The sequence below is a fragment of the Lutra lutra genome, chromosome 12 (assembly GCF_902655055.1).
Source record: "Lutra lutra chromosome 12, mLutLut1.2, whole genome shotgun sequence".
Taxonomy (NCBI): Eukaryota; Metazoa; Chordata; class Mammalia; order Carnivora; family Mustelidae; genus Lutra; species Lutra lutra.
Genome location: NC_062289.1, coordinates 77,775,551 through 77,913,968, shown reverse-complemented (window position 1 = coordinate 77,913,968; position 138,418 = coordinate 77,775,551). Strand labels below are relative to the sequence as shown.

The following is a 138,418-nucleotide window of genomic DNA, read 5'->3' as shown; positions in this document are numbered from 1 at the left end:
AGCACCATTTGGATTACTGTAGCTTTGCAGAAAGTTCTGAAATCAGTGTGAGACACCCCAGCTTTGTTCTTCTTTTTCAAGAGTTTTGTTGCCCATTCAGGGTCCATGGGGGTTCCATAGGAATTGTAGAAGAGAGTTTTCTATTTTTGGAGGAAAAAGACTAACATTTCACTCAGTAGACTGCAAGTAAAGCAGATTAACCTCCAGAATGTGGGTGGGCCTCGCCTGATTTGTTGAAGGCTGAAGGGTTGGGGGAAGGACTGAGGTCCCCAGCGGGGAGGGAATTGTGCCTACAGACTCAAGACGCAGCATCGGCTCTCCCCCAGGTCTCCGTCCTGCCTTCTTCTCTGCAGATCTAGGATTGGCACCGCCACAGCTATGCACACATGTCCTCTGGTCCTATTCCTCCGGTGGACCCCAACGAACGCACCCATAGACCCAACCATGGGTGAGGTGTGCAGTGTGTGCTGGGAGCACCAGGAGGCTGTTGGTGGGTTTGCTGTGGGGAGACTCTGATTTCCCCAGTGCCTGCTCCGGCTGCTGCCTGGAGGAGGAGGGAGGGGGAAGAGGGAGAGGGAGAGAGTGAGGGAAGTAAGGAGGAAAGGAAGAGGGGGAAAGAGGGAGGGAGGGGGAGGAGGGAGGGAGAGAGAGTGGAGATGAGGGAGGGGGAGAGAGTGAGGGAGGTGAGGGAGGATGGGGAGGAAGTGGGTAGAGAGGAGGGAGGAGAAGGACGGGGGGAGAGGGGAGAGAGTAGGGAGGTGAAGAAGGGGGACGTGGGAGGAGGGAGAGGGAGAAAGTGGGGAGGTTAAGGAGAGGGAGGAGGGGGGAGAGAATGAAGGTGGAGAAGGGAGGGGGAGAGTGGCAGGAGTCTGTGCAGGGTGGGAGAGAGGCGGGAGGGCAGAACAAGAAGGAAGCACAGCCCCAGTGGAGCAGGCCATCTCGGCAGGAGAAGATAACATGCCACGCTGTGAGGAAACGGGGCGTCACTGAGGGAGGTGGGCGCCCAGGGTGTCTGCCGGCGTCCCCAGCACCGACCTCACTCTGGAGCCGACAGCCAGCGGCAGGGGTGGGACCCGCAAGCCCACAGCTGCCGGCTCCTCCGACAATTTTCCGTGTCACGGCTGGGGCCCTGGGCCCCTGGTTCTCTGTAGGGGTGAAACCCAACTTGCCATGTGGCCCCACACCCTGGGGGTGGCTGACCTGTGGGACCAGCAGTGTGTGGTGTCCTCCCCCATCTCCCACATCCTGCACGACCCCTCCCTGGCGGGGTGGTGGTGACAGCTCCAGGTGTGCGGGGCCTGAGGAATCCCCCATCCCCCCGACCGCCCCAGGGAGCGGCAGGTCTAGCCCAGTCCAGCTTTCCAGGCCCACCAGCAGCCGAGTGGCAACCCCATGAGACCCCAGGCCGGAGCCACTGCCAGGCCTCTCCTGAAGTCCCAGCCCCAAAACTGTGTGAGGGAGTAACCGCCCATGGAGCCGGCTGCCAGGTCGGGGTGCCCATTACCCTCGTGTTCACCACCCTCGGTTGAAAATAGCTCCTTGGTCAGAGGGGCCCCGGAGCACGGTGGCTTGTGCCCCCCACATCACAGTCTGGGGAACAAGACTTTCCTTTTCCATCTGTGGTCCATCATGGGCTGGACTGTGTCCCCTCAAAACTCACCAGTTGCCGTCCTAGCCCCTAGCCCCTTAGAGGGTCCCTGCAGGTGCGGTTAGTTCCGATGAGGTCATGCTGGGGAGGGGGGGACCCAATCTGACTGTGTCCTTATCAAGGGGGACATTGGGACACAGAGACACAGGGAGAAGGCCGTGTGACCGTGAGGGGTGCTGCGGACGGCTGGCCACCAGGGCAGCAGGAAGGACCTTCCCCCAGAGCACAGCCGCGAGGGGACACCCAGACTTCAGGCTTTTGGGCTCTGGAACTGTAGGGCAGTGTGTGCCTGTGGGTTAAGCCCCCAGCTCCGTGGGCCTTGTCACCGCAGCCCCCACAGCCCGGACCAGCGAGTGGTTGGATTACATCTTTCCAGGATGCTCACCATGGTGTTCTCACTGATGCGGGAGATGGTATTACCACCACAGGGATTTGCTGGCGCTGCCGGTGAGGCCCTGTGCTGGCAGCCACAGCCAGGGTCCCACTTGGGACAAAGGTGTGAGTGGAATCTTCTGGAGCCTGGGAGTGGCAGAGCCCATGCCCGTCGCTTCGCGGTCCCCGGTGGCCCGTTCAGGACTCGCTGCTCACCTGTGTCCAGGAGGGAAAGCCAGAAGGGACCCGTGTTGGAATAACCTGACCTTGTTGGAAGCCACTGACGTGGGGGGCAGCTCTGTGTGGGGACGCCTGGCCTCGGTGACCCGTGCACCAAAGCCTCTGGAGCGGGGAAACGTGTGACAGTGAGACAATGGGGCACCCATTTCCACGAGGGAACACTCTCAGGTCACTACCATGAGGGAGAGAAATACGATGTGTGGGACACGTTGCATGCGGCAGACTCGAGGAGCACAGTTGTTCCAGAAGCCCAACAGCAGGGACGTCCTCTGGGCAGCAGCCTGGGGCCTGCACTCGTGCACGCCCCTGCCTCCCAGCATTTCTCCCATAAACGCAACCAACACAATCAGGACAAAGGATGCTCAACTTGTAGACACCTCCAAACACAGAGAATAATAGACATGTCACGAGGGGCACACCTCCCGCACACGCCTTCGCTGAGCCTCCCTGTCCCACGCCCTGCCCCCAACAGTCCCCGGTGCGCACGCTCGCTCCGGCCCAGCTCAGTGAGGGCTGCAGTCAGGACAGATGAAGCTCATCTCTCTTTCCAGGTAATGCATTTAAGAGCCTCCTAAAATCCACTAACTTCCAGGCTGAAAATCACTGAAATCAAATGAGTTTTTGCAACGATAAAACCCAAGATCATGTCTCCATCTGGGAGAGGGCAGACCCGGTGGCGGTCCCCGGCCTGCGGGAGGCCGAGCAATGGAGGAGCAGGAGCTGCGCCTTTTCTCCGGAGCCCGGCGCTGTGTCCACAGCCCATGCAGGACACACCCAGAGGCCCCTCCCGCTGGCTGGTGCCATGACCCGAGCCCCTGAGTTCCCTCCCGCAGATCCTGGCCTCCCTGAGCTCCCTGTGCATGCACACGCCGACACTCTCCGTGGAGCTGGGTCCCCGGAGCCCTCCTGGGGGGTGGGGGAGGAGGTTCTCCATGGCTGTCTGCAGAGGGCAAAGTGCTTGGACCACATCTGCAGCCGGGCGCCTCTGTGTTCCCAATCCTCTCCGTGGCCCCGCGACGGGCCTCGCGGGGTGACCTCCAGGCTTTTCATCTGCCTCAGGGACTCAGCCATCTTCTGCCAAGCATGCTTTGTTACAAGTTACCCCCAAAACTCAGTGTTTGTCAGCAAGTGTCCCCCAGCCCAGCAGCACTGACGAGGGCCGAATGAACAGCTCAGGCCGCGTGCCTCGCTCGGGTCAGAGTGACAAATCAGGGGTCTGCTGTCAGGTTTAATCCTCAGCAAAGGGCTCCAGGGCCACCAGTGCCCCTTCCTTCCCCCTTCCCTGGGGAGGGGTAGTTAGGGATGACCTATAGTCTTCCCCAGCTTCCTCCCCTGTCCCAGCCCTGTTTCCTAGTTCTCGGCCTCTACCCCCTACCCCAGCTCTGGTTGTGAATTTGTGCAAAGCGGAGACAGGCGTCCTGGTCCTGTCTGAGAGCGGCCACTGCTTCTTCCAGAGGCCGCGGGCTGTGCCCGAGCCGTGCCCGGGGGCTGGGGACCGGATGATGTGGACAAATTATATGTGCTCCCAGAGACAAGGGGACAGCAGTTATTGGCTGCAATAGATCGGGAGCAACACCCCCAGGTGATTATTCCCATTTTGATACTAAAATAAATGATTTTAACGGGACCCTGCTTCCCTTCCTCCTCTCTCTGCCTACCTCTCTGCCTGCTTGTGATCTGTCTAATAAATAAATAAAATCTTTAAAAATAATAATAATAATTAATTAATTAATTAATGATTTTACCGAGAAAAACTGGTGAGTTAGCGAAGTCCTACACATGCTCTTAAACATCTCACCTCCAGAGGAGCAAACCCTGGGGGTCTTTGTATTTCTCCCTCCTTCCAGCGGAGGCCTTGGGATGAGGCTGGCGGCCCCACGGAGAGACGGGAGGGTGGGAGGGAAGGAAGGAGGCTCCGGGCCTTCCAGGGAAACTCTCAGGAGACCCTGAGAGGCTGCAAGCCGGACGGAGGGATGCTGGGCCCGGGGTGGGGCTCAGACTGGGCCCCCGAGGCCAGCAGTGCGGGTGACCCTGTGAACTGCCTTTAGCTGCGCTCGTCTCTGCGCAGAACAGAGCCCAGGTTGTGCAAGAAGGGGCAGTGTCTGAAATACGCACCCGTCACCCTCCAGCACAGCCGCCCTCAAAAGCGCGAGTCCCAGGGTCACCCCAGGGGGAGGGGGCGGCAAGTCTGTCCCTGGTCCCGGGGGCGGAGTAAGGAATCCCTCACATCACAGCAGAGACAAGCAAGTGACCACAAACATGCCCAATCCGTCCCGGCCAGGGTCCCCCCAACACCCACCCAGGGAGACCCCAAGAGACGGCGCGACCGTGCGGCGGACACGGCCCGGGGAGAACCGACTTCCAGGACTGAAGGAAGCTCTGGTAACTTTTCACAGTAAAGCGATCATGGTATGAATTCAACAAGAAACGCGTAAAGCAAGATGATGAAATTGCCAAGTGATCCGAGAGGCGGGAGGGCAGATCGGAGAGACTCACACGGGGACGGCCTAAGAAACCACCCAGCGCAGAAGGAAGGCAGGGACGCCCCCCAAAGAGGGACGTTTTCTGACTCCGTGCCCTCCTCTATTCCTAACCAGCCCCTCCTTACAGGACGGATGGGGGTGCCCCGCAGAGTGTCGGGAGACAAACAGAATTAAAAAACACGACTTCGAGTTCCCACCCCCAGGGGTCTTGGCCACTTACGCAGGCGGTACATCTTTCCAGATCCTTCCTCGCGCAGATCAGTGTGTGTGCGCATATACACACGTTTTTGCACAAACTGAGACCATACTGTACGTTTTTGTCCACTACCTGCCTGCATCAGTCAGTGGTTTTCATCTTCCCGTTTCACTGCATTTTGCCGCATTTCATCCCCAGACCGAGTCCACGTTTCCTGAGCTGCCCTGGAGTCGCCCCCACGCTGCCGCCTGTTGAAACTATGTCTGGGGCCCGGGTGCATCAGGGGTCAAGTCCCTCGAGGGTCCTCGGACCAGGCAGGGTCCCCGTCTGACCAGCATGACCACAAGGGGCCCGGCCGGTTGTATGTGGTCACCCGCCTCCCCTGCATGTCTGGGAGCCACGCTAGAGGCCTCGTGTGCTCAGGGTGGAGTCTGAGGGGTTCACGTGATGGACACTGTATGTGCGGGGGTCCCAGGGAGCGCCCTGGGTTCAGGCAGTGACCATCTGATCTCTCCGCTGGCCTTGTGTCTTCAAGGTCACACCCACAAGGGTATCTTCGTGGCCTCTTCAGGGGATGAGACGAACCCGTGGCTCCTCGTCCACCATTCTCTGAACTGTCTCAACAGCACTTTCTAGTCCTGGACTGGAACGGTAACTTTGTGAGCATGCGCTAAATTGTATTTGTCTAATTCTCTCGTTTCTGTATGTCCGCCACTGAACGTCAAGTTGTCGCCACCGAAGGAAGAAACAAAGCAAAGCACAGATGAGCAAGACAAGAGAGAAGCTGACCAACGCGGGAGATGCGTGGGACAGTCCAGCTCAAGGAACCCCCATTTCCCCAAGGACCCCGGCTCCACGACCGAGACACGTAATGCCTTCAACGGTAGAACTCGAGAAATTTCCCTGAAATAGTGACAATCAACAACATCGGGCTGGCAGATCTAATGATGGGGTTGTTTCCAAGGAAATTCTGATAAGAAATACCCAACTCTGGACCCGTCTTAGTTAACCCTTTAACACCAAGAGTGTCTAGAGAGGACGGCTTTAGGGAGCACAGAAGAAATCATCTGCAGGACTGGCCTCAGCGGAAGCCATCAAAGGTTAGCGCGTGGGTGCGGGGAGGGTAAGGGGGAGGCCGGGCGGAGGGGGTGGGACCCCCAGCAGCTCCCCTCTGGGACACGTGCTCCCCCACCCCCAGGACGGAGGTGGAGGCAGGAGGTCCCCCGCTGAAGAACTCGGGACCCACCAGTCCTTCCTGAGAAAGGAGACTCTGCCAGCAACCAACCCAGAAAGGACTCCAAATCCAGGGACAAAGGAGCTCTGGAGAGCGTGGTGAGCCCTGGGTCCACGGGAAAATGTGTTCACTTCCATGCAATCCCAGAACAGCCCCCAGAACCGACCACTGATGTTGTAAAGTGGGACCACATTAAACAAGGGTGCAGCCGGGACGCCTGGGTGGCTCAGTTGGTTAAGCCGCTGCCTTCGGCTCAGGTCATGATCCCAGCATCCTAGGATCGAGTCCCACATTGGGCTCCTTGTTCTGTGGGGAGCCTGCTTCTCCCTCTGCCTCTGCCTGCCACTCTGTCTGCCTGTGCTCGCTCTCTCTCTCTCTCTGACAAATAAATAAATACAATCTTTAAAAGAAAACAATCTTTTAAAAAAAAATAAAAAAATAAACAAGGGTGCAGCCAACCGAAGCCAGAGGGGGCAGAAGAAGACGGGCAGAGCGAGCAGACTGATGAAAGGGAGGACTGGGTTTCTCCTTTTCCATGCCCTCTCGGGGCCCCTCCTCGTGCTCGGCAGCCCGGAAGCTCTCCTCACCCCGGGGATGGCTCCGCGGGCATCATCATGTGGGCATCGTTGACTGACCGGTGGCCGCTGGGCAGGAATTCTGTCGGCAGCCCCGAATCCCAGGGTCTGTTCCCTCCCGCCAGCCCATCCCGAGGTCCCGCCCCTGGAGCCCTGTGCTAGGAAAGGCAGAGACTGAATATATGTATTTCTCATTATGTCACAACCAAGTGTTCGTATTTTACAGCCACATCTGAAATTAAGCCAGGCATTCTAAAACCTTTTACTGTTCTTCGTAAACTTTTTAAAATGACATTTAGAAAGCTCTTTCAAGAAATGAGAGTTAACAGAAAGATATTTGTATTTCAAAAATGTCTTTCATCCTTTGTCATCTGAAGTTCAGGCAGATAGGACGGGGCTCTCCTGCTGAAGAGTTTCTCAGCTGGGCCACTGCTGTGCTCTGGGCGTCCACCTGCACGCACCTGCCCACCTGTGCACCTGTGACACCTGCCCACCTGCGCACCTGCGGCAGGTGACCACCCGCACACCTGTCCACATGCGCACCTGCCCACCTGTCCACCTGTGCACCTGCCCATCTGCGCACCTGTGGCTGCCCACCTGCGCACCTGCGCATCTGTCCACATGCGCACCTGTCCATATGCGCACCTGCCCACCTATCCACCTGCACACCTGCACACCTGCCCACCTGCCCACCTGCAGGGCGTCACCAAGCATGAACAACAGACATTCTGGGAAAGGCGCCTGCAGTACGTTTCTATCTGTGGACTTTCCCAGTTACGTTGTTTGTAATGAGAATGCCTTCTTTCACAGAAACAGGAGTACTTTCCTCCCAACATAGATTGTGGCGGCACGGGGAGTGAATGTGCTGGAGCTGGGCAGTTAACGCCGGGTCAGAAACCACATAAGGATGTTCCTGCTCTTCTGCATCCCCTAACCCTGCCCTAACCATAACCCTGACCCCAACCCCAACCACAACAGCTGTTCTTTTCATCTGCCTCTGAATGGATCCACCCCAACCCAGGAATCACCCTCCACAGACAGGGCATTGGAGGCCAGCTGCCCTTGGGATGCAGGGCAAGGGAACTGGGGGCTCCACTGACCTCTGCCTGGCTAGCGGGCAAGAGGGAAGGCCCATCAGCATGGCTGCAAAAGCCCTGCAGGGGACTGAGCGTAGGAGAGGGGGCAAAGGGAAGGAGAACTTAAGGTTTCAGCCACCGCAGGCACAGGCCCTAATCTGGGAGGAGGTCAGGGTGATAAGAGCACTCCCGCCGTCCCCAGACATGGAGCTCGACACCCCCAGGTGAGTGGGGTCTCCTCATGCTCAGCCCCAAAGGCGACTTGGACCTTCTACCCCAACGAGGCTATGTGTCCGTGTGTCCTCTCTCCCTCCTCCTTCCTTCCTCCCCACCGCCCGTGGCCGCCACTGGGCTCAAACAGGAGGGGTCATGCACCCCTCAGTAGGGAAGGACCCCTGTACCCCCAGCGGGAAGGGGTCACACCCCCATCCCCTACAGGAGAAGGTGGAAGCGGCCCGCGGGTCAGAGCGTCATTTATAAACAAACCTGCGGAGACGGGCTTCCTAAAACCACGGGAGGAACAGGCGCGGTGCCGACCACCTCTAGGCGTCTTTCCCGAAGTCCGAAGTCCGAGGATGCGCTGGGAAGGGCAGCCAGGAGCGCCGACCCCCTCCCCCAGAGCCCCACCAGGAAGCAGACCTGCTCAGGCTCGGTGAAAAGGAGGTTTCAGGTTTGCAGCCGGCTGGGCGGCCCCGCTGGAGCGCTTCCACAGCCCCCGCCCTGTGCCCCCGGAGCCAGGTGCCACCCCAGCTATGGCTTCGTAACACACGTGCGAGAACAATTGGCAATCGGGCAATGGCTCTCTGTCCACAAGTCGAGATTTGATTACTTTTTTATCACTAAATTAAATTCCTTCTCTTGCCTGTCTCCTGACATTAAATCTCTTTAAATCTTAATAGACTGCAGCTTCTCCCCACAGCTCAGGCTACCGATAAGGCGTACGGGGCTCTAGGAGCCCATGGCCAGGAGACCGGGAGGGAGGCGGGTGAGCCAGGGAGAGAGGAGGTGCCCGGGCTCTGGGAGGCTGGGAGGCTCTGAGGGGCTTCGAGCTCCTCACACCCAGATGAGTCTTGGTGTCTCAGAACACAAGCTAGGACAAGCTAGGACACCACAGAAACGGCCGGGGGCCCCCAGACCTGCCCCCACCTGCCCTCTCCTGCCCTCGCCTGCCCTCACCTGGCCGCTCGGATGAGGGACATCGGGAGCTCCCTGCAGGCATCAGAGACTCTGCGGAAACCCCCCTGGAGGTCTGACGTGTTTACTCTGACAAGCGACAGGGGTCGGGCTCATTCTCAGCGCTTGGCTGCCGAAACTCTCTGCGAACCGAGGGTAGGCCTTGCCCAAGGTGCCTTGGCGCTCACGCCTGCCCTAACTCGGTGTGTGCACAGCTGCCTGGGAACCGCGTTCTTGCGCTGGGACTGGGCACATCAGAAAGCGTGTCGGGGGCAAAGCTGCCGCAGCCTCGGGAAGTAGGCTCACCGGGGCCGAGTTGCTCTGCGGAAGGCGGGGGCCCATCTCAGCCTCTTCCAGCGGGGGCGGCACGCACACCCCTCGCTGCTGAGCCTTCGCTTCCTGTGGGGGTATCCACCGGAGCACCCCAGCACCATCCACATTGGCTGCACTGGCCCCACGGCGCGCCCAGCCCTGGGGCAGGAAGAGCCCAGAGGCCGGACCCAGACGGGACTCAGAGAAGCCGGGAGAGGCACGCTGGCCAGACGTCAGAGGGCAGCACGTGGTCTGTGCTACGACGGCCGGAATCAGAACGGGCCGCCAAACTCCCACGTTGGTACCTCACTGCCCAGGGGCTGGGGCCCGGGAGAGGGGAGGGGTCGTGAAGGTGGAGCCCCAGGACAGAGCACTCCAGAGAAGACACCATCCGTGTCCGCGGGCCAGGAGGCAAACCCCGCCAGACGCCCCGCCTGCAGGCAGTGAGCTCTGGCCTCCAGGACTTGCGGAAACACCTGTTGTTCCAGCCCTGGGCTGTGGCGTTTGTGGCCGCAGAATGAGCCAACATGGACAGAGACCACCTGAAGTTCTCAGGGGACACATGGGGACCTCAGGACAGGGCTGGGCCCTGTGCGCTCATGGCCCAGCGGGAGCAGAGGAAGGGAATCCATGCATCGGGATCCATGCGGAGGGCGCTGGGCTGTCCACGTGGGGTACCTGCCAGCTGATCTCCATGAGGAGCCCGGAGGCGGTGACCGGAGCCTCTTCAGGGGGACCTTGGCCGTGAGCCACAAAGGGTGTGACCGCCAAGGACCAGGGGATCTGATCATCGTTGGCACCCATCTTGGGTCCCAGGAATGCTGTCCTCCTTCAGTGGCGTCCCTGAGGCCGAACGCACCTGAGAAGACGGGGCTCGTTGTGCTCAAAATGCAAATGGTGGGTTAATAAATTACGCCTGTGTTTCATCCATAGCTCGGGACCTGATGGACACCCACGCGTCCCGGGTACAACCACGTGTTTGTGCGCCCCTTCTGTGTCCCACGGCATCCTTAGGGCAGGACAGGGTGTCATTCACCCCTGCGGCTCCCAAGTTGAGTGCAGTCAGGTCAGATGCAGCAGAGACTTCCTGAGCCGCCAGGGGTCTGGCCGCGTGCTGAGCTCCAAGCCCGAGACATAAAGGTGCAGCCGGCACAGTTCATCCCCTCAGAGATTCTGCAAGGAATGACTGCACCGGAGGCCTTGGAACAGAAAGAGGCTGTTTTCTCAGTTCTGGGGCCACGAGTCTGAGATCCAGGTTGGGCCACGGTCCCTCCAGAGCCTCCAGGGGAGGGGTCCTTGCTGCCTCTCCCGCCACTGGGGGCTCCAGGCGTCCTGGACTTGTGGCCGCGTCCCTCCCACCTCTGCCTCTGTCCCCACATGGCTTCTCCCCGGCATGTCTGCGTCTTTCCCAGGAACACCAGTTTTTAGAGTTAGGGGCATCCTCATCTCACCACCATTAACAAGGTCATATCTGCAAAGACCTTATCTCCATATAAGGCCACGTCCTCAGGTACTCAGGGCTAGGGCTCAGACGTATCTTTCTGGGGTACACAGTTCAACCCACTGCATCGACCCTCGGTTTAGTGTGACCATAGTTGACCTATCAAACCCAGGGAACTCCTGGCCACCCCCACGTCATGGACAACAACAGGAGGACCTGGACTCGGTAGGGAGGAGGTGCCCGCCCCAACCCCACCCACAGGGTGATGGTGCCTAGCCGTCCAGAAGACGCACGACGGTAGCACCCCCCACCCTATCCCGTGTGGCCAGGCTTAGTCGGAGATGCCCTACTGCATGCAGACACTCCCTGGCAAGGCTGGTGCCCTCAGCACGCATCTTCTGGGGAAGGCAGAGCGCGGTGACCGTCTCTCTCCACGGGACACTGATGGTCACCCACAACCTGCTGCTCCAGGTTCAAGACCAGAACACTATCCACCCAGGATGGTGCAAACTGCCACCCTCCCCTTCCAGCCACACCGGGCTCCCTGGGACGGACACGCCCACCGTCATCAACAACCGGAAAACCGGACAAGACTGCTGTCTCCAGACCTCAGGCCGCAGGTGCTGAGCCCGCAGCCGGGGGAGCTCCCTCCATGCACAGCTGTCTCCCTGCGCTGAGAGGACCGAGAGCTGAGGTCGGAGGCAGAATGTGCAAGGTGAGTGTCTGAGAGGAGGACTGTGTGCTCCGGAAAGCTTCACAGGGTCCCCCCAAGTCAGACTGGGGCCAGAGATGTGAGTGTCCACAGGGACCCGTCGGGCTGGGCCGGGGAGAGCGGCCAGCGAGTCAGATGCCCAGCGCAGCCACGTGACGCCAGAAGGCCACCATGTCCAGCATCCAATCCCGTGGGAATCGATGCACGAAGAAGCAGGAACCTCGGAGAAAGACCAGCGGATAGAAGCTTGTCCCTGGGCAGCGTGGCTGTTGCCGGTGTCGTGGGCCCTGGGCCGAGGCCCGGCCCGAGGCGGCTGTGGGTGTGGGACTGAGCAGATGCAGAGGACAGCAATGCTGCGGTTTCAGGTGACCCGGAGATGGGGCACACGGTCTCCCGGCGACTCTGAATCCCCCTGCCGGGCCACCTCCTGTGGTAGCAGCAGCTCTGGCCTCGGGACCCCAGGTCTGGGAAGAGCTGAACCGTTGGAAAGGGACCGGCATGGCTCTCAGGAACAAATGAGGGCCAGCTTCTTTCCGAGCTCAGATGTCCGAGCTCTCCTCTCGCCCGGGCCCCGAGGGCGGGCTTGCACGCTTGACATCGCGCGAGGCGTGCAGGCGCAGCCGGCCGTGGCTTGTGCCTTTGGGGCCCCGTCCCCGCGGGTGGGTAGGAAGCAGTCCACACTAAGACAAGCCGTGACTTGTTTTGTTCTCAGAGCAGGCTGGTTGCTGAGGCCCCAGAGCCTGGCATGTTTGCTTCGGTTTGAGGCAGTAAGAGTGTGCCTCTCACTCGGGCAGAGCCCGGCCTGGACGCTCCCCGTTAGGCGGCCTCTTGGGCATTTACCCTCTCACAACCCAGAGGCCCGAGGCCCCAGATCCTCCTGAGGCTGCAGGGGACACCGTCCCAGCCCCACAGGGCTCCTGCTGTCGCTCCCTGGCCTGCCCCCGCGTCCCTCCCCACTCCACGTGCCCTTCTCCCTGAGCACCCTCCAGGCCCTCGACCTCTCTTCTTCTAAACCACCGGTCATTGGATCAGTGCCCCCCACTCCCAGACCACTAAGACCTCACCTGACCTGCTCACGCCTGCCAAGATCTGTTCCCAACTGACGTCAGCTTCACGGAAGGTCAGGACTTGAACGCGTCTCTACAGTGGATTTACTTCTACCCAGCTGTTACAGCCTGAACGTTTGTGCTTCCCCAAAACTCGTGTGTTCACATTGACCGCCCGGGATGTCGGGAGCCAGGGCCTCGGGGGCGATGAGGCTGTGGGCATGGAGCCCCGAGGGGACCAGTGTCCCTATAACGGGGGCTCCGCGGAGCCCCGGCCCCTTCCACGCTGCGTGGATGCAGCGAGGAGGCTGGCGATGTCCTGGAAGACTGCTCCCAGCAGACCGCGACCGTGCCGGGTCCCAACCCGGATCTCCCGCTCCGAGCTGTGAGAAAGACGTGTGCTGTTTCTCAGCCGGTCTGCGGCCTCTGTCACCACAATCCGACCACACTCGGACCCGGTACAGGCTTTCTCGGGAAGGGAGGCTCGGAGGACCCGACTGTGCCCCGCCAAGGTCACCCCAGAAGGTGGCTGTGCTCGGAGAGGGGGCCCTTCCAGACATGAGCAAGGGGGTCAGCCATCACCCACTCTGACTGCTGTCCTCGACACATATTTTCTTTCTTCTCCCCGGTGTTTCCACTCAGTGCCTACGGTTTAGCGTCTTCCAACAAGGTAGGTCAGGAACAAAGCGGCTCTTCCGGAAGACGGCAAAAGCCTCGGAGTCCGCAAGCTTCCGTGACAGCCCCGGGCGTGCTCAGCCCCAGGGTCGCAGCCCCACGTGTGACCGGAGAAGATCCTGGGGACTGGGTGCCCCCCCACCGCTGCTCAGGGCCCTACATGACTCCACGAGCAAGGACGCGGGGCGCACGAATCCCAGTCCGGAGGCGAGGGACAGAGGGTCAGCGTCACTGCATGCATGGCGGGTGGAAATCTGAGTCTGCGGGGGTTGGGGGGCAAAGCTTCCAGGAGGAGTTGATGATTGAGCTGCGACTGGGGAGCGGAGCAAGGTCAGCTCCATGGTGTGGGATGGGGGGGTCGGGGAGGATGGAACGTTCCCGAAGGCACGTGCCAGGCCGTGTGTGGTGGGAGGAGCCAGGCAGAGAGGCTGGCAGAGCCCCGGGGATGCCCCGCATTTAGAAGTCAGGGAGACAAGGACCAGCTGGGAAGAGCGGAGGTCAGAAGGGGAGTCGCAGGCGTTGAGGCCCCCGCGTCTGAAGGAAGCCACGCCCCTGCCACCGGTGCAGGAAGATGGCGTCACAGCGTCACACTGGGGGCCACGGGAGACACGGAGGCAGGAAGTGAGGTGTCTCACGTGGGACAGCCAGCACACGGCGTGTCTTCCGGACCCTGACCGGGCAGGAGGAAGGAGGGAGACACAGCAGGGCCCCCCGGACCAGGCAATGGAGGGGGCACCCGGGATCCGTGAACCGTGCTGACCGCGGGAGAGAACATGGCATTTCCTGTGGTGCCCATGGCCCTCCTGGCAAATAGAACCCCGATTTTGTCCAGGACAGGGAGGGCAGTGGGCAGCCCCGCAGCACAAAGTGGGAACTCCCCCTGGCCATGGTCAGGGGCCCTGAGAGGAGCCTCAGCCGGACAACGCCCAGGGGACCCACATGGGACATGGCAGGGGCTCCGGCTGACCCTGACAGTGAGGTAGGTGCAGGGCTAGCCTGGGATGGGGGGATGAGGTGCAGAGTTAGCCTGGGATGGGGAATGGGAGTGAGGTGTGGAGCTAGCTTGGTATGGGGGAGGGGTGCAGAGCTAGCCTGGGATGGGGGATGGGGTGCAGTTAACCAGGGATGGGGTGGGTGCAGAGCTAGCCCTCTTGCGTGGTGAACCCGTCGGCCTACAGACCCCAGAACCTCCTCCCGCGTCCGAGGGCAGCCTGCACACCGTACTAGGCCAGTGGCAAAGCACCTTTTCTCCAAAGGCAACTTGGGTGTGTCATGTGTGTGGTACTGATTGTAAGAAACGCTCCTCCCTCTTAATGGATTTGCTGGGTTACTCGGGCTGAGGAACTGGTGATTTTTGTAACTCCCATTAAATGCTTACTTTTCACTTCCATGGTCTCCTGGGACTTGTCTCTATTCAGTTTTCTTGGTGACCCCTTGGTGACCGTCTTCCTGAGGTCAGCTCAAGAGCTGGACCCAACGCCCGCAGCAGAACTTATCTGTGGTGTGTTCTCTGCCCCACCGTGGGGACCCAGGCCCACCCTGCCCAGTCACTGTCCATTCCCCTGTGGGGCTCCCTCTCTTGGGCCACATGGTCCCGGTCCTGAGCTATCCCTGCGCCAGGTGACTGGGGAGCTGGCCACGCGCCCCCATGGGAAGCCAGCCCTACTGGACTGGGTCCCAGGAGCTGACTTCCTGGGCTGACCCAGCGGGATTTTTCAGGAAATGTCGGACAGAGCACAGCGGCCTAATGGACCGGGGATGGCCTCACAGGTGCACAACAGGGAGGGGGGGCCTCAAAATACAGATGGTCTCCAACTTATGACGGTTTCTCTCGTGACTTCCAGCTTTACGATAGAGCGAAAGTGATCCACAACCAGTAGGAGCCATACTGGAATTCTGAATTTGGATCTAGTCCCAGCCGTGCTGTCTACGTCCCATCCTCTCCCAGCAGGCTGGGCCCGGCCGCGACAGCCGGTCAGCCAGACCCACCGCCCGCAGGGTCCACAGCTGATACCCCAACAGCCGTTCTGTTGTTGCTTTCAGCACAGTGCTGGGTAAGTGAGGGAGCTGGTCACTTTATTATACACGAGGCTCGCATCATGATTCTGCCCAACCACAGGCTGACGTCCGTGCTCCTGCCCCGTGTGTCTACGGCAAGGCTAGCCCAGCGGCGATGTCCCATAGGTTATGTGTGTCACGTGCATTACCAGCTCATGGTGGGTTTATCAGGACAGGACCCCTGTCCTGGGTCGAGGGAGGCTGTGTGTCCGGAAGTTCTGGGACGCGTCTCCCCTCGAGAGGCAGGGCTGGCCGCGTGGCTGCCAGCAGACAGGGTGCAGCGAGGCTGGCGGTCCCTCTGGCACTGCGGCTTCGGGAACCGCTCGCCATCTGGGATGCTAATCTCCACCCACTGACTTGTGGTGACAGCCACGGCCAGCCACTGAGCCCGGAAGGAGAAGGGGTGGGGCAGGAGGGCCCAGGAGCAGTCACAGCTGTGGGCTCCAGGCACCCTGCCTGGGAGGCAGGTCCTGACCTGTGGTCTCTGCCAACTCCTCCAGTGCCCAGGAGGAGTGAGAAAGGGGCACGCCGCAGGCTACTGCGCCTCTAGGGAGGCCGGGTCCCCTTGTTGAGGCAGAAATGATTGAGAATAACATGACTGGAGATGGAAGGGGTCCCGGGTCCCCTGCTCAGCCCTGCCCCTCCCCGTGAACCCCCCCAACCCTGCCCCAGGCACAACATCACATACAGGACTGGTGGCTCCCGGACATAGGGAAAAAGCAGAACAAATTTCTTTCCCAAAAGCTTAGGAGAGACCATCGGGGCAGCCAAAGGACATGGTCAGAGGCTCCCAGCCCCAGCGTCTGCTTCTAAGAAATCCTCCTTCTGGGGGCGCCTGGGGGGCTCAGTGGGCTAAGCCTCTGCCTTCAGCTCAGGTCATGATCTCAGGGTCCTGGGATCGACCCCACATCGGGCTCTCTGCTCGGTGGGGAACCTGCTTCCACCTCTCTCTCTCTGCCTGCCTCTCTGCCTACTTGTGATCTCTGTCTGTCAAATGAATAAATAAAATCTTTTAAAAAAAAGAAAGAAAAGAAATCCTCCTTCTTAACTTCCTCCTTATGTCTTTATTCCCTGGGTTCTGCCTCGTGTTATTTTAGACTGAAACACGTAATCCAAATAAGTCCCCTTTTCAATGAAAGAAAAAAGAAAGTGGCATCAATTTCAATGATAAGGATGTACATTTAGGGTGAGGGAAACCCGCCCCTATGGCCAAAGGAGAGGCTCCCCCGCCACGGACATGCCACCCGCCCCGTGGTCAGGTGCCCCGCTAAAGTCAGAGTAGGTGAGAGGGGTATTGGGGACCCTACCCCTCAGCCGTGTAGGGAGACGGAGCCGTTCTGTTCCTGACGCAGAGGCAAGCGCACACTATGTCTCGGTCTGTCCTATAACAGAACACATGTGCTGGGGGCGTGGGGGCACTCGTCAACACACACTGACTTCTCTCGGTTCTGGGGGACGGAAAGTCCAAAACTAGGGGCCAGCATGGTCACGCACCGGAGAAGGCCCTCTTGCAGGCTTCCGGCCAGGACCGCTCACTGGGACCTATTAAAAGGGCTCCAGTCCCACGCACGGGGCCCCACCTTCAAGGCCTCGTCACCTCCCCAAGACCCCACCGCCATCATCTCCGGACATCCAGATTCAACGCCCGAACTGGGGTGGGCACGAACACTCAGACCACCACAGGCCAGACTCTGGAGGAGATCTCTGCACGCATGGGCAGGAAAGCGTTTGAAAACCCAGAGAGAGAACCCACGAGAGTGAAAGGCATTTCCTCTCCAAGCCCAGCCAGACCCCCAGCAGGCCGGGGTCCAGCCTGTTTCAGTCTCCAAGTCCGCGGATGCCATTTGGATGACAATCCTTTCTGCATCCTTTCTTGTGCCCGGCCCCGTAACTGAGGGAGCCCTCTCCCTCCCCAGCAGTCGTCCCCCACCAAGGAGACAAGTTCTTCCAGGGGAATTGCTATTTGCTGAGTGGGAAACACAGAATTCGGACGACAGAGTATTTTGTTTTCCTGCCTCTGACAAAGCTCCCCCCGCAGGGCGGGCCAGGCCCTACGGGTAGCCTGACGCTGAGCCCAGGTGCATCCGGTGAAGCGGGCTGCTCATTCCCGGCCCTGCTCCCTGCCTGCCCGGCGTCCCCCCTTGGTGCAGCCGCAGCTCCCTGGGTCCAGGCCAGTCCTACCCCAAGGCTCAAGGTGTCCCCTTGATCTAGCCCAGGCCAATCAAAATCAATGTTGATTTGGGGATAGACAGTACCACCGTCCAGGCCCTTTGGAGGCAACCTGGAACTCTCGGGGAGATTATGGGGACAAGGTGCTCCTCCTGCTGGGCTGTAACCTGATGGGATGTATGTCTGGGGGGCTGGGAGCCAACCGTACCCCCCTTCAAAGTTCTCTGCAGCATGAAACCAGCCCAGGAAAAGAGCCGCAGACCCTGACGTCATAGGCGTGCCAGGAACCCGTTGTGACGTCATGGGAACCCGTCGTGGGGAAGACACAGGCTTCAGTGACTTATGCAAACAAAGGGAGCACTCACCGCCTTTTCCTTAGGCTAGTCCGAGTTGTATTCCCGTCCCTTGTGGACTACAGAGGCACCGTGAGCTCGGACGTTGTACTGTGTGACCAGAGGGACATCCCGGCTGGTACTGGGGAGCGGGCCAGCTGACTAAGACACAGGGCGGGGGCAGGTGTGTGGCTGCGGACCGGCACCCAGAGCCTGGGCCCTGGCAGGACTGGCCCCCTCCTGTCCCCGGAGGAGAAAGTAGTGGCCCCACGCCGGCAGGTGTGTCCAGACGCCCTCCTCGAGGCAGCACAGCGTGACGTCCTTGCCACTGTTGGTGCCGCAGACCTGCAGACTACCCAGGCCCCCGAGTGCCTTGTTGGGGTTCCAGCAGCTCAGCCGACAGGACCAGCCCTGCTGCCAAGGGCACAGGTGAAACAAGGGTGGACCCAGGCAGTGCAGAGGGCGGCCTCAGGCAGGGTGAACAGAAGGGTGCGGGGGCCCAACCCCAGCCTGCCAGTCCGGGAGATGGGTGTGCTCACTGTCCGGGGACAGCATCGGCGACAGGAGCGAGGCCAGACACGCTTGCGGCCTGGGAGCAGCAGAGCTGGACAAGACTGCCTCCACAAGCCCCCCACCCTTCCCCCTGCTCCCACTCACATGGATTCCACTGTCCCGAGCCACAGGCCTCTGCCCCCCAGGTGAGGTTGTGGTGTCCAGCTCTGAGGGAAGCTGGTGTGGACAGAGCTCTCAGCTCTGCTGGGAAGACCACTGGCCAGGAGCTGGGCTTTGCTGGCTGGCTTTGTCAGCCCAAGGCTGGGGGGCATCAGAGGGGAGGTCAGGGGGCATTGGGCAGGAGGTCAGGACATCAGGCAGAAAGTCAGGGGGCATCAGGCAGAGATCGGGCGGCATCTCGTGGGAGGTTGGAGGAATCAGGGGGGAGGTCGGGGGTCATCGTGCAGGAAGTCAAGGGGCTTTGGGCGGGGGTTGGGTGGCATCATGTGGGAGGTCGGGGGCATCCGGCTGATCACAGGTGTGCTTCTCAGAGGGCTGCGTAGGGAGAAATCAGAGGGGTCCCAACGATACGTGGGCATACACACCACACCCCGGGGATTTCTGACCCTGAGGCCACAGCCCCTGGGCTGGGTGCTGGACACCAGTCCTTCTGCCTTCGAGGACTTTCGGCAGAAGCCTGTGGGATAAAGGCTGGCTGCTGGGGCCACCAATGGCCAGCACCAGGAGTGAGAGCCTGGGGCAGGGAGTCCCCGCTGGGCCCTGGTTCCTCACCCAGACCCAGAGGACTTGGAAGAGCGCCAAGGGCAGTGCTGGACGCATCCCTGTTGGAGACAAGGACCTGGGACCCAGAACCTGGGGGCAGCAAGCTCCACATAATGGGGCGGGGGTCTGGATGTCGTTTGACAACTTGACACAGACAAGGACAGCGCAGGCCACACTGCAGGCACTTTTCCTACAGTGGCTTGTCTGATGCTTCCAGCAGCCCTGTCCACAGAGGCCATTTTCACCCTGTACTGAGATGGGCCCTGACGCAAGGGAAAGCCAGTCATTGACCCAAAACGGGGGGACCTGGGGCTTGAACTCAGTCTGACTCAGGTCTGGAAAGAGGGACAGAAAGAGACAGAGACAGAGAGAGACAGAAAATGACAGAAAAAGAGATGGAGAAACAGAGAAAGAGAGAGAGAGACAGAGAGAATGAGACAGAGACAGAGAAAGAGAAACAGAGATACAGAGAATGACAGCGAAAGAGAAACAGAGACACAGAGATGGAGGGATACAGCGACTAAGAGACAGAGACAGAGAGAGGGAGAGAGAGAGCCAGAGCTAGAGAGATACGGAGACAGGACTGAGAGACAGAGCATGGCAGGCAGGGCTGACCCTGAACAGCGCAGGTTGCCTTATGAGGAGGCCCTCCCCTTCCCCCCCAGGTCCCCTTCCTAGCTGCCAACCCCAGCGTCCGCCTGGAGGAACGCCAGCGCCCCAGCCCCACAGCCCTGACCCGGCCCCTCTGGGGTTGAAGGGGTCCAGGCTGCAGGGCGCTGCTGCCATCTAGTGGGAGCATGTGGTCCTGCAGGACTCAGGGTGCACCCACACGGCTCCCTGGACACCCTCCCTGTGTGTGGGAAGGCTCACCCTTCACCCCCCACAGTCCGCGGTCAAAGCAACGAGTGACCACAGTAACTGCCGTTCCCGAGTCTAGAGGCCACTTCATGCCTGCCCTGTGCCCAGGGCCCACTGCACCGCCTCCCGCCAGGCTCGGTCGGCCTTGTGCCGGGCCCTCACGTCCACAGCTTTGAACAGTGCTGGTCAGGGGTTCCCAGGCTGGCCTTAGTCTGTCCGGGTTGCTCTGATGTTTTCTCATGATTCTCTGCGGGTGTGGGTTTGGGGACGATCCTACAGAGGAGAAACACTTTCCCATTGGGACACCTCAGGTTCGTGTTGCCAAAGTGACCTTGACCCCAGGGCTAAGGCCCCTCCTGTCCTTCAGAAGTGAGTCACGCCAGTCAGCCCACCACACCCAAGAGGAGGGGCCGTCACCGTCACAGGGCCCCTGACTCCGGCCGGGCCTCCGGAGAGCCACAGTGAGAACGTGGCTCTCCCCAGCAGGAGCGTCCCCCGGAGAAGTCACAGTTTGGGCTGAACACGGCTCGGCCACATCCACGAAGACCCCAGTGGGAACAGGAACAGAGCAGGTGGCTAGAGCAGGTGGCGAGAGCAGGCCGCTGGGTCCTGGTGAGGACCTGAGCAGGAAGCCGTGTGGGGCTGGGGGCTAGGAACGTCTAGGACAGCTCCCGAAACCAGAGGAAGCCATGCGTCCCAGCGTGGGGACACCACTCTTGCCAGCCCTGCCCTCACCTGGCTGAAGCCGTGGAACAGCCCCCACACCCAGCATGGGTGAGGGTTTCAACCCCCCATCCCTAGGCCAGGGCAGGCCCACCCTGGGTGTAGAGCACAGCTGGGCCGTTGAGTCTGGGGTCAGGACTCAGTCCCCCAGGTGGCCAGGCTTCCGTGATTTCCCCCGGCAAAAGGGGATTCCTGCAGCCTGTGGTGGTCTCCTGCTAGCCCGCCCAACAAGTAGAAGTTTCTGTGAAAGTCACAGCCACTGGGCTGGTAGGGGTGAGGGTCCTCCCAGGCTGAGGGTCCTCCCAGGCTGAGGGTCCTCCCGGCCCACGGAAGCACGAGGAGCAACATCCCCTCTGTCCGCTAGGTGTCGCGCTTGGCCGCACTGTGTGCAGGCGCCCTGGCAGCAACTCCCAGAAACCTGGAGGGACCTGGAGCTGGAGCACGGTGACAGCCCCCTCCTCGGGCACGCGCCCTGCTCTGTCTGCAAGCTCTCACCGCAGCAAGCCGGCTGCTTGGCCAAGCTGGTGCCTCCTGGGCTGCCCCTCCCGCCCCCGGTAAAGAGGGGCTCAGACTGGAGCCCATGGAGCACCCCCACCCCACACACCCCTGGCCCCGGGGAGGGTCTCCCCGCTCATCTCCAGGCCATGCCTGCCCAGGGCCTGGGTGTTTGGGACTTAGTCTCCCAGGCGGCCAGGCTTCTGGGATCTCAGGTCTGCTGTGGGCTGCGCTCCTGCAAGCCCCTGGGGTGCTCCCGGCCCCGGGAACCCCCACAGAAGCCCCAAGCCGGTGGACAGAGTGTCCGCCCGCCCTCGTCTGATGCCACCCAATGTGAGTGCAGTGACCTGGGGAGGGACAGGATCCCCCAGGGCCTGGGAGCTAGAGGCCCCAATTCTCTGTTAATCCGTGCAGTTCTGTGTGTGAAGTCATGGACCTGGTCCAGTCCAGTGGAGCTTTGACTGGTGGTGGCCTCAGGCAATGACTCCCGCCCAGGGCCCACTGACCTTGGGGAAGAGGAAACAAAGTCTGGTTGATCTGGTCCTGGGCCCTAAGTGGCCCATCAGTCATGGAGCGCGCAGGCCGCGGACACCCATCCTGAGATGGGGCCGGGCTGGGGGGAGATGCAGAAGGACAAGAGGGAAGGGGAGAGGTGGAAGCCATCCTCTGCGGCCTCCCAGCCTCCCCGTGCTCCCCCGGGGGCTGCTCAGCCCCCAGGGCCTCCATCCCTCGAGGCCCAGACACTTTGGGGATCACTTTGGGGCAAAGCTGCCCCCGTGTTCCAGGGGAGCAAGCCAGACCAGAGTACTGGGCCGACCCTCCAGGTCCATCCTCCGTGGAAATGCACTCTGTGGCCAGACTGCGGCCGCTAGCTGGCCTCCGGAATCAGCGAGGAAGCCAGGGTCTCCGGGGTGGTCAAGTCTCGGCTCCCCACAACGCGGGGGGAGGCTCTGCAGGCCAAGGGCGTGTGTTGCCCTCCAGGGCTTGGTGGAGGAGGCCCCTCACTGTCCCGGCTCCGAAAGGGGACAGAGGCGGTGCTGAACTGAGGCTCAGACCTACGGAACGTCTGACCAGCAGACTAACTAAGGGCCTGGGGAAATGCTCTCGGGGCGTCCGGGGGCTCTGACCCCAGCCAGCCTCACTGCCTTGCTTCCTTGAACAGAGGCGTCACCAAGGGCACACTGGCGGCGCAGCCTACCGCCAGGTCCGGCCAAAGATCGGCGGCACATTTGGGTCAGAAAGACAGCGTTTTGGAGAACCTGTGAGCTCTTCGGGGTTCCTGATGGGTCCGTGCATCTCACCCCTGCACACTCTGTGCCACCCACGCTTTGCACCAGCAGCCTCAAGCGGGCCGGGGCAGTGGTCACCAGCCACCGGGACCCAGCCCGAGGGACCCGGCGGCCAGGGGCTCTGCTCCTGAGAGGCCGGGGCACGCTGTCCCCAGCTTCAGATCCTTCATTGATTGGAGGAGGCACGGACTATTATGGGTCACTTTGTCGCCGTGGCAACGCCGGAGTCTGAAGCGCTGGAAGAGACCTGATTAGGCCATCGTGACTGTGGTGACGGGAAGTGATAGGGACAGCAAATCAATGGGTCCTGACAGCTGCGCCAAGCCAGCTGCAGGGAAGGCTCTAGGCAGGGGGTTAACAGGTTCCCAGGGGCAGCTCACACCCGACGGGAAGCCGGTGAGGTGGCGGGACACGCGGGCCTCTGCCCGTCCGTCCAACCATTGTCTGTCCAGTGACAAGCCTCCTTCGGGGGAGGGGGGGACGCTGCCGCTGCCCTCCCGGGACACTGCCCCAGCGTGACACTGTGCATCTCGGGTGGGGCCATCCTCACCGACATCCCAGTCTCCCGAAACCTCACACGCCTCGTGAGAAATCAGGAAAAAAACCCACACGTGTTATAAAATCGCCAGGGGCCCCTGAGTCCAAGACGGTCCCCCGTCCTGTTTCGGGGTCATGCTGTTACCGTCCTGTCCTCGGACGATCGTCCTTCCGGGTACGGACAGTAACACGGGCCCGTGCTGACACCGTTGTGCGCTGTGCCGCGGGTGGATAACCCGACCAGGGGTACAGTCACTCCCTGTTATACGGAAGAGCAAACGGCCCACAGGGTCGGTGACGGCCGAGGGCAGAGGCAACTGGCCGTCTGGTTGCTGACTGGGGGGATCCACGTGTGGCCGCCCGGCCCGCGGTCCGACCCTCCTCAGCCCACACTCGTGGGTGGCGTCCAGCCCCAGGCGGCCCCCGTGGAAGGGAAGGGGAAGCCGTCCCCAGCTTTTGCAGCAGTGCCCAGGAGCACAGAGAGAGCGGGCCTGCTGGGGGCTCATCCTGGTCCACGTGCCCCCAGGCCCTCTGGCGGATCCTCTGCTCTCCCATTTACAGGGCAACAAATTAGGGCTCCAAACAAAGCAAGAGGGAGGAGGCCGCCCCACAGGTCTTGACGCCTAGCACAGGAGTGGCCAACTTTCTGCTGGGCTCTGGGGGTGGCGGCCCTCGGGCGGGGCCAGGGGGCTGCCCAGAGGACACTGACCGAGGGGACTCCCCAGGACAGGAGCGAGGGGCGCATGCTCCAGCCTGGTCCTCTCCTACCGCGATGGAGCCGTGACAAGTGTCCCCTGCAGATCCGGGGAGACCCACGGCCCCCGTGGGCAGCTTCCACGTCCCTTCACAAACACCTGGGCAATTTCTGGCAGTCCCGAGCAAGAGCGCAGGACGGGGGGAGCCCTGCCACACCCCTGTGGACTGTCAGTGGGGAGCCTAATAACTCACCATCAAACACCAGATACTCTTTTCTCTTTGTACCTAGTCCTGGCGGCGGTCCAACCTCTTCTCTTCCTCCCTAAGCGTCCCTACTAAACTCGTGTTTCTGAATTAGATTAGTAGATGGAGCCATCTTTCTATGTGGTCCCCCCGTGTGGTCCCTCCATGTGGTCTCCCCACATGGCCTCTCCACGTGGCCTCTCTGTGTGGCCCTCCACAGTCTGGGAGGCTGAATTCCTTACGTACCAATTCAGGGCTCCCATGAGGGCACACATGGAGGCAGCCAGACCTGAGCTGGCCGGTGGGAGGGAGCAGGGAGCACTGACAGAACAGTCTGGGCCCCTGGGGGCTGAAGGCGCCAGGACCCAGGGCCCCAGTTGTATCTCGACCCCTCCCCTTGACTCCCATGTTTTTCAGACATGCGCACACTGTGGCTGGGACAGGACTGGGGTCCCAGAGCAGCCGGGCTCTGTTTGGGGTTGAGTATGCCCAGACCCTGCCCAGCCGGGGCTCCTCTCCTGCCAACAGACAAGAGGAAAGACACTGCTTGGCCCAGAGAGGTGCACACAGCCAGACGACCCAAGCAATCCCTCATCACCCCAGATCTGGCTAAATCCTAAATGGGAGGATGGGTTAGACCATCTCGGGAGCTTGGGACGGGCAGCTGGCGGTCCCCAGGCAGTCGGCTCTGTGGCCTTCCTTCCCTGAGTCTCTCTCCTGGGGCTCACTCGAGAAGGACAGTCACGCCGAGCTCTGCAGTCTCCCTGAGCCGTCCTGGTGAGCACGCGGTGCCCACGGGAGTGGCCCGTGAGCCCAGCCCTGCCTGCTCCAGGCACTGCGCAGACACACAAACCCACGTGGGCACGTGCACCCAGGGGCAGGCGTCACAGCACTCAGTCAGGCAGACGCTGAAGCAGAGCAGGGAAATCGCGCTGCAAAGGGGACCCCGGGCAGAGTCCCCCCATACGCCAGTCCCACAGGCTTGCTGCCCGTGGACAGCCCCTCTGCCACCCCCCGCCCAGAGTCCCAGGCCCGACTTTGGCTGGTGCCGCATGAACCCTGAGCTCACCCACGGCTCCAGAGGTTAGGCACTGCTGCCAGCCCCGAGGCAGGAGCTCACAAGAGTCCAAATCACCTCGGGGAAGCGTTTCCTGGCTCTGCCGCCCGCTGTGGGGCCGTGGGCGCCTTACTTACCAGCTCCGTGCCTGTTTCCCACGTGTGGAATGGGGTTAAGAACAGACGTACATCTCAGGGACCTGTGGCGTTCAATGACCGGTGTGTGCACCACACTCGGAACGGGGCCGCTGTCATCACCGTGGCGGAAGGACAGACCAAGGACAAAAACCCATGTAGCCAATCCATGGGGCTAAGGCACCTCCCAGAATGCCGTGGAGAGACCTCCCCCCTCAGCTGCAGCCCAGGGAAAGGCCAACAGGAGCCGTTGGGGTAGTCAAAGCACGTCATCCACAGCCACGGCTGGAGGAGAGGTGGCGGCGGCCACGGCTGGAGGAGAGGCGAGGCCTCGACCCCAGCATCCCGGAGCAGCCTCCAGGCCCCAGGCTCTGTGCCCCATTCACACCTAACCAGATTTCCTCATAAAGAGAGAAAAGCTGTGACTTTGTACCAGCTCATCTTTGTCTGCAGGGCTGAGTTCCTGAGAAGAGAGAGCCAGATGGGGCTGGAGGGAAGGAGTTGGCATTGATAGACTCCAGAGTCAGACCCTGACAGGCTCAAAGTGATTCTGCAGCCTGAGAAAATTAAACGCACAGGGAATTGGATTTATTCCCTGTTACGCGTAGCTGCCTCCTGGTGTCTATACCCAAAGCTGTTAGAACAGTGATCTTCAGAGATGCACGGAAATTGTGTGTGAACAGACCAGCGAGCCGTCCAGGGGGGCAGAGCGGGCTCCTTCCGTGCGAGGCAGCCCAGGCGGCACCTGAGTGGCTGACCGCGGCGTGAACACCTTGCGCTACAGCTGTAATTCAATCAGCGTCTAAAAGTACGAGCAAACCCCAGGCTTGGGGCCACTTCTCCAAGGGTGGGGTCACTCAGGCTACTGGGAGCCCCAGAGGCGGGCTCTGAGGCTGTTGGTCCCGGGGGGGCTCAGGGTTTGGGGTGCGGAGGGCAGGATCGGCCTGGATCCAGGATACGCTCAGAGGAGGACCCGCCCCTTCCGCAGGACAGAGCCCACGGGGCGCTGGTGACCCGGAAGCCTCGCATGCTCGCGGGGTCAGAGCCGTGCCCCCACCCCCACTGTCTGGCCCTGCACCCCCGCAGATGCCCCACTGTGCCTCTCCCTGTCTCTGAGGGGCCCAGGAGTAAGCAGTTCTGAGCCTCCCCAAGGAACAGCCCCACGACCGGGGCCCCCAGACTGGGAGGGGAGAGGCAGAGCCCGGTCGTGGCGGGGGCAGGTGGGGGTAAGGCTCGCAGTGGGGCTGCAGTAGACTCTGTCCCCGCCGTGCATCACACGCCGCCCCCTCCTGCTCCCCCGTGTCCAGACTCAGCCCGCAGAGGCTTTCACTGTGCATTCCCCAGGGGGTCGGGACCCCAAGCTGACACAGCTCTCCACCATAGCCAAAGCGGGAAACGCCATGACCGGGACTTTGGAGGCTCAGAGCTGGCCACGCAGCCAGGCCTAACTTCAGGAAGCAGGGGCACGTGTCTGGAGAAAGAGGCCAAATGATCTGCAAGCAGCTCCAAAGACTCTCGTGGTCCTGTTCCAGACCAGTGAGTCCTGCCGGCCGTGTCCCTTGTGTCGGCCGCACAGACCCGGGGCCTGTGGCTGATGCCTGCCTGGCGGGGTCTTTCTGGGCCCACTAGGGGCACCTGCCGTCTGAAGTCCCCTCACCGAGAAGACACACCGTTTCCTCCACCCGCTCGGTACCCCCAGAATGTACGTGAGCCTGTCTTCTGGCTTGGGGCCAGGCGCGCGTCCCAGTGGGGGCACAGTCTGGGGCATGACCCACACACCCTCGGACCTGGCTAGATCTGGGGGTCTGGAGACCTGTCGGCAGTCCCAGCACTGAGGGACGCAATATCTGCAGCATCGTTGTCCCTCCTCCCTGCTCCATGCCGGCAGCTCCCGGCTGAGTCTGGCTCCTTCTCAGAGTCTAGCCAAAGGCTGCACAGCCACAGCCACTCACGCCCTCATCCCCACCCCCTCCCCCCTCCCCTTCTCCCCCCCACCTCCACCCGCTGCCCCTGGGGCCTGTGGCTGGCGTCCATCCGTGGCTCTGGCCCCACCCCCTCTCTCACTGTGTGCACAGACCTTCCTCTCCATCTGCCACGTGGGCGGGCGTGCCCTGCCACTGTCCAGGGTACGCCTTGATCAGTGCCTGTGCCTGCACCAGTCAGGGTGAGCTAGGCTCCATCCCTGGACTTCAATGACTTGAGGACTGCTTCTCACTCAAGTACAGCGGGTCCTGGGGGCGCTCAGAAGCTCGGTCAACACACCCCGCCACAGGTGTGGGGCCAAAAAGGCCGTGAGGCCCCCACCTCCTGGGCCCTTGAGGTTCCCTGTGCTCACAGGCCCCAGAGAGGGGACTCAGGAGGCAGGGGCCAGAGCCGGTGGCTTTTTCAGCTCTTTTTGAATTTTTTGCAAGAACAGATTCAGGCAATAACTAGTGGAGTTAAAAAATGTTTCTTGCGACTTTTTAAGGAGAAAACGGGGAAGGCAGGTTGGGAGTCGCTCGTGGCTGCAGGGTGCTCCCTCTGCACAATGGGGCGAGGGGAGAAGACGGAGGAGCCAGAGGGAGGCAGTCCCCCCAGCGGTCAGGCCTGCTGTGTCCCAACTTCTCCTTCCTTCCTGTCTCTCAGCAAAGCCTCGCGGGAACGGACACGCGGGGCAGGCCCGCGGATTGTGTCCCCCAGTGTGCTCAGGATTTTGAGTCCTCGTCGGCATCCTGTGGGACACAGAGACGGGGACCGCCTGATACCTGCTGAGGGCCTGAGATCCCCTTCTGCAGACCGAGCTGGATTTGCCCTGTGCCCCCGTGACCCGTGTGCTCCCAGCCCTTGATCGAGGGCCTGCCGGCGAGGATCCAGGTGCTACAGATGCAGCGGGGGGGACAGGGGCACACAGAGACAATCCCATTGTCCCCAGAGCACAGGAGGAGGGGCGGCAGAGGACAGGGCAGGCGCGGACGGACCCTGTGGGTTCCAGCATGCAGGGAAAGGAAGGTGCAGGGAGGGGAAGGTTAGGCGGGTGACCTGTGGGAGGTGAGCAGCGAGCTTCTCACACCGCTCCGGGAAAAGCACCCCAGGCAGAGGTAACAGCCCGCGCCCAGGTCCGGAGACAGAAGCACATGGAAGGTGGGAAGACAGTAGTTGAGTCTGGGGCTGGAGAAGAGGGTGCTCAAGGTGGGCCGGCCAGAGGGGGCTGCGGGAAAGCGTCTGCTGGGCTTGGGGTGAACAGGGGCTGAGGCTGCTGGGAGGAAGTAGGGTGCCCACGTATGGTGGTTACTGCTGGTAGCAAATGACCCCGAACCTGGCAGGCGGTGTTAGGGGGCCGCGGTCCATCTGGAGGCTCCACAGGGGAAGCAGGCCCTGCCGACCTGGCCCACGGGCCCTGTGGCGGGGTTCAGCTCCTCGCTGGCCAGCAGCGGGACGCTGTCCTCTGTCCCCTGTCTGTGGGCCTCTCCCGGGGCGGCTCTCAAGGGGGTGGCCACTGGCTTCATCAGACAGAACGGGAAGCAGAGCAGGAAGGAGAGACGGACCCAGCCAGTGTTTACGAGCTGACGCAGGAGTGAAGCCCATCGTGGGCACCTTGGCTGGTCTTCGGTCCCACACACACGGGACGGGCACGGCCCAGACACGGGGCAGCAGTGGGTCTCCCGAGAAGAGCCTGGACTTGCACGCATCTTGAAGGTGCTGCAAACAGGATTCTTGGGCCAAGAGACCAAGAGAGGCGTCTTGGCTTTCGGCCTGGTGATGAGGCCTCGCTGACCTCGGATGAAGCCAACCAGGCCCACACGTCTGGGGTCCCTCCCCGCAGAGGAGAGAGGTGAGGAGGGGTGTGGAAAACCCGAAGACCCAGAGCCCCCGAGGGCAGAACCCGCTCAACGCCCCTAACCCGCCAGTGGCCTCTGACCTCAGGACCACAGTCCCTGAAAGTAGAAGAGTTAATCTCCACAGGAAGGGGGAGCCGCAGATGCTTGGGGGAGGTGCTGCATGAGTCCCTAAGCCGGCTGACCCTCCCCCTTAATCCGGATTGCAGACCGAGGCCGTGGCAGGGTAGGTAAGAGGTGGTTAAGGTTAGGGACGACATCCCCACTCTCGCAGTCGCCCAGGGCAACAGTAGGTGCTGGATGCTGGAGCCTGGATCCCTGCCCACGGTGCGTCCAGACGTCCGGCAGTGGCCGCTAGCCTGCTCCGCCCACCCCGAGAGGGAATCTGGGGCTGCGGCTGCCTGGTGTAGCGTCTGTAAAAAGCAGCCCCCAGACCGAGTGTTGAGCCCCTGGCGTTGGAGATGCGATTTTAGGGAAACTGAGCCACGGCAGCACCCTCTGTGACCTCCGGAGGCCAGAAAGAACAGAAGCAATCCTTTGTGGGAACACCAGTCCCGGAGGGGCAGCCCCCCAGGGAAGCTTTCTGTCGGCTGCACCTGTGTGCTCCCCGTCCCCCCTCCCCATTCTGCAGACAGCTCCCACACCCGGCCACCTCCCCCCCAGACCCCGGTCACTCCAGGGCACTTGCACTGCGAGGGGCTAACCTGTGACAAGCCTCCCGCCCCAGAATGAAGGTCCCAGAGGCCCTTGTGTGTGAGTCACATCCCGACTCCTAAGGAGGGACTGGAGGGAGGGTGGAGGGGAGGGCATTCGGGGTCACGACAGGAGGGGGCTGAGCACGGCGGGAAGCTCTCGGTGGGCACCGCTGAACCACATCAGGCCCTGGGGGGCACAGAGGCTGGTTAGTCCCTGTTCTCAGGCACAAGCCCAGCTTCCCCACCGGCCCGGCCTGCCAGCGCCCAGCCTGGCCCCACTCTCTGTCCCGTAGGCCAGTGGCTAGTCACCCCTGCACCCCAGACGGATTGAAGCGCGTGCACCGTCCACTGGGGAGGGAGCAGCTGCTCGGAGGGAGGGAGTCCTCGGGGCTGTGACAGCTGGGATGGGGCCTCTCCTTGGTGGGGCCTCTTCATTTTGCGGGTCTGGGCGTTCCCAGCCCGGGGGCTCCAGAGGCTCCTGAGTTCTTCCCAACAGCTTCTGGATGACAGTGCTCCACGCAGGTGAAGTAGATGGCAAAGGAAACATCTGGGCCAGAGCCGGTGTGAGAAACCCCTGTGAGACCACACCTGGGCCTGGAGAAGCCACACATGGCCCAGGTGCCCAGAACTTCCCAGGGCTCGGGCAGCGACCACCAGGTGGCAGTGTGGGGACACCCCGCGGGGCCCAGCCTCTGAGCCCTGGTGGAGCCAGGCCCACTAGGGGCAGGATGCCGAGGACTGCGGCCGGTGACCCGCGCTCCGTGGGCCGTGGGTCGGCAGGCCTCCCGCTCCAGGCTTCGGGCAGCAGGAGTCAGGCCACGCTGCAGTGCATGCATTCCTGGGCCTGTGCCCCTGAGCATCCCGGGACGAAGGCCCGGCTCCACCCGGCTTTCTGCACCCCAGACACTGGAGCCTGGAACCGCCACCGAGCTGGGAGGAGGCCCAGGCCACGTGGGAGGCCAGTGTCCTGCTGAGGCCGCAGCTGACAGCCAGCTGGCTCTCAGAGAGCTTGACCCCAAGATGCAAGCCAGAGCCTCCCCCACACCCTGCCCAAATCCACAAACCAGGTCAGTGCCGGTGCTGCTGGGTGCTACCAAGTCTGGAACCACAGACAACAAGCGTGTGTGCTCCCCACAGCGCCCCTCATGCACGTCCTCCACGTCTCTGCCCGTCCCACAGGGCGCTTGTGTGGGGAGGACTCAGTAACTATGCATGTGTATCGTACTGGGTCACACGGTCTTCCCCACACATGCGTGTCCTCTGGAATCTCAGAATGTGACATTGCAGATCTCATCCGTGCAGATGAGGTCCTTCTGGATGAAAGTGGGCCCTGAGTCCAGGAGCGAGGTCTTACGAAGGGAGGAAGCAGACACACAGGGAAGGCATGGAGAGTCGCCGTGTGTCCCGGGGCGGGGGGTGTGTCTGCAGGCCAGGGAACACCAAGGCCACCTCAGCTGCCAGGAGCCGGGAGGGGCCAGAGGGACACTCCTGGAGCCTCCAGAGGAACGGAGTCCTGCCTACACCTTGGTTGAGGCTCTGGCCCCAGAACGGCAGCCGTGACGCCCCCATGAGCACGAGAGGCCATGAGATGGTCCCTGCCCCTCGTCCTGAGCCCACGAGAACTCTGCCGCTCTGGATTCCAGGCGGGATGAAGCAACAATAAAATCCAGCCTGCCGTTGGGTCTACCAGCTCCCAGCAGGGAGCACCTAGAAAGCCCTTTCCTCCCCAGGGGTAGGGAACTGTTCTCCCAGTGGGTTTGCACAGCACCTGAACCCGGCGACCGCCCCCCCCCAGGAGGATGCAAGCTCTCAACCAGCCCAGGGGTTCACACCGCCACCGCTGGCCAGTTCCTCAGCTGCCACACCGAGCCCATGTGCCAGCTGCGAAGCTCTGCCTGTCGGGTGGGCATCGCCCCAGACATCCCCACCGCAGGCCGGCCGGCAGCCCACCCACTCCCCTCCCTTTCCTGGGCACATGCAGGACCCTCCCTCGCCACCTGCATCTCCAGAACCGGGGCTCAGAGGCCACCCCCTTCCTCTGGAGAGACGTTGCCAAGTGGGGCCCGGGGGCTGGGCTGCAGCTGTGTCGGGGGGCTTTCCTTCCAGAGCAAGGCCTCTGAGCCTCACTTCCTCCCTGCTTTTGGGAGTTGTGCCAAAGGCACTGAACGGGAGCCCCGCCTCTCGACCTGCCCCCACCTCCACAGAGCAGAGGACCACGGTTCAGTCCGTGCCCAGACAAAGCCCGACAGAAGCCAGGGGCCAGGCCCCCGTGCACGTGCAGGTCTGTGTGCTCCGACCGAAAGGCCCGCCCAGGCTGGGTCTTCCAAGGTCCAAGGTCAGGGGATGTCTGTCCTGGCAGCTCCCAGAGTCCTGGGCTCAGCGCATAGCTGGGCGCCACTCACCCCGCCCCCACCCCGCCCTGGCCAGGCAGGAGGGACACACGCTTCTCCAGCGCGCTGGGGTGCGGAGGCCAGCCCCAGGGCCTGCCAGAATGCACTTGTGCCCTGCAGAGGCCTTCCTGGTAGCCGTGGCCTCCCCCACCCCCGCAGGCATCTGTCTCTGCACGGAAGGAAGCTCCGGCTGGAGGAGGAGCAAGCCCAGAAAGGGAGAGGAAAGAGAAAACCTCCGGAGAAATGGGGCACGTGCACGTTAGGGGTGCCTAACGTGCGGATCCCTGCGGGCCTGCGTCCTGCCCCAGCCCTCGTGGTGGTGAGAACAGCCCTGCTCACCAGCCTCCCTTGGGATTAACTCGGCACCCCACGCTGTCACCCCAGCAACGGGTTTGTGAATAATAGCGATTTGCCACATTTTGTGTGTTACGTTGCCCACCTGCCGTCATGGCTCGAGGAGGGGCCGGGCTGGAGGGCTGAGTCATTAACCGCTGATTAACAGTCTTCTGCAAGGTAGTCACAAGCCCCCCAGCCTGGGATCGGTGGGCCTTCCTGAGGTCCGAGGGTGGGGGCCCAGCTCTCAAGGGGTAAGGCATCCGGCGGGGGAGGAGCTGGATCTGAGATCACGGGGCCCCTCTGCCTGCCCTCCTTCCAAGTAATGACCCGACTCCTCCAAAGGCAGATGGGATCCAATCCTGTGGTTGGAGCATTTAAAGAGCCCTTTTTGAGGGTATCATCCCCAAGTCCCCCCACCCCAAACCTGCAGGCTCTGTAGGGCTACGGGGATGGGTCCTTCCTGGAGTGGGCTGGCGCATGGTGGGTGAACACAGGCCCCGACTTGCGGCCAAATGCTATCTTCAGCTACCCTGCTGTTCGGGAAACACTCCAGGGCCACCTCTCTCGGACTCCCTGCCCACCGTCTCCCACACTGGCCAGCCAGTCCTGTGGGGCGTTCCCCAGCCCCCGGGTCCCCAGCCTGCGCGGGCCGCAAGGAAGGAATGCTCACTGCACGTTGCTTTAGGGGACACGAGGCTCCTGGCTGTTGCCTGTCTGGGTGTCCCAGCTCCCCTGGGCCTCGCCTGCGTGGCTGTAAACCCTGTTTGTAAGATTTCTTGATGTGGATTCTTTCCTGCTGGGTAGCCAGGGAGAGACGGCAGGAGCCCAGGTCCTCACTGAGTCCTCTCCCAGGAAACCTCGCGGGCGTCTCCTCCGCTCCACCCAGCCCACAATACCCAAGACACCGTCAACAGCACCCCAGATCCCAACCCAGAAGCCACCGTCATCCCCACGGCAACACCCCAGTGCTGGAGCCACCATGTCCGGGGGGGGGGGGGGCGCTAGCCGTGTAGTCCACGGGACCCAGTGCACGGAAAACAGTGCCATTATGGGCCCCGCATGGGAAGTGTCTCTTTGTTCCCCTGTCCCTGTCTGCTGTTTCCCACTTGGCATTTGATGCCATTCTCACTAAATAAAAGAGTTACAATTGCTAGCATGGATTTTGCCGTCCAGGTTGCTGTGAGGTTTGCCAGCTTTCCATGCCCACATGGGAGAGTGTAACCCACACCCCAGGTCACCGAAACCCCACAGTTCACTGTGCAGCTCGGCCCTGACCGGGCCTCCAGCTGTCAAAGAGAGAACGCAAGCCTGTCCGGGGACAGTCACGGGACAAAGAGGTCCTGCAAACTCGGAGCCTGACAGCTGCTGGAAAATAGCGAGGTTTTGGTTTTTTTTTTTAAAGATTTTATTTATCTATTCCTCTGACAGACAGAGATCACAAGTAGGCAGAGAGGCAGGCAGAGAGAGAGGAGGAAGTAGGCTCCCCACTGAGCAGATGCGGGGCTTGATCCCAGGACCCTGAGACCATGACCTGAGCCAAAGGCAGAGGCTTAACCCACTGAGCCACCCAGGCACCCCTGAAAACAGCAAGTTCTGATGGGAGCTGTGAGGCTCAGCAGGCCAGCAGGGCGGGACACAGCTGCCACCAAGGAGAGCGCGTTCCCAGAGGCCCAGAGGTGGGCCACGCCGGGCCATGCGGGTGCTTTCACCGAGGCCACAGGGTTGCTCAGGGTGGGGAGGGGGTGGGAGGGCTGGGTGGTCTGCACACAGAAGGACGCCCCTGGACAGGTTGCTTACCACCCCTGGGAATCGGCTAGTCCCAGGAGCCAGCCCCTCCAGGGTCAGCGCGCGTCTCCCTGCTATCCTCCGTCCTACAGAGAACAGAAGACACAGTGAGCATGAGGCAGATTTCTGTGGGACCCGTATGGACCCTCCGGGGGGCCCAGAGCCCAGCCCTCCCACGTGGGCCAGCCCTGGGACCTGACCATCACCAGTGCCTGCCAGCAGGGGCAGAATGGGGGGGGGGGGTCATCGGACGAGGCGTCCCTCCTCCCACAAGCACTCACCACCATCCACAACAGATGGGTGACCCCTAAGAAATTAAATCTCCACATTGGGACATATGTGTTTCCTGCATCAGGATGTAGCCTCCTGACCCCCACCAGCCCTGCCGGCAGCCAGGGGAGGGGCAGTGCCTCCCTGAGAAACTGTGGGGGGCACCCCGACCCCTCTGCACATGTCCAGGTCCCTGCGGGGGAGGCCAGCCAGCATCTGGGACCCCAGGAAAGGGAGCCAGTGGTCAGGAACCTGTCCCCGGGAGGGCCCTGGCCTGGGCACACCCTCCTTTGTCCCATTGAACTTCATCACAAAACAAACACCAAGACAAAATTAATCAAGTTTTCACGACTTCAACCAGGGAGCACTGGAGTCCAGCAAAATGTCTCCAAGGTGGGCTGTGTGCTGACCCCGGCAGGCGACTTTGGAGAGATAGCTTGAGTCAACGATCCCAGGAGAGCTATGGGTCCCCACGGAGGAACCGCTGTGCAAAGACCCTGTGGTTGCAGTGGGGACAGGGTGGGGGATGCTGGGCGCTAAGAATACCACAGAGGCGACAGGTGCGTCCAAAATGCAAATCGCAGGGCAGCTGGCGGGGGGGGGGGGGGGGGGCAGTCAGGGAGAGGTGCCTTTGAGTGTCATGGGAAGGGTCACGGAAAGAGACCACAGCTGGGCAGGAGAGGGGGCTGCTGGCCGAGTGCTGGGGTGCGGGCAGGAAGCGGCCTTCCTAGGAGCAGCCGCCAGCCCTCTGCAGGGGGGACAGCCACAGGCAGCTGCAGGCTGCACCCCGCAGGCCTGGGAAAGCCCCCCATTCCCCGCAGAGCCTTCGCTTCTGTCCGTGAAACAGGAAGCAAGGTCTCCTGGGAGTGAGGGTGGGGGTGGGGGTGGGGCGGAGGCCGCGGGGGAGGGGGAGGAGAGGAGTCCAGGGGCCACCTGAAGCCCAGAGGACTCCCTGGAGTTCGGCGGCCGTGAGCCTAGAGTGAGGCCGGTCAGCGTGGACGTGCGAAGCAAAGTGAGAAGAGTAACAGGGCATTTCCTTACTGCACACAGCCCCAAGACAAGCCCTTGGAAGGGACAGAGTGACCATCCTCTGGGAGCTCGCGGCCTTGCTGTGGACACTCTCCTGAGGGCAAAAGGCAATCCTAGGTTAACCTTAGCCCCCAGGGTCCTGTACGTCCACTTTAACATATAGAAATTCTTCGGAAACTTCCTTTATCTCTGCCCCCAAGATAGGTGTCGGCCATCGTCCCCCCGAGCATACGACCCCCCCATACACGTCGGAAGGGTCTCATGGCTGAGTCTTTACTAAACAGTATAAATGACCTTTTCCCAACAACAGCTCGCACCCACAGGGTCCCGGAAACCCTGCTCCCAGATTCCTCAGAGACTCATGCTGCCCCGACCCCCTCCCAACCGGGCAACGTGTTCCCACCCAGCGTGTTCCTGCGGGCCCCTCTTCCCGCCCGCGGGTCCTGTCCCTGAGCTTGAATAAAACCACCTTTTTGCACTGAGGACGGCTCAGCAGTTTTTTCTCCACCTTCGGCTCTGAACCCCAACGTTTTCTACATCAAGCCCCTCACTTACTGTCTCTGCAGTGTCTCAGCTGAAAGACACAAAGGGCAGGAAGGGCGCAGGATTTCACCAGTGTCAGATTTTCAGCAAAGAGCGTCAGGAGTGTGAGCCATGAGGCAGGCTGATGGGGCGCAGCCTGGGGGCGGGAGAGGAGGGCGGTTGGCGGTGGTGGGGCCGGGGGTCCCGATGGGGGCTCGAGACAGGTGCCGAGGGACCAGCAGAAGCCGGGAGGATGGCCAGGCCAGCTCACACTGCCCACGAGGTCCAGTCTGGAAGAGTCCAGGGAGCAAGGGAGAGGTGGCCGCTGCCCACACCAGCAGTGGAGAAACAATGGGGTTAGGGGTGTCCCCTGGGCCCTCCTAAGGCCCTCCCAGGGTCAGAGCAGGATGAGGGTAGACCCCACGCCTGCAGGCCAGTGAGTCCCAGGCTTCTGTCGACCAGATCCTGGGGCACACACGGCTGACTGTAATTCCTTCCCCATCACCTGCAAAGTTTGGGGGGGGGCACAAGGACCACCCTCCTTTCTGACGGTCACGCGTAATATGCATTCCCTTTGTTCCCTGTCTCCTGCGACAGGATGGGGCCACAGGCAGGGACACCCTGTGTCTGCAGAGGGCTGCTCTGTGGGCTTTGTGGAGGGGCTGAGGCCCTGGGGGACGGCCAGAGAAGCCGGGGGGCGGACTCACCAGGGGACAGGCCCGCACCCCTTCTCCAGGGGACTTACTAAAGTCCCACCTGGCCTCCCTGCTCAGTCCTGTTGTCTGGGCTCTCCTGTGGCCACATGACCCCCACTGGGATGGACACCTGTGGAGGAACCAGATGTGGGACATGCTCTCGCATGGGCCTGTCCCACACCTCATGGGTCCACGGGTCAGGATCCCAGGCTATAGGCAGCTGCTCCTGTGGGAGGAGCCCACAAAGGATGGCCCCATAGTCCAGTGAGGGCCTGAATCAAAGCCACTGAGCTAGCGTCCCCAGGAGACCCTGGTAGCAGCTGCCTTCTCACCAGCTCTGCCCATGGGAGACACAGCAAGGGGCTGCCTCCGGTCAGTGAGGCCTTGCTCCCTGCGCAGCCGGCCAACGGTCGGCGGCCCATGCCAGTCCCTCTCCCTTCCCCCACCAGGGGCAGGCCGCAGCTACCAGTCCCTGGACACCCCCTCTCCTGGGCGGCCCCCAGCCCTCCCGGTGCCAGGTTCCCCGGGAACCCTCAGAGGCTTCTGACTGAAGTGGGATCCCAGCAGCAGCTCCCATGGGGGGTCCTCTAAGGCTTGTTGCCCTGAGCGCTGAGGTCACTGTGCTCCTGTCACACAGCCAGAGTGCCAGGACCTGATCTCGCCGCAGGTGCAGCACCGGCCAGCCCTCTCCACCCAGGCCACTACCCTCCGGCCCTAGAAACAGCCAGGAGAGGCTGCTCGTGACCTCAGCCCCAGGAGAAGCGTCGCCCACCAGACCCACCAGAAGACTCCATCTCCTTGCAGTGATGCGTTACCCCACGGGCCCAACCACCCGTTGCCCCTCCTGGGGGGTCCCCCATGCGCCTGGCGATGTTCCAGGGGCAGCCGGGCATCCCCACGCGCTGCTGGCCCCAGGGGTCGGGCTGACCGAGGAGAAGCCGGGCAAGCCTGGCTGGGAGCAGTGGAATCCGGCATCAGAGGCCACGGGCTCCCCTGCGCTCAGCGGCCGAGCACGCATCCGTCAAACACCGGGCACGGCCTCCAAAATTAAAACACAGCCCACTTCTACTCAGCATGCTGCAGCACTGGGCCCTCTGGGAGGGGAAACTCACATCCGGGAAGGATTTCCAAAGCAGGGTCACCTGAATGGGGACCCCTGGGCTGTGTGAGAGGTTCAGACCCCCAGCCCCGCTGCACAGACACCACCTGGTGGGGATTACCGCAGACCACCCCGTGGAAGGCCCCCAGGAGCTGGGCCAGGGCTCACCACCCGTGGGACCCCCACCCCCAAGCCCAGTGGGCAGGGAGCAGTCTGGGCTCATCCATAGGGCCCACGGGGCACTGGGCTGAGCATACTGGCGGGCCCCAGGGCGGCCCAAGGCCCACAGAGGCCAGATGGATGGCTCTGGAGGTCAGACCCGGGGGTCACAGGACAAGATGTCTGCAGCTGCTGGGCCTCCCAGTGGGGCTGTGGTCTCCGGCTGGTCCTTCCAGCCCTTCCCTGGAGCCCTGGGGACCCTGGGAAAGGCTTCTAAAGCTGCGCTGCTGTGGGTCTCAGGGAGCAGGTGTGGGGTACGGAGGGAGGGCCCCCAGATCTGCTCCGAGGGGTCACCCCACGCCACTCCCACCACAAGGGGCTGCTCAGCTGCGGGACGCCCCCCTTGCCTGCGTGCCTGGGGGTCTCGCTTCTTGGGTGAGGCCGGGCATGTGCTGGGGTCTGTCGGCGCGACGGGCCCCGCTCCTCGGCCACAGAACCCATGACACGGTTCCTCCGGAACACGGGCTCTCCCTCTCCTAACAAGGTCTGGAGCGTGGACACACAGGCCACAGAGAAACAGCCGCGGCTCGTGTCCTGGAGATAGTCTCCGAACGAGACAGCAGGCTGTCCGAGGGCTCCGTGCAGAGACCCAGGCGGCCGCCCACCAAAGCAGCCCCTTCCTCTTGAAGCCGTGGATGCCTGTGTGTTCTCCACGTGAAAGGTGCCCTTCCTTGCTGACACGCTCAACCGTGGGCTCGTGCACCACCCGGAGGCTCTGGGCTCTGCGACCTCCGTCTCACGCGGCCTCGTCCGTGTCTCCTCATCTTACAAAGACCTCCCCACCCTAACCCCATGTGACCTCATCTTCACTAAGTGCATCTGCAAAGACCCATGTCCAAACAAGGCCATGTTCCAGACCCCTGCGGATGTGAATCTTGGGGGGACGCGAATCCACACTGCATACGGCCCACACGGAGGGGTGGGGATCCTGGGAGAGCCAGTCCCAGCAGCCGGGCTCCCGACTGACCGGCCTCTCCCCACGCCCAGCAGCAGGAGGACCTACCTGTGATGAGCCAGGAAAGGTGGACCTGTACTTTGTGGGGCTGGGCAGCAGGCAGACACCTCGGCCTCGTTACCCATCAGAAGAGAGGCTCTGTGGAAGCCAGGGAGGCCTGGGATCGGTTAACCACAGGCCCTGGACAGCTGGGCTGGGGGTGCCCCTCCCGGTCGGGCCCTGCCCCCAGGATGCAGGCCGCAGGCCCAGGTAAGGGCACGCATCTGGCCAGCCCTAGCCATCAGGGTCCCCATCCTTAGCCTGCGTGGGAGGGGTTAAGGGACCATCTGACCTGCAGTGTGAGGGGGCCCAGGGCCTCGTGCAGGCCTCCAAAGTCACTCCTGAGGACTCTGACGTTTATTCTGGGAGATGGTGTGCTGCGTGAAGCGGTCCCCATGCTGCTTGTCTCTCTGACCTCCCACTCTGCCAGGATGCAGACCCGCACAGGACCCAGGACCCGGGAACCCCTTCCTCCCCTGTCTGCCCCTGAAGCCACTTGCCCTTCTCGGAGGAGTGTGGGTGTGGGGCCTGCAGCAAGGGCAGGTCTTCACAGGGAAGGTGGAAGAGGGAAGCCAGGACTCCCCTGGGAGCGCTGGCTGCAGACATGGGTAGGAGCTCCGGGGACAAGCCAGAGGCTCCAGACGCATCCTGAGAGCAGAAACAGGGGTCTGGGCAGGACCGCCGGGGCGGGGGGAGCAGGGCGTCTCCAGGGCCTGCTCAGAGAGGAGGGCTGCACACTAGTGTGGGGTCTCCGCCTTTTCTCTGCCCCAAGGGCCACGGCAGAGGCCTGAGGGCTCCCCACCCTCAGCTTGACACCAGAACGTGGATAGACACCCCGGGCCAGAGAGCCGTTTATTTGGAATAAATGTGGATGTTGGGGTTTTATAGGTTACGGCTTTATAAGGAAAATCCTGGGTCTCTGTGTGCATGCATGAGCAGGCGTGAGCGTGTGTGTGTGTGTGTGTGTGTGTGTGCACGCGCGTGCGCACGTACCCACCAGACTGGGGTGGGCCGTGAGGACAAGGCCAGCCGGTAGCGCACCTTCCCGAGGTTCAGAATAAAGTCTACAAAAATCCTGGCCGGGTGTGGGTTGAGGCTCACCCATGCTGGTCGCCGGCTATCCCCCTGCACTCGGCCGCAAAGACAGCCCCGTCCCGCTGTCCCCCCACACTCAGGCCCAGTGTGACTTGGCTGTCTTCCCATCAAGGCAGGTCTACCTGCCCCGCTCCAAACCAGAGCCAGCCCTGTGTCACCCTTGACCTTCGGGATATGGTGGGGAAATGCTACATGAGCTCCAGGCCCAGAGCAACCCCCTTGTCCTTGGGGAGCCCCTCGACAGCCACCCAAGCCACAGGCCGTGAGCAGGCACGTGGCTGGGGCAGCTTCCTTCCTGGTCCCCGGCGGGATGCCAGGGCCGGTGAGGTGGCCGCCCGGCCAACCAGCACACGCTCACCTCACAGTGTGTCACGCACTCATCTAAGGGCTTGTCAGGGGTTGAACTGCGCCCAAAACCATGTAGCCAAGCACTAACCTGCAGCTCCTGTGAACGTCACTGTGTCTGGAAGAAGTGTTTGCTGATGTAATCAAGCTAAAGTGAGGCCTTCTGGCCACAGTAATGCCCAGAACCTACGAATATATTAGGGTTCACGGCGGGGGGTATGAAGGCTGCTGGTGGAATTACAGCCGCTAATCAGCTGACCTTAAAACAGGATTATCCCGGATGATCGGGTGGGCCCGGGTCTCCACAAGAGCCCTTTCCTGGGGGAGGCAGAGAAGCCCACAGATGTGGGGAAAGACACCCAGTGGGAAAACCAGTGTGTCCAGATGTTGCCCGCTGTCCCCCAAGGGCAAAATCACCCCCAGAGAGACCCCTGCCCTGGTCTGACACGTTGGCAGATGCCCACACCATCCACAAGCCCAGTGCCATGCGGGGTTCTGTTGCAGGAACACAGAGGGGTGCACGGTGAGGCACCCTGAGGACCCGGGGCTGCAGGAAGCACTCCTCGCCTCCCTCTGAGGGCCCGGGAGGGTAGGGGCTCTGGGAGAACAGACACTCTGGGAGAACAGAAGGGGACACAATGCCTCCCCCAGTCCCCGAGACACTCTTAGGAAAAGCTGGATGCTGGGAAACAGGGTCCCTGCAAAACCTCCTAGCAGTTCTCAGACCAGAAGTGGGTCTCAGCATCCAGAGCCCCGGTTCCAGGCCCCCCAGGATGTGGGTGCCGGCAGGAGCTCGCTCCGGCCTCCACGAAGGGCTGTCTGGTGTCACGTGGCTCCTGGCCACGTGAGTGGGTGCAGGAACTTGGGTTGCAGGAACTCAGCGTCAGTAACGCACCTGCTGTGTTTTCGGGTCCGCACGATCCGTAACAGCGGGGACGACACCGATCCTAACGACGAGAACTGACCTTTCGAGCACGGACCGTGCACTCACTCCGTGCCCACTTCACGAGGCTTGTGGGTTTTCTTCGCCACTTGACATGCCACCCCCAAGCTCAGTGGCTTAGTCCACCGCACACATTTCTTCTGCTCGCAAACCTGCCGCGACCACACGCATCTCTGCTCCAGACGCAGTCCCCTGGGCAGCTCGGCTAGGCTGAGGGCCCACTTTCAAGGTGAGTGGCTGGGGGCCGAGGGCCTCGGTTCCTCCACCATCTCCCCGTGGCCTGTCCCCACGTGGGCTGGACGGTGGTTGGCCCCAGCGTCACTTGCCGTGTTGGCCGAGGCCAAAGCCTGCGGGTTCCGGGGAAGGGGCAGGCCCCACGCGGACGGGAGGAGCACACATGGGTGGGGGTCTCTGCCGGCATCCTAGAGCCACGCTGTGCCACGCCCGGACCCTCATGCAGGGACCCTCACGCTGCTCTGATGCAGACTGTGCTCCGGGCAAGGAAACGGGGATGCGTCGAGGTCAGTCCCTCCTCTGAGGCCATGTGCGACATGGAGCCAGGATCGGCACCCAGACCACCTGCCCCCCACAGTGGGATGGCACACGGTTGGCCCTGCCCTTGGATCTCTCTCCGGGGACCCTTGTCCAACTGCGTGATGCGAGAAGGGTGGGGCCCATGATCCGGTGGCCACCCCTCCCTCAGCATCGGGCCTCACCAGCTGTTCTCACCCCAGAACACGTCAAAAGTCTGCCAAACACCCCGCTAGAACCCACAGGTTTCAGTGTCACTCAGGTGTGGTGGGCAGGACAGCCCCAAAGACAGTGGGTCCTGCTCGCCGAGACCTGTGAAGACACCACATTAAAAGGCGAAAGTGACTTTGAAGGGATTGTTTAATGAAGGCTCTTCGGTGGGGACTGTCCCGGACTACAGGGTGGGGGTCGTGTCCCTACGAGGGTCCTCACAAGAGGGCAGTGGGAGGGTCAGTCCGGGAAGGGGACGAAGCAGCAGAAGCAGAGGGTGGGGTGGGGGGAACAGAGCCCAGGATCAGGGCAGAGGCCAGAGCCGGGGGGCTGGGGTGTCTGTCCCCGGAGCCTCCAGAGGGAGCCAGCCCACACGTGGATGGACTTCAGACATCTGACCCAGAACCGAGAGAAGCAGGGGTGCTGCTCTGAGCCATGAAGCTCGTGCTGATCAGCTGGCCAGCGGGGAAGCCGGCTGTGGGGACCGCTTCCAATCCCGATGCCCTCGAGCATCGTTTTAGGTACCTGAGAATATCTCCCGAGGCCGCGTGTCCCAATGGTCCATGGGCTCCATGCCCCGTGTCCTTGGGGAAGTGGGAGGCTGCCTTGGTCCTCCCTTTTTCTCTGGGTCCCCAGCTTCGTCTTCCTGCTGAGCCCTGCCAGTGCTGCTGAAGTGGGGAACGTGTGGACCCCGGGGGGCCCGAGGCGCGCCCATCCTGCCTCAGGGCACATAGAGCCGTGTCTGTTCAGAGGAGCTGGGAGCTGGGCTTGCATCCCCCAGTCTGAGGGGAGCAGCTGGGATGGGAAGAAATCAGGGAGGAGAAGCCCCCAAAAGAGGCATCCGTCAGGGACATGGACCTTATCCGGAAAAAAGGCCTTTGTGATGTAATTCTGTCGTGACCCTAGATCAGGGTGGGCCCCAAATCCAGGGACAGGTGTCCTTACAGGAGACACACAGAGGGGACGGCATGGGCTGGCCAGGCAGACATGGGCCACGGCCACAGGCCGAGGACACCAGGGGCCACCAGAGGCAGCCATGGCCTGCAGCCCCTCATCTCGGACTTCCAGCCCCGGAACAGGGAGGACAGGCTCCCGGAGTCTCCAGCCCCTGGGGCATGGAGACTGGTTTCCGGTGCCTGCTGCGCTGCCCAGAGAGACGGGGAGGTGGGTGGGAGGCGCTGGCCAAGTCCTGGGCAGAGGGGATGCAGGTCTGCCCCGGACGGGACGCTCCTGCAACTTCTCTGTGTCTTTGAAAGTTTTGATTAAGAAATGTTGGGGGGAACACCCGGGGGGCTCAATCGGTGAAGCCTCTGCCTTCAGCTCGGGTCATGGTCTCAGGGTCCTGGGATCGAGGCCCGCATTGGCCTCCCTGCTCCTCCCCTCTCCCTCTGCTGCTTCCCCTGTTCGTGCTCTCTCTCAGACAGATAAATAAATAAATCTTTTAAATAAAATAAAAACAAAAAATAAACATATTGGGGAAAACCTGAAATGTTAAGGAAATGGAACTCTCTCTCCCTCCCCCCACTCACTGAACTCTGAATGGGTGTTTAAAGTCTGCCAGAAGGGCCGCTGAGCTCTGGTCTGGCTGCACCCCCCGCCGGCCCGTCTCCCCGGGGCCTGTCCCCCTCATTCCCTGGGCAGAGGGCACCTCGCTGCTCCCCAGGCAGGGGCTGGGGACCCCTGCCTCCTGTCCACTCTCAGCGACGCCTTCCTCTCTTGCTCCCAGACCCCAGGGTGCCTAGGCCTAGGCATGCTCCCCGGCCTCACCTGGCCCCCACTGTGTCACTCCCCAGAGGCTCCAGCGTCCCTGGGGTTTTGAGGCCTTCCCAGGGGAACTCTGTCTGGTGGATGTTCTTGGAGACAGGTGTCAGGGCCACTTCCTGTCCCAGAGGTGCCCCCAGGAAAGCCCCAAGTGGGGAGGGCTCTTGGCACCTTGGTCTCTGCTGCTGCCAGAACCCCAGACAGGGCCTGACCCTCGGTGCACCCTCCGTCCCACCTGGGGCTGAGCGGATGAATGAGTGAGTGCCGACTCCTGCCGTGGCCCAGGTGGTCAACCGTGCCCCCCCCCCCGCCCCCCAGCCTTCCAGACAAGTCCCCACCTCAGGGAGCGCAAATACACTCCCCAGGTCACAGCTGGTGCTATCCTGGCAGAAGGGACTTGACCAAGCCCCAGCAGGAGGCTGGCCTCCCGCCGCCGCCGCCGCCCCCCCCCCCCCCCCCCCCCCCCCCCGCCCCGGGCCCTGGGCCTCTGCCAAGGGCCTCTCTCTGTCTTCTGTTTTCTCCTAGGTGCTGAGGCCACTGAGTGAGCTTGGCCTCGCCCCCGCAGCCCCTAGCGCAGGAGGGAGATGAGGCAGTTCATCCACCTCCACCGCCGGCCCCCTGCTGGGCTCTTGTTACTCTCCTGACCACCTGGTGTTACCTGCTTCCTCCGGAGCAAAGTCCACCCCGGGCCTCCTGCGCCCCAGGGAGGTGGAGGGGCTGGGGACTGGGTGGTGCTGGGGACCAGAACCTGTACGAGGCCGGAAGGACCTTCCCCGGACCCAGCGGGAGCCAGGCGCTGCAGAAACCTTGGTCTCAGACTGTGCCCACCCCCCATGGAGAGGGATTGCGTTTCTGTTGTTCAAAGCAGCCCTGGGGGTGTTACTTTGTTACTGCGGCCTCAGGAAACAAACACAGCACAAACCTGCCTCCCCACGACAGACAGGACCACTCCTTCCTGGTTGCTGAGGCCAGTAGGACACCCTCAAGGCCCTCCTGTGCTCCTCTGTCCCTTGTCCCTCCCTACAGGGGCACCCTCGGGCCTCACCTGCAGGTGAGTGCTGACCACAGGTCAAGGACAGGGTCTCCGAGGGAGTGTATCGGACCTGGGGAGGATGAGAAGGGCCCATCCAACCCCACGTCAACACCTCCCATCCCCCCCCCTCCCCCGCCCTGCTGAGCTTGCACCCTTCCCAGCTGGCCTCCTGCTTTTGTGTATGGGAACTGGTTCACGGCCGGAGGCTGAGGAGCTGCAGACCCGCCGTCTGCACGCTGGTGGCCTGGGAAAGCCCTCGGCGTGATGCAGTCCCGGTTCTAAGGCCGGAGCCCCTGGGAGCTGGTGTAATGGCCTGTCCCAGGGCAGAGAAGGTGGGACGAGATGTCCCAGCTCCGATGTGAGCTGACCTTTCCTGCAGCTCACGCCCTCACCTGATGCAGGAGCTCCTCTTTCTCTCCCTGGCACCTGACAGGACGCAGAGCAGGCCAGCTGTGTGCCGCTGCAGCTCAGGGCCCAGAACACGGTACACAGCGGGCGCCCGAGCCGGGCAGGGGAAGGAGAGAGCGTGAGCACCGCACACAAAAGCAGGAGCTCGGGCCAAGCCTGGAATGAGTGCACGTGCAGCACAGCCCTTGGGCATGAGGACGGTCCACACCACGGGGTCACCACGTGTGTCCGCAGTCCCCACCCGGGCCTGAGGCACGGCAGCGGGACCCAGTGGCCACTGCCAGCAGTTAGAGGCGCTGGTCTCTGCCCCGCGGAAGGATGTTGCTGGGGCAGACACTGGCGCTGGCCACGGCCACAGCGACCCCCTGTCTGCTCCCCGCTCAGACCAAGAGAGGTGCCCAGGAAAGCAGGCCGGCATTGCGGAGGGTGTGGTGGAGGGTCTGCTCCCAAGCTGAGCCTGGCCTCTGCCGGCTCCTGGGAGGGACACAGGCCCAGAGCACCCTGTCCAGCAGGAGTTCTGGCTGCCTGGACCCGGTCTTCGGAGTCCGTATGCAGGTCACACTGGGGCTTCGGGCCACATGGCGTCCACCCTGGGAGGAGCTGGACACCAGCAGCCCCCACGGCCCCGTAAAGACTGGGCACCAGGCTGGGGGCCCCTGGTTGGCAGGGCCAGTGCGTGCTGTCACACGTCCGAGCTGGGGAGCCCGCTCTGTCCATGGCCCCATGGGGACCATCCCAGAGACACGCGTTTGGGGAACCACTGCTCCTGCCCTGTGCCCTTCCCCTGGCTGATGTTAACCTGTGTCCCTTCCCTGCAGTAAACCCTGGCAGTGAGCACAACAGCTCTCAGGGAGTTCAGGAGTCCTCCTAGGGGGTTGTCCAAACTGAGGGTTCTCAGGGACCTCAGACTGGCTGTGGGGGTCAGATGTCGGTGGGGGTCTCAGGAACCCCAGACTGGCCTGGGGTCAGAAGCAGGGGTCCTGTGTGCACTGGGCTCCCTCAACATCACAGTTGGCTGCCTCTCAGAGAACAACCAACACCAACCGCCCCCAGACTCACCCCTGGGCACGGTCCCTGCGCTGCGGCCCCCAGCCCAGAGCAGACACGTGAATGAGCAGCCTGCATGGACGTGAGGTAGGGGAGATGCCTGGGGTGCCTTCCAGATTCCAGGAGCGCTGTCAGGCCACTGTGACAGACACAGGCTGGGGGGCGGCTGAATCCCTTCTGAACCAGCCTCCCTGCTGCGCCCCGGAAAAGCTTTCATCGTGGGCTTGAGCCACAGGTCACCTCGGGTCACATCCGTGCGGATGGCAGGTCTTCCCCAGGCTGCAGGCGCCTCCTGCCCCTGCTCTTTTGGGATCCCAGGTACCTGTCAGGGCCACCTCAGCCCAAGGTCTGTCCTTGACTCACGCCCCAGATCACACGGGATGCTGGACCACCCACACATACCCCCACGTCCAGCCCAGGGCCTCCCATGGCACAGCGTCCCCACAGACACTTCTCACCTCACATGGTCCCTTCCCTTACTTCCTGATTTTGTGCCTTGCACTCTGCACCTCTGCCTGCTCCGGTCCAGCCTGCTCCCGCCCCCGTGCCCATCACCTGGTGGCCACTCCCGCCCTCTCTCCTCTGCCTCAACCCATGCTCTCCACCCCTGTCGGGGGGGCCTGGGCCCCTGTTTACACTGTAGCCTTAGCCTCTGAGCCCTGATGGTCACATCTCTGACCCACTATTCTGTCTGACACCACGTGAGGCCGCACAGGGCTCCTCCATGGGCCCCTCCGAGGGCTGGCTTGCTGGAGCGGACGCCCCCATGTCCCCCACCTCAGCCTCCTCCGGCTCTGGCCACAGCGGCCCCCACGGAGCTCCCCGAAGAACACGGGGACACGCCCTGCCCAGCAGCACCTGCACCCAGAGGAAACCGGGACGGCTTCGCTGCGGCCACTCCTGTTACCGACAACACACAGGCTGTCACCCAAATCACCCTCTGACAGAGCCCCCAGGGCTCCCACAGCGGGAGTTGCCAGGAGCCAGCCCCAGAGCCCCGCAGCCCCCAGCAAGGCCCGGTGCACCCGCCCGTATTCCTGTCACCACAAGGCCTTCACGGGGGAAGGACTAGATTTCTCAGGTAAGTAACCCTGGTTACTAAATTCGGCAGGCGGGCTATTTGACGATGCCCACCTCTCCCTGCGGGGCAGAGACTGTCCGAGGCTGTCACACCCCAGGGGCTAGACTCAGCCGGCCCAGAGCACCACCTCCAAGGCCAAACCCCAGGACCAGCCTCACGGAAGTCACAGGCTGCGGGTTCCAGCGGCCCAGGACCAAGGGCGAAGGGTGAAGGACTAAGGACCGGCGTGGCCCCCCATCTGGCTTATCCCAGTCTCCTGTCTGGTCATCAGAGCCTCTGGCCTCACCACCATCCTGCTCTGGCCCTGGAGGTGCCAGGTCAAGGGCTCCGCACCCCGCCGCCAGCAGGAGAGAGGGCAAGGCATTCCTTCCGTGGCCCCTCCGAGCCCTCGCCCGGCTCAGCTCCTGCCGCCTGCTCCCTCCCCACATCTCTGTTCTGGCACCTGCCCCTGCCCTCCTCCACCCTACAGGCCCCAGAGCCCCACCAGCTGTGGCTCCTACACCCCACACCCCTGTCTCTGTCCAGCGTATCAGTGACACTTCTTGGGAACCTGTTAGCGGGCACCCTAGAGTTTGCAGTGAGCATTTACAATGACTCCAGCTCTGCTCCCTGTAACCCTGGTGGGCTCCCCCACAGGGCCACACCACGTCACAGGCCCCTCCCCGCTCCCCATGGGACGCCGCCCCCCCCCCCCCCGCCCCGTTCTAGTTGCTTGCTCCTTCCCAGACCAGCATATCTGACCTCAGTCGTCCCTCTGCCCCACGGACATCTGCTGGCGCTTTCTCCTCCCCGCCCCCAGGTGCCCAGTGCAGGAGGTCCCGTGGATTCCATGTCACTAACCTGTGACTGTCCCCAGCTGTAGGACATGCGCATGATTATTTGTGTCCTGCTGGTGAGGAAACTAAAACCCAGACTGCTGGTGTTTGAGGTCATTCAACCAGAAAACGTCAGGTCTGGCCTCAAAACTGCTCTGAGCCACCACACCTGTCGCCCTGGGGAACCCAGGCCGGCCCTGACCCGGCCCTGCCTGCCGCTCCCTGGAGTCCCTTCCGGATGTCCCCCACCCTGTGCCCATCCTCATCAGGACGTGGGGCGTGGCCTCACCATCCTGCAGAGGCTCCCCAGTGGCTGCTGAGATGAGCAGGCAGCTGGTCCAGCTGTTGCCATGGAAAAGCTCTGTGCACACACGGGCTGCCTGGCAGGCTGACCACCCACTCCCCCAGGATCCCCGGCAAGGCTGCTGGCCCGGCACCCAGAGTGTGCAGGCAGCAGGGAGCTGCTCCAGGCCAGGACCCTCCGCTGGGAGGGGCAGACAGCATTACCCTCCACCCCCTGTGCTTGTGGGGGCCACCATAGCCTCTCTGGGGGGGTACAGGAGCTCTCTCTCTCTCTCTCTGCTGCCTCCCAGCCCTTTTGCTAATGGCACCTTGGCCTGCTTTAATGAGCATCTTCCCCTATGAACACAGTCTCAGGGCCCCAATCTCCCCTTGGCCAAACCCAGGCCTGGCCAGTCAGCGTGTGCCATTCCCAGTACCCCCCTCCTCCCAGGTCCATAATCTGGACAGGTTGGTCCAGGTACCGGCAGGTAACCTTAGTCAAACCAGTGATGCTCCTGGGTCCGGCCAGGAAATCAGGCCAACCATCAGGAAAGGTGATTGGGGTTGGCTTCTAGATTAAAGCACATGGAAGTCAGCCCCCCGCAGCTCAACGTGCCATGCCAACTCACACAGTCCCGTGTTTACTCATGCTGCACTGGCTTGGGGTTTTCACTGACGGTCCTAACTAACGTCCTTTGGCTCCTAATGTCCCTGGATCCACCCAACTTACCTGGTGTGACTTCAAACAAGTCAGCCCCCAGGGGCCTTGGTCTCCATGTCCATGGCGACGAGTGCCCAAGACACCCCCACTCTGAGTGTCCTCCATTTCTGTACCATCAGGACCCCCAAAGTCTTTCCTGGTAACATCAGCCCTTCTCCAGCTGTAGAAAAGTGTTGGGACACCCAGGAGATCCCGGAGGGCAAAACAATAGCCTCTTTAGCAGAAGTCTGAGCCTTCGGCCCCACTGGAGCGGGGGCAGGGCGCTGTCTGCGTGCTCAGCCAGCCGAGGAGCACTCTGTGTGTCCACCCTGGTGCTCCGTCTCAGGGCCAGCCAGCTGTGTGCCCCAGAACACACGCCTTGCCTCCTCCTGACCCCACAGGGTTGCCTTCTACCAGCCGAGAAGCCTCAGGCAGGAGACTGGGCATCTGTCAGCCTGGCTGGGAGCTCTTCCCCACCTCAGTACTCCCGCCCCTGTGTGGGCATCCAGAACGGGGCTACCCCACATCTAATTCTGCCTTCCTGGAGGAAAACTCAACAAATTACCCCCAACTGCCCTCACGTCTCCACGTCACGCTAAGTGATACTCTAGGGAAGGTGAGCCTGGAGCCAACATACTTATCCTGCAGTAAAGGATTGTCCTAGCTCTGATGTTTCCAATGTGCTGCTTTGACTCTCTTCATGCAGTGATTACTCTTGCCTGACACCTGCGCTGGAGACCCCTGTGGCCAGAGAAATCTTCCCTGCACGCTCACACTTCAGCACCTCTCACTCTGCTTTCTCTTTCAGGATGGTGATGATGGTGGTGATGGTGATGATGTTGGTGGTGATGGCGATGATGGTGGTGATGGAGATGAAGGTGATGGCGGCGGTGGTGGTGATGGTGGTGGTGGTGATGCTGGTGATGGCGGTGATGGAGATGATGGCAGTGATGGCTTGGTGGTAGTGATGGTGGTGGTGGTAGCTAGGAGCCCTCACTCTAAATCACACTGTTAATGATGGTGATGGTGGTGGTGGTGGTGGCGATGGCGATGGCGATGGTGGTGATGGCGATGGTGGTGGTGGTGATGGTCATGGTGGTGGTGATGTTGGTGATACTGGTGATGGTGGTGGTGATGGTGATGGTGGTGGTGGTGTTGGTGGTGGTGGTGGTGATGGTGGTGGTGGTGGTGGTGATGATGATGCTAATGGCTGTGGAGTTGATAGTGATGGTGACGGTGGTGATGTAGGAGCCATATGTTTAGGTTCAAATTTTGGTTCATGAATAAAAGTTATGTGACTGGCCAAGTTATTCAACTTCATGTACTTCGGTGGCCTCATTTATGAAGAGAGGATTAAAAAAGAATTGATGGGGATGCCTGGGTCATGGTCGCTGAAACATCTGCCTTCAGCTCAGGTCATGATCCCAGGGTCCTGGGATTGAGTCCCATATTGGGCTCTCTGCTCAGTGGGGAGTTTGCTTCTCCTTCTTCCTCTGCTCCTCCCGCTGCTCATGCTCTCTCCCAAAGAAATAAATAAAATCTAAAGAAAAATAAAAATAAGAAAGAATCGATGTTGTTGAGTCATTAGTGAAATGTCCAGGTACAAATCTAGTACCTTTGCAGTTGACAAGCACTAGTAACTGCTCACTGTTACTGACATTGTTATCCTCCCCTGGGTCAGTGTTTGATCAAGTGTGGGCAAACAGCCCACGCAAGTCCAGTGAGAGTGAGCCCTGGGATTTTGGAGGGACTGTCTTGCTGGGGTCACTGCCCTGAGAGAGTGTGGTCCTGGAGATTCAGTCAAGGGACATGTTGTCGCGGCAAGAATGAGCCTGGCTAAGAACAAGGCCAACACAGAGGACAGCAGGACTGACGGAGGGACACAGGGTCCTGGGGGCATCGTTCGAAACCCCGGGTCAAGCTATGTTCTCCGTCCTAGGCTACACCAGTGACATCTTGTCCTGTTACCGAAGCCGAGTGAGTTGAATTTGGGTCCTTCACCACGGGAAGAGCCCTGCTCGATGGCCCAGAGCTGGTGATAAGTGAAAGATACGCCAGGCGAGCTCTGAAGACGGCGAGTGGGGTGAGGAGGAGAAGGAAGACCTGGCATCAGGGGGCAGCTCGACCATCCTCACAGCACAGTGTCCCGCCAGCCCAGGGCCACCACATACACCCACACCGGGGTCCCCTGCAGGAGTCCAGCAGCGCGAGCACTCAGGCTCTCCAGCCTGTTCAGAGTGACAGTTTTCAGCCTGAATCTCTACAGGTCATCTCGGATCAGGCTGTCACTGTTTGGGGAACTCTCTGGAAGTACCTGGAGCAAGGACTAAAGGGTAACATGAGCAGACCGACAAGAACATCCCACGCAGCAGACACCCGTGCAGAAAGGCAGGAGACAGAGGGTGGAGCACGCGGCCGCAAGAGACGAGGGAGGGTGGGGACCACGGCAGGGGAGAGGTCCTGTCTGCCTGCAGGTGTCCCAGAGACCGGGCACGCGACCTCCTCCAGCCAAACAAGAGAACAGCCGCCGGACTCAGGTCAGGTCTGGAATCCGAAACAGAGAGTCTGGGGCTTAGACAGGGATGGTGTCCGATGTCTCCCGGGGAGGGCTCAGCAGAGTGGGTGCTCGGGGTAACGCTGACCTGAGTTAACCCGAGACTCAGCCCTGCCTGTTCTCCGAGGGGCCGGCAAACAGGGCTCCTGTGCAGGGGTCTGGAGAGTCACGTCACAAGGACAGGAAGCCCGTGTGCGTCAGGTCCTGTCCACACACCGCTGCGGAGATATCCGCCGCTGACAAATACTGGTCTCCCCTCCCTTTCCAGCCCCGGTCTCGTACCCGCGGGCCCCTAATGCCACTCTACCATGTGTCACCTCGGGGAGCAGGCATTACAAGTCAGGGTGTTCCCTCTGGGGCTCTATGTCTCAGCTGGGGCGATGAGAGACCCTCCACGCACCACGTACCCTAAGTGACTACGTGGAGAAGAGCCCCACCCTCTTCCCAGCATGTGGGCAAGAAATAAACCATATTGAGGGGCTGGTGACCAGAGCAGGTCACCATAGCATCCCCTGGTCCATCACGGCAGTGGTGAGTGAGCAATGGAGTGGGGATAGAGACCAAGTGGGAATGGCACGTGGCCGCCGAGTCCTACCCCTGCGGTGCGCTCGTACCTGCCTCCTTCAGCAGGTACCCACTCTGCACCCTCCCAGGACACCCTCCTTTTGCCTTCATCCACCTGGAGGCTGGGCATCTGGGAAAGAAGCTGACAAATACAGATGCTGTCCTGCGTCTCTCCGGGTTTCCCATAACCTTAGGTATGCTCTTGAAAGCATACGCTCTCAGAAAGCTCAGGAAGCCAGGTACACCAAGAGCCGCAGGACGTGCCTGACGGCTGCCAGGGCTGCACCCCCGGAGGCCACTGCCTGCCCTGAGCAGGTGGTTGGTGGAATCAGCCCTGACCGAGGGCAGCCAGGAGCCTGTGGAGGAGTACCAAGCCTCAATGCACAGGTCCCATCCAGCTCTGGGGTCTGCATGGGCTTTTCACCATAGTAGGGTCATCTCAGACAGCATTCTTTCAGGAAGATGTGCTTGTGGCAGAAAACTCAACACAAACTGGCTTAAGCAAAAAGGGAATGTATTGAATCATGTGTCTGTAAAGTCCATGGGAAGCTCTGGCTTCAGGTACAGTGGGATCCAGGAGTTAAATATGTCTTCAGGAAACAGTTCCCTCTGTCTCCTTGCTCAGCTGCCCTCCACGTGGGACCCATTCCCCAGTAGATACTCCCTCCCTTGTGATGGCGAGGTGGCAGCCAGAAGTCCCTCTGCCCTGACACCTGCCTGCCCACAAAACCCGAGGGAAAGAGTGACCTTCCCTTCCAAGTGTGACTACCCATCCCTGGACCAATCACTGGGGACAGGGAAGTGGGATTTTTCCATTGGCAAAACTTAGGTGATGTGCTCACACCCGGAGCCAGAGATGGAGTCAACACCTCCGTAATTTTGCCCATTGGGTATGGGACAGAGTTACCCCAGAGAAAATCAGGGTCCCGTTACCAAAGTCAGCATGACAACATAGTGCTCACTGCCCAGCAAATAGCCACACATGCCCTCCTCTCCTGCCCACAGAGCCGCATGCTGTTCCATACGCAGCAGAAAGCCCTTGCCCACAGCAGACGGGCCCTCTTCCTCTGGCCTTATGATGAATCCCATCTGGTTTAAGGCAGTCATAGTATACCCCATCCCCACCACCACCAGATTTTCATTTTCCCAGAGACCTTTACAGCAGTTATGGCCGCGAGACTCTCTTCTGGTCAATGAGCACTCCCGGGACTGCCACCCAGTCTGCTGTCCTTCTCCGTGTGGGCCTTCGTAGTGACCCCTGATGACCGAAGCTGTAGCAGCCATGTTGTGTCTGTGAAGTACCAGGTAAGGAGAGCAAAAGCCGACGCTGTGAGCCGTGTTCTGTTTCTCAACTGTTGCATGGGTAACACGCAAGTTTCCCTGCAGGGACAGCTCGGAGTTGCTCTTACGAACTGGTAACACCACCATCTACCAATGAAGAGCCTCGTGAAGATCAGGTGAGTTTGCTTGGGGACGTGTTTGGAACCCTATGTGGTAACAACAAGCTCCCAACGACGGACAGCCGTTAGTGTCGTCGCTGGCACACCGCCACACCATGCTTCCTCTGTAGGAAACTGCTCTTGACCCCACGTTCCCCTCCAGCTACCGTCCACATCGTGTTCCCCTTCTCAGATGCACTCGCTGGCCTCACGTCCACAGCCCCTCAGCAGTGGCCTCAAACCCCTTCTATACTGCGGAAACTGACAAATACGAGGAGTAGGGGACCTGGAGGGCAAAGACTTGCGACGTACTCGCCCCCACTAGCTGACCGCACGCCCTGGGGGGCCGGGTCTGCGCCTCTGGAGATCGCCACCCCCTTGCTGCACACCACAGATGTTCTGAAAGCCGCCAACGCCTTGTTCCTGCAGCCTGGCCCGGCAGAGCGGAAAGGTTTCAGTCCCTGTGGGGCGGGCTCCTTGCCATCCATGCCTGAAGGCACCCAGGCCCCCTCAGAGCCACGATGCGAGGTCCCTCCCGCTGCGTCACCCATGACCCCACCTGCACCTGTCAGCTAGTCCACAAAAGTGCTGAGTAACAAACAGCTGGGATCTTCCTATGTCTAAGGGTCGCCTATTCGTCTCAGCCAGACTCGAGCTGGGGTGGGTGTGCCTGGGCAGTGCAGCCACCGCATGGGTCTCTGGAGTCTGGGACCAGCAGGGTCACGCCCTCCTCGAGGCCACGGCAGAGGCCCAGGACAGCAGGCAGAGACACATAGCATCTCTTGACTCTGGGCTCAGAATGGGCACACGGCTGCTTCCGACCCTCCCACAGACCCTGGCACAGCAAGACCAGGCCCAGGTCGGGGTCCCGGGTAGGGTATGGGCCTGGTGCTCACTTCTCATGGTCACAGACCACGCAGCTTGAAACAACACCCACCTATTCTCTCCCGGCCCTGCAGGCCACAGGCCCCAGATCTCAGTGCAGCCAGGCTGAGCTCCCTTGGGAGGCTCTCACCGTGTTCTTCCCACTGCCTTTGACTGTAGCCGGCTGCCACTGCTGCTGCCCTCACTTCCCCCGGTGAAGCCAGTCTCACGAGTCTAGTCCTCCCCAAGGCCCCAATATACCTCTGAATTTCCAGGAGGGAGTAAGCAGGCTCAGGTTTGGGTTTCTGGCAACTTCAAGGAGAAGAGCCCTGTGAGTCCAGGCGCTTTGTCCCGAGGCCTCTTCTCCCTCCTGGAGGCCTGCCCTGCTGTCAGCACAGCTCAGACCAGGTCCCACATGGGGACCTCCCTGCTGTGAAAACGCCCAGAGGATCGGGCCTTCTCACAGGCCGCCCCCTTGCTCCCAGGACAGCCAGGAGGCTGGGATGCCCGTGGCCCTCCCGGGAGGAGCCCTCAAACCGCACATTGCTTATATAACCCCTGCTCTGTGCCAGCGCTGAGCTGGGCCCAAGGCCGCCCTTCTGGAGCTGGCAGACGTGCTCATGAACCAGAGCGTGCACCAGTATGGTAGGAGAGGGCGCCATGGTGGGGAGGCCTCAGGTCGCCGAGGCACCATCTGTGGGCTGGGGCCCCGGAGCCGGCCTTCCACCACAGATGGACTGGGTGGTAGGGACAGCTCCCTGGGTGTGGGCACGTCTTTGGGGAGCAGAGCGGCAGCTGCGGACACGGTCGAGACAAACCCAGGCTTCTGAGCCGGCCTCTCGCCCCCTCCACCCACACGGCACAGCTATCCTGCTTCATCGGGACCAAGTGGTGGAAGGAGACGGGCAGGAACCCCTGGGCTGCAGGCCTGGAGGCGCCCACGCCGGCGTGGGGTCGGGGGACCATGCGTCCTAACTCTGTGTGCAACCACGGCAGACCCGGGTGCCTTGCAGGCCCTCCAGAGAAACCTGGTCCTGCATCCACTCCTGCCTACCCGAGCACGCACTAGCCCCCCAGGCGTGCACCCTCTCAGCGTGAGGCCACCAACCAGCCTCTGGGAAGACGTGACATCAGAGCAGGGGCTGATGAAGAGGGAGGGTATGGACAGATGGGGGCAGGACGTGGGTAGCCCCCAGGGCAGGTGCCCGCTCAGGAACCGAGGAGCAGGAATCAGGGGAAGGGGCACATCTGGGATGGGAGCCCCCCGACTATCAATGTCGTGGACACTGTCCCGAAGACATTGTAATTCTAGGAACAGGCTGTGCCCAATGGGAATATAGTCCCCAGACGCTCACTTCCTCTCCGTCCAGAACCACACTCATCTCCTGTTGTGGGAGCCTGTAGGGCCAGCCCCCCAACCCGCCCCAGGGGCAGGCATCAGCTTCCTACCCTACCTATGATGGTCTTGGCCACCTGACTTGCCTTGCTGCCTGTAAACAGACAAGATGCAAAGGCCTACAGCATAGACTTTGATCGTGCCCGTGTGGTTCGGCTTGGCCCTCTGAGTCTTGTACGGAGAATACCCCAGGGAGCTCACCTCTTGCCACCTGGGTCCCAGAAAGAGACCTGAACCTGACCCACAGTCTGGAGCAGAGCCCCTCCAGTCAACCTACAGCCCTGGGAGCCAGAAAAACAAAGTCACAGAGATTCTGCGGACTGCTGCTTAGACAGCATTAGCCCAGCGGGAGCTGACATCCCTGCCCATTCCTTGGCTAGGGGTAGGGGGGTGTCCACGGAAGTAGTCTAAGTATCCAGAAGGCCCTGAAGTGCTCTTACCAGAAGGAGGTGGGATGGACGGCAGAGTGCACGGAGGAGCTGACCTCTGGCTCCTAGATGCGGCACCGGGGCTGGCCTGCTGGCCGGCACTCTTCTCCTGGCTTTCGCAAGCAAAAAGCAAGTCTGAACCCCAAAGGAGCAGCCGGCCCCGCTGATTTATAGGGCCTGAATCCAATCTGTGAGAGCAAATTGAATTTTGAATAGAATTTCATGTCAATTAACTTTGCTCAGAGTCTTAGAGAAGAACAGTGACTCTCTAAAGGAAAACCGAGCGGTGAAGATTGATGGGGCTGACCGGCCATCCTGGAAGCGACTAATTATCGGCCAAGCAGGGAAAGGCCCTGTGCTGGGCAAGGCGACCAGGTGAGGGCTGGGCTTCGGGCAGGCTGGGGGTGGAGAGAGGTTTTCTCTCTGGTGGGCTTCCCATCTGCAGGCAGGGACCCTCTGCCCTTACTGTACCTGATGGTCCCACCTGGTGGGAAGGACGGTCCTCAGCAACAGGATGAAGGGGCAGGAGAGACCTGGGCTAGCCGCAGGCGTAGAGCCAAGCCCCAGAGGCCTGGGAGAGAGCTAGTGAAGCGCCCTGAACTAGGGCAACAAGAAGAGGGAGGATTTCATTGTCCACAAGAGGCAGGCCCTGAAGTGGGGGAAGCACGCGGGGGAGGGGTGGGATCCCATGCTCAGGGACACCGGTGGCCACAGAGGGGGAACGAACCTGTAAGACCTACTGTGTGCCATGTGCTGTCGTGGTTCCGGACACGTGGTCCCCAAAGTGCAGTCCCCAGACCTGCAGCCCCTTTGTTGGACGTGCAAATTTTCAGGCCCCAGATGAATGGGAAACTCTGGGGCAGGCCCAGAGATGCAGGCCAAGGAAACTCCCAGTCCCACGTGACCGACAGTTTCAGAGCTGGAGAACTCGCTGAACCTTCAGACCACCCACTGCAGGGAGGCAGAGACAGCACCTCCAGCCCTGTTTTGGAGCAGGGACCCCGAGGCAAAGAAGCGGGATCCATTGCCCTAATCTTGTGGGAGGAAGCTGGGGACGGACAGTCTGGCTCTGTGACTGCCCTGCCCAGCACGCATTGTTCTAGGAGGTGGGGGGAGGGGAGACAGGAAAGGGCCCAAGGGAAGCCCCAGGAGGGGTGTAGGGCGGCTCTCTGCACCCTACAGAGCAGGTATGGAGCCTGGAAGCTGCCCTCAGAGCAGGCCTTGGACCCAAGGGCCTGTACCCAAATGAAATCTTGAAATATTATCCTGGGGCACCCTCCAATGCCCATATTTTCTGGCCTTCTGTCCTCAGGTGGGAATGAAGATAGCGGGAATACAGAGGGGCCGGTCTGGATCCGTTTCTGTCTTCCTAACGAGGTTCTTACAACTCAAAAGGGATGATGCTGAAGGAGTCAGAGTTTTCCTAACAAAACCTGGAATGGGAAGAGGCGGAGGGGAACCCTGGCCCCACCCTGGGAAGGCTAGGAGAGGGTTGGGGAGGGCTGGAACAGAGAGAGCCTCATGGGGCCGGTATGGACTGAAGGCTAACAGTTCTGGGGCCTGAGAGCCCCAACCCTGTGTCTGAAATCTTGTCGAGTTGCCTTTCCAATGATCATCAGTGGCAGCCCTGGCAACGGGCACCCAGACTACCCACCTCCTTGCCCCCCCCCCCACCCAACACACACACTGGGGCCCTAGGCCCTCCAAGGGGCAGAGTGATATAAACTGAAAGCCCAAGTCCCTATATGGGGGGTACAGTGGACCATTCTCCCAGCATTGCCCAGCAGCACTTCCTCAGTGAGCAAGGGAGCACCTTCCAGAGCTCATCTATTGTGTTCCCTTCAGTTTCCACATAGTCCAGCAAATGTTACCTTGCCTCAGTGCCTTTGCATGGGCTGTGCCCTCTGCAGGGAAACATGGTTTCCCCGTCCTGTGCACTGCCAGCTCCTTCTCATCCTGCAGCTCTCAGCTCAGATCTGCACTCAGAGGCATTCTGGGACCCCTCCCTTCAGTTAGCTTCGTGTTATCATTAGATACTATGTTATCTGGCTCCACAGTCACTGTCACATTCTCTCCCACTTCCAAAAGGGCTGTGTCCTCACTACAGCCTCACAAACAGTGCCTGGACCTAGTGCACTTGCTAAGTCTGAGTCGAGGGAGGAAAACAGCTTCTCCCCACCTGAGTGTCCCTCCTTCCCCCAGGCGGTCCCCTGTTGACGAAAGAGGAAGTTCACCATTATATCGAGCTTTCAACTCTCCAGCGCCCCTTCCCATCAGTTCCTGCTCTCCAGTAACACTCGGTGGGGAGTAACCCCTATAGCAGAACCTGCTGTCTCAATGTGAACCAGGCAGCCCTGGGGCCTCAGTGAGGGTGCATTCTGGGGTCTGCAGCTCTGGTCTCAGGAGGGCTGCCTTACTCTAAAATCTGAGCAACCTGATCTGGGAGAGGGATGGGGGAGCGCTGCGCCTGGAACTGCAGCGGGGAGGCGGCAGTGGAGAGCTCCCGGAGCTGAGAGCCTGCAGCCAACCGCCTGCCTGAGAGGGACAGGGGGCCACACGGAGACAGTGGGTGCCCTGTTGGTTTTGGGTAGTGGGAGGCCGGGAAACTTGCCTCGGCCTTCACACGCTCCCTCTCCGGCAAGGGGCAGTCCGTCCCCCTTCTGCACACATCCCACGGGGGCAGGACTTGCAGTGCCTGGGAGAACTCCCCCAGTAAGTCCCCACCCCCACCCCAGGCCCCAGCTCGGGTGGGACGGTGAGCTTGCCCCTCGGCCCACGTGTCGGGTTTGGCTGGAGCAGCCCCCCACCACTTTTCGTGGTGAGGCCGAGGTTGGAGAAGGGCAGACACCCCTGGACCCTGTGCCATCCACAAGAGGGGACCCCGGCCCAGGTGCCGGCAGAGCCGGGAGGGAAGAGGCGCGGCCTTCCAGGCCCTCCTTGGGGGGCGGAGCCTGCAGGAATTGGGGCGGAGCTCGGCGGAGGACAGCGCGCACGGGGCGGGGACCGGGGCGGGGTCTCCTCAGCCGGAGGCGGGGCGGGGCCGGCTGGGGCGGGGCCTGGGTGCGGTCGGGGCGGGGCCGGGGCGGGGCTGGCGCCGGACTCGGCTGGAGCGCCCACTTCCTCTGGCGCTGGCTGCCGGGCGGAAGTACGTCAGTTGTTATCTGCTCCGGGCGCCGCCGCCGCCGCCTCAGCCTCAGCTTCAGCCTCAGCGTCAGCCTGAACCTCAGCCTCACGAGCCGGGGCGCCTCAGCCCGGGACCCGCCCCGCCCGCGCTCCGCCCGCCGCCGCCGCCGTCCGCCGCGCATGAGGCGCGCCCCCGGGGCCGCGGCCCGGGGCCGCTAAGCGCTGGCCGCCCCGCCGATGCGCGCGGCCGCCCGCGCCGGGGCTCCCAGGCCGCGCCGGGCCCGGGGCTGAGGGACCCCGCGCGGCATGCCCGGCCCGGCCTGCCGCCCGCCGCCGCCCAGGGCCCGAGCCCGCGCGGCCCGCACCGAGCCCGGCGGCGCCGCGTAGCGCAGCGGCAGCGGCAGCGGCAGCGCGGGAGCCCGACGGCGCGGCTGCAAGGTCACCGCGCACCATGGAGGCCAAGGTCCGCCAGAGCCGGCGCTCGCGCGCGCAGCGGGACCGCGGCCGGCGCCGGGAGGCGGCCCGCGACGCCCGCGACCAGAGCGCGTCGTCGGGCGACGAGACCGAGCCCGGGCCTGGCAAGGAGAACGCGGGCCTGCCCCGCGCGCCCCCGCCCCGCGCCGCCGCCGTGCGCCCCCCGCGCCGCCGCCGCCGCGAGTCCAGCTCGCAGGAGGAGGAGGTCATCGACGGCTTCGCCATCGCCAGCTTCAGCACGCTCGAGGCCTTGGAGGTAGGTGGGGCGGCGGGCGAGGCGCTCCCGGGGCGGCGGCACACCCACCCCTTAGGGCTGCCGGGCCGCGTGGGCCCCGCGCGCGGCTCAGGTCGCTGCTAGGGGGCCGGGCAGGCTGCGGGGGGCGCCGGCGGGTGCGTCTGGCGCGGCTGGGGAGAAAAGGTTCGGAACCGCACTGTCTGGCCGAGCACTGTCTGGCCGAACGCCGCCGGGTCGCGCGCGCCTCTTCTTCAGCTGTTTTCCTTTTTCAAAATACCGCTTGTCGGGCTCGGGACGTGCCGGGGTGAGCACTGCCGGTCCTGTGAAGGCGGTGGCGGAGGGGGTACTTTGAGACTCTTCCCGCTCCTCTCTTGCTCCGGTTTCTGTTCAGACGGAGACAGGCGGGGGGATTTCTGAGACCCCTGTCCTGACCGCTGCTTCACTGGCTGGTCACTAGGACGGCAGAAAAACAAAACCCCACCAAAACCAAAAACGCTTGTCTGGCTGAGTTGTCCAGGCAACGTTTGCTCAGCAAAGGCGGCCCCTCTTGTGCGAACCCAGGTGAGTCGAGAAGGGATGAGTACTGTCGGGTTTGGCCAGTGCGGTCTCCCAGGACTGGGTAGAAGTCGGACCCCTCAGCCCCCATCCCGCACCCTCCAGGGGCCTGTTGCAGCACTTACTAGGGGCCGCCGGCTTCCGCTGGGTTGGGGGTCCCAGAGATTGCCCAGTTAACAGCTCCCCTTCGTTTTTCTGGGGCTCGGGAGCCAGTGGCCTGGGATCCCCAGTCGCAGGCTGAGCTTTGGGGAGAGGTGCCTGCAGGGAGCCCTCCTTGAGGTGGGCCCGGTCTGTGGAGGGCCTCAGGGTCAGGTGCTGGCAGCGGGGGGACATGGCTCTGGGACAGGTGTGCTGCTTTCTGTCCGGGCAGGTGGATCATGCATGGAGGTGGGGCGCTAACGTTGACCACATGGTCCCCACCCCCACCCCGGTCCTCTTTGTGTGCAGCGGGGGGCCCTGGATGGCTCCCGGATCAAGGGGTCCCCAGCTCAGACACTCTGGCGGGGGTGGCACGTGCCACAGCTCTGAATGGGAAGGGGTGGCCAAGTTCAGCGCCACAGCTTCGGAGAGTGGCTCCCCCAGCCACGCTCCAGGTGCGAGCCTGCCCCGCCAGGTGCGCAAGAGACAGCCTGACTGTGGTCTCCAGGGCTCTGCACGCCGGCCTCTCACGCAGGCACGCTGGCCCCTCGGAGGTTCTGCTGCCTCGGCCCTTTGGTCCCAGGTTGTTTGGAGCCTCGAGTCTCAGTACAGACACTGCTCACGCCCTCCCCAGTGACCTCGCCACCCACACCCTGCCCGTCTTCCACTTTCCTTCCTGTCCGTGACCACTCTCGGAAGCCATGTAGGGAGGGACTCTTCTCTGACCCTCTCCCCACCCGAACTTGTAAGCTGAAAGAGAGCAGGCACCACGTCTGGCTCGTGTGTTCTCTGTGACGGTCCCCGCGCCCATACGTGTTTGTGGAGGGAACACGTGGGAGGAGAACGGCTGTTGAGGAGGCTTGTGCCAGAAGTCCGGCCGCACCCCTGCTGAAATGAGCCCTCAGCAGCCTTGACTGCACCCCTCCGGCATCGAGGACCCTCCGTGCAGCCTTGGGCGTGGGGGCCTCTGCCGGTCCGGCCGTGGACTGGGTCTGCCGGCTGCTCAGTGTTCACCCAGCCACGGCACCATTGTGCCTTTTCCTGCCCCGCTGAGCCAGGGAGGACCCGCCTGCCTTGGAAAGTACGGGGCTTCTGCACAAGTCCGGGCTTCCAGTTTGGTTCCCTCGTTCGGGCTCACTTCTTGCTGAAGCGTAGTAGTTCTCCGCAGAGTTCGGTAATCCATCAGGACACCGAGTGGCCGCACACAGGGAGCCCGTACCTGACCAGGCACAGTTCTGAGTCTGCATGTCCTCAGACTGCACTGTACAGATGGGGACACCGGGGCCCCGTGCCGCGAACCTCAAGCCCCCCACCCAGTGTCAGAGCTCTGCCAGGGCTGCGTAGCACAGGGGTGTGCGCCGCTGTCACCCCTGGGGCATAAACACACAAATGTCAGGTGACTTGCTCAGGAGGTTGGAGAGTGCGGGAGTCCCAGAGTTCTCCTTTTCTTTATCCTGAGGATGCAGCCTCCCCCACCCCCCATGCCCCAGGCAGGTCCCTGACCCCACCCTTCCTCCCTGCGCACCTGTGTTTGCCGGGAAGAAGGATGAGTCCCTGCCTCTGGTGTCTAAGAGGATCACAGGCCACTTGGTGTGAAATGCTGGGGACACACACATGTGACGTGGTGGTGTCAGCTGAGGAGAGGGCTCCCGGTCTGGCGGGGCTCACAGTGTGTCCAAGGCCTGGGCGTGGAGGTGGCTGGTGGGAGCTCGCCGTCTGAGCTGAGGGCGTGCAGAGGCTATGGGCTGGGCAGGGTTGCCCATCTCGGCCCTGGTCCTCCGCCAGCATTCCGATTCTGTTCAGCAGGGTGGGAGCAGGTGGCAGCGGGGCAGGGGTCTTGTGGTTTGGTGGGGACAGGGGCTGTCTTTCTCTCTCTGACCAGGAATGTTAGGGACAGGTGGATGTTTCTTGCTGTCCTGGTTCCTGTGACATCTCTGCCTGCAGAGGTGATGAGAAGGCCCTTGGGGGACAGGCCAGGGCAGAACTGAGGTCCTCCCCACCCACCCTCCCTAATGGCAAAGGGAACCGTTAGGCCACAGTGTGAGCCCCTGAGTCTCCTGGGAGATCCACTTTGCAGGCAGACCTACTGTGTGCCCCCCAGCCTTTCTGTCAGGGCTGCCCGCACACCTGGGCACCAGCGCTTCCCCTTGACGCTCTCTGTGTGCTGCCTACTTGTGAGCACGTGTGCCGCACGCACCCTCGGGAAACCGCGCTTCTGGTTTGGCATCTATGTGGTTCTCGCTGACTTGTCTCAGAACAGCGAGACGCCTTCAGCTGGTTCGAAGATCAACATCAGTGAACCCGTATAGTCTGAACCGGTTTTCAGTGCCGGCCGTGACCTGCGGTAACCGCCCTGGCCAGCTTCTGGCCTTTCCACAGTATGTTGTGCGGGTAGAACCACACGGGCCCTAGTGGCCTATCTCACCTTTTTTTGCTAGAAAGAAAGGGTTACCCACCATGTCTCTGCACGGGTCTAGAAGACGTGTATCCAGGAGTGGAAAACGAAAAGGCAAACGCCCCAAGTTTTATTGTGGTAACCGGTGGCTTCGTGTCTATAATTCTGTTTCTCACGCCGATCACCACATGTTAACTCGGATAACCCGTAAAACGGACACCTAAACCCGGACGCGACCTGCTGCACACCGCTGTGCTTGGGACACCAGGTCGGGCCTCCCTGTGGCCACATCAGCAGGTGAATGGCCGTGTGGGCTCGTGCTCTTGGCCTGCCGCCCAGCTCCCAGCTTCGGGTGGCGTCGGGGGCGCGCTGTGCTTCTCTGCTGGAAGTAACTCAGTTCTCCCCGGGCTTAGGACGTTGCGGCTGGGGCTGTGCGTCCCAAGGCAGGCACTGGAGGCTGTTTGCGTTCCGATGGGTGGGGGCCCTGCAGGGGGGCCTGTGCAGAGGGCTCGGTGGTAGTGGTTCTGAAGCTGGTGTTCGGTGCCCCCTGGGCAAGGGGGACACCATCAGGCTAGGTCTGCTTGCTAAGGGCCAGGAGTGTGGGGGGCCAGGATGTGGCCCCACTGTCCATGTGCTGAAGCCCACACCATGGGTCCCGCTTGTGGGGGCCTTGATCTGGGGGGCTGCATGTGTGGGACAGAGGAGAGTCGGTGCTGAGAGGAACTGTCAGCTGGGAGCGACCACGCCCACTGGCCAGAGCACCTCCAGGCTGCCCCCTGCTCTTCACTTGGGGATACTGAGGCCCGGAGAGCAGGAACACTTTGCCTGCAGTCATGGAACGGAGGTAGGGCACCGAACCTAGAGCTTGCCTACACCTGCATTCGTCTGCTCCCCTGTTCCTCCTGAGGGCTGCCATGGGGGAGGGGCTGCTCCCTCCAAGGGGGACCCCGCATTCCTGTTGGTAAGCACAACACCATTGCATAGCCTTCCCCGCCCGTGTGGATGTGGGCTCCCTGACCTGGGCAGACAGGTGGGGGTGGGGTAGGAGCCTGGCCTGGGCTCTCCAGTTGTGTGGGTCGGTGTCTGCTGTGAGAAGGCATGTGGTGGGAGCAGTGGTGACATTGACAGCCGCTGAGGGCACCGTCCTCACGCACCCACTTGGTAGATGAGGAAACTGAAGGGGGAGCAAAGTTCTCATCTGGAATCCGCCCACCACGGTGCCAGACAACAGGGATCTGGTGAGTCTTCACCCAGACTCAGGTCGTATCTTCGGGACATGTCTGAGCTTGAGTAGAGCGGCCAGCGGTCTCCCTAGCATCTGAATGGATGGCCTTTCCTGGGCGGCCCTGGGCCAGCTGCCTGACCTCTGGGGAAGGGCTGCCCTCTGAGCCTGGCCGGCATCGCAGATGGTCTGCAGGGCCTGCGGCTACGCACAGGCTGCTCTGTCACTGCCCACCTGTCACGGGCGGCGGGGCCATGGCGTAAAGGCTCACACACTATGGCACAGCGCAGTGGAGGTGGCCCTGGACCTCCTGGCCAGCCTGTTGTCCCTGCCCGGCCCTGGGTACAGCTGAGGGTCTGGAGCTCCTGGCCAGTGGGCAGGGGCTGTTTCCTGGCCTCTGTCACCCCAGCCCATTGCCCTGCTTCTCTCTGGCTGGGGCTCACATACACAGCATTTGTAGCTTGTGGGCCTCAGTTTCTCTGTCCTGCCCACACTGAGCCCCAGCAACTGTGAGCATGGCGTGGGACTGATGGCGGCAAAGGTGGGGGCCCCGTGTCCCCCGCGTGCACCCCTCTGAGCCCATACAGGCTGCCCGCACCTCACTGTGGGTGCCGTGGGCCTCATCTGCCAGAGGGTTGGCTTTACCCAGCATGGGCAGCAGGGGTCATGGGGGCACCCCTGCGACAGACCACAGCCCTCCGTCCCCCTGCCCCGCTCGGAGTTTCTAGCCAGAGTCTCAGGTCCACCGCAAATGCAGGTGTGTGTGCACATGGGTTCACATGTGTGCGCTGTGTCCTTGCTGGCATACGTGTGTAACTGTGCATCTGTGCTCCAGACCCCATCTGGGGCAGCAGCTCTGTGACCTGGACAGAGCAGAGGACAGGCCTCCGTGTGACCCCTTGGTCACACATGGTGAAACCGCATTCCTGGAGCTTGAGCATAGGGCCTCATGTCCTCTCTCCGTTGTTCTGGGCCTGCTGCGGGACAGTCACCCTGCCCCCCCCGACACCAGAGCAGATAGCAAACACTCAGGAGTTCACAAGACTCTTCCTGGCCCCACCATCCCCTTAGCTCTTCCAGCCTGTCTTTGCCGTGGCCTCCTTCATGCCCTACCACAGTCCCTCGGTCCTGTAGCTCCCGCCACATTGAGCCCCCCTACTACCCCCCTGCCGGAGAATCCTCAAACATACACAGGGGCACACTTCTGGCCCTGGCCGACTGCTCTTCCCCTGCCCGGAAGATCCTTTCCCCAAGTGTCAGGTGACTCAACTGTCTGGTCATAAACTCCCCCTTCCCCGGCACAGAGCCTTCAGCCCTGTGTCTGGGCCACCCCTGACCCGTTCCAGTTTATTCTCTATTCCTTGTCCCTCCCACGAGGACTCAGGCGGTGTCGTTCCCTCGTGGACGTCTCCCCACCAGAACCTTCTTGCACACGTGCTTGTTTCCAGGGAGCAGCTCGGAGACCTGGGGCAGGGGGTCTGCCGTGCGGCGCTGCTCACTTGATACCTGGAGAGGCAGCTGTTCTCAGCTGTGGCACCAGGCGGAGGGTCTGCGCGGTTGTCTCACGTGCCTCGGTCACTCTGTTTTCTGATTGGCTGCCGCCGCGCTCCTACCTGGGCACCAGCAGGTTCCCTTGTCTGTTCCATTCCACTCCACTCCACTCCACTCCACTCCACTCCACTCCACTCCACTCCAGTGGAGTGTCTAAGGTTTCCCGTTGGCCGCTGCGGGGTCCGCTGGGAACATAGCGCCGTCGCCGCTCATCTCCTTTCCTGTCCTGTGGCCTCTCAGCACCTCCATGGCATCCTTTCCGGTGGGCTCCTCCTGCTTCCCCCGACTCAGCACGGCTGTGTGCCACCTTCCATGTGGCCGTAGTGTCTTGTCTGGGAAGTGTCTGGACTAGAGCAGAAGTGAGCAGTGGGCCTGACGCGCCCTCTTTGGTGGTTGTCATTGTTCTCTGGAGCCAGTGAGGTCAGGCTGTCCCTGAATGCCAGGCAATGGGGGCAGTCTGGTGTGAGCTTGTAGCTGGGTTTCTAGCACCACGTTCTTAGATACATTGGCCTGAGACTGTCTTGTGTCTGTGGCATCTTCTCTCATGTTCTGGAGCGGTCCGAACAGCTCGGGAATCAGCGGCTCCTCTCCACACTTGCAGCCCCAGTGTTCCAGCCGCATTTGCTGGTGGCCATTTAGAGACCCGAGTCAGCTCAGGGTGTGGTGGGGGGGCAGGTACTGAGTAAAGGATCCAGGGACCCAGCTTGCTGGAAATAGGGTCAGCAGGGCACGCCCCACCCCAGAGCAGGCCGGCCGGGGGCACTTGCTGCTGAGCAGGACCGCCTGTGAGCTGGCAGGTGGTGAGGCCTTAGGCCCTGTTCCCCTGTGTTCTGTTCAGGTGGGCAGTGGCTGCGGTCTGGAGGAAGGACACTGGAGGCCGGACATCACCCTCACTGTGGGCTTGGCTGTGTCATGTTCTCGGGGCAGCCCGAGTGTCAGCAACTGCATAGTGACCTGGCAGTGCACCTGCTGGGAGCCACTGTCATCCTGGCCTTGACCCCTGTGGTTTATGTGCTCTGCATGGAGCTTCCAGAGGTGGGGGCCATGGTCAGCCCCATTAGGGAAACTGGAGAGGCGGCTGAGGCACCAGGCTTTTGCTAATTGCCGAGGGTGGAAGAGTGGTTGGTCGGCCCGGCCACAGCCACACCACCCAGGCTGTGGTCACCCACCCATGCGCTCTGCCAAGAGCCCCTCAGTGCAGCTTCCCATGAGGCCTCCCGGAAGTCTGGGCAGCCAGACCATGTCCCAGTCAGAGCTCTCCCAACACTGGGTTAGATAAACCGAGCCGTGGCTTCCTTCACTCAGCCCGTGGCAGCCCCCTATCACCTGGACCCTTGGTCCGGATGGTTTCTTCTTGTCTCTTGTTCACTGGAACCCAGGCTGTGGTTGCTGCGGGCCACGCCAGGCTCACATGTGGGGCTGTGGGCCTCTGGAGGGGACCACTGGCCAGCAGGGGGTGTTTGGATCCATTCTTCCCATCCTGATTCTCTGAGCCTTTATTGAGCACCTACTGTGTGCCAGTCTTTGTGCCAGCTACTGGGTCGGCTCCAGACAGGATGCAGATAGGTAACCAGAGCGGTGAGTGAGTGCCTGCAAAGAAATTGGGGGCTCGGGAGGAGGCTGCATAGGCCTGGCAGGTGCTAGCAAGGCGCGCAGCAGGGCGGGGCGGGACATCCATCTGGGATGCCTGTTGAGGGTCGGTGAGGCGGCCAGGCGGGGGCCCCAAGGGCACCCGAGGCACTTTCTCCTTTGGGAGCCAGAATCTGAAACCCACATGGAATTGAGTGCTTTGGGGACTTTGGACAAATGTAGTGTCTGGTTCCAGTTCCATGTGGAGACTGTTCTGGCGCCCTGATTTGCCCGAGGAGCTAAAGAAAGAAAACTCGCCAACGAGTTACCAGCCTTATTCAGCTCCCCAGGACTGTGTGTACCAGGCTTCTGTTGGAAGCTGCGTGTGGGGGAGAGCTGATTCCGGAACCTGGTACCCAGCCCGGCATGTAGACCACCCCTGCCTGTCTTGCCAGTGGCAGTCAGTGTGTGTGCACACGTGTGGGGTCGGGGGCGACCAGGCTGGCCTGCTGGGGCACGTCCATGTCCTCCCCCCGCCCCCCACCTGTCTGCCCAGCTCATGCTCTGCCTAGCGAGGCATCTGTGTGCCGCCAGCTCTGCTTCCGCCTGGGAGCAGCTGTTTGGGTGGGTGCTGCTCCCTGGACGCCCCACAGGTGGCAGGCCGGGAGCCACGTACACGCCGAGGCGACTGCAGGCACCTTTGGGGCCCAGCCGAGGGAGGGTTCTCCGCTGAGAGCAGGGAGTGAGCAGCGGGTGCGGAGGGCCGAGCCCCCGTCCATGCGGGGCACGTGAGTGGCTCTGCTGGAGGGCCGCCACGCGTACACCCCTCTGCCAGGGACGAGCGGGAGGCCACGGCCCAGTCTGATGCGCAGCGATGCTGAAAGTCATACTTAGAGCCCCCACGGGGACTTTCGGGATTGGCCATGACCCCCATCAGCTCTCTGACCTTACCCGTTGCGGCTGTCTCCTAACCGCTCGCCCCAGCCCCACGTGCCAGTCCTCGGACGCCGGCAGGCCGCGGGCTGGTCCTCCGCCCAGTGTCCCACGTGCTGCCGGACCCACGCTCGGTACCAGGAGCCCAAGTGGATTTGTCAGGAACTCACGCAGACTTGTCTCCCGGGTAAAGCTGGGGCCCCTGTCTGTCACCTGTGGAATGAACTCACATTCTCCATGAGGCCTGGCCCTGCCCACCCTCTCACCTGGGGCCCTGGGCACTCCTGTCTCGGGGCCTGTGCACCTGCTGTGCTGGTCCCATCTTCCAGGAGCGAGTCTGGATGCTTTCTCTGAGTCTCCCCTGCTCCCAGACAGCTGAGGAGGACAGTGAGGGGGGCGGGCCCAGTCTGAACACCTGGACTAAAGTCCCTTCTCTTCCTCTCCGCGTGGCCCCAGCTAGCCCTCTGCCCACTCTGGGCCTCGATTTCCTCATCTGGGAAGTGGGGGTGATGAACTGAAAGTTCCTGCCACCTGGTCCTGCCACCCCCCCCCCCCCCCGGTCCCCATCCCCTCTCCAGTGTTCTTCTCGGAGCTAACCCTGAGGTTGGTTCTCTGTGTCCCCCACGCCAGGACAAAACAGGCCCAGATGTTTCAGCAACAGCGGCTCTGGCTTCTGACCTCCCTGGGCAGCCCCTCTGAGTGTGGCAGCTGAGCAGGTGGCAGAGTCTGAGGGGGCTCACAGGGTGGTGAGCCTGAGGCCAGCTCTGGCGGTCATGGGCGGGCGCATGGTGCCATCCGCACGTGGAGGGGCTCGGCGGGGTGGAGGGGGCTTGGGCAGAGGCTGACCTCCACACCCAGCTGCTGGGACAGTGGCCGTGGGCCACTGTCCTGGTTGAGTCCTGGTTGGGTCCTGGTTGAGTGCGGATGAGAGCGCAGCCTGGTCGATCAGCACAGGCTCACAGTGTGGGGTCGTAGTGGGGTGTGCGTGCACGGACGTGGGAGGAGGCTGTTCCGCGGTGTGCAGGCCTGGGCAGGGGGGCCCAGAGCAGGGCCTGCCCGCTTCTTACTCGCTGCCTCTTCATCTCCGGCTCCGTGCCCACCGTCCTCGTCCACCTTCGTGCTTTGGTCCAGAGCACCTGTCGCCATCATCATTTGTCTAGCTTGTCCTGGACCATAGGGTGGGCGGGTCTCTTCCGTTTCCAGGTGGCCTCCTCTGTCCCAGCAGCCCCTCCGCACGTGGCAGGGGCTGGATGGCTGTGGGAAGGAGTGTCTTCACAGAGCTTGGGGGGTGGGTCCCCACTAGTGTGCTGAGCACTGGGTGCGGCAGAGGCTGTGGTGGCGCTGTTCCCCGCCCGGCTTCCCAACTCCCAGGTCCTTGACCATCTGCTCTCCAACCCTCCTGCTCGGCCAGCGTTCCAGTGCATGGAGCACACTGTGGGTGGGCACCCGGGGCAGGGGTGCTGAGGAGGAGTCCTCCAAGCCGGAAAGAGACTGACCTAGAGGGACCAAGAGGCACGAGCGAGGTAGGTTCCAGAGGGTTCTGCAACAGCTGGGGTGTCAATGAGCCCTTCAGGGGCTGGTCCTTGAGGACCGTGTTACCCTCAGGGACCCTATCATCATCCTGGGATTGAGGGACCTCTCCAGCAGGCTGCCTTACGTGGAGGGACAGCGGGTGGGCTGTGGGGGTGGGAAGGTGATGGGGAACAGTACCCATCCAGTGTGGGTGTGAGCTAAGAGGGGGACAGGTCAGGGAGGATGCCTTTCCTAGCACGGTAGCCGGAGGGGGTGGCTGGACGTGGTTGTCATGGCCGGGCCGGGGCAGCTGGGCGGGGGCTGCCCGTGGGGACTGTCCGGGCCAGCTCTCCGTCTGTCTGCGACTCCCAGCCTCCTCATCTGCGAGTGTTGGGGGGCCCCAGGCCTTGGCACACCTTGATATGGCGGCCCGGGCTGGGAAATTCGGCCTAGTGGAGGGACCCTGGCACCCCCACCCCACTGTCCTGTCCGTCCTGTCCTCCAGCTCTCTGTGACTTAGGTGCAGATGGTCTGTGGTAGGGCAGTGCTGCTGTTACGGTTCACAGGATGTCCTGTTTCTCTGTGCCTTTCCCACATCCAGGAAGCCTTCTCAGTCCCAAACATACAGGGATAGTCGGTCAACTCTGGGGGGCTGGGGGGTGTACCGGTTGCTGGTGGGTGGTGGACACATGGGCTGCCTCCTTCCTAGCCGGGGTGGGGGGGGTTACCCTTCCTGGGGAGAGGCCCCTTGACCACCTGGAAGAAGATGCCTGTATATGTGGTCTCTGTCCCCAGGGCCGGAGGGGGTAGGTCAGAACACAGAAGGTAGGTGGGCTGTGGGCTGGGCCTGTACTTGGCGTGTGTGTGGGGTGAAGTTTGCGTTAAGAACTTGCAGGTGAAGGAGAGTAAGCCACACAGATAGCAGGGTGGGGGCGGCTGTGCCGCGGGCCCGGGGCAGGTGTGCGCCGGAGGGCTTCCGGGCTGGGGAGAACAGCCTGCCGGGTGAGCAGTGGCTGTTGCCTGATCTGTGAGCCTGCAAGGTCTTCTGGGGGCCCCCAAGTCCCGGAGGTTCTGGGAGACGGGCAGCCTCGCCAAGCAGGGTGGGAAAGTCGGGAGGTGGGCTGGTTGGGGGGAAGGTCAGGTGGGTCAGGCCACCAGGAGTGTGCCGGGGCATGGCAGTGAGGGGTGGATTCTGTGTGACCCTGGGGGCAAGGCCGCTCTGCAGCCCCAGGAGCAGAGGGACACCCACCTGGCTGGAGGGGTGTGGCCATGCCTTTGCCCGCAGGATCTGGGAGCCAGGAAAGGCCAGTGCACGTCAGCCCTCGCAGCCTCAGACCTCGGTGAGAGAATCTGGGTCTGCCAGTTCTGACTCCTCCTATCTCTGCACGGTTGGCTTACTGAAGTGTGGTTAGAGAGCTTCTCGGTACTGCATAGTAATGACGTTTAGGGGAGCTAAAAATAGCTCTGTAAAATTGCTATAGGAAAACGTAATCATTGATTTCACAACAACAGGCAGATCCCCCTTGTGGTCCAGGGAGGGTCCAGGGGCCCGGCTGCTTGGGGGGCGGGGGGTCCGCTGGAGGCTTCACTGTGGGACTGTTGCCTCGGGCCTCAAGGGTTGTGGGCCTCAGCGCGTGGCCATGCTCCTCTTTTAGGGCCCCTCTGTGTGCAGGTGCTGGGGTGCGCTGGGACGCATCTGCCGTCCGGTCTCTGGGCTCACGATGAGTCTGTGGGCGGACGGCAGCTCAGGGGTACAGGCCGGTCCTGGATTCACCCCAGCCTGTCGCTGCAGCCTTGGTAGGGCCTGCTTCCTCGTGGGCACGCCCCAGTTCTGTAGGCTCCTAGCGTGGATCCCCCAGCAGCCCGCCGAGCGCCCCCCAGTCAGATACCAGCCCACCGCTGCCCCGCTCGCTACACGCCTCCCTCTACTTGCCGTTCCGCCCTGGCCTGTTGGGGGCAGGCACTGCTCTTGCGGCCCTGCCGCACCCGGAGTGTCCAGCACGGTCTGGGCACGGCCGCTGCCCCAGTCTGCAGAGGAGGAGACCAGGCCTACCCAGGGGCCCCGTGGTCCAGGCGGAGCTGTGCCTGGGACCCAGGGCCAGCGCCCACCCTTGCCGGCTCAGTGGGGGCGGAACTGGGGCGGAGTGTGCCTGAGCTAGGGTGAGCCCCCAGAACGCTCCTAGGCTCACATGGGGTCAGCATCACAAGTGAAGGCCAGCCCCAGCCCTGGCGTGCCGGGAGAGGGCCAGCCGGCCACGTTCCGGCGATGCCCCTGTGGCAGAAACTGTTGAATCCTGTGACAAGAGCCCCCTGGGTGCACAGCCTTGGGGCTGCTCCATGAAGCCCTCGTCATTCTCAGGGCAGTGGCTGGGCGGAGGGGCTGCCTCTGGGTCCCGGTGCACGAGGCCTTTTGCCCGCCTGAGCCAGGAGAGGGCCCATGGGGTGGCTGTCCCTCCATGCGCACAGGGCCCAGGCCTGTGGCCTGCTGGCTTACGCTGTGCTGCGCCGGGGGCAAATGGATTCACAGCTCCCCCACTTTTCCAGATGCGGGAGCTCTTGCCCTGGGGCCAGGATGCCACTGGGCTGAGTCCAGGGCAGGAGACAGCCCAGTCACTGATATTTCAAGGGTTCAAACAGTCTAGGTTTTTTGTTTAAAAAAAAATAGATAAAACAGGTTTACAGAAAATGTGGTGCATTGGATGATTTGTGGTTGACTGATGCATATTTTGGGTGAAAGATGTGATTGGAGGTGTCTGGAGAAGTGGCCTGGGGCTGCCCGGAGGCCCTTCCAGAACCTGCAAAGGGGCTGGGGCAGGGCCTAGAGGGAGGCCTTTGTGGAGCCCAGTGCCTGGCCTGGCCTGGTCTGCCACTGGAGGTTCACCGTGCTTGCTGTGCGGCGTATCTGGCCTGCCGTCTGTCCCTTTTGTTCTGTCTGTCATGATTACAAGTGCTCCTTAGAAAGATCGCTCTGGCCCAGCCAGTTGTCCCGAAGGCCGGGCTGTTCCCACGGTTCCTGGTTAGTATCTGCTGGCGCTTCTGATCACATACACCACCGGCCAGGCCTGTTCTCGCTCCAGGGCTCACACGTGGGACTTCAGAGCCTGTCCCCCAGGCTAGAAGCCATTTCTGTGATTTTACCTAATCGGGAGGGCCTCAGAACCAGTGGCTCTCTCTGAGAGAGTGGGGCTCGCCCCGCAGTGACTCAGGAGGTCTGTGATGTGTAGTCCTGGAGCGCAGATGCTCCCTCGCTGCAGAGGGTGGGGGCCCTTGGGCATCTGGGGAGAGAGGACAGGCAGCCTTCTGTGGTGGTACGCGGGTCTAGGTGGCCCTGGCAGGGTGCTTGGTGTGTATGCCCCAGGGCATGGAGAAGCTGCTGTTAGGGCTGGGGTGGCCTGGGGCCTGGGAGTCCATACAGTGTGGCGGCAGCACTGAGATGCCTGTCCTGCTCTGGGACTCCAACCCCGCCTCCCACCCAGGATGCCGAGGGCAGGGCTGGCGCACGCCGGGAGTTGGGGGGTGGGGGGTGCGCCTGTGTGTGTCCGTGCGCGGCGGGGGGCCTCAGCCTCCCACCTCGTGACCACGCCCACGTGGCAGGGCCAGTGTCCCCTAGGGGCCCGGACACGGGGTCCGACGTTCTGGGTATCCATGAGCATGTTTCTGGAGGACGTTAGCATGTAAGTCTGTGAAGTGATATGTGAAGTGAGGGAGGCTGGTGGGGGGCCTTCTCTGGTCCTCTGGAGGCCTGAGTAGAAGGAAAAGCCAGACCCTCCCCCAGGGCAGAGAGCGTGTCTCCTGCCTGGCCCCTGGAGCAGGTACGAGGTTTGTCCGGCCCCCAGAAGAACCGTACCCACAGCGGGTCGGGGGCCTCCGGGCTCCACGCTTGGCAGCCGCTTCCTCAAAGGGAGACTCTCTGTGTGTGGGCGTCCTGCTGCTCTCTCTGTGCAAACCCCTGGCTGGCCTGCCCTTGACAGTGTGTCGCTCTGGTTCGTCTCTGCAGACTGCTGCCCACCATCTGCCTGGGCCACCCTGTGTGCCGTGGGGGGGCTGAGCTGGGCCCTGCAGTTGGGTGGCAGCTTCCCGGCGGAGAGCTCTGGACCGTGGGGGCCTATGTGGGAGGGAGCAGCCTGTGAGCAGCCAACCCTGCCCTATAGGCAGGGCAGGGAACCTGAAAGCGGTGACTGTGTGTGAGGGGCGGGTCCCTCGTGTGTCCTGTTGAGTGCCCGCATGGGCAGAGTGAGCTGCGGTCCTCGGGACTTGCTCGTCCCTGGAGGGACTGCCTCGTCTTTCTGCCCCGGGGAGGCCTGTGGCCATGTGCTGACCAGTGGAGCCCGGGAGGCAGGTGCAAGAGAGGGAGGGAGTGGGAGCTCCTCGCTGTCTCAGGGCATTTGCATTTGCTGCTCCTCTGGAGGTTCTAGCCCTGCCCAGGAGTCCTCCCTGAGACGGTCAGCGTCTCAGCTGGGGCTGCCCTGCTGTCCAGTTGAGTTTATGTGGGGGGGTGGGGGTGCACCCCAGAGTGTGGAATCGACCTGAGCCCATAGGCAGGGCAGAAGCTGGGAGGCCTAGTGAGCCAGGGTTCCATTGTCAGGGTTGGGGAGCGGCCGCTTTGGGCTGAGACGAGCTGGGGCTCTGAGTTGTTCAGTGGGGGCATGAAGGCATCTGACTGGGACTACAGGAGAGGCTGCAGAAATGCCACAGCCTGTGGATGTCCCTGGGGTTTGCTGTCCCAGACGGCGGGCATGGGGAAGGATGTCTCCCAGGTCTGAGGAGTTAGGAGCCACATGCTGCCCTGGCACAAGCCTGTGGAGCTTAGGGCAGAGCCACATGGCATGGGCCAAGCTGGTCACCAGACTTAAGGAGGGCTCCCAGCCTTGCGGATGCCCCAGGACAAGTGCCATTGCCAGCCCCGCTCCCTTCCCCCTGCTCCTCAGTGAGCCATGGGAGGGCGTGGGGATGCAGGGTAAACCCCGTCCCTCCTGACTGTCCCCTCAGAGGGGAGAGGCTCTGACGGGGCCGGCCTGCATCTGTGTGGCTGGGGTTGTGGGCCCCTCAGGAGAGCCTGGGGGTGTGGAACGTCCCACACTATCTGCTGCTGCCTCTGTCCCCAGTGCAGCCTGCAGCCGCGCCTGCCTGCTCCCAGCCCAGGCTGTGGGGTCACACACAGCAGGACAGTCCCGGGGGCTGCCGTGCATGGAAGGGCAGCTCCAGTCCGGCCAGCTGGGCTGGTTCCCCTCACTAGTCCTGGGGATTGTGGGCCCCTCTCACCAGCCAGGAGGCGGGGTGTGGTTCAAAGTTGGAGGACCTCCCCTGCCACGCACAGCATGTCCCTGTCTAGACTGGGGCTTTGGTTCTCCCTGCCACCCACCCCGGTGGCCTGAGGCCTGACTGGGGCCACATGCCCACCTGAGCACAGAGGCCAGCCTTGAAGAGGCTGCCACAGTCGGCCCGCAGGTTCTCAGGAAGCACTGCCTGTGGGGCTGTGAGGATGTCACCTGGGATATGGGGGACACGGCAGCCAGGGGCATCACCTTCATTCAGGCCTTCCTCCCGCCTCGGGTGAATGCTTTCAGAATCTTCTGAGTCCCTTCCAGTGAGTTCTTGCCTCTTCTTCGGCAGCCAGGTGGAGATGGCAGCTCTTACTGACCCCATGGACCCGGCTGGGAGGCTGGTGGGTGACACTGCGCCTGCTCAGCACCGCGAAGGCAGGCTGACCTGGGCCTTGGGCTCGCTGGCAGGACCAGCTCTGTGCTCGGGGTGGTGGGGACCCCACTGCTGCGATTGGCATCGGCACAGCAGCCTCCTGCTCCATAAATCCCCGCTGGGTGTCACTCCCTGTTTTAGGGCAGGGCTCCAGGGTCCCTGAGCTCTGTGTATCTGGCCGAGTCAGGGGCTGGTTCCCCAGCACAGGCTTCCACAGTATCAGCATGCCCGGCTGCACGCAGTTGGGCAGGTAGACCCCTGGGGGGCTCTGGACCCAGGGACAGTGGTCAGTTGCTGTGGCAGCAGCCATCGGCTCAGGAGTGTAAGCAGCGCCCCTGGGAGGGCCAGTGCGGCACTGGCTCCATTTGAGCCACAGATTGGGGGCCCTTTGGAAGCTTAAGGCCTGGTCTAGCTTTGTTTCTCCATCATTCTCTGAGCCCCCTAGTCCTGACAGCCTACTAGCGGGGTGAGCACCTCAGGTAGGCGCTGTCACATGTCTAGGGACCCACCTCGGGACACAGCAGAGTCTTGCATGGTGTCACCAAGGTCACTGCCAGTTAACCAGCTTTGTCCTCTTTCCCTCACAGAAGGACATGGCCCTGAAACCACATGAGCGGAAGGAGAAATGGGAACGTCGCCTTGCCAAGAAGCCCCGTGAGTCCGAAAACTGCCCGTCCGCAGAACCAAGTGAGAATGGGCGTCCCCTGGAGATTGGCAGCCCCGAGCAGGACCTGGAGCCTGCCTGTGACCGTGGGAAGAAGAAGGTCCCACTGCAGCCCACCAAGCAGGTGAGCGCTGGGCCCTGCCCCACTCAGAACCACGGGCTCTGTGCCCTCTCCCCTGGGTGCCCTCAGGGCCACACCAACACCTGGACACCACCGTCGGCATCTGGGCCTGCCTGGCAACGTTCTCCTTCGTTGTTGGGCATGGGGTATGCGGCCCACTTGGACTGGGGCCCGAGGTAGCCGCTCGCCATGAGCCCAGATCCTGAGCAGACAGAAGACCTTCCCCCGGTGGGTGACACAGCCAGAGAGGCCAGGCTGGGAGCCCAAGGATGGGGGTGGGGGTGTGTGTGCTTGGGGCAGGAGGGTGCACCTGCTGGTAGGCCGGCCCCGTTGCCCCGTTGCGTCTGTCAGGCTCCGCCGACCACGGGGTGTCCAGGGTGTCTGTAGCGCGTGGGGGCCGGGCTCTGCACCAGGTGTTTTCCATCTGCTAACCTTCTGTAGAATGCAGCACATCTTTTCGTGGGGGGTCATGTGACTGGTGGTCAGGGGTCCCGGTACAAAGAGCAGCCCACCCCAGGGGCCTCCCTCCACAGCGGCCGGGAGCCGAGTCCTTGGTGGCGGGTGGCGGGGGGGGGGGCATCCTTGCTGTCACCAGAGCCCAGCTGGGATCGGGTGGGGAGACTGGGACCGGGGGACTCTCTCCCTGAGCGTGGGGCTCTCTCCCAGGTGCCGGCTCAGCCCTACAGCTGCTTTCCTCCTCAGGGACTCGCTGGTTCGCGCCTTCTTTTCAGAGAGGGGTTCTTCTTGGTGTTTCACACTCCACTTTCAGCTCCCTTGGGGATGGGGCTGCTGGAGAGGGGGCAGCATGTCTCAGGGGCCCGGGCTGGTTGGGGGGTCTGCAGGCACACCTGCCCAGGTGGACACGTGCTCTTTCTTCCATGCAGGTGTGCTCCCCAGAAGGGGGGCCGCTCCCAGCCAACCACTGGGACCAGAACGGCCCGGCCCAGCACCAGCAGCAGCTCCAGCCCAGCCAGCCCCAGGGGTCACTCCCAGCCCCGTGTCAGCGCTGCCAGCCCCGTCGGGCTCTCCCGGACCCCGGGCAGCCCTGCCAGCCCCAGCGGCCACTCCCGGGTCAGCGCCGCTGGCCCCAGCGGTCACTTCTGGGCCCAAGACAGCCCTGCCAGCCCCGGCGGTCACTTCTGGGCCCAGGTCAGCCCTGCCGGCCCCAGCGGCTGCTTCCAGCCCCAGATCAGCACTGCCGGCCCCAGCAGTCACTCCTGGCTCAGCCTTGCCGGCCACGATGGGCGCTCCTAGGCCCTAGGCACCGCTGCCGGCGTCTGCGCTCCCTGCTGGCCCCGTGGCAACGCTGCCGGCCCCTGCGCTCCCTGCTGGCGCCGTGGCACCGCTGCCGGCCCCTGCGCTCCCTCCTGGCCCCATGTCCCCTCTGCCGGCCCCTGCGCTCCCTCCTGGCCCTCTGGCACCGCTGCTGGCCCGTGCGGTCGTGGGTGGCCCCCTGTCTCCGTGGCCAGCCCAGCAGGGCATCCTCAGGACAGCGGTGCCGGCCCCCACAGTCACTCCTCCTGCTGCGTCCACGCCGCCGGCCCACCAGCTCACTCTCAGGCCAGTGCTGCTGCCCCCGGAGGGCTCTCTTAGCCCCTTGCCAGCCCCGGAGGTCCCTCCTAGGCCAACCCAGCCGCCCCCAGGGGTCCCTGCTGGGCCTCAGTCAGCCCCAGCAATTAGTTGAAGCCCCAGAGCACCCTGGCCCCGCAAAACCTTCACTGCTGGGCCCTGGACAGCCGTGCCAACAAAAGCGGCCACTCATGGGCCCGGAACAGCCTCACCCGCCCAAGCGGCCTCTCCTGGGCCCAGAACAGCCCTGCCGACGAAAGCGGCCCCTCCTGGGCCCAAAGCAGCCCTGCCAGCCCTTGCAGTCCCTTCTGGGCCCCAGCCAGCCCTGCAAACCCCAGCCGTTACTCCCCATCCCTGAGCGCCCTTCACTCCTGGGCCGGCCAGCCCCGCCCCGTCGGCCCCTCCTAGGGCCCCTAAGCCAGCCGCGGCGGTCACTGCTGGACCTGGTTCGGGCCCGTCAGCCGCAGCTCTCACTCCTGGCACTGGGCCGTCCCTGCAGGCCCCTGAGGTCACGACGGACTCGATCCTCCACCCCTGCGGTGGCCCGCCAGGCCCCGTCTGTGAGTCCTGGAGCCTGATGCCCATTTCCTAGGCCACCCTGGGTGTGGCTGTGCTGGGCGGATGTGCTGCCGCACTGGCCAGAGGCCTTCTCCAGGCAGGCCGGGCTGTTTGCAGTTGGAAACTGTGGCTCAGCAGAGGCAGCCCCCGGCAGGGCTGCTACCAGGCAGAGGCCCGCCTGCACCAGGAAGAGAGGAGAGGACCCCCAGCATCTTCCCACCTCCCTGCCATGCCTGCCCCCGTCGTGCCCGCTACTTTGGGACGCTCACACTCCTAGGAGAGTGGACACAGCTGCCCCCAAGGGCTTGGGGTTATCGGAGGGGTTCCTCGGTGTCTCGCTGTGCCTCACGAGTGCCCATGTGTCCTTGTACGTCAGAGTCTGTGCACGCCTCCCCCCCCCCCCCGTGTGATAGGCTACAAGTGTGTGTGTGAGTGTGTGCGTGCACCTATGTGGTGTGTGTGTGTACGTGCTGTGGGGGTGTGCCAGCTGCAGGCCTTGCGCCCTGGGGCCCTGACCCATGTGGCCAGCGTGCATTCCGTGCCCCTAGGCAGAATGTGGGCCCCACTGGAGCCAGGCCGCAGGTCCCGCGCACCTCCCCTCTGGCAAAGGGCAGTGATGCATGTCCATCTCCAGTGTTCTGTGAATGCAGGGAGGGGACATGGGGGGCACTCAGGGCTGTCTGTGGCCACGTAGGAGCTGCTGGTGACAGGAGGGTGTCCCCCCCCCCCCCACTCGCCCAACTCTGCCTCCACCCCAGTGGCTAGGCACTGAAGCAGAGACAGAGTCTCCCATTCCCCTAGCTCTGGACCAGGAGGGTCGGGGCCGTTCTCAGAATGCCTCCTCCTGGCCTCCCAACCAGTCCATGCAGCTTCCTAGCTGTTGGCCCCCCAGGACGTTTCCCGTCGGGACGGACCTCACACTACAGGGCTTTCTCTGCCCTCCGCCCATCCCATGCCTGAGCTCGGGGGTCACCCATTCCTCACCCCAGACCTCTGGTTCAGGGCAGTCCCACACTGGTGCTCCTGGAGTCCTGGGCATGAGGCAAGGAGCTCACTTCTGACCCTCCAGAGCAGGAGGGTCTCTGGGGAGGGAGCAGCAGCTCCTGGGGTTTGCCCTGGCCGGGCTCCCGGACACCCTTTGTGTGCCTAGTCTCACTGAGCCGCGACGGCCACTGCAGTTCTGATCCCGTTCATGGAGGCTGGGACGCACACCCCCCCATCCCATTTGCTCATGAGGACACTGGCCCTCTGGGGTCCCCACTGGCTGGGTGTGGGGGCCGCCCAGCACCCAGAGCAGGGCTTACGGGCATCTGGTCCTCACCCAGGGTCTCCCAGAAACGCGGGGCTTATTTTTCTGATTAAAGAAAATAAAAAGTGCCGTGCCATTATTTTTATGACCGCATCAGTGAGTGTGTGTCATACGTGAAGTGATTTATTCCAACAAGTGGTTTTCTGCGCGTCTGGACCTGCCCCCGATCGCTGCGTTCCCACTGAGCAGCAGGAGAGCAGCCTAGGGCTGGGGCTGCCCAGGGAGGGGTGCACAGCCTGGGCACGGCTCATCGTGCTTGTGCTGTGTGTTCGGGGGGGCCATGCCCACCACAGTCCCCCAGCAGACCGTCTCAGCAAGCCCCCACATCCCTGCCGTGTCCCTCGGAGCCACTGCTCAGGAAGGGGTCTCTTTCTAGGTGTCACAGAAGGTGCCTCAGAATTGTCCTGGATTCCTGATACTCCCAGCGTCCCCTCCCTCCTGTTGACCTGAAGGGGGCAGTGTTGGGATCTCTGTCTTCTGGGGCCTGTGCAGGCTCGTGGGTGGGCAAGGCAGGTGCCAACAGGCACAGCTGCTGCCTTTCTAGGCCCTTCTGCTCTGGGAATGTGGCCCTGGCACCTGAGTGCCTAAGTGGGGGAAGCAGAACTAACAGAACGCTGATCTGCGGGAGGGTGGGAGACGGAGTCCCCTGGGCTGGGCCCAACCCTTCCGATCTGGAACAGCTCCACTGTGAGTGAGCCCCATGGTGCCTTTGGGCCCCGCTCTTCCTAACCTCCTTACTTGCTGAACTATCTGATCCCAGAGGGGCCCCCTGGAGCTCCTGCTAGCCTTGGGTTCAAAGTGACAGGACCCTGAAGGGGAGGGCACTTTGGGGAGACACCCACTTGCTGTGGAGAGACTAGACCAGGTGTGCCATGTCCTGGGGGACGGGAGGGGGCTGCTGCCACCTTCTGCTATAAGGAGATGAGGGTTTTGTGTGGCCAGATCTTGGGGGTTTCTGAGAGCATCTGGTGATATGGGTTTTTCTGTGTTTTTGGAGATTTTTGAAGTGATGGTGGCTCCTTCCAATGTCACGAGCCGCCCTACCGGCTAAAGGACATGGCTGTGTGGGGCCTGTGTGGCCTGGGGCAGAGGCTTGGGCCCTGGCAGCTCACGTGGCCCCAAGGCCAGGGGTGTGGGGTATGGTCCGTCCTGTTGCGGGTAGACTGGGGGAAGCTTGGCCTGAAAGTTGGGCGTAGGTTGAGTCCTTGGGGGCGCTGTGGGTCCAAGGGAGGCCCAGGAATGCTCTAGGCGACTCCCTGAATGGAGACAGGAGCCTGGGTGCGGTGCTCTGCAGGGGTCTCCCTCCGAGCCCTACAGCCCGCCCCACGAAACCCCCCTGCCTCCACCTCCCCATCTGCGGGTGGGGCCCTGAGGAGGAGACCATGCCCGGTCCCTGCCAGGCCAGTGAGGAGCAAGGACAGTGCTGGTGGGTGTGGTTGTTCGCTGGGAGAAAGGAGACTCCTCCAGGTGCACCTGGCGGAAGGTAGGATAGCCCTGGGAGGACAGGGGCCCAGGCACGGGGACCCACCTGGTGGGCCTTACCCAGCGCTCTGCAGACACAGCCAGTCCAGGGCTCCTGGGAGGAGCTTGTCCACGCGTGTGCGCCTCTGCTGAGCGGCGGTGCTCCATGAGCAGGCTCCGAGCTCTGGTGACCGCCAGGGTGACTGTCCTGACAAGTCCTGCCCTCTCGCGTGGAGGGCCCAGGGAGGAGGGGCCCCTGGACTGCCCCCTCACTCGCTGACCGAGGATACCACGAGCACCTCCATGAACGGGCTGCTCCTGGCACGGAAGAGGCGTCCTGGAACTGTTCTCGCAGACGCTTCGCGTGTCAGAGGCCGGGGTGTGTCGGGGCGACACTGCTGCCTGTCCCCCCGGCCTGGCCCGAGGCTGCAGTGACCATATGGCCGTGCGACCCGCCCACACCAGGGGGCTCTAAGGGAGGCGGTGTCCATGTCCCACCGTCTGCTTTGCCTGGGGGGGTTTGGCAAGAACCCCACCCCAGGGCCAGGGTTGGGGGACCACCAGCCTCCCAGAGGGGCCGTGGGACCCCGGGCAAACACTGGTCTGAGCCTGCGGGTGCAGCTGAACAGTGGTGTTGTCTGGGGGGGTCATGCTGAGAGCCACACACAGCTGGGGACACTCGTGGCCATGCTGGAATTCAAGAACAGGAGACAAAATCGATATCTAGCGTTCCATGTTCAAAGTGCTATCAGTGGGACATTTCCCCTCTCCGCAGAGCAAATCTTAGGAACGTGGTGTGTCTCTTGCTCTTCTCCGTTCAGACCCACCCATTCATGGGCTCCGTAACGACGTGGCTTCTAGCCTGTGGCGTGTGGAGGGTCCACAATGACCTGTCTCTACGAGTCTCTCCTCACTCATGGCTCTTGCTGGCTGGCTCGTGGCTCATGCTCAGCCAGCCTGTGGTTTGAATCCCCGCCAGCCCGCAGAGCTGAGCGGGCCAGCCCAGAAGCTCCCCTCGGATGCCACAGCCCCAGCACCGAGCACGGACGGGCCGGAAGACATCCGCGCTAAGCCTCCCCCGGCCTCGGGAGAGCTGGCATCTGCCCAGATGATGGGCCGGAGACAGGCAGCCGCCTTTCCCTGCCACCACGCAAGGCCGGTCCTTGGCTTCCACCTTCTAAATGTCTCTCCGAATGAGATCTCGTTAGAAAATAATTCTGAGGAAATGGCCATCAAAATTCATCGTCTGCGCTCACAGTCACACCCTGGTGCCCGTGCTGGAGGACACGGGTCTGAGGCTGGTCACTGCTAGAAACTGGAGATGATGGACCAGAGGAAGGAATGAGGCTGACAAGAGTGGGCATTCACGGACCGGGAAACCGTGGCGGACACGGGCAAGGCCAGAAGTTGTTTCTTTGAAGGCACCAACGACACAGAGCCCCAGCTGGACAGATGAAGAGTAAAGGTCTCCAGCGACCAGGGTCGCGCCGCAGGTGTCTTGACAGGCCCAGGCCGTTGCTGTCTGAGGGGGCAGGCTGCCGGGCAAATATAGTCTGAGCCCACAGACTGAAACGAAGCAGACGGCCTGGGTGGTCCCTTACCTGTGGAGGAAGTGGGCTCTGCGACGTGGCCGTGCCCGCACCCGCCAGCACTTCAGTCTGTGTCACAGTGCCTGCCAGAAGGCCGACCTCCTGCCACAGGCCCCAGGGGCTGGCCACACCCAGGACATTTTCCAAGCGCAAGGAGGTGGCAGCTAGGTCGCCCTGCACTCACACCCAGGCAGCTCCGTTCCCGCGGCCTATGCCCTTGTCCTTGAGCCTCCCCTGGCAGCCGTGGTGGTGGCAGCCACTGGCCTCCTGGGCTCTGTCCCCTGCCATCTGTGGTGGCGAGGTTCCTCTGCAGAGCCCATTTGAGCATATCCTCCCCCTCTGCCCTTAGTGAAGTCCGATTCTTGGTGCCCTGAGTCCCCCTCCTGTCCCGACATGTCAGCCTTCTGGCCGACTGACGACCCTTGAGGCCCGGCGTCCGGCTCCTCCAGGCACCTTGTGCCGTGAGCAGCTGCACTTGCCCATGGCCAGGCCGCACGACCCTGGGCCTGGCGGAGGCCGGTACTGGGGGAGGCAGCTGGGGGGGCTGCCGTCCGTGTTGTCCGTCAGGTGGGGCATCCACAATGTCTCCCATGAAGGCCCAGGCCCTGTGCGTGCGGGGTTCGTCCTTGCAGCTCCCCTAGTTCTCTCGCTCATAGAACAGACATCTCTAGCCTCCGTCCCCGACCCTCTCGAGGCTCCTCCTGGGCGGCCTCCCCAGCAGCAGGCTGGGTCTCAGGTGCTGGGGCAGGGCTGCTGCAAGCCCAAGCTCCCACCCCAGACCCGGCGCTCACAGGAACCGAGCGGCGCGCCCTGCATGGCGGGGGGGGGGGGGGGGGTGGCTTCAGTGCAGGCGCTGTTGCAAGGGTGGAGGAGAGACGGGCTGCAGGGTGGCAGGCACCCGCCGCCCCCCAGACCCCACCTGCCAGGTCATCCCAGCCCTGCCCCGGAGGGAAGCACTCAGCGTCCAGTATGAGCTTCGGGTCACTGCCCATCTGGGCCCGGGATGCAGCAGGGTACAGGACAGAGATAGTCCCCGCCTTCACGAAGTTTAGGTAACAGTGGGGAAGACAGGTGTGCAACGGGTGGAGGGATTTCGAGGTACCCATGGGCGTGCCTACAATGGGAGAAGCTCCTGTAGATGAGGGCTCAGGGAGCCTCTCCCAGCATGCCCAGGGGCGGCAGAGCACGGTGGCCAAGCCCCTGGCACTCTGGCGGGGGAGGGGGGCAAGCGCCTGACATTCCTGGGGGTGGTGGCCGAGAACCTGGCACTCCGGTGAGGGACAAGCGCTTGGCACTCCAGTGGAGGGAACGGCGAGCGCCTGGCACTCCCCGGGGAGGGCAAGCGCCTGGCATTCCCAAGGGTGGGGGCGCTGTACAGGCGCCACTGGGGGTCGTCAGCAGTGCAGGGTGTGAGCTGGTGGATGTTCTTAAGAACTTGTGCTGGCGGCCAACAGACAGGCCAGCCGCTCAGTGTGGGCAGCCGCAGAGCTGGAGGCTTCTGCTGCGCAAGAGGCTTCTTGGTGGCTTGAATCAGGTCATTAGCTTCTAGAAAGATGGGGACATCTCCCGAGCAGGTGACCAAGGACGGATGGAGCCCAGAGGGCCCCGCACCAGCCCACTCCAGTAGAGTTCTGGGGGCCGGACAAGGCGGCTCATCTTGTTCCTCTAGCAAGGGGGGCCACATCCAAGCACAGACGGGGACCTCCCACAGCTTGTGTCCCCTGGAGCCTGCTGGCCACACATCTGCTCTGGTAGTGGCCTCAATGGCATCCCCTACCAGCTGTGGTGCGCCATGTGCATCTGTCCGTCATCTGCCCGGCCGTCATCCGCCCAGCGACCCGTCCGAGTCTTCTGAAGAGCAGGGAGCAGTGGAAGGGACAGCCAACCTAGGGGGGCTGCGGTCTGCACCTTGGTGCTGGGCCGTCATGGGAACGCTCGCACTGCCTGAGCCCCCTTCACGGCACCAGACCGCAGTCAGGGACCGACTTTCCGCATAATGCTGGAGACAGACGCACCAACCAGTGATCCTATGTCACGTTCAGAGGGACACTCGGGGTCCCAGGATCCTGGTCGATGTAGGAGTGGACAGAGAGTTGGGAAGGATTATCCAGAAGAAGCGGGGTCAAGCTTCTAACTCGAGTAGGTGTTAGCCAGCTCAGGGGAGTGGGAGCACCAGGCCCCCCTCGCAGCTGGTTGCACTGGGGCGTGCGCCCGGAGTCTCAGCAGCACCGCCCCGCTTCACCGGCACAGCTAACATCAGTCGGGGGACACCAGCCTGAGAACACCCAAGCTCAGCCGTGACCCATTTCTCACGTTCTAGGAGGGGTGTTGAGCTCACACAACAGAGCCCAGAGGCTGTGCACGCAGCCTCATATGTTGGGGGGGGCTTTGTCCCACACTCCAGTGCTCACCGGCTCCTGCCTGCCCGAGTGGGTTTGCACTGTCTGCGTGAAGGGCCCCTCCCTGAGCTGGCCTTGCTCTGTGGCCTTGCCCCAAGCACTGGTGCTCCCTGCCACAGCCTCTGCCAGGTTCACTGTAGAACCGGGACCTAGAGCACAGGCCTCTGCCAGTCGTGGGTTCGGGCGCTGGGGCTTAGAGGGCGGACGCACGGAACAGAACACAGCAATCAGATGACATGCTCTCTGCGGTTATGTGCCATGGGGCGGGCGGCTGTCACACATGCCGGCTGGGATGGGGTGCAGTTTCTGCAGGGTCAGGAGGCCCCACTGAGCCCCAGAGAACTGGGCACCTGTTGCTGGTGGGAAGAGCAAGTAGTAGGGGACCACCAGGCCTGGAGATACACGAGCAGACTTCCTGGCAGAGCTGTAGGTTGACAGCCCTGGCCTGGGACGCTGACGCCCAGGGAGTGAGGGGCATACCGGGCATGGACCGTCCTGTCTGCCCCGGGGCACTGATGTCTCCCACCTCCTGGGCCCTTTCTTAGCAGCATCCCCGGACTGGCCACCCAGTCCCCTCAGCGCCAACACCCCCCACCCCCGTGGCCTGATTGCCAAGTGGAAGCACACGTTGCCCGTCTAGGCTGGTGTGCTGGGTGGCTGGCCTGGGAGGTAGATGCTTTCTTCTGGGATGTGCAGTGTGGCCTGGGCTGGAGGGCCCTGCTGTGAGGAGGTTAGGGAAGGACGGCTATCTGGGGAGCTGTCTTGGGAGGGGGTTCTTCATGGGTGAGTTGCCATGGCCTCAGTGTTCCTGCCAGAGAGCTCAGAGCCCCAGGGTGCTCCTGGTAGGCCCCAGTCTGAGAGTAGCATCCCTCACCCCATAGACCCCATAGTCTGATGGCAGTGCCCTGTCATCCTAGTCTAAGGGAATTGTTCCCTCACCACCTTTCTGAGAGCCATGACCTGGCCCTGCCGGATGGAGGCAGTGCCATATTTCTCCATCTCTCTCAGTCGGAAGGTGAAGTCCCGGCATCCCCCCCCCCACCCCCACCCAGTGTCAAGTCTGAGAGCATGCTCTGGTGGCATGCCACCTTGCAGGAGCCGACTGTGACAAGAATTTACAAGCCAGCGTTCAGACTGTTGGCAACCGAGCCCAGCTGTGGTGTGTTTACACCACAGAAGCTATAGTGCTCCATTTGAGGGCTCCCACTCCCGCATCTTTCTCCGTGGGGCCATTCTCCACTCTTCCTGTTGGCCTTCTGACTTGCCTCCACACCTTTCTCTCTGAAGCCTTCCCTGGCAGCCCTGTCTTTTTACCTCTGCTGTTGTCCTGGTACTTGTGGCTGTCTGCCAACCACGTGCCTGTCTCCTCTTTGTAGGCTTCAGGAGGATGGGAATGTGTGTCTGTTGTGTTTGCTGCCCAGAACAGAGCCAGTTCATAGGCACCCTGTAAGCACTGGGTGGATGGGCTGGTGGGCAGGTGGCTGGGTAGATGGGTAGATGGATGGACAGGTGGATGAATGGGTGGATGGACATGTGGGTGGGTAGATAGACAGTGGATGGATGGATGGATGGATGGGTGGTTGGATGGATGATGGGTAGGTGGGTGGATGGGTGGATGGATGTGTAGATGGAGGGATAGATGGATGGGTAAGTGGGTGGTGGGTGGGTGGATGGTTGGATGAGTGGATGGATGGGTGAGTGAGGAGATAGGTGGGTGGATGGATGTGTAGATGGGTAGATAGATGGGTGGGTGTGTGGGTGAATGGATGGGTGGGTGGGTGGAGATGGATGAGTGGATGGACCACAAGGCCCAATGGTGGGCACAGGCATAGGGGCTCCCACCTCCCAGGGCAATCAGGGTACCCTCTGGCCCTGGACATGGACTTGAAGGCCCCAGCAGCCCTGATCTCATCTCTCCGGTTCCAGCTGGCAGCACCCCTGGCTTAGCCAGCCAGCAACATTTCTGAGCAGCCAGGGGAGCAGATGGGGCTACTGGACAGCCGAACCCCAGCTTGAGCTGTTTGGGGTCGTGGCCTGGGGACAGAAGTAGGTGACCAGCCAGCCCATTATGTCTGGGATTGGCGTGGTGCCCAAGATGCAGGACTCAGTTTTAGAGGACTTTCTGGGAAATGGGGCTTTTAGAGCCAAAACTGGCCCCGTGAGAAAGGGTGACAGACCCCAGTCTGCCCCACCTGCAGGGTCCTGCTGAGGAGTTGGGCTGAGGCTTCCTTTCTGGGGCCCAGCTCAGAGAGAAGACAGGCTGCTTATGCCTGTGCAGTGGAATGTGGCACCCTCCCCCTTCCAGTTCCAGCCGTGTGAGGTCGTAGTGTAGTCCCTCCGTCTCCTCTCCTCTTACTGGGTAAACTTGTGCAGTCAGCAGTCTTCCCAACGGTGCACGGTAGTCTGCACTGGTCCTTCCCTGGACCTGTGGTTTCTCTGGGTCTAGCTTTTCTCTCCTGGGGCAGGGACCCTGCCCTGGGCTCAGGCTGAACTTCTGTCCCCCAGCAGTGACTGTGTGGAGCTCGTGAGGTTGAGGACTAATGGTCACAGCCATAATCTCCACTGGAGCCACAGTAGAATCTCCCAGAGGGCCTGCTGACATAGGGTTTGAGTTTCAAACTCAGTAAGCCTGGGGTGGGTTCGTGTTCTGAACAAGTCCCCGGGTGCTACTGATGCAGCGGGCCCAGCGAACCTGCTTTGAGAAGCACTGGACTATACCTCTCGGTTTCTTAGGCTTCCCCCAGCGAGGCAACAAGGAAGGTCCCCCATGCCCCAGTTTTCTCCACTTTCGGGAAGGGCTGTTGTGGGGTCCAAGACAGTGGGAGCCTGCAGGTGCCAACAGTGACACCTGGTGGCTTCTTGGGGCTGGCCCAGGGCTCAGGCAGACAGAACCACATCACACACACACACACACACACACACACACACACACACGTGCACACACACATTGCAGCACATGTGCACACATGTGTGCACACACTGCAGCACACTCGCACACGCGCGCATGCTCACACACACACTGTCGCACGCACATATGCACGTCCACAAATGCACGTGCACACACGTACACACACTGCAGCACACATGCGTGCATCCTGTCACATGTGAGGGACTTGGTGGCATCCCATTTCACAGGTGAGGAGGCTGAGACTTGGAGAGTCAGGAGAGGCCGCACTGGTTAGGGTCTGTACATGCAGCGCTCAACCAAGTAAGAAGGAGCACAGGAGGCAGGGGTCCCCAAGGCCCGGGATGTGGGGCCAGGACCCTGCCCTTGGCCTGCCTCGGAGAAGGAGGGTGGTGCTGAGGCCTGGGCTTTCCTGGGGCCCTGGCACCCGGGACCTTGGGCTGGGGATTGTGGGCACTGGTTCTGTCTTGTCATTTATACTCTGCTGGCCGACAACCCAGGGCCCATGGCTTTGGGGGCTATACCTCCATCTTGGGACCTGGGGTGGCCCTGGGGAGCAGGGGCTCTGAGGGCTGCCTCGAGAGAGGCTTCTGGCTGAGCCTGCCGTGACATGCACAGGAGCAGGGACCCAGGTCCCCAGGGTGTTTCCCAGGACTCAGGAATATTCTAGATCATAGCCATTGTGCCTTGATGATCCATCTTGACCTTTGGCCCGGTCAGGATCTCCAGGCTGGAGGGTGTTTGAGACAAAAGGGCTGGACGTGGAGGACTGGCTGGAGGCTCTGGACCCAGTCAGACCTCACTGACCCTGGTCATGGGGCGCATTCTGCACGTTCCTGCACTTGTGAGCACTTCGCTGAGCTAGGAGGCTTGGACAAAGAGGAGGGCAGGACACCCATACCCCTCGCGGTTTCCTCACGCTGGTGAGGGGTCAGCGGCCACCTGGGTCTGCTCCACGGAAGATGCCAGGCACACAGACAGGGTGTGGATGGTCTGCAGGTGTCCCACACACTGACAGAGAGGACACAGCTGCGGGATCTGTGAGAACTGCGGGAATTGGGAATCTGGGAGGTCGGGAGGTGGTGGAACCCTGGACAGAGAGTGGGGGAGCCCAGGACACCTGGGCCATGTGGTTGGGGGTGGTGACTGCAGTCTACAGCAGTCTGAAGTTATGTCCCAGTGAAAAGGAAAAAAGCAGCAGGAATTTTGGGTTCACCTAACTTTCTGGGCTTGGCTTGGCCACCTGTAAAGTGGGCACAAGCGTCCGATCTCTTACGGGCTGCTGCGTGAGAGGGGGCGGGGCGCTGGCCGGCATACACCGGAGCAGCAGCCGTGCTTCTAGACGCAGAGCCAAGGCACAGAGAGGTCTAGCGGTGGCCTGGGGTCACGCTGTGGGAAGTGGCTGGTCCACATTTGTCTGCGCACACCTGGGACCACGGTGGTGTGGGTGCTGCAGGGGTGGGTGAGCGGCCGCTGGCCTGTCCTGGAAGCTTGGTGTCCGGCTCCCTGGTGCAGTGAGATGGGGCGGGGCGGCCCACCGGCTCCGGCTCCAGGAAACCAGGGCAGAGCTCACAGCGGCATTATGTCATTGTGTGTCGTCTGCTTTTCTGGGTGTTTCTGCTCCGAGTGGTAAATGGTCAGCTCCGCAGAGCCTTGCCCCCGCTGCCCTCTCTCTGGGTCGTGGCCTGGGGCTCAGTGTGGGTGAGCAGGGCAGGGCAGGGGTGAGGAGCCTGACCCTGGCCGGGCCCCTGCCCTGCCCCCACAGGCAGAGGGCTTGGGTCTGTGTTTGCTGAGCCTGCCTCTCCCTGTCCCCAGATGAAGGTCACCGCGTCCAGAGGGGGCGACCGCCACAGTGGGGACGACAGCCTCCACGAAGCCACCAGCTCCCAGACGAGCAGTTCTCGGGACCAGCTCAGTGACGTGAGTGCCCCAGCTGCTTTGCTCAGCCAAACACTCCTGGGACTCTCGGGTGCCCGCAGCCGGCCCCCCACCCCCGCAGACACCTCAGGCCCACGATTAGCACCTGAGACTCACTGGGGGCTTTGCCTTTGCAATTAGCATTTTGCCTTCATTAAAACATGATTTTTCGGTAATTAGGACTTCCGCACTAGGAGGGGTTTAAATGGGGAACTCAGAAGAGGCTCCAGCAGGACCCATGGGGAGGCCCTTGTCCAGCAGGGGGGCCTGCCCTCACCCATGGGTGCTGCTGGTAGGGCAGTGGGCGGGGAGCCAGGGCAGTGGTGGGAACAGCGGTGGGCAATGCTTCTGGTCTGGTGGGCGGGCCTGCTGAGGCCTCTGGGAGCAAGAGCGTTCTGGTCTGGGGACAGACAGTGCCCCAGAGGACAGGCCCCTGAGCCTCCATGACTGGGGCAGCACGGGGAGGATTGTGGCCCGCTGTGTAGACGTGTTGGGTGCCCTCCAGGGCCCCTGGCTCTCCCTGGCCACAGCGGCTTGGAGGAGGGGGTAGGTGGGCACAGTGGGGGATTAGGATGGAGACCGGGGTGAGGGGTCCCAGGAGGGAGTGCCTCAGGGTGTTGGGGGGGCCCAAGAGACTTTTTTCTTCCTAACCCCTTGCTGCAGAAGCACCGAGGCTGGGGGCTGGGTTTCTGGATGATTGAATGGAGGAAGCGTCTCTCATTATCATCTCAATAGGGGCCTGGGGGCGTGGCCGGTGGGGGGGCCCCGGAGGAGGGCTAATTGCCTGGCCGGAGCTTGCTGCCACAAGATGGGGAAATTGGCTGGTAATTGTCTGGGGCCGTGGGGCTGCCCTACTTCGGACGCTAATTGCCGGTGGGACGCGTGAAGACGGATTCTGAGCACATCAGGGACAGCCCTGAGGGCGCACGCTTGGAGAGCAATTACAGCACCCCCCCGCCCCCCGCCCCCGCTGGCAGGGCTTAGCAGTGGGCTTCCCAGCCCCACCAGCCAGCCCCACCAGCATCTGCCTGGGGAAGGAAGGGTCCCAGAGCCCCGGCCGGCCGAGGCTGGATGGGGTACCGTGTACAGAGAGCAGAGAAGTCCAGGTGGCATTGGGGGACCCTCCCCTACACACACCCCGTGGTCACCCACCATCCTGGAGGAATCTGCAGCCAGACCTCTGTTCCCCCCAGCAGGCTCCGGACCCTGGTCTGCGAGTCCTGGACGAGCCTGCGCTGGCCCGCTGAGCACCTGCTCGTCACTCACCCTACGCTGCCCACCCCCCGGTCCCCCCAGCCCCCACAGCAGAATGCCCTTCCTCACGCAGCCTCCCGCAGGGCCCAGCTCCTGTTTCTCATGGCACCAGAGAGCGCTCCACCAAGTGCTGTTGGGGCTCCCTCAAGGGACCTCCGGTGGCCACAGTGTGCCCTGCCATCTTATTTGCGGGGCCCCCGAGGTTACCCGTCCAGCTCCCCTTCCAAGAAGCCCGCCCTCCACCCCTGTACCTCCACAACCCTGGGAGGCTGGGAGGCTGGAGGCTGCTGAGTAGTCAGGGGCAGGCCCACCTGGGCACAGAGGAGTGGGCCCGCCTCCCCCGCGTTCCTGTGGCTGGTGGAACCATGTGTGGAAAGGTGGGACCTGGCTCCGCGAGGGGCCGAGATGGACCTGGGGGCTGAGCCCCTCTCTGAGGCAACATGGCCACTTCGCCCTCCTCTCGGTTGGACTCACTCTGCTGGGCTGGGCCACGTCTCCGGAGTCTCCCAGGGGAGGTTCCAAACGTGGGTCCCCAGGCACAGGTGTGAGGCTGCTGGGGCTCTGGGCCACTGTGCTGTACCCTCCATTGCGGCTTCCGTCCCAGGTCCCAGCCTCGTGCCCCCAACTCTGGTGACCCAGCAGCAGCCCAGGGCCTGGGCCAAGGGGGTGCTCCTCAGAGGAGGGGCCGCCCGGGGGAGCTGTGGCTGTCCTGACTGTGCTTCCTTCCCCCACAGAGCTCCGCGCAGGCGGTGTCGGGCAGAGGCTACTCGGTAAGTCTGCCGCCCCCTCCACTGCGGGCTGGACCCACACATGCCCCCTGCCGCCGCAGCCCCCAGCCGCCTTCAGCATCTGGTCCCTGCCCCAGCAGCGGGGCTGGGGCGGAGGCCGGTGGAGGCCAGAGGGGAGCGTCGCTCAGGGTCTCAGAAGAGTCGGCCCTCGTTGCCTGACTTCCTGAGGACCAGGGGTGGGGAGATGCTCTACCCCGGGTCCTGCCAGGAGGCACTCGGAGTAAAGGGTTCCGGGCACCGAGCAGCACCCCCCCGACCCCAGGGACTTGACGCCCCGCACGCCGTGCTCCATGCTCCGTGCTCGGCCGGGGCTCAGGCGTGAGGACCCCGGGCCCTGTGGCTTCCCCCTCCTGCCCCTGCTTCCTGCCCCTCCCCTCCTCCCACCCCACCCTACCCCAGCAGCCCCTACCCTTTCCTCGTGGCTTCATTTTGTTGCCCCCTAAGTATCAGGAGGAACGTTAATGACGCCATAAAACCCAGAGCTCCATAAAAGCCATTTTTGCAGATTTACAGCCGTTTTTTGGCTCATTGGAGGGTGGGGCCCGGGCTCTGCCCGCCTCATCCTCCCCTCCTGCCTCTGCCCCCAGCCCCTGATTTACTGTGAGCCCCAGAGTTCCAGGCCTGCTGGGCGGCTTCTCTAAATCACATCAGCTTTTTATAGGGTGTGTAATTAACCCACTGACTTTCTGTGTGACGGGACACCCTGCGCCCCTGAGCCTCCCCTGACCCCTAGCCGCCCTGACCTCAGGGTTGGGTGGGTCAGGTGCCGGGTTTTCAGTGTTGCACCTGGTGGGCTGTAGGCTTCTGGGTGGTGGGTCACATCCTGATGCCGGAGGCGTGTCTCCCTGGGGGGCCCTTCCCTCCTCGGTCTGGCCACAGCCATGGGTGGCGGCCTGCACTGCCCCTTCCCCCTACGGGCCGGGTCGTCTCAGCATATCCTTGGCTCCTTGATGGAGTGGCACTCTGGCCGGGAGTGGTGCCAGCGCTGGGCTCCAGCTGGGGGCAGAGTGCTAGTGTGGGAAGTGGCTGGTGATAACACTCGGTGTGATGCAAGTCGGGACAGGGAGAGTGAGGGGAAGGTCATGGGTGTGTGTCAACCTAAGGGTCCCAGACGGGCCAGGCCCAGGGACGCCCCGATTGGAGCCTCCTTCCGTGTGTGAGAGTCCCTGGGCAACTGGGGTCTCCCTGCCCCGAGCCTCCTTGCCAGAGCCTCTGGGCGGCCCTTCTGCTTCCAGATTGCATGTGTTACTCATGGTCTTCTCCCCCAAGAGCTCCTTGGAATGTTTCCTGGAGAAAAACCCGTAATTAATGGGCCAGCTGCTTGCAACTTAACCCCCCGTGGCCACTGCACGGGAGTGACAGGTGGTGGCAGGGATGTACCCAGCCTGCTGCTGGGCCATGGCAGTTCCTGTGTGTGCATGCCAGGTGCTGGCAGGAGCAGGTGTGTGCCGGTCCCCAGCAGGAGCAGGCATGTGTGAGCAGGCGTGTGCGTTAGGTTCTGGCATGAGCAGGTGTGTGGATTAGGTCCTGGTACAAGCAGGTGTTTGCTGATCCCCAGCATGAGCAGGTGTGTGCTGATCCCTCGTATGAGCAGATGTGTGTGCTGGTCCCTGGCACTAACAGGTGTGTGTGCTGATCCCCAGCATGAGCAGGTGCGTGCATTAGGCCCTGGCGTGAGCAGGTGTGTGCTGATCCCTGGCATGAGCAGGTGGGGGCATCAGATCCTGGTATGAGCCGATGTGTGTGCTGGTCCCTGGCACGAACAGGTGTGTGTGCTGATCCCCAGCATGAGCAGGTGCGCGCATTAGGTCCTGGCCCCAGCATGAGCAGATGTGTGTACTAGGCCCTGGCATGAGCAGGTGCATGCATTAGGTCCTGGCACAAACAGGTGAGTGTGCTGGTCCCCAGCATGAACAGGTGCGTGCATTAGGCCCTGGCGTGAGCAGGTGTGTGCTGGCCCCTGGCATATGCTGGGGGGCGGGCGCTGCAAGGTTCAGGTGGTTGGCTCGGCCCTTCCAGAAGCAGAGGTGCCTCTGGCACTGGAGGAGGTGAAACCAACCCCTGTGACCCTCAGCCAGTAGGAACAGAGAGGGTGGGGGCAGGTGGATGGCCAGGCCCAGGCCTGGGAAGTTCTGTGAGCTCAGTGCCCAGATCTCTGTGTGCACCGGGCCCCCAGGGCTGTCTGTGGCTTCCAGCGCTGCCCACCAGGGGCGTGAGGGCTGGGCCAGCTGGACTGGGCAGAGGGGGGCTATGACCCTGCCTCTAAATCCAGGCTTCACCATGGACGCCCCAGACACTCGAGTGTACACACTGAGGTCGAGGCCTGCGTGCAGGTGCATGCATGGTCCCTGGGTGGCACGTGTGGCTTCTGCCAGCACCTGACCCGTGTACAGCTCGCGGATGGCTCTCCGTGAGAGGAGAGTGTGTGCTGTGTCCCCGTGTCTCCTTGTGGCTGTGGGGGGCTGTGCACGCCTGTAAGTCCCAGTGTGCTGTTTCTTTCTGGACCATGCGCATGTCCGTCTGGAAGGGTGTGTTCGTGCCCGTGTGTTTGCGTTTAAGTGGCGGTCATGGCGCCAGTGCCTGGATATGAGCCGCCGCTTCGCGTGCAGGTGTGTGCCTGTGCCCCGGTGCCTTGCTTGTGTGTGTCCATAGGTGGGACCTCAGGGTCGGCAGGGCTCATGTCTGTCCCCAACAGCGTCCCTGCACTAGTGACCCAGGGCAGCTGTCGTCTGACCTGCTTTATAGACCGTACTTAAAGGGCTTTAATTCTGTGAGCTTTATCCCCAGCAAATCCCCAAGTACTGCTCATCCTCAACAGCTTGTCCCGGAAGCTTGGTGTGGCCTCCCCGGCACACATCAGGTGTTCCTTAGTGCCTCGAGATGAGTTGGAAAGTAATTTTCTCCGTTCAGCTGCTGGGAACTGGGGACGTGACAACCCATCTCCCTCCAAAGCAGGGCTTGGGAGTTCTTTTATTAAAGGGAAATGAGGATCTGGATGCCTGCTGGGGCCGGGAGGCCGGCCGAGTGCGTCGCACGGAGTGTTCTGGAAGTGGCCTATGCTCACAGAGGCTCTGGGGCTGCAGACAGGAGCGGAGGCAGAATGGCAGTGATGCCACCGGCCACCACTGTGATGAGCCGGGAGGTCTCAGGCCCTCCATGTGGACGTGATCACCATGGCAGTGACCCCCCCCCACCTCTAGGTGAGGACTGAAGTACAGGGCTCAAAGACCCCCCTCCCCGCAGGTGCCGGCCAAGGGGCTGAGCTGGGAGCCGGAGCAGGCAGGCCCGTCCGCAGGTCCCCTCTGTTCCCGGGCCCATCATGGGTTCTCAGACCTCTCCTGGGCACCCTCCTCCCTTCCACAAGTGTTTGCTGACCCGGGTGGCCGGTGTCCCCGCCCCACGGGCCTCACCGTGCCACGGAGAAGATGCTGAATAAAGCCAGTAAGAATGTTCCCAGGTGGACACGGCGAGTGCAGAGGTGACCCGGCGGCAGGGAGGGGCAAGGCCAGGCTGCAGGGGGCCACAAGTGTGAGTGTACGTGCTGGGGCAGGGGGAGGGACCCCGGGAGCAGGCGGTGCAAAGGCCATGCAGGGGGAGGGCTCCACCTGCCCACGTGAAGAGCAGCAAGAGGCAGGGGGCTGCTGTGGGCAGGGCGTGGGACTCTCCCTTGGACGCAGGTGGAGTTCTCAGCAGAGCAGGGCTGGATGGGGAGGAAGAGACCTCTGCCTTCTCCCCAGGCCAGGCAGCCTCGAGGCCACAGGGGTGAGTGTGGGAGAGCTGGCCGCAAGCCAGGCACAGAAGGGCACAGGATGCCCGCCAGCTCGTTTGGGTCAGGCAGGCCCCCGTCGATACCTGCCATGGCAGGAGCCCCTCACGCGGGGTGTAATTAGCCAGTTGGCTTGATTGCCTTTGAGAGATTTCTGGAAATTGATTTTCAGGATTCGGTTGGGCTACAGACAGCTAATTTCCTAGCACCTCCAGCCCCAGCACCATCCTCCCACCCTGGAGCCCAGCTGGCGAGGGCCACAGGGCTGTGGAGGGAGGCTGCTGTGGCCAGCATCGTGGCCCCGGCTGGCCCCAGTATGGCCCAGACTGTGGTTATGGAAGGTTCCTTCACGTCCGCATCTGAGCTTCCATTCGCCTGATGGGTCTGCCCTGGGTGGTTCCCGCACGGGCTGCTTGGGCCTCCTCACAGCCCTGGGGCTGTAACCGGCGTTCCCAGGGCAAGAGCCAGGAGAACGTATTGGTGGTGTGGCTCCCACGCCAAGTAGTCATCAGACCCACCTGGACGCCAGCGGCCGGGCCGAGGCCCCTTTCCTCAGCAGGCGCACCCCGCCCCCACGGAGCCCCTTACCCAGGGGAGGAGGGGCACAGCGAGCTCAACACCCGTTCGCACGTGATCCCTCCGGGGACCGTAGCTCCTGGCTCCGCACCTGCTTTCCCACCCTGGGTCCCCGGACCCCCCACTTCTGGCGGGATGGGTGCGTGCGGGCCACTTGTCAGTTTGTCCCTTGAGCCACACCCTCTGTGGCTGAAGTTGGGGGGTGCAGCATGAGTGGGGGTGGGCCCGGGTCCCACCAAGGCGTTAGTGGCTGGAGGGTTGGTGGGCGGGTGCAGGGAAGTCCTGACCAGCTGTCCTCCTTGGGGTGGCAGGGAGGTGCCTGGGGCACCCCTAGCCGTCCTGAGACCTGGCTCTCCGGGAGTGGCCCAGCACCCTGTCCCCAGCCGCCCCCCTGAACAACACTGGGTACTGGCAGGCCCCAAAGCCGGCTCTGTCTTTACGAGGCAGGTTTATGAACCCATTACCCTGCTCCTTGGGCCGCTTCCGAGCGGCCGTAATTTGTACAAAAGCAATAAAACCCAGTCAGCCTCTCCCTGGTGCAGGCAGCTGCATTCTCCTCATGACCTCTGAGCGCGGGGGCAGTCCTGAAGCCAGCTGTTGGGGACAGGGATGTGCCTCTCAGGGGACGGCAGGAACTTGCGGGGTGTGTCCCGAGCGTGCTGTGTCCCGAGCGTGCTGTCCTGACCTGTGATGCAGCCCCGGCCGGCCTGGCTCGTTGTCAGAAGGTCCCCTGCCCACCCACCCTTCACTCAGTCCACCTCCTAGAGCCCTGGGGTGTGCAGCCATGGCCCACCTCCGTCCCACTGGTAGGACATGCAAGTCCTTCCCTGTGTCCCTGTCCCCCGGCACTTGGGCTGGGGGTGTCAGCTCCAGCCTGCCCGCACCGCCTCCTCCGGCTCGTAAGGCTGTGAACCTGGCCCCTGGATGCATCCAGGGGTGTGATCGCAGGGAAGCTGCCCCCAGTGTGCAGACAGACCAGCAGACCAGCTGGATGGGCCCTTTGTTGCTCAGTCTGGAGATGTGGCATGGGGCTGGGGGGAGGGGGGGACGGCACGTGACCTCAAGGGCCCCAAGCTACAGCCCCTCCGCCACCCCGCAGCTGGGTTGCAGGCTCTTCCAGAAAGGGGGCAGGGCCGTGGATTGCTGTGTGCCTAGACAGAGCAAGATGGGACAGAGGATGAGAAGATAAACAGGTGACCTGACCTGCCTAGTGCTTTAGCCGGTGCCAGGTGCCGAGGAGAAAGACACACCACGCAGAGGGCATGCTGGTGTCCAGGGGCTGCTGGTGTAGAGGGGTGTTGAAGGGGAGGGGTGCTGGTGTGGAGGAGGAGGGTGCTGGTGTGGAGGGGAGGGGTCTGGTGTGGAGAGGTAGAGGGGAGGGGTCTTGTGTGGAGGGGGAGGGGTGCTGTATGGGGGAGAGGGGAGGGTGCTGGTGTCGAGGGGCAGGGGTGCTGGTGTGGAAGGGGAGAGGGGAGGGGTGCTGGTGTGGAGGAGGAGAGGGGAGGGCCCCCTGCTGTGGAGGGCAGGGGTGCCCCTCCTCTGGTGGACATTCTGTGTCAGCAGGCTCTGCGGGCAGCTGTGTGTGTCCGCAGTTCGGACCTGTCACGTGGGCACATTTCCGCACCCCGTCTTTCTGCAGCTGTTCTCTGCAGGTGGCCTGGTCCTTGTCCCCTTGCTCCCCTGTCCCAGGTAGCAGTCAGCCTGCCCAGGGCAGCTGTGCACCAGGCACAGCAGGGTTGCTTGACCTCCCCTTACAGGGTGCTGGAGACTCACCCTGCTGGCCAGAAGAGCTTCCCACACCCACCCCTTTGTCCTGCCAGGTGCTGGAGGTGCGGGCGCCCCTGGAAGGAGGCACAGCTGTTGTCTTGCCCCACCCGCTAGTAGCCCTGCCCCACTCCCACTCATGGGGCAGTGCCACGTGTGTGCTGGGGTGGCAGGCATCTGGCAGCCCCCACAGGTCCCAGTCAGGTCAGGGCAGCACAGACCAGGACAGCCATGGGCCCCTCCCAGCCCTGGGCCCCGGGACCTCAGGCAAGGAAGGGTCTGCATCTGATCCAGCAGGATGACTGGGACCACACCCTGCTGCTGTCTGCAGATGTGGAGCTCCTGGGCCCCTGGGATAGGGGACAGGGCTGGGGAGCCAGAGGCCACTTGCCTGCCTCCCCTTGTTCACAGTCCTCCCTTTGGAGAGGGACAGCTGGGCAAGGTCGGGCAAGGGTCTCCTTTGTACAGGAGGAGTGTGAGGCTGCCATGGGGCTGGGGGCCTTGGTTTTCTCCACCAGATGGCTGGATCCCAGAGAGAGGGGAGGACCATCCCCCGTGTTTGCTGTTCCTGCCCCACCCACGTCATTGTACCTCCCCACCCAGAGTGCACATCGCTGTGGAGCGCCACGTGTCAGCCTCAGTCTATGATTGTGACAGCCTTAGCATCACCGGCCCCAGGAGGGCCCCATCCACTGTGGGTGGGAGCAGAGCAAATCTCTGGGTCCCTGCCCTTTAGCAGGCAGTCAGTGGGAGAAAACAGAACCCATGGCAGCTGCTCTCCGAGTGTTGGCTGACAGGATGGGGGTTGCTGGGCATGAGTGCACCCTGTGGTCAGACAGGAGCCGGCCGGGGACATCAGGCCAAGGGCAAATTGGAGGTCAGGACTGAGAGGAAGACGGAAGGGGCCACATGGAGGGTGAGGGGCCCAGCCAGCTCCCAGGGCCAAAAGGGAGGCGGCCTTCAGGGAAGGCTGATCCCAGCAGTCCAGGCATGTCCAGCTCATTGGCACTTCTCTGGGCAGGTCATTCAATGGGAGTTTTAGGGCGCTGTCAGCAAGAGGGGGTCTGGGTTCTGGGAGGCGTCCAACATGTTGGGGCAGCATCCTCCAGCTGGGAGCCTGGAGCCTTGGACTAGTTATCCGTGCCGTGGGGGTCACACAGGTGTGTCCCCATGTCTTGTGCTGCCTGCCATCTCAGCAGGGCCTGCATTTAGCGGTGGGAGAGGGTAGGTCCAGGACGAACCAGCTCGTCCCCGTGGTGTCGTCCACCCATTTCTAAAGTCTCCCTCCCCCCATATTTTATTTCAAACTGGCCACAGGCACAGTTCAGGGCAGTGCCACTGAGGGCAGGCACCAGTCCCCTGCCGGTCCCCAGCAGCTGGCAGGAGAGCGCCCCCAGCCGGCAGGCACAGGGTGGGCCACGGATTTGCGTCCACCTCGGTCACCTGGTAGGAACTGCCAGGAGAAGCCACCCAGATGCATCCCCGCCCTGCGCTCCTGTCCCTGGGCACAGGGCCCCTCCCCGTGCCCGCTCTGCAGGGAAGACCACTGAGCCAGCTGCAGGCTGGTTGTCTTGTCCCGTCTCACCACCCTGTGGACTCAGCTCTAGGGAACTGTGTCTCAGCGGCATCCCCTGGGATCGCTTGGGAACGTCTGACTGGGGCAGTGTGAGCTGAGCCTCGGACAGCATGATCGCCCCACAGGGTCCTCCTGGCTGGGCCCGCACACTGCGTGAACTCCAGGAGGGGCTGTGGCGGCCACCATAGCCTCCTCGCCTTGCTGGGTCCTCCCCTGGAGCCTCCGGATAGGAGCCAGCCTGCAACCCTGCTCCCCCCAGTGCTGCCCCCACCACAGGGGATGCCTCCAAGGGGGCGGGGCAGCTGGCGCCCTCCCTCCTGGCCTGGCCTGAGGTGTGGGCAGCCCCTGCTGTCCCTTTAGCGGGGGGGGGATGGGGGTTCGCTGGGGCCTCCCGCCTCTTCCAGCCCCCGTCCTGCCTTTCTCCGTTCCCAATGCAGGCCTCCAGTTGAGGTCCCAGCAGGCTCGGCCTTCTCACCCGGACCCTGTGTTGCTCCGTGGCGCCCAGGCCCCAGCCACTGGGAACGGCCCAAGGCGACTTAGTTCCGAGCCCGGGCTCCCGTCCCGCCAGGTGACCCAGCCACAGCCCTGGCCCCAGAGGCCAGATGCAGCCTCTGGACAGGCCCACAAGGAGCCTTCATGGCGGTGGCCACACGTGCCAGGAGCCAGAGCTGGAGGGAGGGCAGGCTGGGTGCGAGAGTGGGTGGCAGGCCAGGATTCAATTATGCAGAACACGCAGGGCTGCGGGGCACAGGAGGTTAGGAATTAATGTTAACACTGTTCTGGTTAAGACTTTTTGTGTTCATAAATAATTCATAAGGCAGTTAGCGCTTTGGGTCTGACAACAGGAGAATATATTAATACAGTCGACTCCGCGAAAGGTCAGCCGCGGCGGGGCTGCGGCCGTCTTTGATTCATTCTCTGACACGGGCTCGTTAATTACTCCGGCCCAGTGAGGGCTGTGGGGGAGCCGCTAATGAGAAGAAGGGAGCCCGCCGTCAGCGGGTGTGGAGGAAGGAACGGACCAGGGTCCCTGTAAGGCCCCTGAGGCGGGAGCAGAGGGCCCCCACCTGCCCCCCCGGAGGCTCGGGTAGGGCCGGGCCGGCTCCAAAGAAGCTGTCAGGGCCTCCTGGCTCAGGAGTGTCCCGGCGTGGCCATCCTCGGTCTCTGAGTACTTACGGAGCAGCTGCCACAGGTGAGGGGTGACTCCAGGCCTGCAGTCTGAGGGTTGAAGAGAACCTGGAAATCCCCTCTCTCGTGGGGGCTGTAGAAGGCAGGGCGGGTGGGAAGCGGGACAGAGGAGTAAATGTGTGCCCGTCGCAGCGAACGTGCATAGAGCAGAGGGAGCCAGAGGGGAAGAATGCAGAGCGGCCATCAGGCTAGGGCCCGGGGTGCCCCTGAGCGCCCCTGGAGGGATGGCGCTCAGATGGGCCCAGAAGCGTGACCATGTGGTGGGGGGAGGGAGTCCTAGCATGTGTCCGCGTGAATGTGCAGGCGTGTGCACGCGAGGGCTCCTTGCACGCAGGGGGTTTCCTTCTGTGTGGCCAGGAGCTGCTGGTGGGAACAGGGGCGCAGGGGCTGCCCCGGCTCGGTGGGGGTTGGCGTCCAAGCACAGCCAGCACCCAGGGCACCAGGTGTCCATCCGTCCAGGCGTGTCCTCCATGCCTGCTGTTGCCTGGTGCTCCCCAAGTTCCTGCTCCCTGATAGGCGGACTCAGGTTGACCCACAGAGCAGTGCCAGTTCTCCTGGATACCTTTGCTAACTGCAGCCAGAGAACAGGAAAAGTCGTCTTGTGTTTTGCACAGTGGTGCTGCGGGATGGCCATCACTGTGCAACCCAGAACTCCCTCAGAAGTACCACCCCCTGGAGACCCCGCAGCAGGAGCAGGAGAGTTCAGACCTCAGTGGGCAGAATCCATGTTGTCCCTCCATCCGTCCGTCCGTCCGTCCATGTGTTTGTTCCCTGCCAGCTCATCTGGGTACTGTGTGCACCATGCTAAGTCTTGTCTTTCATCCATCTATCTGTCCGTCCGTCAGTCCATGCGTTCATCCCCTGCCCTCTCCTTCTGAGTACTGTGTGCACCATGCTATGTCATCCATCCATCCGTCCATCCGTCCATCCATGCGTTCTGTCCAGGGGCAGTAAGGCAGGTCCCATGGGCTAAGAAGTGGAAGGACCAGCATTCTATTCCAGTTGTCCTGAGATTTGGAGAGTTAGAGGGATGGCTCCTTTCCTCCCGGCTTCCCCCCGATCAGTCACCGCACCTGCCCGGCACTCTGTGCCCCAGACTCTCCCCTCTGACGTAGCTTCATGCCACCGGCAGCTCCTAAGCTGCTGTGTTTCCGGCCCGGCGCAGACTTGGCGTCTCAGGAGCACCAGACCCCATGCCGTGTCTCCGTGTGCTTCCCTCAGTGACCACTCTCCGCCCAAGTGCAGGAGGAGGCCTGGAGCGGGGGCAGGCACGCCAACCCACTCATTTCACAGGGCTCCAAAGAGCCCACTGGCCAGCTGTGGGACCGTCCTTGTCTCTGTGAGGCGGCCCATTCAGGGCTCTCAGAGCTCTAAACCATGGCCCGCCACTGCCCAGGTCTCGGGGGGCCACACCGAGCTGCCCCTGTCCCCGAAATGCAGACACTTGGGAACACGAGGGGGCGTGGGACGGAGCAGGCGAGTCTTAAGGCTTCTCTGGGCTGCTCTGGGGGGCGCACCCCGGGTTGGGCAGGTACCAGCCCTATCTGTCCTTGCTGCCCCCACCTGGGAGAGGTAAGGACGCCACCTCCCTCCTCCCAAATGCGCCTGCGTGGTTCCAGCCGCTCTTCTCCACTAAGTGGGTCTCACTCACCATCAGCCCGTGGAGGCCTTGCACACTTGGGCTATTAGGGCTGCAGTAACTTAATTGCTCGTTAATTGGGTAATTAGTGCTTTGTTTTGCTTTAAAGCCTAAACACTCATAAAAAGTGAATTAGCTGAGTAAACAAGTGTGGGATTTTCAGGGTCCTCATCTAGCTATCGTGCATAATTAATCAGGCTCACTGTGACTTTCTGAGCCAGCGTGGCCTAGGGCCCTTTGCAGGGTGATCCTGGAGCCCCAGCCCTGTCCCAGCTGCCCTGAGGGAGTCCCTGGCATGGGGTCCTGATCAGAAGGGCCAGATTGAGACTGGGTTTCAGACCCCATGCACCCATTCTCCTGGGTGGGCTCCCAACTACTCTGCCTCAGTTTCCCCATCCATAAGCAGGTGGGTCGGTGGTGGGTCCTGAGTTGTATAGAAGTGACTCCAGTGAGCCAATGCTCCATCAGCCTCACACCCCACAGCGTGCCAGGCCTCCCGCCAGCGGGATGTGGGGCTCCCCTCTCCTGCCTGCCCTGTGGTGTCAGGATTGCTGTCCAGCACAACCAAACCCCAGCTTCTACCCTGTTGCCGCCAGCAAATCCCTTCACCTACTGGGCTCCCCACTTCTTGTCTGTGGAGTCGGCGAACGCCCAGGTGATTACTGGCGGGCCCTGCTGCCCCGTGTGGTGCGCCCCATCCTTGCGTCCTGGCCCGGTGCTTCAGACATGATCACCCAGCTGATCCCATGGCCGCCCCAGCCACAGACCAGACCACAGCCCCCACCCCACCCCTGGCACCCCTGCCTGTGAGGTCCCGCGTCACTGCCCAGCATCTGAGGGTGAGGTGCTCTGACCAACAGGGGTGAAAAATGGCCTTTTCAGCCCGACTCCAGACAGTGGGTGATGGGAGGAGGCTCTGGGCCCGGGGCTTCCTGGAGTGTGTTCGCGGCTCCTTTTTTAGCTGAATTGCTTACCGGGGCACATGTTTCATATCCCGGGGGAGTGTTTACAGTACGATGGAAGGCGAGCACCTTGGGCCCTTCTCTTTGGGGGGGGACGGGTGCCCACGTGGGCAGGCAGGGCAGCCACTCTCCTTCCCGAAGCTCTTCCGAGGCAGCAGCGATGGGTAGAACGTTCATGAAGCTGGAGCCGATGAGGCCATGGGAACTGTGAGTGTGGCCAGTGCTGCTGGGCCACATGCATAAGGACAGGTGACCCTGTGCCAGGTCACCTGGCGCACATATGCCCTGCACACACTGGGACACTGGGCAGGACACCTGGGACAGAGCATGCATTGGGCAGGACGCCAGGAGCTTCCATGAGCCAGGCCTCAGAGTACACCTGGACATGTCTCAGAACGTGCACATCCGTGACAGGCCGGCTGGGCCTGCACGCACATGCATGAGCCGTGACAGCAGGCCCAGCGAAAACAGCCCACATCAACAGTTTGTGCCTCTTGGAACTCCCCGGGTGTCCCCAGGGCACACAGCCCAGAGTGTGGCCTCAGCACCGACTGTCCAGCAGCTCAGACCTTTCTGCCCCATGCTCAGGTGGGCTGCCTAGAATGTTCCGTGGCCTTCCAGCCCACATTGACCGGGGGCCCTGCTGATTTGGTGTGCAGCTGCTCAGGGCTTTGTGGGTGGCAGTGCTCTTCGAGAGTGAGCTTCCAGCCGGCGAGGAGTCAGGTCCTCCGCAGCCCCTTGGCAGCCCTGTGAGCAGGACCTCCACAGCAGACGTCCCAGACCGCACGCTGCAGCGGGACAGAACCTGGTCAACGTCCCGGACCGCGTGCTGCAGCGGGAGCGGAACCTGGTCTGGGTCCAGAGCACCAGGCCATGTACCGACCCTCAGCCCTCTCTGACCCTGGATCGAGTGGGGTCACCTGAGTAGGAAGCTAGGGGGAGGCAGAAGCGAGCTGGGGTGGCTCGTAGTATCTTTCTCTACGGCAGGGCCCAGGGTAGCCTCTGGGTCCTCTCTGTCTCCATGGCCTGAGGGGGCCCTCAGTGGGCAGGACGGACCCTGCCCCTGCTCCCAGCCTCTCTCCTCCCCACTCCCCGGGGGCACCTCTGGCCCAGGCCCAGATGCTAGAGCATCTGATGGGAGAAGTGGGCTCAGAGTCAAGGTCTCCCTGCCCATGAATTTTTCATGCCTTTGTTTGAGAAATGGGAGACAGGCAACCTCCACTAAGTACCACTGTGAAGCAGTAATTAATGTTCACACTGAGAGAAGAAAAAGGTACATTTCTGTTGCAGCTCAGTGACCGTGTTGATTTGTGTCTCCTAATCCCGGAGGGTGACAGGCAGCCCCCACCCAAGCAAGTGGCTGCCCAGGTTTCTGGAGGAGGCCCGGGAATGGAGGCCCAATTCCCCAGACCTCCTGTGCAGGTGCTCCTGGACCGGGCAGGGCACTGTCAGTGAGAGGCGTCTGTGTCCAGACCCTGTGGGAGGCTGGATGCCTCCAAGAGCCGTTAGGTGATACGAGGGAAGAGGCTGAGGCAGAGGTAGTGGTGCTGAAGATGATGCTGGTGTTGATTGTGGTGGTGCTGGCGATGGCCGTGAGGACGGTGATGGTGACGACCGTGATGGCGATGACGGTGAGGATGGTGGTGCTCGTGATGGCAGTGAGGACGGTGATGGTGAGGATGACGGTGACGGTGGTGATGAGGATGACGGTGGTGATGGTGGTGAGGATGACGGTGGTGATGAGGATGACGGTGACGGTGATGAGGATGACATGGGTAGCAGCGACAGCGAAGAAGTGACCGTCATACTAACAATCATTCCAAGTACACACCCAGCACTGTCCTGGTGCTTCGCCTGTATTCACTCATTGGAGCTGCACGACAGCCTGTGGCCGGGCTGTTGTCTGTGGTACAGAAGCATTAACTGAGCATGGAGAGGTCAAGGGGCCTGCCTGAGGCTGCCCAGGGTGGGTGGCAGCATGTACCCGGAGGATGTCTGCCCCTTTGCCCACCTTCTGGCCTCCCCACCGTAGCTAGCACATGCACTTGGGGCCTCGAGTCTGTCCTCTGCTCGTTGGGCTCCCTGCTTGGACCCGCACACACACCCCAGGGTTGGCCCCCCACCCCCGGAGCACCCAGCCCTGCTGGATCCCGTGAAGGTCACCTCTCTCAGGCAGTTCCTGTAAGACAGATGTGGCTCCTTTTCCCTCCTTGCCCTGATTAATTGCCTCATTCAGTTCCAACTCTATTGCAGTTAAACATTAATTCAGTAGGACTTAATGATGGGAACTCGTTTATGACGTGGCCTGTGCTGGCTGACAAGGGGGTGCTGTTTGGTTCGTGACAGGGCCACGCATGCGCTCGCTGGGAAGCACCCTAACCCCTCCTTGATCATCGGGTCGTTAAGCTCTCCCTGTGACATGGAAAGCTGCGGGGAGAGGTGTGAAACAGCCAGCCTGCAGGTTCTGGGCGCCCGGTCCTGCCTGGCACACAAGGCCCCACCCTCCCGGTGGTTTGATGGGACTGTGGTTTCCGACGCAAGGCCTAGGGCCGCTCACCACGCAGGAAGAGGCCCGGCTGGGGGCCTCCGGCGACTGCTCTGTGCCAGCTGCAGTGAACGGGGCTCCTGGCATCCACCCCAGCCCCCCACACGCCAGGGCTCCCGTGGCAGAGTTGGGTCCCAGCTCCGCAGGACAGGACCATGTGCTGCCCGTGTTTTGGTGTGTCCAGCCCCTCACCTCTCCCGTCCCGTCTTGCACGGTCCCCTCATCACCCTGGGGTACGCCTCCTCCTGGATTTCAGCCGCCCTTCCCTCTCCCTGCTCCCCGGACCTGCTCGTGAGGGACTGGCCTGGCCTCTTGCCATTGCGCAACAGGGACGTGGGTGTGAGGACACCCCTCCCCACCAGGTCTCTGTCCAGGCCCTGCAGGAGGTCCACGGGGCTGTGGGGGTGGGACGCTTGTTAGCCTCAGAAGACCCCCCCACAGCGTGCCCATCCCCCAGGGCCACTCCCAGCTGCAGTGGGTGCTGGTAAAGCATGGGGCCCATCTGTACTACTCTGAACTTTGCCATTGAGCGCACCCCGGCCCTCACCCTGGGGCGCCAAGGGCAGAGCACCCCCTCCCTGCACTCAGCGACTGGCGGACAGCAAGGCGTACAGGGACCTGTCACCCTCACTTGTGGCCGGGGAGATGTATTTTCAGCGGTAGCATTCATCTGACACAACGTGCTGAAATTGCGGTTGCTAGCACGGGATTATTTTTCTTTATGTTCTTTTAGGGGGAAAATTGCTGTGGTTCTAGAAGAGCAGTCTTTCTTTTTAAAGCTCTGCCTGCTGAAAATGGAAAACAAAGATTTGTTTGCACGATCGCCGACCTTTCTTTCATTAACTGAGCTAACACGCCCAGTGGTTTCTAACCAGGCCGCAGGGGCGCTTCGGGAGCCCTCCCTGTGGGCAGTCCCTGTGGCCGCAGGCCTGGCCTGACCCCTTTGTCTGTCCAAGGGATCTGAGCCCCGCTCTGCCCCTTCAGTAGAGCCAGGGCTGCTGGGGCTGGGCTGCTGGGGCTGGGCTGCCGTGGCCCTGCCCAGAGGGCACCCTTGATCCCACCCTCGGGCTCCCATCTGTGTCCACCACCCTGGAGGACAAGCTCCTCACCTCTGCCTGGCCCACCCCTGAGAGCCCTTGACCGAGGGCCTCACTGGCACTCCGACCTCCAGATCCCTCCCAGGCCCCCCAAGGCCCAGTCACCCCGCGAGGCTCCACCCACAACCCCTGCCCTGCGACGGGGTGCTGACTCTCCTGTCTCTCTCCCCCCACAGTGTGACAGCGAGAGCGAAGGGGACGACAAGGTAAGCCCCCCATACCTCCTCCCGAGACCTCCACCCACAGGGGTGCGGGACAAGTGGCCTCCTCACATGTCCTGGCCCCGTCTCTGCCAGGGATACCTGGGGGCGGGGGGCACTGTGGGCGGGGCGGGGGGGCATGTTGTGGGTAAGTGCCACCCCCACCTTCCAGGCTGGGGTCCGGAACCATCACCAGAAAACAGATTTCCGCTAATAGCAGCGGCGCCTTAGCACTTAATTACCCTCCTTTTCAGGAACAATGAAGTTCCCATTAACACAGGATTTATGCACTTGGAGTGTTTAGTTCAGGAAAAACCACAGCGCAGGCCTGCTGGGGTGGGGGGGCCTTGGTCCTGGTCATTTGCCGGTCCTCGTGTGTCCCATGGGGAGCAGGGAGGAGGCCACCCCCAAGCCCTCAGCCCAGCTGCCGTCTGTGGGGTCCCTGCTGTGTGCTGAGCGATGTGGAGGCGGGACTCGGCCCTGGCATTCACTCTCTGCCAGTCCTGAGACCCTGGGGGATGGGAACTGGGACCCCAAGGCATAGAGAGGGTCAGGAGCCTGCCCGAGGTCACACAGCCGGCCCCTGCAGTCCTCCAGAATATGGGAACGGCACAGCTGCAAAGAGTGGTAGCTGCTGATGAGGCCACCAGCAACGGCCGCACCGAGGGCGGGTGCCAACTGGGCGAGGAGGACCAGAGTCCAGGCGGGGGACCAGGGTGTTCCCCCCTGGGGTCTGCTGCGCACTGGCTTCCAGGCCGGTTCTGTGAAGGGGAACCAAGTCCCGTGGGGAGGTCTGTGCAGTGCGAGACCATGCTGCACGGCCAGCTGCTGTGTCCCAGCCTGTCCCGGCCTGCGCTGGGCTGGCGCTATCCGAGGCCTGGCCAGCCGGATGGCCACCCTTGGCAGACGTATGTGAGCAAGTGTGGGAAGGGCTGGGACGCTGCCTGGCAGGACAGGCCTGCGGAGGATGCCGGGGGCGGGGGTCCGGGTGACCAACCTCAGAGCCTGGTGGAGGGGAGGATGGGAAGGGCCCGGGGGCTCATCCGTGGCAAGGGGAGAGGCAGTGTGGATGGGTGAGGCCTGAGACCCGCCGTGCAAGGCGAGCCAGCCCAGAAGTCCTGCGTGGGATCCTTACTGGGGTCTGGACCATTTGGGAAAGGTGGCCAGAGGGCGGACAGCTGGGAGTGAGCACCACTGTCTGGGTTCCGGGGCGACGAAACTCAGCCGGCCACCCCCCCCCACTCCCACTCCCGCCAGCCCCTCTGCAGAGCGGTTGCTCCCCAGACTCTCTGAGGAGTGAGATGAGGGGCCTCAGGAAACTGCCGAGGTGACCCCTCGCCTCCGGCCCCGCCTTTCCCTAAAACCACCTTGAGGGACGTGCTCTCTGAAGCCAGAGGTGCTGGGAGGGGGTTCAGAGGAAGGGGTTGCTGAGCCCCTGAGACCGCTGGCCCCCTGGCCTGCCTTCCACAAAGAAACCAAGCTGCTGCGCCCCAAGTGGGTTCCTTCCGGGCGTCACTGTCCTGACTTGGCCGCCAGGTTGCACCGCGCCCAGAACCACGGCTCGCTCCTCTCGGCCAGGAGCATTGACCCCAGCCCTCCAAGGGCCTCTGGGGCCCCGTGCAGCCTGGCCTCTTGGTCACTGCTGGCCCTGGCCTGCTTTACCCTCTACCTCTGAGCCCGCCCCTGCTACGAGAGTGGGGACTCTGGGCGGCAGAGACCGGGGGTGGAGAGGGCAGACACCAGGGCGCAGCTCAGACTGTGCCCCAGGAACGAGCAGTCACTTTGGATGTAGCCATCGATGCCCTGGACCAGGTGGCAGGCCACCACCAAGGGCTAGCAGGGGCTGCACTCACCCTGAACAGGGAGCCCGCAGGCCAGTCTTAAGCAACGCTTGGGGACCAGCCTGGCCCAGCCTGGCAGAGGGACAAAGGGGACAGGTGTGCTCAGGAGGAGCTGACTCTGGATGGGTGCAGTGTGGAGTCTGGGACTCATGATTCTTGTGTTTCTGGCAATTCCCTGTGCACCTCGAGGGAAGAAGCCCTGCCCTGGAGAGTCAGGAGGGCTAGAGTCTGAGTCCCAGAGCCCTCTGCCTGGAGGGTCTGGCTGGGGTCTCTGCTGGGGCTTGCTTCTCTGTTGGGCCATGCATAGCCACTTGGCCCAGACCTCCTCCAGGCTGCCACTGAGACTCGTGGCTGTGGGTCCTGGAAGGAAGGCTGTGGCCAGAGTCAGCCTTCTACAGACCTGTGTGATGGGCTGTGGCCACTGTGAGTGGTCTGCACAGGTGATGCGGTGGCCCAGCCCGGCATGGGACAGCCCTTGGCTCTGGGGCTCCAGAGAGCACAGGCCTCCTCCCCGGTCACCCAGGTTTGCCTCTCCCAGGAGTACCTGGGTCTTCTGCGACACTGGGGTGTGTCCCTGGGCAGCTTGGGATAGAGGCCAGAGGCCAGGTTAAGACCCCACACAACTGACCGTGGGGCAGCATGGACTGGGCAGGTGGGCTTGGGCTGAGCCCCGAAGTTTGTGTGAATGTGGGGAGGTCTCAGGGCTTCCCGGAGAGGCTGCCTGGAGCAAGGGTTCCCTGAGGGGTAATTGGCCAACCACCAGGGACAGGTTGTGCCTGGTCAGCACTGGCTGGGCCATGGTGCCTCACCAGGCTCTGTGTGGCTACCTGGGCTGCGGTTCTGGATGCTGTGACTGCCCCCCCTTGCCCTCCCCCCGCCCCCAGTGCCTCTCCTCTGGGCACACACAACCTCTCCACTCATCTGCTTATAAATCTGTCCCTGTCACATGCAGAGAACCATACTGCCTGCACAGTCAACTCCCAGCTCTCAGACCTGGCTTCCAAGGTACAGATGCCCGCTCTCTCCCACATGGCCCCACACTGGTTAGGCCTGCATTTGGCTGCTGTGATGGAAACTGAAATGAACTGGCTAAATAGAGGGGTTTGCATTTGTCGCTGAGAAGCCCATGTGTGGGCCCCCCAGGCTGGCATGGCCTGTCCATGGTCATCAGGTTCCTGTCTTTCTGCTTGGCCATCCTTGGTATATGGCTTCCTTCCTCACCTCCTTAGCCCATGAAGGCACCTGTAGCACCAGCCACCTCATCTACATCTCACCTCTCCACACCACTGATCATACAGAATGACTGATTTCCTGCGTGGTGAGCCAGGAAGAATGTTGGTGCAAAATGTCCACTAGGGGCCAGAGCAGAGGGAGAGAGGGAGAGAGAGAGCATGAGTTCAGAGGGGCCACATTATGTAAATCATAGCAGGAAGCTCAGGTTTGTTCCAAGTGCAGTGGGGAACTGCTATCTTAAGAGGTCCCTGTCCCTCCAGGCTGCATGGGGTCACTACACACCGTGTCAGGTTGGACGGCAAGAGAGACCGGAGTTCTGTCTGCCTCCCTTCAGCCAGCCTGAGTTCCAGGCTGGTGGGTAACTTCCTCCGAGCCCGTCAGGAAACAGGTGCAGCTCAGAGTAGCGGTACCTGCCCACCTAGAGCTGCCACCCTCCCTGTCCTCCCCCACCCCAGTCCAACTGACCTGCCACAGGGCAGGACCCCTCCCAGGAGCCTCTGCCCTCTGCAGCCCCCACCACCTCTGCCAGTGGCACAGCCAAGCAAGGTCTTCCGCTCCTTCCGGGAGGAGCTGGTCAGGCGAGGAAGGCCACGTATCTCCACAGTATTTGCAGGATGGCAAGAGCCCTGATTTTAGAGCTGTAAGAACAGGGGAACGCGAGTAAGAGGCATCCCCCCACAGTGTGCCTTCCCCTGGGGCCCCGCCGCGGTGTGCCTCCCAGACCGTCCGCCCTGGGGCACTTGTGTGCTACACCGAGTAGAACTGCCCTTGTCCCCTTGCTTGCTGCGTGGTGGGCTGGAGACAGTGGGGCTGCTCGGGGCCCGTGGGGAGGCAGCTGGCCGTGCAGGTTGGGCAGCTCAGGGCCTGGGTCTGGGCGCTGAGGAGAGCGTGGCAGGCAGGCTGTCCCCTCCCGGACGGGGCAGCGGGAAGACCCAGGCTCCGTCTCTTGCAGCCTGTGTGCGCCTCGGGGACGGCCAGCTTCTAGAGGCCGCTGCCGGCCCACCCGCCCTCACCCGCTGGCCTGGGGCTCTCTGCCCCTCGCTTGTAGGTGCAGACAGGCTGGGACGGTCCACATCCAAGACACGGAAGCACAGAGCCCAGCAGAGCCTGTCTACCCTGCAGCGGCCCCGGAGGCCGGGGTTCAGACAGGCAGATAGGAAGAGTTCCCTGTCACCGCCCCTCATGAAAGAGCAGGCCCCGCCTCGTGGGCGCCCCGCCAGGCTCCGCAAGCCCCCCAGCCAGGCCCGCGCCCCCCCACCACGCTTGGGGTGCTGGCTGCTGGCAGGGAAGGCGGCCTGTGCTGCCAGAAGGCTGGGGAGCCAGGCAGCCAGATGGCCCCTCCGCAAGGCTGCGGTTGGTGTCTAACTGCTTTTTTATTGGAAAAATATGGGGTGAAAAATTGCGTGGGGCTCATTAGGCAGCCTCCTGGGCCTGCACTGGCTGCCGTCTGCCCCAGTGGCCCGGCCAGGTGGCCGCTTGGCTAGTGCTCCTTGCTGCCCGTGGCCTCAGCGCTCCCTCAAGGGATGTCTGTCTGGCCCGCCCGTCTGTCAGGGCCTCTGCCAGCTCTAAGCTGCGGCCGGCCAGGAGGGGCCGGGGTCCCCTGGGGCACCAGCACACTCCCACGGCCAGCCCACAGCCTCTGGGCTTCACTTTGTTCTCTGCTAACTGCAGGCCCGAGGGGTGCCTGTGACCTGGGGTGAGCCCCTAGAAAGCAGGTGGGGGGCCGCTTGAAATGAGGCGGGCGGCAGTCGCCCCTCCCCTTGGCCACCCCTGCCCAGTCTGTGCCCTGTGTCTACACTGAACCCAGTCTGGCCCAGGCCCCTCAGTGCCTGACTGAGGGCCTCCCTGCACCTTTGTTTTCTCTCTGAAATGAGGCTCGTGAGGTCCTCCTCCCAGATCCCTGTGACCTGTGAGGAGGGGACACAGTGGACCACACTCCCGGCCCTCTGGCCAGTAACCCTTATGTGTGTCAAGGAGGGCTGATGCCAGGGCAGCGCCCAGTGTGTGTCCTGGGGGGCTGGGGCCTTGCCCCTCTGGCCGGGCACCCCACCCCTGCAGGAAGTCCTGCTGGCCCTGCAACTCCCTGCTCACAGTGGGCTTCCCCACGGGTCTCTTCTGGACCCACTCCTGGGAACACCTGACCGGAAGTCTGCAGGAGGCCCTCCTGTCCCCTCACCTGACGTCCTGTCTCCGTAGGTCAGGTCCTGTGGGGACAGCGGTGCAGGGAGCTCCATAGAGGAGCACAGAGCAGGCGCAGGGAAAGCCCTGTGGGCGTGTGGGGACAGTGCAGCCGGGCAGCCCTCTGAGCCATGTTCTTTGGGGATGCTGAGCCCAGAGTGGGCCTTCCCATGGGTCTATCTGAGGCAGGGCCCAGGCTCTTTGCATGCCAAGGGCCCAGACAGGCACTGGGTATAGCCGGTGGTCCCAGCGAGGACCACCAGCTCACCTGGCTCCAGATGACCCTCCAGAGGGGTCTCTGTCCTGCAGCCTGTTCTGAGCAAGGCTCCCCATGATAGGCCCCCCCAGGACTGGAGGCCCCAGGGAGGGCCAGGCTGTGGCAGCCCCACAGAGAGGGTACAGCCGGCCCCAGGTGCAGGGGCGGGGATGGGATGAGCATCTGCTGTGGCTCCAGACGCTCACGTTTTATAGTTCTGGAGGTCGCGAGTCCGAGACAGGTGTCCTGGGGCCCAAACCAAGGTGTCAGCCTCGCTGACTGAGGGAGAGCTCAGTTGCCGACCTTGGCAGCTTCTGGGGCTCTGGGGCCTCTCCTCACAGCGTCTCTGACCCTGACCCTCCTCCTCCCTCTTGTAAGGACCCTTGTGGACACATTGGACCTACCGGGGCCCTCCAGGCTCACTGCCCCCTGGCAAGCTCCATCTCTATGTCTGTAAATCCCTGGGCCCCTTGGGTGATGGACGTATTCTCGGGTTCTGAGGGTTAGGACATGGATGCCGTGGGGATCGCCGTTCCCCCACCATAGCGGAGGGCTAGTGCCCAGGTCTCAGGCCATGGCACACGGCGGACAGTGCTTTCTAGGACCAGGGGCCCAGAAGAAGCAGGTCAGAGGAGGGGGGTGAGGGAGGCCCGAGTGCTCTGGGCTGCAGGCGACCGCCACTCGCCTCACCGGAGGCTGACTGAGACGAAGCCTGGGGACCGTGGGGTTCCCCTGTGCAGGGATCCCGCAGCTGTAGGGCGCTCAGGCTCCACTGAGCCAGGCCAGCCCCCCACACTCGAGGGCGTGTTCCCGTGGCCTTGCCTCCGTGGGTGTACACAGAGCCCCAGCTGTGGCTGTCAGGGGCAGATGGAGATGCTTCCCAGGGACAGGAAGTGGGGGGCTGCTGTATTCAGTAGAAAGCAGAGGTGCTGGGGCCACTTGGCCTGCGTGCCCCTTTCCAGCTCCATGACACCCCAGAAGATGTCGGGGCTGCCTGTCCCTCCTGTCCACCAGCCTCTGGCCCTTCCAGAACTAGCTGCTCAGGACGTGGGGGTCAGGGTTTGGGGAAGCCCCCATGCCCACCCCTTGAAGGTTGTACCAGGCCTGACTGGGGTGGGGGCTTACAGAGAGGCTGCCTTTTTGGTGGGCTGCTCCCCTCTGTGCCCGGAGGGGGTCACAGCCCCTCAGACCCCACCTGCCCAGCTGAGCTCACAGGCCTTGCTGGGCTGGGGGCCCCCAGGGCAGGTGGGAGCAGGCGGGCACCCCAGGGTCATTCAGGGCCAGGCATAGGCTGAGCACACGTAAGCCAGCAGATGCAGGGAGAGCCTGAAGACAAGCGGGGTGGGTGGGGCAGGGGTCCTTGCGGGGTCGAGACACTCCACCCTGACGCCCAGGTACCAAGCCTCTCTCCCCACTCCACCAAAACTCGGTGCCTGCACACCCAGCTGGCCCCTGGAGGTCCCCCCAGCAGGACCTGGGGGACTGTCCCACTCGGTCCCACCCTACCCCTGGAGGGGGAGAGCTGAGGAGCCAGGCCTGCCTGCCACCTCCATTAGAGTACCCACCTTAGGGGCACACACCTTCCTGCCCCACACATGTGTGTTCACGCCCCACAGTGCTGTTATGTGTACACCTGCTCTGTGTGCACACACATCCTTGAGAGAGGAAGAAGAGGCCGGGGAGAGAGAGAGAGGGAGGGCAGGGAGAGAGAATCCCAGACAGGCTCCACACCCACCACAGAGCTAGATGCAGGGCTTGAGCTCACAACCCTGAGACCAGAAATCAGGAGTCACCCACCCAGGCGACCCGAGATCCTCACCACCCAGGCAACCCAAGGTCCTTACCTTCGTCAGCATTGCAGAGACCCTAATCCCAGTATGGTCACATTCTGAGGTTCTGGGGGGCATATCTCCCGGGGCCGCCACTTACCCAGTGTGGCACACTGCCTCGACCTGCTGGTGTCCACCTCCTGGACGTCACGAGCCACATGGCAGCCACGGCCACGGCGCTGAGGACTGCAGGTAGCCCGGGGCCACCTCCCGGGGGGCCAGCGGCCATCCGAGCCCTCTAGCTCAGCTCGGCGTCCTGGAGCCGCTGCTGCCCCGGTGCCGTCAGACCCTCCCTTGCAGGCTCACAGCAGGGTTTTCTTGATTCTGTGAAATCCACATCTTGGGCAACATCTGTACTCCCTCCTCACCCTGCTTTGCCCTAAATCTGCATTTCCCAGTTGGCGAGGAGGCCGCACGGGCTGTTGGAGAGGGGTCTGACTTCACCCTCTGTCAGCTCATGAATGGGCCTTAATGTGCCGGTTAGCAAGGACCCTCCCTGGACCTGCCCCCATGCCCCGGCTTCAGCGGAGCCCGCCAGTCCACCTCCGTGGGGACCTTCCGTGCCAGGCCAGGAGAACGGGAACCGGTTCCGGGCTGGGCAGTGAGGGACAAGAGAGCACTCAGGCCCGACACCCTGGCCCTCTCCTCTCCCCGAGACTCCTGAGACCCCCGGCCACACTGCCTTCCCCCCACAGGGCTCTGTCCTTGGTCTCAGCAGGTGTTCTGGTCCTTCCTCATCTGCAGACTCTGCCTCCACTTACCCCAGCAAGGCAGCCTGGGTAGGGGGTCACCTCCCCCGGTGCTCCTGGGGTGACAGACGGAGCTACCACGTTGAGTGTGTGTCCCCCTGGGAAGCCCCTGTGCTCCCCGGCCACTGCCTGTTTGGCTCCAGAATTTGCACCTTGTCAGTCTTTCATGTCACAGCTGCTGGCCTTTGTAAACAGACAGCTGTGCCCTGGGCTCCCCCAGCTGGAGGGGGATGCAGCGCCTGCGGGCAGCCTTGAGAACCACGTTTGACACAAAGACAGGCTTCCCCTGGGGTCTGGGGCTGCGGTGGGCGGGCCACACGGGCAGTGGGGCTGGGCTGGGGCTGCTCCCCCCAGGACGACGCGTCTCCAGGCCCCTGCTGCCCGCGCTTGGACTGGCCCAGCAGAAGCACGCGGTCCCACCCCCGCTGGCTGTGCCAGGGGTAGGATCTCCAGCCCGCTGGGGGAGAGTGGGTACAGCCTGGCCACCAGTCAGGCTCTCTCCTCTGGCAGAGGCACAGCAGAACACACCCCTGGGGGGGCCTGGAGGGTGCAGAGCTCGGTTAGTGAGGAGCACCCAACCTGGTGTACATCTGCCCCCGAGAGGGCGGGACCTGCCCAGGGTCATGAAGAAAGGACAGAGCTGGGATTCCACCGGCCCTGTGTCCACAGTCGTCCCCTCCCCCTGCTCTTTCCCTGAAGACCCCTCTATGCCTCAGCCTCAAGCCCATGGCAGGTAAGAGAGCAGGGCCCCACGTAGGCCCCTGGCCAACCTCCCTCTAGAGAGCTCCCGGCTCCTATCCCCACTGCCCCCTGCCACTCTACTGGAACAGCCCCATCTCTTCCACAGGACAGGCCCCGCCACCATGCTCCTGGCTTATCCCAGCAGCTCCCAGCTAGGCCCACTGCTCCCCACCCTCCACCCCAGCCTTATGGTGGGTCAGACAGAGACGGTCTTCAGGAGTCTCTCTTTCCTGCCTAAACCTGGACCCACTTCCTCTTGCTCAACATAAACACCCAAGCTCCCTCGAGGCCCTGCCAGGTTGCTCCTGCCTCAGGACCTTTGCACTGGCAGTTAGCTGTCCAGGAAAAGCTCTTCCCCAGAGTTCCCCTCACCTTGGTCCTGCCCAGAGGCCCCGGGTTGGAAGGGCTGCCCTGCTGCCGCTCGGAGCAGCACACCATGCCCATCCCCATTGCTGTCCGCCCACCCCATTTGCACTTGTCTCACCTGTTTCCCCATGTGCTTGTCGGCAGCTCCCACGAGGCCATAAGCACAACCCAGGCCTGCTGACGGGCATTTGTATGCTGATGTGTTGAGAGCAGCCTGCTGTGCCCCACAGGCCCCAAGTTCTGCACTCCATCCCCTTGTTGGAGTCGTGGATACAGACGTGGGGTGTTCTTGGGGCTGCTGTGGCCACTGCCACAAACCTGGAGGCCGCAGACAACACAGACTGGTTATATCACAGTCCTGGTTTCCACTGGCTTGACTCAGGGTGGGACCAAGCTGTCCCTCCCGGGGCTCCAGGGAAGAATTGGCTCCTTGCCTCTTCCAGCTCCCAAAGACGCCCACATTCCTAGCACCTGGCCTTTCCGTGTCCAGAGCCAGCAGGGTGGCGTCTTCCATCTCCTTCCACTGGTAATGACCCTGGGATTCCACTGCCCCCTCCCCCAGTCACCTGCCATCACCAGCTCAGCTGGTGAGCAATCTGAATTCCACTCTGCCATGGAGGGTGACCACTCACAGACTCCTGGGATTGGAGCATGACATCGTTCAGGGTTCTTTGGCTGCTGAACAGAGAGAATCAGGTTGGGACACACCACTGCATGGACCCCTTTCCCCTTTGCTGCCTGAGGCCTTGGAGCCAGGGCTGTGTGCGGGAGCTCATAACCCTGTGGGGTGCGGTGTGGCGGGTGAGGGGGGTAGACACTCGCCTGTGAGGCAGAGACTCCTCCCCAGCCCCTGATCTTCCCCAGTAGGTCTGGCCTCTGCTGCCTTCCCTGAGGAAGAGCATGTCCTGGCCGAGCCCATAGAAACCAGTCATACTGCTGGGGTTCAAATCCGAGCTCTGCCGCAGAGCAGCTGCATGGCCCCGGGTGGGTCACTTCTTGTCTCTGCCTCCGCTTTCTCATCAACACAGTGGGGGTGATGGGGTGTCCTCAAAGGACGGAGGCGTGAGGGCCCAACGATTTCAGTTACAGGGCGTACTGTGGCGTTCGCAGCAGCTGGCGTCTGCTGTCTGTGGCAGGAGATGGCAGAACTTGGGGGAATGGCGTTCATTTGCCAGGAGAAGTGAGTACAGAGATTTGAAAAATAATTCAAGCAGGACAAAAGGACTTAAGGTCCCCACCGCGAGTGGCACTGTTAGCCGTTTCTTCTGGACCCTTGGAGATTACTGTGTCCTCTGCAAATGTGTCCATTCGTGCATGGGAATCCTGGGGCTGGTCAGCTCGGCTCTCTTGGGATAGCTATGCAGCAGGCTCCCCCAGTGTGGACCCGGCCACTGATTCTCACAGCCTGGAGCGGGTGTTTGCAGGTTCTGACCTGGGCTTCTAAGCCAGGGGTCCCTGGACGCCCCCACCAGAGCTCACCTCCTGGTGCCCCCGAGCGTGCGTTCTGCGTGGATTTTCCCACAGCTCGTTTCATGATGGGAAGCTGTACTGCTGGCGTCCTGGGACCCCTGTCTGTACGCTCTGGAATGGAGAGGCCCACCGCTGCCGCTGCGCCCGGGGGCTACGGCTGTGCCTGTTCAGTGTCCGCACGTGCGGGCGTTCGCTAGCGGCGATGGTTCTCCTGGATCTGCAGTGGGCTCCCTCCCGCCGAGCAGCCTGGAGGCTCTGGCGGCCGGTGCCCGGCAGTAGCCGTTTCCGCTTCCAGTGACTGATAGGACCTTTCCCCACTGTGCTTTCCCGTTTCGCAGACGGTGAAACCGAGCCCCCGGGAGGGCGGAGCTTACACCGTACGGACGTACGAGCGCTGTCGCTCTTTCCTCGCCGCTCAGTGGCTCAGTTTCCCCCTCTGTAAACCGGACTTAGGAGCCGTGCATAGCTTGTTGCGAATCGGAGGGGCTCGGGCCCACAAAGCGCTCAGCACAGCGGGTGCTGCGGCCGCTGGCTTCGCGGCGGACAGGGAACGTTCAGGCTCCGACCAGCGTGCCGCCCGGCGCGGGCAGATCCGCGCCTCGGGGCTGGATTAGTCGGGCCTGCCCGCGCCCCGCCCCCGCCCCGCCCGCCCGCGCTCTCGCCGCCGCCTGCGCGCCCGCCAGCAGTGCGCCCGCCGCCGCCGCTGCCGCCGCCCTCTCCGGCCCTCGCCGCGCCCGACGGCGCCGGGGGCCCCGCGCACCGCCAGAGCCGCCCAGAGCTCTCTGAGCCGGTGCGCCCGGTATGCGCGTCCCCGGCCCGGGCTCCGGCTAGGCAGGGCGCGCCGGGAGAAGGGCCACCTCGACGGCCGGAGGTGGCGGGGGCCCGCGCTCCGCCGCCCGCGTCCATGCCGCCCGGCCTCGGCCCGAGGACGAGCGGCAGTTGCCTGCAGAGCGCGTCAGACCCGGGGCGCCCGCGCGGTGAGTGCGCGCTGGTGGCACCGGGGAGGGATTCGGGACTTCGGGGGCCGGGGACAAGATAGCAACCGCCCCTTCCAGAGGAGCGGGGCTCAGGAGAGGCCCCCGGCGCTCTGCCCACCCCGTCTCTCCCGGGAGACAGGCGCGCGGAGACCCCGTGTCTCCAGCTGCGTCCGCGCGGCCCACGTGGCGGCCGGCGGGCGGGGGTGCATCCCTGCGGAGGGTCCCGGGCCTTGACGGGGGCACTGGGGGGCCCGCGGCAGAGGCGGGGCCGGGCGTCGTGAGGGACGCGCGCTTTTGTTTGTGCCCCGGCGGGGGCTCGGCCACCGCGGTTCCCGGCGCCCTCCGCGCTCACCTGCCCGGAGTTGGAGTTCTTTGTCTGGGGCGGGGCGCGGCGGGCGGAGGCTGTGCCGCGTGTCTGAGCGGAGGCTACCCCGCGGGTCGGGTCCTCGAAGACAAAGCGCGCCGTGACCCCCGCCGGCGGCCGGGATTGTGCACCCCAGGGGAGTTAGGGTCGGTCGTGACACACTCCCTACCGGGCGTGCCCTCTCCACCGAGACCGTGAACCTGCAGCTTCGGCCCCTCCCACCTGTGTTTTCTCCCGGAGTGACCCCTTTCTTCCGTTCCCACGCTGGCTCAGTGCCAGGTTTAGAGACGCTGTGGCTGCCTGGGTCACATCCCAGTAGATGGTCTTTGGGAAGTTATTTGCACGGGTCTGGTGACTGCCCTGGTGCACCCCACCCGCCTTGTTCAGCTGGCCAGCTCCGGACCCCTCCCCCTGGAAGAGAATGAGCAGAGGGACTGTCCTGGGCGACCTCCAGAAGGAGCGCCTCTTCGCTTGCCCTGGGAAAGGGGCTGGCACGCGGTCGCCCCCCCGGCAGCCGCCTGAAGCAGTCTGAGGGTGCCTGCCCCGTCTGTTCAGAACCTTACCAGATGGGCATGGCTGCGCCTGGCCAGATGTCCAGGCCTCTCACTGTGGTCCAGGAACCTGCTGGGCCCCTTCCCAGGACCCCTGCAGGGACTCAGATCCCTCAACCTCCCCAGGCAAACTTTAACTTGGGCCCTCTGTGGTACCGGGGGTGGAGGGGACCGCATGGACCTGGGAAAGTGCCTTCCCTCCTGCCTTTGCCAGGGGGCCATCCAGGGTAGGGGGTAGTGGTGAAGACACTTCCCCCCACCCCCTCCACTGTACCCCTTGAATTTCCAAGTGCCTGGGGCGCCACCTCCTGGCCCCTATTCAAGCCCCCAACTTTGAACTAAACCAGCCCAGCCTTAGGTGAACTTGCCACCCCAATCCCCCAGGCTGGGACCAGGAGAAGCTGTGCTGGACAGAACATAGGAATTTTCTCAGTGCTGCTTCTCGGCGTTCCTTTCTGATACCACCTTGTTCAGATGGGAATGCCTCTGCCAGAACAGGGGGCTTGAATGTGGTTGGGGCTTGGGGACACCACCCCCCACCTGCTTCCCTTTACCAGCCCAGACCCCTCCTGGATGGTGATGGCAGCTGGGGTTTTGAGCTCAGATGGTTTGCTCTGCCTAGAAATAAGGAGCCCTCTGGCAGTGGCTCTGAGCTGGGGACTCCCGAGGATGCTCGCGCAGTTAGCGCTGTCCCTGCGGCGCCGAGGGCCTGTCAGCGCATCCGATGATGAAGACCTCGGGGGGCTACCTCTTCAGAGGAGGCTGCAGGGCACACAGCTTCTCTCATCTGCGGCAGCACCCGCACGTCCAGCCGAGCAAAAAAAGACCTTCACACCAGGCACCAGGGTCCTGGTATGGGGGTGGGGTCGGGGTCAGGGTCAGGAGCCACGTGGGCCTCACGCAGCCTTGCAGGATGGGGGGGGAAAGACTGCAGTTGGGGGCACTGGGAAGACGCTGGAGCACTTGAGTCGGTGGTGACCTGTTCGGATGTGGATTTAAGAGGGACTCTGGGCTTCGTGGGGAATTCATCTGTGGGCATGTTAATGAGCCCAGGTAATGCCAATCACAACAGAGCTATCAGGGGCGCCGCCATGTGGTCCTGGGGTCATGGTGAGGGTCCAATCCAGGAAGGACTGGGGTCCCTGGACGGCCCTTGGGGGGGGTGACCCATGCGCCATCAGGCGTGGGGGTGCAGTGGCCATCGCTTCGGGCAGATTCAGGGCTGTGCTGCTGTCGAGCGGACGGGCATGAGCTGTCCTCGTCATGGTCCTAGGGCATCATCACTTTGCAGACAGACCGGGGGCCTGGCTGTGTCTGGAACCGGAGGCTGGGCTGCAGCGCCCCCTCCGGGGCTGACAGCCCACCCCACCCTGCCTCTGCGGACCCCCAGCTCGGGCGTGAGGTGGTGGATTCAGGGACTCTGACAAGCACTACTCACCATGTAGGATGTACCGGGAAGAACAAACTGGCAAGGAAACGAACTTGGGAGAGAAGAGGTCGCGGCCGTGGCGCCCCTGTGTGGGAGTGCAGCGTGTCCCACCCAGCTGGTAGTGAGTGAGGAGGTGACACACAGCCTCCACGGTCTGGCAGGCCAGGCAGGAAGGGCCCCTCCATGCACCAGTGGCCACGCTCCGTCAGACACGGGGGACAGCGGAGTGCAACCCTCTTCCCCACCTGGAGCCTCCCGCGTCTGAGGCCCGCCGTGGGTCTTGCTTACCTGTCAGGGCTCCTTCCCCAGCCTCCACGAGTGCTCTGCACTCGCTCAGCATGAGGAGCCTCCCTTCTGCAGCCCGGCCCCTGGGGCTGTGGTTTGGTGGCTGCGTTACCTCCCTCTTTTCTTCCCGGTCCCGGCTTTGGGGACATGAGTAGAAAGGACTGACCCCATTCCAGTGTGATTGCGAAGTAGCCCAGCAACAGGCCTGCATCTGTGGCTCTGTTTTTGACATCCCGGGTCGGTCTGACTAGGCAGAGGGAGCAGCTTCCCCTGTTCCTGGCCGCTGGCTCCCATCACACGCCATTCACTTCCCCACCGATGAGCAGCGTCCAGCCTGGGACATGCACGGCCCGGGTCTGCCCCTGGGTGGGGAGCGCATCTTGTAACCAACTCCCCTGCCCCGTAACTGCCCCATTCAGTAAGACGCTCGTGTTTCAAGTGTGTGGCGTGAGGCACCGTGACCAACGTGTAGGACTACATCCGCCCCCACGGTCCGAGAATGCTTTCATCGCCCTGGAAAGCTCCCTCGTGTTTTCTTTCGATTTGGTATTTATTGTGTAAGATCCACATAACAAACTCAGCATCTGGACCGTCTCTGCGTGCACGTGAAGAGCCATTAAGCACATTCGCCCTGCTGTGTGGCTGCCACCTCCGGGACTCTTCCCTGGAAAAGCGACGCCATCCCTGCTGAACCCAGCTCCCCCGCCCCAGCCCCGGTGCCCCATCTCCTCTGAGTCTGTCTCGTCAAATAAGTGGGATCCCCCAGTGTTTGTCCTTCTGCTTCTGGCCTCGTGCTGCACACCGTGTCCTCAAGGTCCTTCCAGGTAGCAGGAGTCAGGATTTCTTTCCTCTCTGAGGCCGGGCAGCATGCATTGTCCCATCTGGACGGTTCTGTTCCTCCTACACCCGCGGATGGACACAGGCCCCGCCCCCTGCCTGCCTGCTGTGAATAGCGCTGCTGGGTCTGCCGGCGCAGATACCGGCTGCAGACTCAGCTTCCAGTCTGGGGGAGCGTGTGCCCAGGAGTGGAATTGCTGTTCCACATATTTCCACACTGAGCCCTGTGAGGACCCGCGGGACCCCTGCCCACAGCGGCTGCACCTCTTATCTCGCGGCCTGCGTTGCTCGAGAGCCCCGGCTTCTCTGTGTCCTTGCCGGTGCCTGCCGCTGTCTGGCTTCGGTCGTGGCTGAGTCCTTGCGCTGTTTGCTGCACACCTCCTGCCCCACCGCCCCATGCCAGCCACTGGCCACTCTCTCCACCGAGAAGTCCAGCAGTAGGACCTCTGCACACATGAGAGGCAGTGGTCCCAGGGCCAGGGGACGTGCTGGCTGAAGAACTCATGGTTTCATTTTGGGGTGATGAAAATGTCCTAAGCCTGGCCAAGGTGACAGTTGCTCACAGCTGCAAAGACCCTAAAACCACAGAATCTTACACCTTTGACAGGTGAATTGTGCAGCATATGAGTTCAAGCTCAGGGAAACTGGGTTTTTTTGTTGGTTTATTTGTCAGAGAGAGAGAGAGAGCATGCGCACAAGCAGGCAGATAGACAGGCAGAGGCAGAGGGAGAAGCAGCTCCCTGCTGAGCAAAGAGTCCTATGTGGGACTCAATCCCAGGACCCTGGGATCATGACCTGATCTGAAGGCAGCAGCTTAAGCGACTGAGCCACCCAGATGTCCCAGGAAGCTGTTTTTTAAAAAGTCAATTAGTGGGGCTCCTGGCTGACTCTGTTGGTGGAGCATAGGACTGTTGATCTTGGGGTTGTGAGTTTGAGCCTCACATTGGGTGTAGAGATTACTTAAAAATAAAATCTTGGGGAAAAAAATCAACTAGCAAAAAAAAAGTCTACTCAGGGCAGTTTCAGGGAGCTCCTTCCTATGAGCTGTGGCAGGGTCCTCCATGCGGAGCCCCTTCCTCACCCTGATATCCCACCATCTTGTGTGCATGTGGGCGTCTCCCCAGGAGAGAGGCTGGTGAGGGGGAGGGTCCATGAGGAACCACCTAGAGCAGAACGCTCTGCTGTGGACACTGCATCTCGTCCTAGCCGTGGTCCCCAGACGTGTGATTTGGACCAAACTGTGGAGGGTGCTGTCCTACCACCTGTTCAGTCCCAAGCTCTGCTCCATCTTCCAGCACTGGGCCCAGTGGGGTCCTTGGGTTCCTGGGGCTGGTCCTGCCGAGGTGCCCCTGAGTTCCCAAGTCCCAGCCCCCCACTGGCAGGGTCACACTGAACAGCCACGTCTCTGTTGAGCCTCGATTCCAGTTGTGGGTTGAGGGACCTGTGTGCCCACCCGTGTGGTGGCTGTGGGCACAGGAGGACACATTTGCCAGGCCGGGCAGCCCTGGCATGCACAAAACCCGTCCAGACCTATGTCCGGGGGGCAGGGTAAGAGCCAAGTTCACCCCTGAGCCCTTCGTCCCCTCTGGTTTCTGACCCTCCTCTCTGTCTTCCAGGCATCTGTGGGCTCCGAGAAGCTCTTTGCCCCAGCAGCCGATAAAGGTAAGCATGTTCCGTGGCCTCACCTCCTAGTCTCTAGGAAAGGATAGGACTCATTCCAGAAACCATCGTGGGAAGGGACAGCAAGCCTTTTGGGGCAAGAGAGTGGGCTCCAGATTGGGCTCAATCATGGGTCGGTTTCTGGATGCAGAGCCTGAGGCAGTGGTTACGTGCTATGATTTTCAGCCCCCACCAAAAGCTACAAGGAAAGAAGTCAGGAGCAAGGTCAGCGCCGGAGCAGTGCTTCCCGAAGTGTGGTTCTTGCCCCTTCACTGGGACTGGTAGCAAGGCATGGTCCCAGACCCTCCCCAGGCTCATGGGGTCAGGCGCTCTGGGGACAACTGGCAGCCTGTGGTTTGGCACCTGCTACACCCACGGTGTAGGCTGGCTGCCGCGGCCACCACTACACACCATGGCTAATGTTGCCGTGAAAGGACTAGATCCCTGCACAGCAGCCCCACCCCCTAGCCGATGGCCCCCACATGGGTGGGGGAGCACAGGCAGAGAGTGCCAGAAAGCTCTCTTAGCCAGCACTGCTCTAGAGGGTGAGTTTCCCAGCATCCAACCTGCCTACCAGGGTCCCTGGACCCAGCACAGAGAAGGGGCCCTTTCGCTTGGAAGGCTCCATCTAGATGGGACTGGACACAACAGGCTTTGCAGCACAGAAACGTGGAGGCCCACAGTGGCTTGGGAACAGGGCATGGTCTCCCCATGATTCAGGTGGGGATGCCTTATCCTCAGATCAAAGCATTTCAGCAAAGCATGCACATGCCCAACAGAATCAGGGTAGGGGAGACCAGACAGGTCCTGGGAGGGAGGCACACTCTGCCGGCATTGACCCAGAGTGGAACACAGAACTAGGGTGTTTTCAACCAATAATCACAAACTGGACAGCTAAAAATGGACGGACACTTACCCTCAACAGTCCGGAGAACAGAAGTCTGAGCTGAAGGTGTGGGCAAGGCGACACTCCAAAAACTCCTGGGGAGGTTCCTTCCTTCCTCTTCCACTCCTGCACTCAGAGCCATGTCCCTCCTACCTCCCCTGGCCTTTTGTCTTAGAAGGATGCCCGTCCCTGGGTTTAGGGCCCACCCTGTTCCAGACTGGTGTCATCTCAAAATTCTTAGCTTGATGACATCTGCAAAGACCCTTTTTCCAAATTAGGTGACATTCACAGGTGCTAGGGATTATGGTTCAGACATGGCTTCTTGGCACAGTTCAGCCCACTGCCCGGTCCACTCACGTGCCCAGGCAGAGCTCAGGAAACCAGTCAGGGCTCTGCAGTGCCCAGGGAGGGTCACAGCAGGGGTGATCACTGGTAGTGCTCCTGCTTCCCCAGGGAGGGGAGACGCTGCAGGTGTCCTGGGGCACTGGTGGAACCCAGCTCTGCCCAGCCTACACCTGCCTTTTTCTGTTCTTGGGGCTGCGCTTCCTTCGAGAGGGGCTGGCACAAAGATGGAAGAGAGGCAGGAAGGAGGTCGGAGTGCCAGGCCAGCTCCCCTTGGCAGCTGTGAGCAAGTGGGTAGAGACGGTGCTGTGATCCGTCAGTCCCCGTTATCGTGGTGGTGCTGCGGCCTCCTCACTAGCTCCGTCCCTGAGCAAACAGATGCAGGCTGGTGGCTGCAGTGGGAAATGTCACCTAGAGGAGGCAGAAGGAGCCATTTCCTGCTGCCACCTGTTTCTGCCAGGGGAGGAGACTTCCCAGAGGTTCAGCGGAGTCCTCTGGGTCTCGCCAGCCCCGTCCCACAGCCATGCAGCTGCAGGCTTTTCACTCCACTCAGCATGGCAAGTGCCAGCATGTGCCCCAGGAGGAAGTGAAATCCGCCAGCAGCCCAAACAGGGTGACCGCAGTCAGGAACCTGGATTCCCACTCCTGGGAAACTCCAGACAAAGCTTCCTCCAGCCTGGACATGCGCCTGCTGCCTAGACCCTGCTTGGACAGGAGGGTTTGGGATGAGTAGGCGGAAGGTCAGGGAGTGGGCACACACCACTCCAAGGGGATCAGTGTCCGCTGGATCTGCCTGGACAGTGGGTGTTGAGGGGGGTACAATGACGACTTGGATGTTGTCGGGGTGGGGGAGCAGCAACTTCCTCCCACCACCTCCCAGCGAGGCCAGTCCTCTGGAGAGTCTCCCCCCAGGTCATGGGCCCAAAGATGGCTCAGGCCGTGGGTCACCTGGGTGGCTTCAGAAGGAAAGCAGGCCACCAGCACACGTGTTGCTCAGTGGCAAAGGCGACAGGTGAAGGTGTGGCCAAGGCGGGATGCAGTGGCTGGAAGGGCGTGTCCACGCAGGCCACGGGTTTGGAGCCACTGCCCTGCTAGGGCGGAGTCCGCTGCACTTGGCCTCTCTCCCGGAAAGTGGAATCGCTGCAGGCTCTCCGCCCCAGCGCTGGCCCCTGTGAACTGGGCGGTGGGGGCGAGGGGGGCCTCAGTCCTGGCCGCGACCTCGCTGCTACTGTCCCTGAGTCAGACCCAGCTCACTCCGGCCCTCTCTCCGCAGGCCCCACGCTGGGCGAGGAGGCTGAGGCCAAGGCCGGGGCGCCGCCCAAAGTCTCGGGCCTGGAGCGCAGCCGCGAGCTGAGCGCCGAGCCGCCCTTCCTGCCCACCGTGCGCAGCCCCGCGCCCTCCGCCGGCCCCGCGCCAGGCGCCCCGGACAGCCCGCCGGTCAAGAAGGAAGCCCCCGCCCTGCCCCGCCTCACCCCGCAGCCGCCGCCCGCGCCCCCGCAGCCCCGCGCCCCGCTCCCGACGCACGTGCCTCTGCCCCTGGGCGCCTTCGCCGGCCACGGCCAGGCTGCGCACAACGGCCTGCACAGCCTCAGGTGGGAGGGGAGGGGCGGGGCCTGCGAGCCGCGGGGGCGGGCGGGGGCGGGGCCGCGCGGACGCCCCGCCCCCGGGCGCTGAACCCCGCTCCCCGCAGCAGGAGCAGCAGCGCCAGCAGCAGCGCCAGCCTCGGGCTCGCGAAGCACGCGTCCCTGTCGCCTCTCGGGCCGGGCCCCCACCTGTCTACCTCACACTTGGCGCTCCGCTCGCAGGCCCAGCACCAGCACCACGCGGCGGCCATGTTCGCTGCCCCCCCGACACTGCCCCCGCCCCCGGCGCTGCCGGCCAACAGCCTGGTCCTCCCAGGACACCCTGCCGGTAGGTACTGGCTGGGGCTGGGGTCACTGTCCCTCCACTCTGTGGTCCTCCCCTCTGGGCAGGTGGGAGGGACGTGGTCTACCCGGGGAAGGGGTGCCGGCACCTGAGGCAAAGCCTCCCCCACCTGCTCCCAGACCCCAGGGACTGATGGCAACCCCGCCTCAGGCCCCCCACCCCACCCCCGCAGGCTTCCTTTCCCAGGCGGGAGGTCCCACTGCCTGGGGTGTGCACGTGTGTGCTGGCGCATGGGTGCCTGTATGTGCCCACGGAAACGCAGACGTATTCCCTGCTCTTTCCTGAGCCCTTGCCAGGCCTCGTCAAGGGGAGGGGACCCGGAGCGTCTCCGTTGCCGTGCCGACAAAGGCTTTCAGGGCCTGCTGTGACCCTTGCAGCCTCTCACCCCTAGTGTGTCTGGGAGGAGGGCCCCAGGCCCTTTGTGGGGGCGTGCAGAGCTGAGTCCTGGAGCAGGGGGTTTCCGGGCGAACGGCAGCAGCCTGGCTTCTCCCTCCCTGCTTGGTTCTGGCAGGTGCCCCTTCAAGGCCAAGTGTGGGGTCATTGAAGATTTCTCCCAGGGGTCTTGTCTCCACGTTCTTTGTAAAATCCTGAGCAGCCCAACGCAGGTGCGGGCAGCCCTGTGCCCTGGGATGGGACCAGGTCGCTGGGCTGGGGGGACAGGGGGCACCGGGGGCTCACGGTGTTCTCTCTTGCCTTTAGATGCCAGCCTGTTGATCTCATTCAGCCAGCCAATCATGTATTGCCAGCCTCATTCGGGGATTCTGATTGGTACTTGGTCACAGGCTCCTCTCTTACCTCCACCCTGGGGCCCGCACCTAGCGAGCGGCCACCACGGCTTGGCCTGCCGAAACCAGTGCCAGGTGACTATCCGCCTCGCCCCGCCCGGAGCCCACGGCCGACGTGCCTCTCCGTCTCTCTCTCTTTTTCTCTTGTAGATCACGAGCTGCTCAGGCAAGAGCTGAACGCGCGTTTTCTGGTCCAGAGCGCTGAGCGGCCCGGCGCTCCCCTGGGCCCGGGGGCTCTGCTGCGGGCGGAGTTCCACCAGCACCAACACACACACCAGCACACACACCAGCACCAACACACATTTGCCCACTTCCCTGCGGGGCTGCCCCCGACGCCGCTCCTGCCACCCGCCGCACCCCCGCCGGTGCGTAGGCCCCCCATGTGGGCGGGCGGGTGGGCGGGACACACAGCAGGCACACGCAGACGCTCTCCGCACGCACGCCGGCCAACGCCGTCCCTTTCTGTCCGTCTGTCCATCTGGCCCCTCCTTCTGGTCCTTCTGTGGGTCCCGTCGTGAGGTTCTCTGTCCTGGGCTTGGGCGGGTGCCCCACGTCTGCTCACGGATGACATGGCCTTGGGGCCAATCTTAGCCACACAGGATTTTCAGCATTTCGGTCGGCAGCAGGACAGTGGTCTGGAGACTGAGACAGGACTGAGGGGGGCGGGAAGCCAGGACCCCCTCCCATGGGCCCTAGGTCGTGGGCCCCCATCTCCTGAGCCATCTACCATGTGGGGTGGAGTCTATCACCAGGGCTTTGCTCTGTGAAGGGGCAGGCTGCTGGGGGCCCGGGTACATGTGACCGCCTGACCACCAAGCCTGGGCTCCATGCCCCCTGTGATGACAGCAGCATTCCCTCCCAGGCATCAGCCAGGACACTTGGATGACCCAGCCCCTTTGCACTGCCCGTGGGACCATTAGAACAGGGAGGGGACCCACCCAGTCTGTGAGCTGGGCACCGAAGAGGCCAGTTCAGGGCATTGGGCCAGTGTCCTCAGGGACCCCAGGGGTCAGCTGGCTGCAGGCCAGCAGCCACAGGAAGCAGGACAGCTTTCCGGGCCTCTGCCTGGCCCAACGGGTGCGGGTGCTGGGCCCAGTGGAGGGTGTGGGACGGCATGGGGAGGCCTCACTCTCTGCTTTTTTTCCTTTCCAGTTTGATAAGTACGCACCCAAGCTGGACAGCCCCTACTTCCGACATTCCAGTGTGAGTGTCCCTCTGTGGTCAGTGGGCTAGAGGTCACGGTTAAAAGGTGGGGCCGCGCCTGCCCAGAGGCCTTGTCAGGTTCCCTTCCCCATAGCGCAGGGGCCAGGCCCAGCGCCCACACCCGGGGTGTCCCTGCTCCCAGCTGGGGCCCTGGAACGTCCCCCTCTTTTTCTTGCAGTTTTTCCCGTCCTTCTCTTCTGCCGTCCCCGGACTGCCCACCCTGCTCCCACACCCAGGCCCCTTTGGGTCCCTACAGGGTGCTTTTCAGCCCAAGGTACCAGCTGCGCCTGGGGTGGGACGGGGTTTAGGGCACATGGGAGCCCCGCTGTGCAGTTGTGTGTGTTGTGGTCCTGGTGTTGGTGCGAGCCAGCCATCCCAGGGGGATGTGGCTGTGCAGCCCCGTGGCTGGAGGGGGCTGGGGGTTCCCATACTCCCTGAGGGGCCTCAGCTGGACCCCCAGCCTAGGCAGTGGCCGGGGTTGGGGGGACACCAGGGAGCAATGATAGTCAGGTTTCGTGTGTCCTTGTTCCTCAGCTGGGCATGCTGGAGGCTGGCATGGGGGGCATTGGGGCAGAGGGGAGGTCTTTGTGGGGTGGTCAGTGTGGAGCCATCCGTGTCACAGGAGGCCCCAGAGAGGAATGGGCTTCTTCCTCTCATCCCCCGCAGAGCAGGGCTGCCTCAGCCCCCTAACCTGGGCCTGTCCTCATCCAGAGCGCCTTCCCACCATTGCCGAAATCCTTGGGCAGAGGGTGTGGAAAGCCCCAGGCCCCCGTGGGTGGCAGGGTGCAGGGCCTCCTGGGGTCCTTGGCCTAGGCCCAGGCTCTGCAGCTCTGTCATATCCTGTTCTCTCCCTTCAGACTTCAAACCCAATCGAGGTAACGGGCCGGGCCAGTGCTGTTCACACCCTCCTCCAGAAAGCCCCTGGGGTAGGTGGCCTTCCTGCCCACCCTTCCCTCCCTGGGGTCACCCAGCCAGCCCAGTCCCCCTCGTGGAGGGTGGTGGCAGCAGCAGGGCCACCCGCAGAGCCGGGACCTCACCCTTCCCTCTCCATCGCTGACAGGTGTCCGACCCCTACCGGACTGCAGTCAGGGTGAGTGTGTGGCACATACCCGCACATGTGTGCCTGTGTCCTTGGGAGGGAGGCTCGTGGCTGGGGAGGATGGCGGGGGCCTCAGGGATGGCCCCAGGGGTGCCCAGGACAGCAGGAACCCGGGGAGGCAGCAGGAAGAGGCCCCCCGTGAAGCTGAGTGTGTGGCCCGCCCTGTCACAGAAACCTGGGAGGTGGTGTGCGGTGCACGTGCAGATCGCCTGGCAGATCTACCACCATCAGCAGAAGGTCAAGGTGAGCCCATCCCGCGTCCTGCCAGCTGGCAGGTGTCCCCACGTGCTGCTTGTGTTGGCACATGGGGCAGGGCTGGGGAGGAGTCCAGAGGGTGGGGGGTTGCCCAGGAGGCCCCCAGGCAGGGGTTTGGGAGGAGCTGATTCTGTTTTGGTCCCACCAACATCATTTGAGGCGTCCACGTGACCTTTCCTGCAAGCATTTAGTGAGCACCTGTGGCGTGTGTCTGGGAGGGGCAGGTGGCCCAGGTGGGCCCCCAGGCCATAACCCAGACAACACAGGGAAGAGGCAGCCACAGGCACTCTGGGGACACGCCGCGGGCTGGGGAAGCCAGGGAAGGGCAGGCAGAGGCAGGAGAGGCCCTTACCCACACCAGAACAGGGGCAGCCGGAGCCCCAGCCCCCAACCCCCATCCCCAAAGGGTCCTGACCCCTCTGTTGTCATCTCGGGTCACACGCACCTCCGTGCATGGCTTTCAGCAGTCATCACGCCAAGATGTACTATGAGAGGTCCACAGGGTCCTAGGATAAAACACCGTGTGTTTCACTCTGAGAATGTTTGAATGTTCGGCTATAGCCCTGGGGGCGGCCCCCACGTGCGCCAGAGCACCCCAGTGCGAGGACAGGGTGCCCCGGAGGGTCTGCGCGCCCCTTTAGCCGCATACGGTCGTCAGAGCGGAGCCACAGGATGTTTGTTTTATGGAATAAACTTAAATGCTAATAGTGAGGCCAGATTCAGTCACCAGAAGCTTGAAGCGTATTCAAAACGACCGTACCTGAATTGGGTTTGTCAGTCCCGTTCTGCGAAATTGTAACACAGGGAAACTGTTACCGACAGAAGCGTGGTGTGTGTCTGCACTGAGGCGCTCTGGTGTAGATGCGCGGCTCTCAGAGGCCGCAGGAGGCGAGAGCCGCCCCCTCTGCGCGTCACACGTTGTCCTGACAGCACCTGGCTCTCCTGGGTCGGGACTAGGGTCTGGTTCTGCCCCAGCAGGAAGGAGGACATCACACGCTGGCGGCCGGTGGCGGGCAGGACGGGCAGGCCCTGCACATGCTCCGTCCCTCTTAGCAGGTGCAGCTGGACCCCCACAAGCTGGAGGTGGGCGCCAAGCTGGACTTGTCCGGGAGACCCCCAGCCCCAGGCATGTTCACCGGATTCCACTACCCGCAGGACCTGGCCCGGCCCCTCTTCTCCGGCTCGGGTAAGGCGCTCTGTCCAGAGCACAAGGAAGGGGGAGGTCCTGCCTGTTCCCTGGGCTGGTGCTCCGACAGGACAGTTGCAGACACATCCGCGGGTTTGTTTCTCCCACGATGCTGCTGGGTCAGTCCCAGCACCCGCCATCTCGGTGCCAGCACGTGTGATACCCCCCACCCTGGGCTCCCCCTCCACCCCTGAGCTCCCGCCTCTGCTGTCTCCCTGCTCAACCCAAGGTGGGGCAGGAGTCCTCCCCTGGGTCTGGCCTGCCCCTCCTCCACTCTAGCCTCCCTCCCGGGACTCCCGGGAAGGGTTTTGGCACAGCTCCCCAAGAATCCACACGTCTGTCCGGCACCATCTTGTCGTGCTGGGTCTCTGGGACCACTGCCGGGTTCAAGGATCACGGGGAGCCCTTCTAGGACTCAGCATAGGTTACCCGCAGGGCTAAGCTGCATCCCAGGGAAGGGACATAGCAGAATGGGAGAAAGGGAAAGTCTAGCGGCAGGAGATCAGCTGGAAGCCAGGCGCAGGACGGCTGAGGGCTGGCCTGGGGAGGCCCAGGACTCACCCCATTTCCTCGGCAAGGAACTGAGACAACCCGCGCCATGTGCTGTGCTGCTGGGACACTCCCAGACCCAGCATGCGGGTTCCGGCTGGGGGCGGTCCCATGGCTCCTGTCTGTGCACACACCCAAACCAGACTCCCAGAAGGAGAGCAGGCGCCCCGCACGACCCGGTGTCTGTGTAAGGGAGCAAGGCCACGAGACACTGCTGTGCAAGGAGCTGAGAGCCTGAGCCCTGAGTTCCCAGCCTCGCCCTCAGGTGCTCCCGAGGCCAGCCGCCCAGGCCTGCAGCGTGAGCAGCAACCCCATCTCTGGAGGGGCCCCCTCCTTCCCTTCCCAGCTGTTAGGACCAGGTGTCACCCTCTCAGCCCTCCCTGACCGCCCTCCTCCATGTGCACACACGCTCTCCTCCCCCTGCAGCCCCCTGCACCCAGTAAGGGTGGGCCCTGTTAGCGGGCTGGCGTGCTGTGTGTGGACAAGACCACGCAGGCTGGCCTCAAACAGCGTGTCTTGGCCAGTCCCTGGCTTCAGCTCCTCGTTGGCCTATGGATGGGGGTGTCCCTCAGAACGCAGAGGTCCCCCCCAATCTGGGCTTCAGTCCGTGGAGTCGGCAGGATGTGTTTTCGCTGTGGGGCCCAGGGAGCTGTGGCTTCCTCTGCTGTGTGGAGCCTGGAATCCCCCCACTGTGGTGCCATCCACCCACACGGACGCAGGTGGCCTGCCCTGTCTGCTGGGCATCTCGTCCCTCGGCAGGGCTCAGCCCTGCTCTGGCGTGGCTGTTTCTCCCCACGTCTGCGCCGCTGCCCTTCCCGATTCCTCGAGCCAGAAGCCTGCCTGTCGGCTCGCTCTTGCATGTGCTCTTAAAGCAGTGTGGCCCCCTTGCACACGTGGGACACGTTTCCATTAGCGCCAGGCCAAGCTAGTTCTTCCGAAGTTTCCGTTTGATGACTTTGGCCTGTGAATCCTTCGGGAGAGCAGCTGGTTGTGTGCTGGGGAGCCCGAGGAAATGGGAAACCGCGTGGGAGCGGCGGTGGGGCTGGCTGCGGAGGCCCAGTACAAGCATAAACTCTCCACTGCGGTGTCCCCCAAGCCGGGGACATTGGCGAGATGGACGTGGCCACGTCACTGGTCTGCACTGGGAATCCTCCCTCTGCAGTGGCCAGCGTGTGTGGCCACCGGGCCGGACCCTGACCCCATGGCCCCTGCTCGGGGCCCAACTAGGCCACCCTGGGAGTGCCATCGGGCCAGTCTCCAGCCCAGCCAGGGCCGGACTGTGTGATGACACCTGTGGGCTGTGGCTGGGGGACACTGTGGGAGGAGACGCACTCTCTTCAGCAACCCTTCAGTCGCCAAGATCGCTTCTTAGCTTCCAGCTGGAAGTTCCGGGGCCAGCGTGTTCGGTGCAGCCTCAAGGGGCTGCCTTTACACCTTGTTCTCTGGGGACCCCAGTGCCTTCGTCCCTCCCTTCTCCCTTGTGAGCTTCCGGCAGGAGATGTAGACAGGCCCCTGGAGGAAGCTGGGGTGTCCCCGCTCTAGGAATGACCCACAAACAGGAGGTCCCAGGTCTATCAGGCTCCTGTCAACCTGCTCTCATAGGTGCTGCCCATCCCACTGCCAACCCATTCGGACCCTCCGCCCATCCCAGCAGCTTCCTGACCACCGGTCACCTGACAGGTAGGTGCCCTCCGGTTTCTGAAGTCTGACTGGGGGAGGATGCAGACGAGCGGGGAGGGGACCCTGAAAAATAGGACAGCCCTCAGACTGTGTAGGGGCACCTGCCTTCCTCTGGAGTCACAGGAGAGGATCTGGTGTTCAAGTGAAGTCAGGAGGGAGCCGTGGCGGGAGCCGCGAAGAACCCTAAGCCCCGGTTGTCCCCACAGACCCTTTCAGCAGGCCAGGGACCTTCGGGGGCCTGGGGAGCCTGGGCAGCAGCGCCTTCGGAGGCCTGGGGAGCCACACATTGAGTGAGTGACCACTAAGCTTGCTCCCCGCTCTCCCGCTGGCGCGCATGGGCTCCTGGTGCGGGTTTGGGCTGCACCCTGACCCTTGGCTGACTGTTATCCTCTGCTCACCTCCCTGGGATGCAGGAATGGTGTGCTTCTCCCCAGCAGCCCTGCGGTTCCACGGGGCGCCCTCACTCGGGGTGGGGATGCTGTCCTGGCCTCACATTCCCACCCTTCTCTAGCTCAGGGCAGCGGCATCTTTGCCCCCAAGGAGAGCTCCGCACTGCATGGCCTGCCCAGCCCCCACGAGGCCTGGAACCGACTGCACCGAGCGCCGCCCTCCTTTCCCACACCACCCCCATGGCCCAAGCCTTTGGACCCTGATCGGGTCTCAGCCCTGACCAATCACGACCGAGAGCCGGACAAGGGCAGGGAGGAGCGGTGAGTGGCACCGGCCTCAGCTCTGTGTGGAGATCCCCCTTGCCGTACCCTCGGGGCTGGGGAAGGCCAGTAGAGAGAAGGCCCCATGGAGAACCCCAGGATGGGGGCAGGGGCCACGGAGAGGGCGGATCCAGCCCTGGAGGTGGCCACAGGAAAGGTCCACTCAGCTCGGTGACCCCAGCGGGGCCTCTGCAGGGAGCCATCTGCATCTTCAAGGTGGGGTCTGGCTCTGGGAGGGGCACCTGTGGGAGAATCCCCTGGCTGGGAGGACGGGGCTGAGGCTGGCTGCCCCTGGGCAGCAGCACCAGGTTGGCGGAGCAGGTGGGAGTCCTGTTCCAGAGTCAGCAGCAGAGTCTGGAGCCTAAAGTGGTTCCTTTGTGGGCGGCCGATGGAGTGGACAAGAGCAGGAGGCTCCCCGCCTCGCCCCTCCTCCTGTTGGGGATCCCCAGCCAAGGCCCTGGGGGCATGCCCTCTTCCTTGCACCGGACTCGGGGCAAACGGCTCAGAGACACACTGCGGTGGGGGCCTCCTTGGCATGAACTTGCCTCCATCCTGCCTCAGGGGCTTAGTGGCTTGGGTCTGGGGAGAGCTCTGGGGTCCTGCTGCAAAGCTGGCTTCCAAGTTTATCAAGGGGAAAAAAGATATGGGGTGTTGTGGGCCCTGTGAGGATGTGGGCTTGTACCCCTGTGTTGACAGGATGCTTACGGGACCCCCACAAACATCCCAAGGATCTGGAGGTCATAGAGGGGGAGCTTGGTAGCAGCACCCTGTTACATGAAGTCCCTCTTGACCCTGGGCTGAGTGAAGGTGTCTGTCTTGTCGCTCCCAGGGACCTCCTGGAGAAGACACGCATGCTGAGCCGGGCCTCGCCCGCAGCCCCTCTGGGCCCCCCAGTCAGCAGCTTCCTGCTCCGTGGCCAGAGTGAATCGGGCCGGCCTGGGGGCCCTGCCGAGCGCGAGGCCGAGCCCCGCGTCAAGGAGAGCCGCTCTCCGGCCAAGGAGGACGGCGCCAAGCTGGCCGCACGCCCGCCCTCTCCCTACAGCAAGGCGGCCCTGGGCGACAGCCTACGCCTAGCAGGCCTCCTGGGCCGAGAGCCCGGGAAGCCGCCGGACGCGCCCGCCGAGCGGCCCCAGGGCGACGTCAAGGTCAAGGAGGAGCGCAGGGAAGACAGTGATGCTCTCGAGCCCCCAGGGGCCGGCCTCCACCCAGCGCCCGAGCGTCCACGCGCGCCCCCTGCGCCCCTGCAGCTCGGGCCCAGCCCGGTGGCCCGCGAGCGCCTGGGCTTCACGTGGGAGCCCCTGCGCGACGCCTACCGCGGCCTGGAGCTGCCCCGGCGCGCCCTGCCCGCCTCCGCCCCCGCTCCGGGCCCCGCCACCTTTTTTGAGCCCCCCGAGCGCCCCTACCGCGACCGCGAGCCCCACGACTACAGCCCAGAGCGCCTGCGGGAGGTGCGCCGCGAGGAGCTGGAGCGCGCACGGGCCGCACACCTGGGTGCCGCCGCGCACCTGCCCTCCGCCGCCGCGCACCTGGACAGCGCTGCGCTCCTGCCCGCGCTGGGCTCCCTGCACTACCCGCGCCTCGGGCCCACGGCCGCCGCGCTGCACAACGGGCTCCTGGCGCGGACCCCGCCCGCCGCCGCCGCTGCGCTGGGTGCGCCGCCCCCACTGGTGGCCGCGGGCGGGCCCCCCACGCCCCCCGGGCCGCCGCCGCGCAGCAGGACTACGCCGCTCGGGGGCCACGGGCCCGAGGCGCGTGACTATTCCCCATCCCGCAACCCCCAGGAGGTGGAGGCACGGTAGTCCCCGCGGGCCCCCCCGCCCCGTGTACAGAGACCCTTCCACAAATGCACTGCTGTAAACTTTTCTACGCGGACGTTTCTAGAACCTAAGCACAGCGCCGTCAGCCCTGGGGTGACACTTGCTTAACACCCGAAGTCTGCACAGTCTTTGCTGGGGGTGATCTTTTGTTTTCCGAGCTTGGAATTAGGCTACTGGAGGAGAATTCACGTTTGTACATCTTTTCCCACAGGTGAGAAGCGTTTTTAATAGATTTGTATTTTTTTCAATTTTGTGCTCTTTAGACATTTAAAAAGAAACAAGAAACTTTGCTTTTCTATCTTCAGTTCAGATTTGCAATGTAAAGGCCTCAGATCCCGCTCTAGAACCCCAGGATCTTTTATTTATGGAGGAAAAAAAAACAGTCATTTTGTCCAGCGCACTGTGAGGCCCCCACTCAGGGCCCGCCTGGCCCTCCCTTGGTACTTGGAACCGAAGTTACAGATATATATTAAAATCATAATAATACTGTACAAAACTCTTTTTGCCTTATGCAGAAGCATAAGAAGATTTCTTTTTTGGTTTGTTTTTTAAAAAAAAAAACAAATGAAATATGTAAATAGACTGTTAATATGAATATATGACGTTATTAAATTCTTAACCTAGGTAGACTTTATAAAAGGCAGTTTCTAGAAACCTCTCTGGCTCGTGGTGTAACCTGGCCGCAAGCCCGCTCGCTGTCGCTGCACGCGCTCAGAAGCTTCACTGTTGCAGATCTTCAACTATGCAAGCGCTCCGGGGTGGGGCGGGGCAGCCGGCCGGGGGCGTCCCTTCCCGTGGCCCGGGCGAGCCGGGCCCGCCCTCCTCGGACCCGCGGCTCTGGCCGCAAGGACAGTTCTGTGGATCCCCGTGCCCGTTGCGTTCTCAGACTCCGTAGCAGAGTTTTAGGAGTGGAGAGTCTGGAGGTTCACTGCAAACAGGAATAGTAGCTTCTGTCCACTCTCTCCGTGCGCAGGCCGTCAGCAGATGTCCCTGCGCGCGCCCCTCCACCCGTGGAGGCCTTGGCATGATCTCCTTTTGGTTTCAGTTTTGCTTTCATAACCACCCGAACGTCCCCTTGTCCCGTCCTCCACGTCCCTCTCTGTTCCCTGGCATCCGCGCCCGTGTCCGCTGCGCTCTCGGGCCTCGTTGGTCGGACCGCCTGCGGCCATCTGCTCTGTTCTGTATTTTCGACCCGTGTGTCCCTTGTGGACTCTGGTGGTTTTAAACACTGAGTTCTCGTGTCAATCAATGAAGATAAATACAGCCTTGATTTTGGATCACAAGGTGGTCGGGTGTTCTGTGTGACGTGACAGAAGGTGGGGTTCTCCACCTCCTGCAGGACAGCCGTGGCGCAGCCGCAGCTGGGCGGTCGGTACCCCCCACCCCCCGCCCCGGTTGAGGAGCAGAGCACCTTCGCGGGTCATCCTCGCACCTCCCGCTCCGCCTGAACCGGCGCCCCAGGGCTGTCCCTGCTGCTGGAATGCCCACTCGCCCTTTGCCTGCCGTCCCCACCTTGGGCTGCCGTCGGGCTGCCGAGCCTTGTCCTCTCTGTGCTGGACGGAGGCTCACA

General features: G+C 62.7%; 1 protein-coding gene and 1 pseudogene across 13 annotated transcripts; one reads left to right on the top strand and one right to left on the bottom strand.

The window, feature by feature from the left end:
• Positions 1-27,488: 27,488 nt before the first annotated feature.
• Positions 27,489-32,486, bottom strand: LOC125082676 (uncharacterized; annotated as a pseudogene).
• A 27,084-nt stretch (positions 32,487-59,570) lies between these two features.
• FBRSL1 (fibrosin like 1) lies at positions 59,571-138,128 on the top strand. Of its 13 annotated transcripts, none has more exons than XM_047696545.1 (20): positions 59,571-60,247; positions 76,386-76,586; positions 90,189-90,293; positions 92,279-92,314; positions 107,622-107,651; positions 124,368-124,413; positions 126,912-127,230; positions 127,332-127,549; positions 128,264-128,332; positions 128,500-128,714; positions 129,502-129,552; positions 129,731-129,826; positions 130,410-130,478; positions 130,613-130,642; positions 130,823-130,894; positions 131,960-132,092; positions 134,184-134,321; positions 134,528-134,611; positions 134,833-135,031; positions 135,861-138,128. In XM_047696545.1, the coding sequence occupies exons 1-20, from the start codon at positions 59,969-59,971 to the stop codon at positions 136,828-136,830; spliced, it is 3,360 nt and encodes a 1,119-aa protein (XP_047552501.1). In that variant the 5' UTR covers positions 59,571-59,968; the 3' UTR covers positions 136,831-138,128. The 13 variants fall into 13 exon arrangements, with proteins under 13 accessions (XP_047552501.1, XP_047552510.1, XP_047552500.1 ...); XM_047696544.1 differs by having other exon boundaries at positions 59,572-60,247; positions 127,329-127,549; positions 131,963-132,092; XM_047696543.1 differs by having other exon boundaries at positions 59,573-60,247; positions 127,329-127,549.
• Positions 138,129-138,418: the final 290 nt, after the last annotated feature.

Excerpts from the sequence above, each read along its gene's own strand:
- FBRSL1 (XM_047696543.1), top strand. The coding sequence starts at position 59,969 with ATGGAGGCCAAGGTCCGCCAGAGCCGGCGCTCGCGCGCGCAGCGGGAC. Across the intron at positions 107,652-124,367 it reads AGAGCGAAGGGGACGACAAG|GCATCTGTGGGCTCCGAGAA; the intron begins GTAAGCCCCCCA and ends TCTGTCTTCCAG. Across the intron at positions 130,479-130,612 it reads TCCTCCAGAAAGCCCCTGGG|GTGTCCGACCCCTACCGGAC; the intron begins GTAGGTGGCCTT and ends CATCGCTGACAG.